The sequence below is a fragment of the Lissotriton helveticus genome, chromosome 4_1, assembly GCF_964261635.1.
Source record: "Lissotriton helveticus chromosome 4_1, aLisHel1.1, whole genome shotgun sequence".
Classification (NCBI taxonomy): Eukaryota; Metazoa; Chordata; class Amphibia; order Caudata; family Salamandridae; genus Lissotriton; species Lissotriton helveticus.
The window spans coordinates 861,210,865-861,355,043 of record NC_136063.1 but is presented as its reverse complement, the minus strand read 5'-3'; positions in this window follow the sequence as shown (position 1 = coordinate 861,355,043).

The following is a 144,179-nucleotide window of genomic DNA, read 5'->3' as shown; positions in this document are numbered from 1 at the left end:
CTTGCTTTTCTTGTAGGCAAATAACGGTCGCGGGAATGGGCATTCAAGTTCCTCTAGTAGATGCCAGTTCTTGAGTACCATTTGTCTTACTTGATGTGTGTCAGACCCAAAGGTAGACACACATACTAGTCGGTCCATTTCTGGTTTTTGTTTTCGCTCGAGTAAACACTCCCTCGGGGTGTAGTGTGCCCTCTTTTTAGAGTTACTGAGCAGTTTCTTGGGATACCCTCTGTTTTGCATTTCTTCACAAAACCTGGTCGCATGTTTGTCATATTCAGCCACTTCCGAGCAATTTCTTCGAATGCGAAGAAGTTGCCCGTAGGGCAGATTGTCCCTCAGGCTTCTGGGGTGAGCGCTTCGATGATGAAGGATGGTATTTTTGTCCGTTTTTTTGCGGAAAAGGGTGGAATTCAAGTGTCCGTCTGTGCATGTTCAGCTAGTCTAACTCGATTTTTTCGGCTCATGACAGAAACGTAAAATGTGCAGGTATTGATTCCCTCCTCCCCCTCCTTCAGGTAACTGAAGCCTCACCGTGCCATAGGGAGACGCCCCTCCGTACCCAAAACAAAACCAAAGGTATGTCGCGCAATGTTCCTGGCCGATGTGACTGTAGGGCCAGTCCTGATTCTTGACTCTAAAACGTGACTTTGGCTTTTAACTCCTTTTTTAGACTGAAATACGCCTTCACTCAGAACAAGATATTGAGAAAATTCTGGCTAACATATAGGTACTTTTTGTTAAAAATGCGAGAGATCTTAAGAGATGAGGCACACTATTTGACACTGAAAGAATCTTTTTACTCTACACACAGGCAGATAGCAATGGCAAGGCTTTGAAGATAGTACTGACAAGGCCCTGAAGAGAACTCGTAATTCATGTATGAAGTTCGAAACGCGTCGGCAAGGAAGGGGATAGAAATCATAATCATTCATAAAAAACAATTAACACGACTAGGAACTACTGTTTTGTAATGAATATTATAATTCAATTGTCGTGATATCTCCTTTCATGTGTGATTTTGTCCATTATTGTCCAAATTACAAGTTTTTCATTATTGGTCACTGTAATTTTCAATAGTCTGCACTTAGATGTGACCGCTTGGTTGTGTATAGTACATGCACATGTTGATTTGTTGATTTGTCTCATTGTTTCCATTTGTAAAACTGTGTTCACACTGATATATGTATATGTTATATTTGTAGTGTTTTTTGTCTGACATGTAAATCTTTGAACATTTTGACTATATGATGAATATAAGGTACAAATAAATATACCAAACACTTCTAACTCAAGTAGATGTGTGGCTTATAACTAAAAGTTGGTTTGAATAAGCAGTGGGGGGCATTTCTTCCATATAAAATTTCCCCTGCAATGGCATTTTTTTTGGCAGTCTAGCGCCAATGCAGGCACCCTTGCATCATGGTGCAAGGGTGCCTGCATTACATGCAGTATTTGTTTTGTGCAGAAAGGGGCACCTTCCTGCACAAAAACAATCTTGAGAGACATATTCCTCTTTCTAAGTGTGTTGCAGATGCAGCACACTTAGAAAGAGGAAGTAAGGAGGATAAATAAATATATTTCTCCTCTCTACACCTGTCCTGGGAAGGCAGATCTTTTTGGTGCATTCCCAGGTTTACCAGTTCTAGTAAATCTCACAATGTGTCAATTACCATGGGTGTTGAGTGAGAGCACCCATACAATGCCCAAGGAATGACCCCTTTGAGCACAGTAAGGCAACACAGCGATTTGCGTTGCATTGCCTTGCTCAAGATTTAAAGAGCCACTCAGGGCCACTCAAAGTGGCCTTGTGTGGCTTCATAAATCTCACTTTAGGTTTGCGTTGCAAATGTATCATATTGCGTGGTGCAAACGTAACACAAACAGACTTGCAAATGGGCCCCTCAAACATGGAAGTCAAATCCATCAGTGAGGCAAGCAAATAGGCTGCCTCTGAGAAGGGATCACCAACGTCGGGAAGGGGTTGGATGAGCTCCGGGTGAAGCCACTGGTTTTGGTGAGAAAAACCTCAGGGTAGGAAAATTCGAATTCCATGCCCAGGTTAATCTTCTCACTGGCGAGATCCTTTTAGCATCTTCATCTGGTCTAGATTTTGAACTTCAGTCTTTCTCTCTTTTTCAGAACTCATCATACCACAAAGGTGCTAGGTCGTGAGTTGTATCCGATGAAGACTCCAGGAGGCCCGATACCTCCTCACTTAGGTCCCGCGTAATTGAATTTGTACCTGAGGACAAGCTCCAATTAGAGGTAATTCTTCAGAACGGCGGAGTCATACCTTGGACAGATCAGCTTGGCAGGTTTGTCCTGATCCTTCAGAGGTGGTAGGAGAAGTCCAGCTAGACACAGCTAACTATCCTAGGACCTTAGCAACAGCATTTGAGGGAGTGAAAAAACACCACAGTGGAGGTCACCAGCAGGGTCAAGGTCAAGACTAGTTGGTACTAATTAACTGGGGACATTAAATGATATTTCAAGCTTACCCCTACCCAATGATGGCAGAGTGAATACATAATATTGTTCCCATGTGTTTCTCTATGGACCAGTTATCCTTTTTACTGTGCAAATCGGTTTTGGGTGCTAGTCACCGTAGGGACATGTTAACTTTCAATTTCCACATCCACGTCTTTTAAATAGCATGCACCCTGCGTTGTGGGCTACAAGGCCTACACAGAGTTGGCTTATTGATATTATGTTTTCTCCTGCCATTAAAGGGCCATTTTGCCAGGACTGTCTGGAGTTTTTAAAATGCAGCAGACAGGCTATAGTGGTAGGCCTAGAGTCATGTGTGTCTTGTCACACTAGTTGCTGGCCCAATAGTGTTGTATTCTGTAGATAACATTTAACTCTGCATGCATGGGTGCATTTTGAGACACCATATACTAGAGCGGAGGTCTTCACACTTTTTTTGCTCTAAGCCCCCCCAAATAAAACATTTTGACGCCAGGGATCCTACCAAACCTTTATGACAAGGATTGGGGAGGGGCAGGGCTGAGTACAGGGGGCGGGGCTTATGGGATCATTTCTGGGAGATGTTTTCTAAGCCATATATTCCACAATAAAAGTGAGACTTATAAAATAGCACATTCATCAATCAAAAACATGAATTAGCCAAAAAAACTCTGCTGCCCATAATTGGGTTTCTGTGAGCCTATCACACTCCTCAGATCCAATGCAACTTCAACTGCTGTAGTAATGATAACCATGGCCCCGAGCAGCAATAAATATCCTCCAATTACATTACACAAGGTAAGATTTTGTAAAACTTAGAAAAATTAAGTGATTCACCAAGAAGCACAGGATGTTGAGCAAAAGCTGGGACTTGAACCTAGTTCCCATGTTCCAATTTCAACATCTCTCATAATAAGGCCACATTTCCTCCCCCTGAAAAACATGAGCTACCATGTGTTACCTCACTTTTTGCAGCAAAGGTGCAAAATAAACAGAGCCCGTTCTAGGATTTTTGGGGCCCCGGGCAAAGAGGACTGTGCGAGGCCCCTCTAGTTGACATAAGTGACACCTTCAGGGCTCCGGACGCTGCTTTGTGCAGACTCCCCTCTCTGCCACCTACAAGCACCTCTTTCACAGCTTATATCAGGCTGAAGGTGTGAGAATAGCTTGGGGGCTGAGAGTTAAAACTGAGCAGGCGGTAAAGTGCTGACAATGGGTGTCCCGCAGTGTTTCTCAATGGGTTGCCAGGCAGGAGGCCTAATTGCAGGACAAAACGTGTCTCCTTGCAGCTGGCTCAAGATGAAGTGTCCCCCCTCCCCTAGACCTATCCACACCATCCCTGAGAGGCCCAGGGAGGGGGCCCTCTCCTGTAAGCTCAATTGCAAACAGACACCTTTCTTCAATGGGGCACAAGAGGTTTGGTAGTTTGTTGCACTGGTGCCCATGCTGGTGGGCTGAGAGGGAGGCCCTGCCCAGCTGCCCATTCTGCCCATGTCTAATGCCGGCCCATAACATAAACACAGAGGAAGCAGCGTACAGGTGCTCCTATTAGTTATATGGCCATTGAGTATCCCCACATAGGGCACAGAGGCACCTGCGCTTCAATTATTGGTAATATTGTAATTCAATAGTTCACCACAAGAATTTCTTTGGCCATAGAATTTGGGGCTGTTTCATCATGACCTCAAAGAGACTGGGAACTTGTTGTTAATTGCTCCTGCTCTGCGAGGAGCGCAGTGCAACGACCCTGGGACCGTTTGGGTCCAATCCCAATCCAGGTGAACAGAGCGCAGAACGTGCAGTGGGCTGCAAGAGGCGCTGCACAATACAGTGACGACCGCTCGCGTTGCATCTCAGAAAACCAAGCACTTCAGTCTTAATGAACGTACCACAATCCCTTTCATGGCCCCTACCAAGCACGGTACCTTGGAGATTGGCAGTGTTTCTCATTGACTCTGGTGCTCCGCTGCAGTATTGAAATGCAGCCTTACGAGATTGCAGGACAGCAGTGGCGCTCGCCTTTCTCTCCTTTACAGTAGCTTCAAAGTTAACATAGCTGGTTTCCTTTATGTCTGGGGCTTTGGCGCTCACACAAAAGTATTGTGCATGCAGGAGTGTGAGCCCTTCAAATGCTCGACATTCGGGGCTGGATCCGCCTACACACTTCGAGAAAGAGCACGTTGTTAGCAAATAAGCTTAGTTTTGGAGCGGTCTTGCAAGGAGGGTTCTTTAGCAGCTGGCAGCAATGTCGCATACAGATGTGGCACTCAACTCTAGGACAGTGTGGCTCCCCTGCCTGGGGGCCTGCATTGAAGGACACACACTGCCTCACCATTTATATGGGGGAAAACGCTTTGTCATTCTAACTTGTAACCAGGTTCTCCCAGCAAAGCGCTCCACACACTTTAGGACAAATTACAACTAGTTGAAGATGCATTTGCGCCCCTCTGGGACTGCAGCCATGGACCCCCAGGGGAGCGCGCCCCACAGTTCGAATACCTTTGTACTAGATTCTTATAGGAAAGGTAAATATGCCAAATAGGAGTAAGCCAATTTCAACATATTGTAAGGATCAGGTCACATGAAGAGGGCCCTGGTTCGTTGTAAAAAACAGAAGCATTAGTCCACAAAACTTGGAAAATGGGAGTCACCACACAATGAGAGGCATTTTCTGATAAATATCATATGTCTGAGCTAGCAATAGCAACAGACAATAAAATGATAGAAATAATACTTAATCTCAATCTCTGACAGTCACCCTAACTACATGCCTTTCCATCATGTTTCACATACTGCGCCTCTCCAGATAGTGACCAGTCATTTGCATTGTTCCTAATCTAATCAGAACAATCATGCTCCCTAATGCCCGTGTAAGTCCCCTCCTGATCAGAACGTCAGCAATGCCAGACTGATACAGGTCCCTTCAGATTTCATCAGTGAAAGTGAGCAAGAGATCCACATCCGGGCATACAAATTAGGCAGCGTGCTGGACTTCTGGTCCTAGTTCAAGTACATTATCACAGAATAGTTTCCTTAGGCTGCAGTGCAGCGGATCACTGATACATCGACTCCAATAACATCGAACTATAAAAATATGGATTTAACAATATCGTATACAAAAATATCGACACCCAATACACGAAGCAGAAATAACACAAACATCCATAAAAAATATTGTTAAAAAAATATTGACAACAAAATTAAAGAACACAAAAATATCGATAACATTAAAATAAAATATAACACAACAAAATCATCAATATAAATAATATCGACAACACAAACATTGATAAAAATACGTATAAACTATACCCAAAATAACATTTATACATAAAAATAAACTATTTTCAATAATATAAAGAAATAACATATTCCATACAGTATAAACAAACATTAAAAAAAATATAAAATTAAATAAAACAAATACACTGAAAATCCAAAAACAAATAAATAAACAAAAAAACAACATAACAAATTAGTTAAAAAATAATAAACATAAATATATATCATATAAAAATATAAAATGTATCTACATATACATTTTAATGACAATAATAAACAAAATGAAAAAACATTAAAATAAACATAATACATACTAAACAAATTAAATAATACCTGCCAGTTATAGTTAGGCCCCATTATCCATAGTAAGTTTGTAACATTCTTTTCCCAAAAACTTTGGCGCCTGTTGACGAATCTTCGCAACATTTTTAAAACGTATGGCCCACTCCGGTCCGCTCCTATCTTGAAAGTTTCAGGGTATTTCAGCAAGCGGGGGCTGAGAAAAAAGGGGGGTCCGAAAACGTGTTTTCTCCATGTTAATTCCTATAGGAAACTTTAGACACGCTACAGCCCAAACTGCTCAACAGAATTACACCAAAATTGCCAAAAAGATAGCCCTTGGTTCAGAAAGAACTCTTTTTGTTAAATGGTGTAAATCCATTCAGTAGTTGCTGAGAAAATAAAAAAAATAAAAAATCTCTATATATAGAGGCGCGGTGGATTCGCGCACCCTGCCGATCACGAGCTGCATTCTAATTGGCTGTCAACACTCCAAACCAGGAAGTGTTGGCAGCCATCTTGTGCCTCGGTGGAACCGAGGCACAAGAAAGCAGTAAAAAAAAAGGGCAAAATTAGAAAAGGGGGCAGGGTAGAAATATCCTGACCCCCTAGGTCTGCTAAGGGGGTCCCACAAGGACCCCCAGGGCCCAAAAAAGCATTTTCTTGTTTTTTAAAATGTGTGCGAATCCGGACGAGAAAATTAAAAAAAAGGAAGCGTGGGTTCCTACTCTTCGTTTAGTTTAAGCCCCCGGGTGGGCCAGGTCCCGGGCGCAGTGAAAAACATATGTTGGGCGGCCCTAATCCCCCCCACACTGCCCCGGGGACCGCCACCCCCGGGGCTTTGTATAAATATTTGCGGGGGCACACAACCCCCCTGACACCCAGGGGACCGCACCTCCCGGGGCTTGTTTTTCTTATAATTTGGGGGGCCTCTACGGTCCACCCAAGCGCTGGGGACCGCCACCCCCGGGGCTCTCATTAATTAAATATTCAGGGGGCACACTGACCCCTGCAGCGCTGGGGACCACCACCCCCGGGGGTCCTATTTTAAAAAAAAAATACCTGTGTGTGGGGGCTCGGGCCCCCCCACACGCCCTGGGGACCGCTACCTCCCCGGGCACTAATTGTGTAAATTCGGGTGTCCGTTACAGACCCCTGAGACCCGGGGACCACCACCTCCCCGGGGCTTTGTCAATGTAATGGGAGGAAGGCAATGTGGCCCCCTTCTTCAGTCCAACAGGGCGGGCTCCTGCAGTGTCCGGGGGTGCCCACTCCCGGGACACTGCTGTTTGCTATGGCATGGCGGGAGTCTCGTGGCTCCCGCCCTGTCATAGCAAACTGGGGTTTGGGTTTTGGAAGAGAGAGCAGGAAACCTGCTCTCTCTTCCAAAATCTAAACCACATTGCTTTTCCACACGGGGAGCTGCATGTCATCAGCGCACCATGTGGAAAAGCAATGCCGGCAGGAACCGTGGGGGAATTGGGCCTCCCCCCACGCTCCCCAGCACGGTGGCCAGGCCCCGGGGAATGGGGTCCCAGGGCCAGAAGGGGCCAGGGAGGGGGCTGCGTGGCCCCCTCCCCAATAATCATTCAACATTTCTTTTTTAAATAATGCAAAGGCTGTCCCCGGGGATGAGGTCCCCGGGGCCATAAATGGCCTGAGGACGGGGCTACGCAGCCCCCCTCCATAGTAATAAAAATAGAATATGGCCATGCCCTGGGGGATGGGGTCCCCGGGGCCCGGAATTGGCCACGGGAGGGGGGTCCAAGCGGCAACCTTCCCGTTAATAAATGTTCTTTTTTTTAAATTGGGGGTCAGGCCCTGAGCGATGGGATCCCCAGGGCCCTAAAAAAGTAAAAAGCAACACTCTGCATACGCGCCCTGTAGTGCGTTTTATGTTGGGGAATTCGTTGCAGAGAGGTGCTCCAGGCCACGCTCCTTTTTACACCTCTCAGCAACGCAGCTCTGTGGCCCTTACTAGAGGTACCTGGTGGGCTAGTTGGACCCGAGGGGTCCTCAGGATTCAAGGGGACTTTATCCCCCAACTTAAAACGCGCCACGGGCGCGTTTGCACAGTGGTGAAGGGAGGGAGCGGGGCTTGAGGTGACATGTGTGCAAACATGCCCCGTGGCGCGTTTTCAGTTGGGGAATTAATTCACCTTCAATCCTGAAGGCCCCTAGGGGCCAACTAGCCCATCAGGTACCTCCAAAAAGTGTCAGAGGCCAGCGTTGCAGAAAGGTGGTCCAGGTCACATCCCTTTTTCAACCTCTCTGCAATGCAGCTCTGTGGCCCTTACTGGAGGTATCTGGTGGACTAGTTGGACCCCAGAGACCCTCAGGATTCAAAGGGACCTAATCCCCCAACTTAAAACGCGCCACGAGGCGCGTTTGCACAGTGGTGAAGGGAGGGGGAGGGGCCTCAGGTGACATGTGTGCAAACACGCCCTGTGGCACGTTTTAAGTTGAATAATTAATTCCCCTTCAAACCTCAGGGGCCCTGGGGGCCAACTAGCCCTTCAGGTACCTCAAAAAAGCATCAGAGGCCTGCGTTGCTGAGAGGTGGTCCAAGCCACACCCCTTTTTTACACCTATACGCAATGCAGCTCTATGGCGCTTACTGGAGGTACTTGGTGGGATTGAAGGGGACTTAATCCCTCAACTTAAAACACACCACAGGGCGCATTTGCACAGTGGTAAAGGGAGGGGGCGAGGCCTGAGGTGACATTTTGCAAACACACCCTGTGGCACATTTTAAGTTGGGAAATTAATTAATTAATTCCACTTCAATCCTGAGGGCTCCTGGGGGCCAACTAGCCCACCAGGTACCTCTAGTAACTGCAAGAGGCATTTGCACAGTGGAGAAGGAAGAGGCAGGGTCTTTCTGCACCTTTGACTTAGATGTAGTTTTAATTCCCCTGCCCTATTATGTACTAGGGCCTTACAGAGGAGGTCATGCTAGTCACAGGGGTACCCCAACGCATAGTGTTCCCTAGTGCATGTAGGTGTTGTCACTGTATTCTAAGTGTCTTTTAGCATAGCACTGGCTCTAGGCCTGGTTAGTCAGACTCAGTTACCACCAGTACCCATATGAAAAAGTTGAGGGCACAAGATGATTTTGCAGCAAGGCCTCTTTGTGCTCCTCTGTTTGTTCTTTCTGCATGTCTTGCTTCTTCCTGCACTTTTCTTCGTCTTTGTGTACTTCTGTTGTTTCTTTCTGCATTTCTTTTGCTTCTTTCTGTGCGTTTTTTCTTCTTTCTTCACATGTCCTAACTCTGTAGGCATAGTTGGAAACTAGCATTTAAAAAACCTTATAAATTTACTCAAAAAACCATAGGTTTCAGGGGCGTTATAGTTAGTTGGACATTTCACTCGTACAAAACCATAGAAATTCCCCTGTTTTAGTTAGTTCAGCTAACTATAACTTGCGTGCCCGCAATGCACTGCTGATGAAGTCACATATTAGATCACTCATGACATGGTCATTGACATCACTCATGACATCACTGATGACATCTCAAAACACAACTATCTCCCCAGTGTGACAGAAATCGAGGTCAGAAATGCTCCAAAAGCAAAGTCCAGCTCCCAACAAACCAGTACCCAAATACTGAAAAACATATTAACTAGGGTTCCTGAACATGCCACAGGACAAGTACCATCCATTCCTGTAGAGTAGTTCATATATCCCTGATAGGCTCTGCGCATTGGAATGATATACACTATAGATTTGACATAGGACTGAGGTCAGTATGTCTCTAATAAGTACATTAAACTTAATTACTTGTGTGTGCCTGCTAACTCAGAGGTCACTAGAAACTTCTTGAATGAACAAGAAGGGAATTAACAAGAAGGGATTAGTTTCTGACAACAGCATAAACATGACAACTTTGTTTCCCGTAGAGTCAGAACAATCTCAGAATCGTGGAATAATAGATAACCATTTTACTCAGTCAATCGTGCATGCTTCGTTTCTACAGAGTTGCACAAAAATAGTTAGATGGGTGTTTCAATAAAAAGAGTTTATTGAACAGTCTTATTTATCATGCAAGAGATATGAGCTGCTACAATCGTAAGACAGAATTCGAAGTATAATAAGTACAGTGTTAGCAGTAGGATTAAATAATACTGCAATAGAATGGTCTATAGCTATGACATATATTCACAAAAATACATACATAAATAACACTGGCTAAAATACTCATCTGGTGCTTGTAAACGAATCCTACCCCAGTGTACCTAACCTAAGTGCAGTACGAGGGAAGAAGTAGGTGCTGTTCAGCTATAGTTTAGTTTAGTTATAGTTGCCAAGAGTCCCTCTAGGTTCTAGTCTGCTCCATACCTTAGAATGAGAGAGGTTGGAATCTCTTTCCCGGTTCTCGATCTCTAAGACCTTGCAAGGGGAGTCAGAAACACTGGAGCTCGATTCTATGTGAGGAGGATGGCAGCGTCTGGTCAGTGCGTCAGTTTGGGACTTGACTTCCTTCCGTAATTGCCGTGGCGAGGTGCGTCGTGCAAGTAGGCAGTTGAACTGTGGACCGAACCGTGGTTTGCCATGGCAAGTGAAGGCATATTTATACCTTGAAGATGTTTAGGAATTCCAGTATTGACGTAAAAGTTGGGCATAAGAACGTCATGAATGAAACCCTAAGGAATAGATGGTCATGCATAATAAATGAGCTATTGGAGAAATCAATATCCAAGCAAGCAAGAGTCCTAAAGGCTTAAGAGTTTGGTTTTCTAAGAACTCGTTGTGACGTAGATGAACAGATGTAGGTGGCCATGCCTGTATTTGGTTAGCATGAGCAATGCCTAAATAAGGGCTGGATTTCTATGCCTAAATAAGGGTAATGTGAATTGTACCTAGATAAGAGCATACATCAGGAATCTATACGGAATCTAAATCGACACACAACATTCCCACTCTAAAAAGATTAATAGCCAGAACTAAAAGAGATACTGCTCAAACAACATCCACCCCCCAAAACTTTTGCAGAAATAGAAATCTTACCGGAGTACATTGTCACCCACAAAGATGAAAAATTCATTCTTCATGACAATAACAGTCATGAATAAAGAATTATTTTCTTTGCCACCAACAACAACATACATAAATTAAAAAACTGTGGAACATGGATGATGGATGGTACATTCAAAGTTTGCATGAAAGTAGCACAGACCCGGATGTGTGGGTGTCCCCCAGGGCACTGGTGATGGTGGGCTGTTAGACAACAGCAAACTTTTCAATGAATTTTAAAAGACACGAATATCCTTACGTATCAATCAGTTTTAATGATAAATGATTCCAATAAGAGTTACATTGTCTCTTAATTCTTAAATGACGTGATTCCAAAGATAGCGATATTTACAAGCTGTCACAAATCCGTTATTTAATCCTAATGGATTTCGGCTTTTGCCTTCATCAGGGGTAATCTCATTCAAAGTTTGTCCCAAGCCTTTTTACCTACTCTATACCATCCATGACAATTATGAAGTCACTAACATCACTTTTATATTTGCACTACACCACCTAAATAGAGCTCCTTATAATAATAAAACAAGACACCGACAACTACTTCCCACAAAAAATAATCATTGACTTTGCAAAAGCAATGATTCACTCAACTTTAAAAATATACCCACGCTCTGCAACACAAGGTTGCTATTATCACTTCAACCAAAGTATGTGGACACACCTACAAGAATCTACTCTAAGAGCCCAATTCGATCTTGTTCGGAAGGGCTCCGAATCGTATGCAGAATTGCCTAAATCAATCCGGAGCCCTTGTTCCCGACCGCATTGTTCACAGTTCTGAGTACGATACCTTGAAAGCCTAAGCGACGACCAAATTGGCTCCTCAAGGCATTTGTAGAGATAGAGCCTTCCGGAGCCGAATCATACAGCTCTATGGACTAGGTTTTTCAAGCGAGTAAGTACGATGATTGATTTGGACAGCCTTCATGAGTCGGATTGCCCGGATCGAAAAAGCTGCCCGAATCGGTCTTTGGGGGCGAGTAGCACGCTCCCCTTCACCCTCGGCTCTACGAATCAGGCACATGGGTGTACCCATGGGTCCTCTCTTTCCAACCACACACAGTGTGGCAGGCACCATGTGGTGCCCACCATAGGGTGCATGATTATCCCTAAACACCCCTTTTGACAATGCAAGCCTGTGTACGCGTTCGGTACACAGGCTCCCAATAAAGTCAATGGGAGTTTGACCGAATTGTTTCCAGATGCATTCAAATGCATCATACCTGTTCGGTCAGACTCCCCAGACTCCCCAGACCTGAGTCGTGTCGAAAGCATTCTGGACACGATTCGGTCCCAATGCTTTCTGAACTAGATCGGAATCGGACCCTAAATATAGATGATGCCTCCAATAGCAACTTTGCCTATCAAATCAGCCCTGGATAATGTACCAACAACTGAAGTAGCCAACCACAATAACATACTTCTTGAACGCCATTTTTACCAAGCAAACAAAACAAAACTAACTCTCTTCCTAGACTACTTTGAAGACACTTGGGTGGGAAGGCTACAAAGGTCAGGGCACCGTATGCAACCAAAGTTCCAAATCCCCTGGTGGAACTTCGATTATGGCACCCTAGCTCCAACATCTAAAACTAATAACACGGTGGAAGGATGGCACAATGCCTTCCAAGCCACAATAGGAAGAGGACAACCAATCTTACACAGACTAATAGCAGCCATCAAAAAAGAACAGAGCTATCAAGAGCTAAGGCTAGAGCAATCCCTAACTAAAATAGGCCCAAACTCAGTAAGCAAACAAAAACAATGTATGAATACCTACAACACAATACTCAACTTATTTCCAAACACCAAAGGGCTAGAATACCTAGACATGATTGCTAAATCAATACTTTACACAAAAAACAATGCTAAACATCAAACGCATTTTAATATAACAAAACATTTAAACAAAATTTTTCTACTCTTTTTTTAATTAATAATTATAATTCTGTCATTTAAAAATTAAAAACGTATATATAAATATATGACATAATATAATTATTAAAATAAAAAAGCAACAAATAAGCCAAATTTAACCAAAAACATTTCCTAACCATAATAATAAAAATAACTTACAGTTATGTCGTAATAGAAGGTACTCGAAAACAAACAAATCCATAATAGATAAATCGAAAAGCGAATCCATCCAAAAAGGAAGCCCCAAGATAATTTAAAAAATACAATTGCAGAAAAAAGGCTCTACGCCACAATGCTCTAAAAAATGAAACCCTCAAAAAACCCAAAATTAGCTTAAAAAAAATTCTCCAACAAACCCAAATAATAAAAGGAAATGCAAAAAAGTTACTTGTTTCAAATAAAGATAATACATTTTCCTTTTTAAAAAAAAAGAAATGCATCGTCACTATACGGGAAACCTGTAGAGGAAAAAAAGAACACCCACCCACAATAACATGTACAAACCCATACGCATTAATATCAACATTAAATACAACATAACATAATTAAACAACACATAACTAACACTACATAACCTCTACTTCTCTTCAAAACTACGTCGAACACATAAAACACTACCAATTCCTAACCACACCAAAAACAAACTATTAACGCAGTAACAAATCTAACCGCACTACTACTACCTCGCCCCTATCCTAAAACTACTTTAAAAGTAAATTAAATCAAACTTGCATTAACCGACGAAACCATGCTCCCAACCGCGAGGTTCAGTCTTGCATAATGACCTAAAAACAAGACAGAGAGACAGAAAAATTTAAAAAAGACTGAATCCCCATAGACAAGAATAGCGAAATACTAAAACAATCACAACAAATTAAATGTATTTTTTATTTATTGAAAAAAAATTACAAGATTTAAAAAAATCAAAAAATGTGTCAAATATATGTTAAATATTATATTATCATCAAATAAATAATTTAATATTTAATATATATTAAAATGCATGTTTGTTTGATGTACGCACCTTCAAAATATAAACTTACAATAAGACTATTGTAAATATGCAACCAATATCACAATGTTTAATAAAAAAAATATGATACAATGTATGATACAAAAATATATTTGTAAATTATCATATATTAAATTCTTTCTTTAATATTATTTAATATACTAAATATTAAAAACAAAGGTGCCCATTAGGATGTTGGGCGTTGGTGATCCGCCCTACATCCTAGCCCACCCGCCACCCATTTCTACCCGCCATATTAGTATGATGGGGAAGCACGGCGGACGGGAAGACTTTCCGCCGCTTTTCAGCCCGCCCGCTGCAATGTTAAACATGCGAGATGCGCCCACCAGTGTGGCGGGCGCATCCTAATGTCACCCACAGGATCCCCGCACATATGGCAGGCGGTCCCTTTCACCGTCATGTTGGCGGGCGGACAAGTACGCCGCCATCCTAATGATGCCCAAAATGTACAAAATATAACTTTGTAAAATACATATTATATCATTTTACAACAAAAGTAAAATTGCATAAAATGTATTAAAAACATGTAAAAAGAAATGTACTTAAATGTTTACTTTTTTATCAAAATGATAAAGAATGAAAATTAAAACATTTATAATGAAAGAACTGAAAATATATTTACTTTACTATTACATGATTATACACCATTTTTCTAAACTGTTAAATAATATGTAAGTCAAAATTATTTTTAATTTTACAAATGTACTTTAAAAATATATGTTAAAAAAAATTATAGTTTATAATCAAATTCTTAATACAATCACAATGTCTAAATTTTGTCTTTCAATATTTTCAAAAATAGTATAGCAAAACAAAATAATGACTATTTAATTGTTAGCATTAAAAAAAATACATGTGTTTGCAAATAAAAATGGTAACAATAAAAACTAACATACGTTGCCTTATTTATTTCAATATACACATAAACTCTAAAAAAAACTACATATTAAACCATAAAAATGTACTATTCCTAACTCCAAAATCAACTAAACTCAGGGAAACTGCTGGATAATAAACCATAAAAATTACTATTCCAGCTCCAAAACCAACTAAACTCAGGGAAAGTGCTGAATATTAAACCTTAAAAAATAATATTCTAACTCAAAAACCAACTAAACTCGGGTAAAGTGCTGGACAGTAACCCCAAAATAATTACTATTCCAACTCCCAAACCAACTAAACTCCAGGAAAGTGCTGGATAATAAACCCCCAAAATAACTATTCCAAAACCAACTAAACTCAGGGAAAGTGCTGGACAATAAACCATTAAAAATTACTATTCCAAATCCACAACCAACTAAACTCAGGGAAAGTGTTGGTCAATAAACCCAAAAAATTTACTATTCCAATGCCAAAACCAGCTAACCTCTGGGAAAGTGATGAATAATAAACCAAAAAAAAGAAATTACTATTCAAACTCCAAAACCAACTAAACTGGATAATCAACACAAAAAAACCCAATTCTATTCCAACTCCAAAACCAACTATACTCAGTAAAAGTGCTGGATAATAAACCAAAAGAAATTACTATTCCAACTCCAAAACCAACTAAACTCAGGAAAAGTGCTGCATAATAAACCCCCCAAAAATATTCCTAACTCCGAAACAAAAATAAACTAAAGGAAAATGCTAAATAGTTCAACTCAACTCAAAAGATGCTTTATTCGGTTTGTAAAAGAAATACAACCATATAGCAACATACACACAAAAGAATTTAACACAATACTAAATTAAACTATCTTGAAAATAATCTTGCGTAATAGCACTCACGATAAAGACATTTTAACAATATTAAAAGTGCATGGTCATAGGGTCAACAAATTTGGCTAAAAACTTAACAATCCTGCGACCTTTGATTATGTGCAAATATACAATTTAAAGTGCTAGATATTATCTCAAGAATAGTATATGTGCAAATTAACAATTTCTAAAGTGCATGTGCAATTAGCAGCACCTAAACTAACTATTGACTTAAAATAATTATGAATAAACTACAGGTAATAAGACAATCTTACACAGGGAAAATATTGGTAGCAGCAATTAGTCCAACCACAATATATGTGCAAAATACAATTATATGACTCAGCAGCATCAAATTCAAAGTGCACCATGGTTTTGTGCAAAATACAAGTACGTAGTTCAGCAGCATCAAGTTTAAAGTGCATAGTACAATTAACAACTAACGAAATTCATACAATAATTGATTTTCTTGCAGAGATGCATTTTAAAATATAAGTAGCCACATAAAAGCATACATCTGAAGACTCTAGATTAAATACTAGTGACATTGCTGTTTGTAGATGATGCGTATTATATTTTAAAAAGATGGGTTTCAGGTAATATTTCCTTAAAAAAGTATAAAAAGTACAGGATAGTATAAAGTGACATGTGCTCTGCTTTGATTTACCATCACATGGGCATACACAAGTTCCAGGTTTTTTGGGCACAGGAAAAGCCACAAGATGATGTACAATTCCTAGGCGGAGACGGGTTAAAACAAAACGGTGGGATGGGATACTAACTGTTGTAAAATAAGTTTGGAAACCAACATTAATGTTATATCGTTGATAAAAAATAAATGTACTCTGTTTAGTATATTTTTCCAGCCTGGTCTCTTCAGTATATTTCATAAACGAGACCTTAAAACTCCCGTTTTGATAAAATTAGGTCAGTTGTTAAATCATTATAAATGTCCAGTCCATAGAAAGTTTTATACCAATAATGTATATGCTTCAGCCAAGGAATATTCGATCGGCAGTCAAGTTTAATACAATCTGTTATTACGTCCTGTGTAAACCTGGTTTCCTCCTTTGCCCATATAGAGCGCCACAGGGATAGAGGACGAAGGGCAATTAGATCATTGATGTAATACATATCTAATTCCTTGTGTATTAACTCTGTTGAAGCCATTACTGGGGCACAAATTAATCTTTTTAAAAACACATTCTCCCTCACCTGGATAGATTTAGTACACTGTACATCATACCCCCACACTCCAGCCCCATAGATAGCAGAGGAGATGCATCTGGCATTAAAAAGGGTTAACATTTCACGAATTCTGCGATCCCCCAATTTCGCTGCGAATCTGAAAATACAGTTTGTATTCCGGGCCATTTTGAAAAGGACGCTATTTTGTTCATTTGTCCATTTCCCATTACCCGAAAAATTAATTCCTAAATAACAAAAACTATTAACAGATTCTAATTTCTCTCCATCTAAGAAAAAAGGTTTGTGTTTTCTGGATTTCTTACCACAAACCATGGTAACGGTCTTCCCTTTGATAATTTTCAAATTCCTGTTCTTAATAAAAATTTGAAATTGGTCAATTAGTTGTTGTAGACCATTCTGTGTCCTAGAAAGGAGGACCGTATCGTCCGCATATAAAAGAACAGGGACGGGGTTGCCATTTATAGTTGGAGCATCTGTATTAGTCAGTTTCAGGAATGAATCCACATGATTAATAAAAAGTGAAAATAATAAAGGGGCGAGTACGCATCCTTGACGGATGCCTCGCTTGACTTCAAAGAAAGGGGTACACTCTCCATCTATTCCAAACCTTACTTTGCATGATAGATTGCTATACAAGCGAGCTAGCAGGTGGATAATTTCAGTAGGGGCACCCATAGATATTAATAAGGGCCAGAGCAGTGCGTGTTCCACCAGGTCGAATGCGGAACTCAAGTCGGCGAAGCATAGATAGAGATTACCTGATTTTGCTTTGGTATACTTGCCAACTATGAGTTCCAGGTTCACGCACTGCTCCAGTGTTCCTAATCCCCTACGAAACCCATACTGCACTGGGGACAGAATGTTGTTCTCCTCGGCCCAGGCTTCCAATCTCACTAAAAGGACTCGACTAAGGATTTTAACTGTCGAGTCCAAAAGAGAAATTGGACGATAGTTCTTAGCCTCCGACCTGGGTCTTTTTTTATAAAGGGGTATAATAATTGATTGGCCCCAGGTCAGTGGTAGATCATCTTCCACCGCAGCATTAAAGTAACGGGTTAAGATTGGTGCCCATAATGTTATTTCATGCTTATAAAAGTCAATGGGTACCCCATCGGGCCCGGGGGCTTTACCACCCTTACTTTTTTTAATTGCATCTATCACTTCATTCATAGTTAAAAACAACTGTATTTTCTTCCAGTTAAAACATAAAATAGACCCATCAATTTTAAGATCCGAATTAAAAATCTCTGAAAAATGAGCAATCCATGCAAGACAACTGACATGAGAACTGACCTCAGGGGTATTTCCATTCTTTAAGAATGGGCCATTCATTGTTTCTTCGAAGAGTTTATGGTTTTTAGTTACAGCGGCCATATCAAGTTTATTCCAGGCCTCGTCCTGTAGCTCCCTTTTCCTAGTTACCAGTGCCAGTTTATAATTATTACGTTCTTCTCTGACTCTTTCTTTATTTCTAGGTTTAGCATTCAATACACTTTTTAGTCTTTTCAGAGTCTCAGCACAACTTTTATCAAACCATACAGTTTTATTTCTTTTAACCCTTCTGTTTCTTTTTAACAGGGAGTTTTCGACTGTACATATAATTTTCATAAAGTTGGAGAGAACATCATGCGCTATCACATCAGGAGCAAGGCAATATTCAACTTCTCTGGTACATTTACAAACAATATCCTTTGTTAATTTATTGGGGTCAATTTTGATCCATTTAATTCTTGTTCCATTTGGTCTCTCAGCGGAAATCCCGTGAACAGCTTTACTACTCACAACGCTTTTTTGACCCCAGCCCATTAACTCCATAGAGATGCTGTTATGATCACTCACCGGCTGCTCTATTACCCAAACATTGGTAAAAATTGAGCCACTAGACACCAGGATATGATCTATATGGGTATGGGCATCTCTCCCCCTAAAAGTTGGACAAATTTCATTATTTTTGTTTTTAATACAATCAAGCAGTTCTAAATTAAACTTGGCTATTAAATTATTCAATGCGCTGCCATAGTTACTGTGCGGGAAATGGTTAACATAAACGCTATCACCCCCTACATAATCCTCGTGGTGACCACATATCCCCTTCCGGGCGTATCTGCAGGCTTGAATGTTAAAATCACCTGCCCACAGGACTATATAGTTATTCTTAGAAAGAGTGATTGGAGCTTCAATAGCATGTTCAACATCGGGGACAATCCTATCTCGTTTGGGGCCCACAATGTTGTTGTAAACATTTACAATGATTAAATCCCTACCATGGCTATGTTTTAGGCGCAATATAGACGCATGCTGGCAGACTATAGAGTGTTCCCCAAGAATAAATTCTGTCAGGTTAGTTGAAACCATAGTCAGTAAACCTCCCTTAGCTCTACCAGCTTTCGGGGCCACCGCTGCCACACTGTAGGAGCTGTAACCTTCAACATCTATTAGTCCTGTATGCCATGTCTCTTGTAGACAGATAATATCATAACCACATGTGATAAAGTTGTCCCAAAATATAGTACCTAATTTGGAGTTAATTCCAGCTATATTCCAACTGTTAAATACAAGCGAGTCAGCATTACTAGTCTCTATACTTTCAATGTGATTAGACAAGACTGAAACTTCTAAACTTGCAATCAGAGGAACATTTGCGTTATCATTGATTACAGATGATTCATTATTTGCAACATTGCCTATACATAACTCAGTACATGATGAGGCTACTTGCGTCTCAGTTGTATTATTTACCCAGTTTTCGTCACCCTGCTCTTTACCCTGAGTTGATGTTAATGTATCACCTATTACGGCGCTTCCAGAGCTCGGGGTCAGGGATAGATCGCACAGTCAATCATTCTCATCAAGTGAACTGAGCAGCTGGAATCTATTAAAAGTTGGGACCACGAAGTTATCATACAGATTGGGCACTAGGTTGGGCACTAGGGGGGGATAGTTAGGTACAACATTAGAATATTTAGTAGGAACCACTCTTGGATGCTGGAAGTTGTATGTAGTAATGTGTCTTCCTGACTGGTTCCTATAAAAATAATCAAGTGGGAACAATGTAATATTATATTCATGATTCGATGGCATAGGTGCATGCAAAATCGAATCTCTTGCCCACTCAGTGGTCCTAAAATTTATGATTATGCAGTCCCCGTCTATTTCCTTTTTATTTGGCCCTACCCAGCCTACCCTCTGTGTAGTTATAATCTCTTCTGCGCCTCGTAATGGGAATCCACAATTTTTCACCAACCAATGCAAGGTCTTATTTTTCAAGGTTTCTTGATTTTCGAATTGGTTAGGCAACAACTTGGGGATATTCGCAAGTATTGCTACGAATGGTCTGCAATTAGGTGGCAAATTAATAGTAGCTGGAATAACATTGTTAATATGGCGCCTTGGTGCGGGTAGGCTCTTGTTAGTGGGGGCAAATTCATTGATGTTACTTTGTCCCCCATCTACTTTTTGCACTCGAGCTACCTTAGGGATGACGGTTATTGATCCTTGCCTTCCACTTGTAGAGGGTGCCGGATTTCCCTTCGCATTAGACGCATTAGGAGCACAGTTCACCGCACTTGGGTTACTATTACCCTGGTTCCCGGGATTCATGTTAACTGAGTGTGATATAACTTGTGTACCCAGTTGTTCAAGTACATCCAAGTTAGCTATTCCCAGTTTCTCAAGATTTTCTATTTTTTTACTTAGAATTCCCAGGGATTCCATCACTGGTGAAATGCAAACCCTTACCATTTTCTCGAGACGTTCTAAAACTGCCTCGACATTAAGAGTTTGCAACTCCGGTGACTTTATATCTTTTGCCTGTCTCCCTCCACCATTTAGCTGTCTTTCACCTTCTCTTCCATTCGGTTCTGAAATTTGTATAACCCTCTTCTTCTTCCTTCTATTTTAGTCTGATTATTTATTATTAACCTTTTTCGACTTTGGGTTAATTTCGTTTTTGAGGGTACAGACTCACCATCAGTTACACTACTTAACAGGCTAGTATCACTGATTTGTACAGTTGGAATGGCAGAATTAGTGACACAGCAATTCAAATCCCCATTAGTTACAGACACAATACTAGATATTAGGGGCTGTGGTAAAATACTCGCTGATAGGTCAGGTGTTATAGACAATCTGCTCTCCCTAGTACAAGGAACAGTGGGTCCCGTAAACTGTGGTATATCAGAACTAATTAAATCATACCTTGGCAAACCTGCAAATGATTCCAATAGAAGTGAATCATGTGACATTGTAGTTTCATTTGGAGTGCTAACATGTACATTTTCTATGTGTGGGGTTTGATTTATTAGGCACATACTCGCTGGTAATGATAATCTTCTTTCCGTACTTTCGATAGCATTGACAACAACACCAATCGTTTGTTGCAACATCCTATCGATGGCGGTTAAAGTAGGTAGAGGGGTTGGCGCCAGAATTTGTTTTCTTGTGGTTGAGCGAGTTAGCATAGGTGTCTTAGTAGCCGCTACCCTCTTTTTGCTTTTGGCCTCCATCAGGCCTATTACCCACTGCTTAATATAGGAATAGAATTAATAACGCGATTAAAATACCTTAGGTGGGTATGAGGAAGTGGATATTAAGGGGGTGGCCCAGTCCAGTCTCTTTCAGTCTCTGAGGGCCTCAGAGGGCCCGCCCTTTGCCCGGTCTTAGCCCGGCGCGTCCCGCGCGCGTCCTCGCGGGACGAGGAAGTGGGTGGGTCTTTATGCGCCACCTGGCGCTGTGCAGTGATGGTAGGGGAGGCGTCCTGGAGCAAGGGTTGATGGGGGCTGTAGTTCGTAGCCTGCCCGACCGGCGGAGCCAAGCCCGGCCAGCCGGAAGCAGGTGTTGGTCCCAGGCAGCAGAGCTAAGCCCGGCCACCCGACAGCCACGACCCACAGGCTGCTGCGTGCCTCTGCGGAGCCCCAGGGACAAAGGTACGCTCGTCTGGTGCGTTCTCCCTTCCGACAAACAAACCGCCACCCGGTCCTCGGCAGTGGGTGGGTCTTTATGCGCCACCTGGCGCTGTGCAGTGATGGTAGGGGAGGCGTCCTGGAGCAAGGGTTGATGGGGGCTGTAGTTCGTAGCCTGCCCGACCGGCGGAGCCAAGCCCGGCCAGCCGGAAGCAGGTGTTGGTCCCAGGCAGCGGAGCTAAGCCCGGCCACCCAACAGCCACGACCCACAGGCTGCTGCGTGCCTCTGCGGAGCCCCAGGGACAAAGGTACGCTCGTCTGGTGCGTTCTCCCTTCCGACAAACAAACCGCCACCCGGTCCTCGGCAGTGGGTGGGTCTTTATGCGCCACCTGGCGCTGTGCAGTGATGGTAGGGGAGGCGTCCTGGAGCAAGGGTTGATGGGGGCTGTAGTTCGTAGCCTGCCCAACCGGCGGAGCCAAGCCCGGCCAGCCGGAAACAGGTGTTGGTCCCAGGCAGCGGAGCTAAGCCCGGCCACCCGACAGCCACGACCCACAGGCTGCTGCGTGCCTCTGCGGAGCCCCAGGGACAAAGGTACGCTCGTCTGGTGCGTTCTCCCTTCCGACAAACAAACCGCCACCTGGCTAAATAGTTCAAATATTATAAATTTATGAAATATAAAAGATTTCAAAACTATGAAAATAAATTATACAAATTTCATTTTTTATCAAAATTGAAAATTTAACACCAATTTTTCAAAATGTGTCCAATTTTTTTTTAAATATACTTTTTTTTACCAATTATTATAAAATACAATATTAAAAAAAATTATTACAAATTTGAGATACCCCTTCTCACAAATTTAAAAAGTATAAATAATAAATTCTAAATTGTAATTTAAATATTTAAAATGTAAATATTCTAAATGATCCAACTTCAGTTTTTATTAATACTAAAAAAATCAAAACGAAAAAAAAATAAAAAATTATGTAAAAGTACATTTAAAAATAATCAACTTATCACATTTTTTTTATTAAAACAAAAACATTTATAAAATATTTTATACAATTTACATCTAAATATTTGGATTAAAATATTTTTTTCAAAATTTCACTTTTTTATTTTTCAATTATATATTTCAATATTCTTTTATTAAAATTGTTTTTAACCAACATTCTTAAATTACTCCCCACCCTTATCCCCTATAAACCCAACATCCTGCTCATAAAAATAAATGAAAATACAATAAAAACAAAAATTTTAACGTGAAAAAATAAATTAAAACATATAAAATAACGACTACCAAATTAATTAAAAAACCAACAAATAAAAAGAAAAAAATACAGACAATATTATTAACAAAAATATATTTGCCATCGCTGTTTACAAAATTGGTATTTCTACATTACACAAAAAACGATAGTTTCAACAATAAAAAAACGTACCGCAATATTTTCCACTATCGATATTATTGACTCATTATTCATGCAATTTGATATTCTGACGTCCATATTCTTTCTCTGCACCAGTACAGCATAGTGACTCCATGATGAAGTACATTGCATTATAGGTGCAGGGCATTATTGTCCTTACTCTGAACTGATGTGTAGTGTGAGGGAATAGTTACTTTTACATGCTGTGCATTTTGACACATACGTTTTATATGTTGTTTTTCAAATGGGGAGCTAGTGTCCCTAAAACACAGTGTAATGGATTATCATCCAGAGTATGCAGTGATTCATGGTGTTGGGGTCACAGAGTATAATGCACCATGGTCAGTTAAGGTCACTTTTTGCACCCGTGCGTTTCAGGTGACTATTTGCACCAGACGCTGAGGAACAGTGTCCCCCTTTTTGTTTTGACAGTTAAGGTCACTATCATGTAAGGCAAGTTGATGTGTTAGGGCCACTAAGGCAGGGTGCAGTGTGGTAGGTTAGTTTTTCATAGGATGCACTGAAAATGGGTTAGTTCGTTGAGAACGTAGTGCAATATGGCAGGTTGTTTCTAAAAGGTTCAGCATGATTTTCTTTGTCTGCAGGATGCAGTAACATAGAAAATATTCCTTGAAAGTGGTCATCCTGGTAGGATAATGTGCACTGTATGCAGTGTTTTGAGATAGTAATGTTGTTTGAGAGCAGTGTTTTACATTAGTTATACTGGGTGAGAGCAGTGAGGAGGGCCTGGGTTCATAAGATCGAGTGTCACATGTCAGAGCTTCTACGATGCAGTCTTATAGTTTTATATAGAGACGTTCCTAGAATGCAGCTTAATGGAATTGTTTAGTTACGCTAACTAGTAGTGCAGGGTATTACTATTTCGAGTTGGAGTGTTGTACGTTAGCGGCCTTCAAATACAATGTGAACTAATTGGTTATAGTATGTATATTACAAGAAAGTCTGGTGAATTAATGTTCATATACATTAGTGTTGCTAGAACACTGAGAGTTCTGTTAGTGCTGTTTCTACAACGGGATCAGAGTTATGGATTACATGACTCTTTTTTTAAAGAAAAAATAACAGCAGCTTCACAGGAGCAAAAAAAACATTTACTAAATTTTCAATTAAATGAACGACCAGAATACGAGTAGTCAATCAGATCTAAGCATGACTTTTCAATCTTAGAATTTCCCTACATCACTCCTCTTTCTTTGCTGTTTTCAATCAAATTTAATTTCTTTTGGATGATTTTGCGAGTACATTTGTATGCATCAATTCTATATTATTAAATTGGTAGAGAGATCAGGAGAACAACAGAAACACACAGCTCCATCGCGTTACAGAGACCGTCAGCATTTGTACAACAATGAGAACAAACAGCCATAAGCATGAAAGCACCCCCCTCACACAAACATACTTACACCTGTACACTCATTTAAAGAGATAGCTTATGTGTCACCACTGTATCTCTTTACTAGAAGGCTGTAAGTATATTGACCTCCACATCTGCATAAGCAGACAGTGGCAGGGTCTGCGCAGCGTTCGTTTCTTTTTTGAAGGGGGAACGCATGCCTGGACAAGCAGCAACCAGTGTAATTGCATTTTAAATTGTTCTTAAGTATTAAATGTAGCGCGACTCTGTGGACTATCTTTGTATTTACCGCTCCTATCTGTAGTTATAACCTTCGCATTCGCCCTCACCTCCCCTCTTTGTAACATTCACCATACTGCATTCCCATTGTGCCAACTAAATAACCAATACACACTTCTGTCTTGTTGTGGTTATTTATTGGCCGTAGTTTTTATTTTGGGATACAGTGACAATATACATAACTTTTGCATTTTGCTGTTTTAGTCTCTTTTTCCTTTCGGTAGGTTGGATTTTGGGCTCCCCTTGTGCGGAGGAGAGGAGTAACTTTCTGGTTATGGTTGTGCCCGGCCATCCGGCGGGGGCTGGGCTGCGAGCGCCGTCTCCGTTTTTGCTACCCCCCCTTTTTGGGTAAGCCACCTCACCCAGCCGAGAGGCATTTGAAGGTGAGTGGTCTTACCCTCTGCCCTTTGGCCAGCTCTCCCAGCCGTGAGGCATCCCAAGGTTGGTGGTCCCGTCCTGGCACACTGCCCTCCGGTGTGCCTCATTACCAACCCTAATCCGAGTAGTTCTCTGCCACGCCGACTGGGAGGCTTCTGTCTCCCTTCGGCTCCCCCTCTGACTACGCCGTGTGTCCCGCTACTTGCACCCTGCTAATGCCATGGCGCCCCAGAGGTTGCTCCAGAACAGGCCCATGCCCTCGCTTGTCAGGTGTACGCCGTCTTTGGTGTATAGATCCAGGTGACCCGTGTGGGTGAGCCAGTGCCTTTCCGACGCCAGGCCATTAGCCCTGCAGTATTTGCTCAACGCCAGATTCAAATTTTTGCGGGAATTATCGACTTCCTCTAGTGATTCCGCCCGCGCCATTCGTGCCGGCTGATTACTTCAGACCACACTACCGCTGAGCCCCTGAATGTCCTGGCTATCTCCGCGAGCTTCCTCTGTATGTTGTGTAGGATCGTCCCCCTCCCGAGCTGTGCCAGGTCGTTGCCGCCCAGGTGTATTATCAGTACGTCTGGGTGCCATGCTGTGTCAGCCCTCAATTCCTCGAGTGTCGCCGGCAGCTGGTCCCACCTCATCCCCGGCCGGCTGAACCACCGGATGCAAGTGTCCACTGGCACCTCTTTCGTCTTATTGCCCCCATCGCGTCACCAGGTCTGCATCCGGGATATGAACGAGTGCCCTACCACCCATACCAGGCGTGGTCTCCTTCCTGTTAAAATAAGGAAAATGCGTCACTCGTGGTTCGGCCTGCTACGGGTTCGCCTGTCCTGTGAGTTAAAGCAGCTGGGGTCTCACATAAGTTTTGTAGGCCTGTGACCTCCATCTCCTTACCTCCTTAATGCCTGCTTCTGTCATCCCGTGCAGTGCTGCCGTCGTAGCTGCCCCTATCCTAAAGGAGTGGGACCCGAAGGCTGCCGGACATAGCCCTGCTTTACCTAGTGCGTTGCGCATGACTGTCGTGAATTGAAACCAGCTTAATTCTGTACCGTCTCTGTGCTTAAATAGAGGGTCCTCCCCCGCCGGACGTACTGCCATGAAGGCAAGCAGGCAACATACCGCGCAGCACCCCTGGTCCTTTATGCAATGCAGTCTTATCCTGGCTCCTTTACCTGCATGGTCGGTTTTTGACCATTTTAGTACAATTTCCACCCCATTTGCTGTGGGTGTTACATCACTTGCATGTATGCATTTCCCTGCTGCTCCCCATTTCGTTGGGGCTACTAGCTCGCTGAGACGGAAGGCCCCAAAGAAGGCAGTGTCGAAGGCCGCTCGAAACAGCACTACCTCGAATTTATCTGTGAACACTCCCCCAAGAGCGTCGAGTAGTACTCGAAGTCGTGTGAGATCGATGGGACGCCTGGTATCCTTTCTAGGACCCTCTTTCCTTCTCCACCCCTTCATTGCTGCCTTGATGTAGTGAGATGCCACGGGGTCATGCCCCGTCTCTATTGTTGCCTAATGGGCCACAGCGGCCAAATGGACCTGGGCCCACAACCTGGACTTTCCTGCCTTGAACGCCCATTGTATAAACTGCTCAGCCGCCCTGCGTGTCGCGCGTTGGTCGCCCAGGGAACCGATCCCGCCTACCCTCATCACTGTCTCTGCGTACTTCTTGTACCTCTTGGCCGCTCTGGGTGCGAGTGCCTGGTGAACCAGCTCCATTAAGTTTGTCCAGCCAATTTCCACAGCTGCTCTGGAAAAGGGGTCATGCTCTGCTCCACCCTGGGTGCCAGCCTCCTGAACCTGTCTGTCTGCTGTCTGGACAAGGCGTCTGCCACTTCGTTCTCCACCCCGGGACATGGCGTGCTCGCACTTCCATGTTGCCGTCCAGCTGCAATACAACCAACCTCCGCATTAGCCGCAGCGTGTCCGGGCACCTAGCTGTTAATGGTCTGCACCACCCCCTTGTTGTCTGACCATAGCGTTGGCTTCATGTTCTGCATTCGTTCTCCCCATACCGTCAGTGCCACGATGATGGGAACCAGCTCAAGGAAGCTGATATTCTTGGTGATGCCTTGCTTGTGCCACCTGGCGGGCCACTGCCCTGCACACCACTTGTCCCCCAGAATAGCCCCAAAGCCTATGCTACCTGATGCGTCTGCGTACAGCTCGATCTGCTTGTTAGTTATCCATCCCTCCCGCCAAATTAGCATGCTGTTAAAGTCTTTCAGGAAGGAATCCCACATCACTAAACCCTTCCTTACCTCTGCTCCTAACCTGACATGGTGGTGTTTCTGTGTGAGTCCCTGTGTCAGCTGTGTTAGTCTCCTGGCAAATACCCCGCCAGCTAGATTCTCCCTGGTCACAAAATTCAATTTGCCTATTAGCCTCTGGAGATCCCACAGTGTTGCCTTCTCATTCCCGAATAAGCCCCTATTCTCTTTTTGGAAGTCTTCTACTTTTTCTGTGGGAAGCTTGGATGTGCCTGCTAACGAGTCCAGCTCTATCCCTAGGATGGTGATTCTGGTGCCGGCCCCTCTGTCTGTTCCTCTGATAGGAGGATCCCTAGCTCTTTAGCCACTACTGAATGCTGCCAGGGTGCTTCCGCACTCGGCGGATTTTGCTGGACCCGTGAAGAGGAAGTCGTTCAAGTAGTGGAGCTTCCCTCCCGTTGGGTGCCTGTCGTGCAGTGCCCATTGTATGAAGGTGCTAAAAATCTCAAAATATGCACATGATACTGAGCATCCCATTGGCATAGCCTTGTCTATGTAGATGCTCCCTTCCCATTGGAAACCTAACAGATGGAAGCTCTCTGGGTGCACTGGGAGCAGGCGGAAAGCGGACTCAATGTCTGCTTTCGCCATCAGGGTCCCCTGCCCAGTTGCCCCCACTAAGTCTATGGCATCTTCAATCGTGGAGTGCCTCACTGAGCATATGTCTGCACTAATCCCATCATTCACCGAAGCTCCCTCCGGGAAGGATAAGTGGTGGATTAGGCGGTACTGCCCTTTTTCCTTCTTGGGAAGCACCCCTAACAGAGAGAACACCAAACCCTCTGCCATCTTCGCAGGAAGCGGGCCCTCGATTCTCCCTAGCATCTTCTCCTTCTCAACCTTCTTGGTTACCACCCCTGGGTGTAGTGTCGTGGATTTTAGATTAGTTTTGTTGCCAAAAGGGAGGGTGCCCTTGAAAGGGATGGTAAAGCCTTCTTTGAAACCCAGCACTAGTATTGCCGCGTCTGTCTTATTGTGGTACCTGTTGGCTAGTCTGTTCAGTTCTGGTGTTTTGATGGGGGACCTTGCTAACCTTAAGTTCTGGTGCCCCGCTGCATCCCCTGTTCCCCTGTTTCCCCCTCCTCATTTCTTCTTATCCTTCTTGTCTCCCTTCTTTTCCTTCTGGTGCTGGCATCCCGCTGCCAGGTGTCCTCTCCGCGCGTGGTGCATGTGTGTTGGAACTTACATGCCGCCCCATATGTGTATTCATTGGTTTCAAACTTCCAGCATATTGCCGGTGCACCGGTGTTGTGCGTGGGTTTCCCTGCTCCATACTGCCTGTGCCTCTAAAATGATTTTCCCCTTTCCCTGTGGGCATGCCCGCGAAAGGACTGCTCGATCCTGCCATACCATGTCTTAGCTTCCTTCGCTACCATCACCTTATGGATGAAACCAGACACATCCTCCTCATTCCACTCCATTTCTGGGTGGGCCTGCATTTTCAGCCTAAAACCTTTGTCATACCTGAGCCACGCCTCGCCTCGCCTGAAAACTGCCTTTGCGCATTATGGATGCTTGCTTCATAAAGCCACAGATCCGCAGCGCAGAGCGGACATTTTTCTACAATTATCCAGCCAGTTATCAAAGTTCCTCTCTTTTCGCTCTCTGTGCCTTTCTTTTCTTTCTTCCTCTTTCTTATTGCATGTTGTTAGGTCCAGCCCCTCTAGCTGTATATCTAATAGCGAGAAGATATCTACAAATTTCTTCCTCCAAATTCTTTCCTTGACTGCAAGCGGTATTAAGCTTGCGAGCCCTGTGGCTCTAGTGGTCAGTGATGCCGGCCCCGGGGAGGGCCTTGCTTATGGTTCTGGCGCCGGCACTGGTGGAATGGGGTCAACACTTGCTCCCCATGCTACCCCTGGTGAGCAGTCACTTGGTCTATTGTTTGTTGCCCGTGGCCTGTTAGTGCTGCCCGACGCGCAAACCCTAGATCAATTAGGTGCCACGGCAGCCCTGATGATTCCTCCTCCTCTTATGTGTCCTCTGCTGCCCCCGCCCCTCTTGCGCCTGACTGCCTTCCCCCTACTGGGATCCCTGCGCCCTGCAAATTTACATTCATAAACATTGGTGCCATTGTCCTAATACATTCTGCTACTATTGCGCTTATATGCTCACCCACTGGCGGTGTGTCCAAGTCTCCCCTGTCTGGTCCAGCCGCCACCGTGGAAGGTCTAGGTGGCCGGGCCATCTTCGGGGTTTCTCTCTTGTGGGTCGCAGCCTCTGCGAACTTGGCTGGCACACTCCTCTGTCTCTTGCCCGTTAGTGCACTGTCCTCCTCTTGTCTTGGACTGCATGGCCCTTCTCCTCCATTCTCCCACAGATGAGGCTGCAACCAGCTGCTCCCGTGCACTGATGATGCTTCCCTAATTGTCCGCAGAAGGTCGTTGAGATCCTCCTGCTGTTTTCTTCCCCTTCCCCTCTTTGCCATCTCAGCCTTCTCTGGTCCTCACCGGTTATCCCTTGAACGTTGTTGTGCGCTCCTGGCCGTGCCTTCGATGAGGTATTGAGCCCAAGCCCAGAGGTCCTGGCGGGGTGCTGCCGCCGGTGATCCACCAAAAACACTGCTGAGCGCTGTCTTTCTTAATAGGCGGGGTGCTGCCGCCAACAGATTGCACCAAAAAGAAACACGCTTGCCTCTTCTCACTTCCCTGAGAGCTCTCCTGCTCCTGGATATCACTCCACTGGCTCTTGTCCTGGGGGCTTGTCCTTATACTTGTAGCCCTTTGTCCAGTCAATTTCCTTTTTTTTTATATAGGTGGGGTGCCGCCACCACCGGATTGTACCAAATCCAACTTGCCCAGTGGCCTTCCTGCCACTTCTTGCTTCCCTGAGAGCTCTACTGCTCCGGGATGCCGCTGGTACCTAAACTGGTGCCTTTCCCTTTAATTCTGCTCCGAGGCATGAGCGAGCGGTGTCTCATGCATGCGCGACCTGCTCCGCCTCCTTCCTTCACTGTTCCAGGGTCCCTGCGGGCACTGCCTTGGATGCGGGCTGTTAGGGGGGTTTCTCCCGGTCTCTTGTGTTCCCACCTTCCGCTGGGCGGGCTTAGCGGTTCTCTCCGCTCTTACCCCGCAGGTTGGCTGGCTTTCCGCTGCTCCGCTACGATGCCGGCTGGGATCCGGTCATTGAAGGCGCTGCCGTCCTCTCTAGGCTCCTTCGGGGGGGAGAGCCTCAGAAGCCGGGTGGGCACCGGTCCGTGCTGCCGCTGTTGGGTGGGCTCCAATCGCTGGGCTGCAGCAGCCAGGCAGTCAATCGCCCCCCGGGCCGTGCCGCCTGGCGGGTTTCTCGTCGCCTTTTTGCCCTCTGGTCCGGTCCACACTGCCGCTGTCGGGTGCCCGAGGTACAAGGGGGGGGGGGAAACCGTTCTCGCTCGGTGATGGAGGGGGCCGAGCCTGGAACTGCTCTCCACTCCGATGCTGCATCTCGAAGGTAAGCGGGCTTGCTGGCTTCTCCCCGATAATGCTGCTTCGCCACTTCAAAATTCAGCTCCAGGTGCTGCTCCCCCTGCTCCGACCGTGGACATGGAGCTCACCTGGGGGAGCAGCCTTATATCCCCCCGTTTCCTTTGCCTGTTGGCTAGGCCACTCATTGGGGGGTTTGTTCCTCGCTTCCCCCCCATTGGCCCCGGTGGTCTATACGGGGGGGGGGTGTTGCAGCGAGCCCAGGCTGCTTGCGCGCCCTTGGCTGTGCTTGTGCGCCAACATTTGGCTCGCTGACTTGTTCCTGGGAGGGGGAGGAGAGGGGCACGGTGACCGTTATGGTGGTGGCAGCCTCTGCAACTCTCCAGCCCTCGTTGTTGGTCCTTGCCCTGTTCCACCGGGACTGCAGAGCCGTTTGAGCAGAGGGCGGGACGCACTCACTCACTTCCGGTGTGCTGCATGTCACGTAAGTTGGCAGGCTGGTTTCGGTGGCTCTCAGCCTATATCAGTTACGTGCTGGAGCATAAGCGCAGCATAAGCAGACAGTGGCAGGGTCTGCACAGCGTTTGTTTCTTTTTTGAAGGGGGAAAGTATGTCTGGACAAGCAGCGACCAGTGTAATTGCATTTTAAATTGTTCTTAACTATTAAATGTAGCGCAACTCTGTGGACAATCTTTGTTCTTATCGCTCCTACCTGTAGTTACTATGCGACCCTCGTTGTTGGTCCTTGCCCTGTTCCGCCACATCTTTGGTGCCATTTGAGCAGAGAGCAGCCCTTAGTTTTTTACTCACTTCCAGAGTGCTACACGTCACGAAAGTTGGCAGGCTAGTTTCGGCAGCTCTCCTCCTATATCAGTCGCATGCTGGAGCGGAAGCACAGCCGACTCATGCAGAGGACTTGCACTGGCTCGCCAATGACAAGCCTGTCTGCGCCCATCCGCGCTCGGACCGCGCTCAGCACCAGCCACTATGTTGGTTACAACCCAGATGAGTCTTGCTGATTTGGAGGCCAGTATTTGAGAGAAGCCTTGCTACAACTCAGACCCAGAGGGAATCCCTGCCCTGGTACCTGTTTTGATCCCCAGCTGAGCTTGAGTGCAAAACACTGCTCTCACTGCCTTAACGTGTTCCATCTTCTCCCGTTGCCACAATCAAGACGATGGAGTTTCAATGAAAGACCTCCTGAACAGAGAGAGACAAAAACTATCTGTGCACTTCTTAATACAAGATCTCTTGCTAAAAACGCTCTGGCTTTCCACAACTTCATGGATGAGCATCACAGTGATTTGGCCTTGGTTACAGAAACTTGGGCCGATGCCTGCTACGAACCTGATCTCTTAGAGGATTTACCAGAGGGTTTAAAAACTTCAGGAAAGATAGGGTAGGGAAAAGATGAGGAGGCATAGTGCTAATAGCCAGAAATGATTTCAAAATATGGTTTAAACCAATTCTAGACAACATAGAGCGTGAAGCAGCAATCTTTAAAATCAGATTTGATAGTCAGAACACTTTCAATGGCACATTATTGTATCGGCCTCCTAGAACCAAAACTACTTTTTTAGACTCAATAGATCAACTCGTGGATAACATAGCAGATCAGTCAAATTTCGCAATTTTGGGAGACTTCAATTTCCATATTTCGTTCTTGATCATATGGCCAGAACAGCACTTAGAGTCAGATGTAGGCGGCCAAATACCGGTCTGTAAAGCCGAAATTCGGTACAATTCAGCTTTACTGACCGGAATTTAGAACTGTGCAATGTACGTATTACCGACTGCCTTCGGTAATAACGAATCGGTAAATCCAAGGGAAATAGTTACCGATTCCCTATTTACCGATCGGTGAACACCAAAACAAACAATACCGAATCGGTAAATAAAGAATCTGTAATAAATCTAAAATGCGATGTAGCAAAATTCGGTAATACCGAATTTGACCAAAATCGGTATTAACGATTCAGTATTTACCACTGATCCAGAGCAGGTGGTAATCAGGTGCAGTGCATAAAAAGAGCCCCAAAATGCAACAGTGTGAACACAATGGCGGGTCTCTACCTCATAGCAAGGTGGCTACGATTGAGAGCTGCAGGTGTGAGGTTCTGGAGACGGGAAGAGCGTGTGTACAGACTGCGTGTCACATTGTTCCAATTGACTGAGCCTAAAAAACCATGACAGGTACAGGCTACACCCACACACCACCCTTGACCTGATACGGGACCTGAAACCATATCTTAGGCATCAGACAACAAGGGCACACGCAATGCCCACCCATGTACAGGTGCTCTGTTGCCTACACCTCCTGGCATCAGGAAGTTACCAGGGTGTGATAGCCGCTGTGGGTGGTGTGTCACAGAGCTGCCTATCCCGTTTTTTCAACACCTTCCTGGCGCCATGATGGACAGAATGCATCATTACATAACCTTCCCCAGCACACAGGTGGAGCTGCAGAAGACCAAGCTGGATTTCTACCAAAAGGCACAGTTCCCACATGTAATAGGCTGCATCGATGGAACCCAAATACCAATCTGCCCACCAGCAGCAACAGAATACATTTACCGCAACCGCAAATCCACTCACTCCATAAACGTGCAGGTGATATGTGATGCAAACTTCATCATCACTGACATTGTTGCCAAATTCCCCGGGAGTACCCACGACTCCTACATATTCAGGAACAGTGGCATCTACAGACGTCTGGCTGCTGGTGAATTCGGAGAAGGATACCTACTAGGTAAATCAATGTCACACAACCTGATGTATACTTTGGATGAACCTATTGGTGACACAAATTAATTGCACTTTCTTTCGCATTTAGGTGACGGCGCATATGCCCTCCGGTCTTTCCTACTCACCCCATATCTCAACCCATCCACCCCAAGGGAGAGGAGATACAATGTGGCACATAAGCGCACACGCAACGTGGTGGAGAGCACCTCTGGACTACTAAAAAGCAGGTTCCGTCGCCTCCACAAAAGTGGAGGTTCACGTCAGTACAGCCCCATCAAATGTTGAAAAATAATAGCAACATATAAAATGCTACATAACCTTGCCACAAAAAAAGGAACAGCAGTGGAACTAACTGACTCTGAGGACGAGGGCGAGGACAATCCCCAGGCAGAGCCCTGCACAGCTGGTGTGGCAGCAAAACAGGATGAGAGACACAGACGGGCTGAGAGATAACATGCAACTATTTCTGAGTGAGTAAGGAGACAGAGCCAGTTACTGTATTTGTGTGATGGTGTTTAATTAGCACACCACCAGGATCATAACCAGTGTCCATACAGACATGGGTTACATCACCCATCAAATGAGCCCCAAATCCTAGTTGGATCTATTTCCTGCGCCCACGCGCTGTATTTCCACGTTCCCTGGTCCCACTGTCTATACTGCCTGTATGTTCCTGGGCAGCGCTGTGGCGTTCGCTGCGCCTCCTGCCCTCGGTGGGAGAGGGCATAATGCTACCACAGCTAGTAGCCTCCTCACTGTCCCCCCCGCTTTCAATAGTGGCCATCTTCTTATTCTGCAGCAGTTCCAGTGCAGAGGTCATTGACACCATCCCCCTAGCCACATCCCTACTACAATGTGCCATCTCCTCCTGCGTGGCTATTGACCGTCTGCACATTAGGGATGTAGCAGTGGACAGCCAGTTCACCGCCTTGGTATGGGCCTCAAGTCTCTGCCTCTCTCTGCGCCTACAAAGACGGTCCTGCTCCAACTGGCTGCAGAGCTTGCTCACAGACATTGCAATGCCTCTCATGCACTCAGATATGTTGTTGACAATTGCACTTATGCCCTTTTCAATGCGGTGCATGTGCTTGTTCATGTGAGATATCTCTCTATGCAATGACCGCATCTCTCTCCATTGCAGGCGCTGGACCTTAAGCATGTTGCCTTCCAGTCCAGCGAAGATACTTTCACCCTGTTCCGAGACTTGAGGACTGGCTGGCCTTGCCCTCTGGCGTGTTGAGGATGTGTGGGCGCGCTCTGATGGTGTCTCAGCCGCTCCATGTTGCCGTCCTCATCGACTGGAGACTGTTGGCCCCTGTGCCCTCCTCCTCTGACTCCTCCATCTGCTGGAGGGTGGCCACGGCATGCCTCCTGCCTGACTGTGGTGGTGGTGGTGATTGAGGCATTGGGGATAGAGTTGGGGAGATGGAGGCGTTGTCTGGTGCTGTGGTGATGGTGGGAAAGGAGAAGTTGTTGGTGGTGGTGCGGTGGTTGTGTGCCCTGCAGGCGAACTCTCATCCTCCTGTTGCCTCCCCTCTGGCCTGGGTGCCTTCGCTGTTCTCCCCTCTGCTGCACTGCGAGATGTCTCGCCTGTAATGACAGAATGTAGATATACTCACTTCTCTGGCTGCATATGCATTGCATTAAACGTCATGCCTACCAATCACACTGACTGTTCTCTGCTTGCTAATTTCTTTCACATGCTATTGGGTTTGCTAGGCTGACTGTCCTATACATCTGTTCCCTAAGACTACATCTCCCACAATGCATTGCAGGTAATGAGTAAAACATGGAGTGGAGTGGGAGCCCCTATGCCTCTATGAGGATTGGGGTTGGGGAGGGGGTAGCACAGCATGCTGGGCATGCATCTTACCTTGTTTCCTGGCAGCTCGGGCAGAGCTGTCTGTGTCTCCCACGCCACTCATACTCTCCGGTTGGAGGGTGGACTCTACCATGAGTTCCAGTGATGTTGGTGCAGGTGCTGTGTTCTTCCCTCCACCAGTTTTTCTTGCCTGCCTCTGCCTCTCAGCCATCCTTGCCTTCGCTGTCTTCCTAAAGTCGTACCACCTTTTCTTGATGTCCTCTATGGAGCGCTGGGTGATCCCAATTGAATTGATTTTGCTCTGGATCCCAAGCCAGATCTGTCTCTTCTGAGACTCAGGCACATGGAGGGACAGCTTTCCAAAAAGCTTCTCATGGTCCTTGCTCACGTCTTGGATTAGTACCTCCAGCTCCTTCTCGCTGAACTTCAGCTTCCTTTTTCTTTCTGCTCCCTCCTTCTCTCTCTCCTGGCTTGTCATTTCCAAGGTTTGTTGTTTTTGATTTGAAGATGAGAGGTTCTGTTGCTCCTGGATCCTCAGCTCAGCTACCTGCCTCACAGTCAGCTCCAGGTTCAGTGCAGATGCCTGGGTGTGGCCACTTCCTGTTTGGGAGGTAATTGGGATGCACAGGATTGGCTGATTCATCAAAAACCAAATTTTTGAATTACCGAATCGGTATTTACCGATTCGGTAATGGATTCGGTACTGACGAATCGGTATTGGTGTTTCGGTATTTTTTTTTACAGATTGCTTCCGAATCGGTATTTTTTACCGATTTTTACCAAATGGGTAGATTTTACCAAATGTTTACGTACATCAGAGATACCGATTCCTTAATACCGAATCGGTAAAATTCGGTATTTCACGTTTACCTACATCTGGCCCCTAGTCAGTTGGTCAAAGGGGCCACACACTCTGCTGGGCATTGCTTAAATGGGATCTTTTCGGAAAAGTCCAACCTAGTATGGACCAGAACATTACCACTAATCTGGTCGGATCACAAGGCAATTATGTTTGAAATTACCTTGCCTCCTAAAATGCCCACTAAATCCTCAATAAAGTTATCACCTTTGGAACAAGATAAAGGCAGAAGACCTGAATAAGGTGCTTACTTGTTCCTTACAGTCTGCCCCAGCTGACCTCGATGAGGCAGTGATGACCTATCACTACTGGGTGGATTTTGCACGCCAGCAGTTGGCCCCACAAACCACCCTGCGATCTGTCAGGCAATCACCTTCAGAACCATGGTTCAATGAGTTATTGAGAAGACAAAAACAAATGTGCAGTAGATTAGAAAGGAAATGGAGGCTAGATAGTGATGCTCGGACCAAAATAGACTATAAATTAGCTATTCAAACATATAAAAACCTTATCTTGAAGGCAAAGTCAGCTTACTTTAAAGAAAAAATAGAAGTAGCTAATGGCAGCTCAAAAATACTATTTTCTACTATTAAAAACTTTCAAAACTCTCAGAATCCCAAGATCATGAAAGGACCCAACAATGTTGCAATGTGTTAGCAGACTCTTTCCAACATAAGGTCAAACAGGTCTTTGATGTGTTTCTGCCTCAAGCAACCAATCATTGGTGCCCAACATGAACTCAGGTTATAGATCCGGATCTCACTCCAACCCGGATAGTTCTTCCATACCCACCTCTTCTACTTTTCCGCCCTTCACTCTTGACCAGATCACTAAACTAATTCCCTTAGTAAAATCCGGATCTCCCTTGGACCCATGCCCACTGAACATTCTTCATTTAGTCTCTGAGATTGTGGCCTCATCGCTCTGGCCTATCTTTAATCTCATGATCTCCTCAGGACGTTTTACCAGAAAGCTTCCATTCTACCAATTTCGAAGAAATCCAATCTGGGTCCTAAAGACCCTTCAAACTATAGACCCATTTCAAGGTTGCCTTTTCCAGCAAAAATAATAGAAAGGTTTCTAAATGAAGAATTATCCACCTTAATTTTGTTTTGAAAGGCGACATCTTGGATCCTTCTCAGTATGTATTCCCTACTAATCATAGTACCGAATTGGTGCTAATAATGGCCACGGAAGAGCTTAGGCAGACTCTTGAAAGGGGGGGAGCGCTGCACTTATCCTCTTAGATCTCTCAGCGGCATTTGACATGGTCAACCACGTTGTGTTGGTGGATTATCTTGCCTTACTGGGGATCAGGGATAAAGAGCTCCTCCTGCTCAGTTCATTTCTGTCCGATAACACCCAAATGTCGGTTCACGATGAATTTGTTTCCCCGGCCTTTTCACTTCCATATGGAGTCCCGCAGGGTTAATCGTTGAGCCCCACTTTCTTTAACTTGTATGTTACCCCCTTGTCACCCCCTTTGCTAAGTTAATAAGAAACCATGGCTGCAATTTGGTGTCCTATGAGGACGACACGCAGATCATTGTGTCATTTAACAGCTGCTCCACTGATACTGCGTCTCATTTCCAAGATTGTATGGGCCACACAAAAAATTGGATGCAAGAGAATTGCTTAAAAATTAATTCCTCAAAAACTGAAGATATGCTCTTTGGAAATCCGTCCCTAACTTGGTCAGACAGCTGGTGGCCCAATCACATGGGCCCTCTTCCGACACCCACTACTAAAGTAAAAAATCTTGGGGTTTTCTTCGACACTAAGCCGTCATTTGAAACTCAGATCAATCACACCACATTGGCATGCTTTTGTATTCTTAAAATAATGAAAAAAGTACTTCCGTTTATTCCGTTTGCTTCAAAGAAAACAGTGGTCACAGTGCTAATTGCATCTAGGCTGGACTATTGTAACGCCTTATTCACCAGTGCGAGCAAGCGCAGCATCCACAAACTTCAGATGACTCAAAATGCTGTGGCGAGAATCCTGTTTGGGCTTTTTCGCGATGATTCAGTCTCGGGGGCTCATACAGAGCTACATTGGCTGGCCATCTGGAAACACATTCAATTCAAAGCTTTATGCATTAGTTTCAAATCTAGATATGGTCTTGGTCTGTAGCAACTGTCACAATTTTTCAAATCTTACATTCCAGCCAAACCACTTAGATCGTAAGACAGTGGTAATTTGATCATCCCCAAAGCACACAAAGTAAAATGGGGAGAAAAAAGCGTTGTCTACACTACCACTAGGGTCTGGAATTCCCTTCCGGTATCTCTAAAAAAAGAACCCAATTTGCTCAAATTTAGGAAGCATTGAAAACCTGGCTTTTTTAGGGTGCCCCTACTGTAATATATATCATCTGTATACTGATTAAGCACCTAGACATCTCAGGGTATATGTATCGCTAAACAAATTCTTCATTTAATTTCATTTCTCAGAACATCCTCACCACAAGGTGTTATTGGTCAGTGTCCTCCATATTAACCTGTGGGAAGAATCAAATGTAATATTTCAAAGTTCTTTCTGGCAAGTCAGATAGTTGAATTCAAGAGCAAAGGAGATTAACAAAGGGGGGCCAGATCTAGTTGTAACTTTTTATTTTATGCTCAGCTGAGATGATTGCTTGTTGCGCCACTCCCAGAGCTCAAGACATTTGTTGGACTTTTAAGGATTCCAGTGGATATGTTAAATGGTTAGCTCATTCCGGAAGAATGTATACTGGGAAGCGTGGCATTTGTGTATCAAAAAAATTGTCTATATCTTCTAGAGCCCTTTCCCAATACCAGGCAAATTTTGGCCAGTTCCATAGCTGATGCAAGAGAGGTGAGTATATTTTTAAATACGCATTTTCTACTGCACAATTGACTGCTTTACGAGGTAGTGGACTGTCATTTTGTGCATAAAGTAAATGATTCTGTATATTTATCTGCCATCATCAAGTATAGTAGTGCAGCTTCCTGCACAATGTCCTAAGAACTCTTCAATCTTTGACCAATCTACTTTTCTACACTGAAAATCTCATCCTTTGCCATTATGGATCCACTACCTCTCCATCGCCCAACACAAGCCTAGAAATCTCAGTGCTAGCTGGACTGTTTGTGGTGCAGCTTCGGAGGGCATGCATCCATGAAGTAGTAGCCTGCTCCCTTGTCTAGCGCCAGTGGTTCCAGGTTGTGAGGAGTGGTGGCAGCCAGTGGTCAGTCTAATTGTACTTTTCTCCACCTGAAGGAGGAGAGACAGAAACAATTCCCAAAAAGTGAACACAGAAATACTGCTTCATTCGCAGGCAAGACCTATACCATATTCTTACCTCATAGAGGTTGGGGTTCACCTATTTGTACACATTGCATGGTACTGACCATTGACACATTGGTTTTGCAGAGAAAGTAGGGTTTCAAGAGAGAGTCTATGGAACCTTTTCGCAAATAACTTGACCAAGATCTTTTCAGTTTTCCTTGGTGGAACAAAGCCTTGTATCGCAAGAGGTGAAAGATCTAAAACAGAAAGGAGCTATCATGTACTTGTTCTTCACTCTAAGTGGCTTACCAAACAGCATTTTCATAGTCTAAAAGAAACAAAAGGGTACAAGGCCTCTGATGGGGCTTGAATGCATCTGTGTTCTTCTGTCATTTTGAGATGGAGGGTTCCATTTCTTTTAGGACAACCTTCAGGAAAGGGCTGAATGGAAATGATAGATCTGATGGGTTGTTGCAGAGTACTTCAAAGCTTACAAATGTTACTTTAGTTTGCCTGGCAGGGTTATATTTGGGAGTTCCCTTTTGGCCTCTGGATTTTTATTCTGTGCATGGTGCTTTGCCAAGCTTTAATAACTTACGGCAACTGAGCTGCATTTTCAGGGTATCTGCATAATCAATCATTATGTAGAGAACATCATTTTCATGTTAAAGGAGATGAATGGCTTGTGGTCACTGGTCTGTAACACAAGAGATCTTCTGGAAAGTCTTTAGTTTGTACGTTTCACAGTAATCACTGTTTAATTTACGGGTACAACAATTCGTCCTGCAAAGAAAAAAACCAACTACATCCTTAGGTGATCAAGACATCATGGAAACAGGTAAGATGGGCAATCTTTTGGTCTATTCCATCTAGGTGCTCTTGCTATGACCATTAAAGCATACAGCTCTGGCATCCCAATGATGCTGCAATTATGCAGAAGACTTGTAAAAAGTAGAGTGATCAGAGGAAGCTTGTATGATGATCTGATCTTTGCTGGACCGCAAAAATACACCTGATCTGGAAAATCTATTTTTAAACTGGCCTATGATCTGGTCCACTAGTTAGTGAAAGACAGAACAATCTGGGGTCTTGGCACAGACAGTTCTCAACAGGTGGAGGGGTGAAAAGTCAATTTCTCAATTTCACATAATCTCTCATGAGATGCTACCAGACTCAGTCACCCTGAGATATCTTTTGGAGGACTAATGAAAGACGGGGTTATATGCTATACCCTCATTGGCAAAAAGAGCCATCACCATGCGTTGGAAGTCAGTCAGAGATCCAACATCATGGGGCCGATTCCGATTCGGTAAAATGCCCTCCGGATAGCCGTTCGGAGCTTTTTTCCCGTACGAATCGTACGCTGAACCGTACCCGTACATTCGATGTAGTACGATGTGTACCCAAGGCAGTTCTCGGTACGAATCGTACCGAAGACCGTACAACTCACTAATCCGTACGAATTGCATTCGGAATGCGCAGTACGCGATGTCCGTACGGATCGAAGCTGCATTTTCCGACCCAAGTGGTACAAAAGGGGGTGGTGATGGACGGAGCATCTGAACCAATCAAACACTCACACCCAGTCAACAGATCTGGGTTTAATCCATCACCGTTCTTTAGCCCACTCTGCCACCCCAGTTCAGACATGGCCATATGCAAATCAGTCTGACCCTGTGCCTCATGGGAACAATCCAGCCCGACCTGCCAAGTCATGCCTTCCCTGGAGCGGAAACAAGCTTCCGAGAACTGGTTTCTGGCATTTCAGCCGTCTTCAGCCCGGCTTGCGTGAATCCAGTGGCAAAGTGAGCAAGGGACTCACATCTGAGCATACCCTGCCAACTTATGGCAAACAAAGTGGTACAAAAGGGGGTGGTGATGGACGGAGCATCTGAACCAATCAAACACTCACACCCAGTCAACAGATGTGGGTTTAATCCATCACCGTTCTTTAGCCCACTCTGCCACCCCAGTTCAGACATGGCCATATGCAAATCAGTCTGACCCTGTGCCTCATGGGAACAATCCAGCCCGACCTGCCAAGTCATGCCTTCCCTGGAGCGGAAACAAGCTTCCGAGGACTGGTTTCTGGCATTTCAGCCGTCTTCAGCCCGGCTTGCGTGAATCCAGTGGCAAAGTGAGCAAGGGACTCACATCTGAGCATACCCTGCCAACTTATGGCAAACAAAGTGGTACAAAAGGGGGTGGTGATGGACGGAGCATCTGAACCAATCAAACACTCACACCCAGTCAACAGATCTGGGTTTAATCCATCACCGTTCTTTAGCCCACTCTGCCACCCCAGTTTAGACATGGCTATATGCAAATCAGTCTGACCCTGTTCCCTCATGGGAACAATCCAGCCCGAACTGCCAAGCCATGCCTTCCCTGGACCGGAAACAAGCTTCCGAGGACCGGTTTCTGGCATTTCAGCCGTCTTAAGCCCGGCTTGCTTGAATCCAGTGGCAAAGTGAGCAAGGGACTCACGTCTGAGCATACCCAGCCAACTTATGGCGAACAAAGTGGTACAAAAGGGGGTGGTGATGGACGGAGCATCTGAACCAATCAAACACTCACACCCAGTCAACAGATCTGGGTTTAATCCATCACCGTTCTTTAGCCCACTCTGCCACCCCAGTTTAGACATGGCTATATGCAAATCAGTCTGACCCTGTTCCCTCATGGGAACAATCCAGCCCGAACTGCCAAGCCATGCCTTCCCTGGACCGGAAACAAGCTTCCGAGGACCGGTTTCTGGCATTTCAGCCGTCTTAAGCCCGGTTTGCTTGAATTCAGTGGCAAAGTGAGCAAGGGACTCACGTCTGAGCATACCCTGCCAACTTATGGCGAACAAAGTGGTACAAAAGGGGGTGGTGATGGACGGAGCATCTGAACCAATCAAACACTCACACCCAGTCAATTGATCTGGGTTTAATCTATCGTCGTTCTTTAGCCCACTCTGCCACCCCAGTTCAGACATGGCCATATGCAAATCAGTCTGACCCTGTGCCTCATGGGAACAATCCAGCCCGAACTTGAATGATGATCTGATCTTTGCTGGACAGCAAATACACCTGATCTGGAAAATCTATTTTTAAAATGGCCTATGATCTGGTCCACTAGTTAGTGAAAGACAGAACAATCTGGGGTCTTGACACAGACAACAGGTGGAGGGGTGAAAAGTCAATTTCTTATTTCACATAATCTCTCATGAGATGCTACCAGACTCAGTCACCCTAAGATATCTTTTGGAGGACTAATGAAAGACGGGGTTATATGCTATACCCTCATTGACAAAAAGAGCCATCACCATGCGTTGGAAGTCAGCCAGAGCTCCAACATTATGGGGCCGATTCCGATTCGGTAAAATGCCCTCCAAATAGCCGTACGGAGCTTTTTTCCCGTACGAATCGTATGTAGAACCGTTCCCGTTCGTTCGATGTAGTACGATGTGTACCCAAGGCAGTTCTCCGTACGAATCGTACCGAAGACGGTACAACTCACTAATCCGCACGAATCGCATTCGGAATGCGCAGTACGCGATGTCCGTACAGATCGAAGCTGCATTTTCCAACCCAGCAAGTACGAATCGTAACAACAACACTCCGTACGACTCTTCTTCTACGGGAGCTTAAAATGTCTGTAAAAGCAGATTTTGCCTCGAAATGCGTACGAAACAGACCCCCCGGGTACGGTGCGTGACCCCATGATTGCAGGGGTATGGTGCATCGGGGTACGGGGGTACGGTCCGTATGTCCCCGTGCATACACCCCATGATCGTAGGTGTACGGACCGTAGGGGTACGGTTCGCACACCCCAAGGACGTAGGTGTACGGTGCGTACACCCCATGCGTACACCCCTTGATTTTAGGGGTACGGTGCATATGTGATAGTGTTGCCCTCCATACGAATTGCTCATATGCGACGTTTACCATACGAATCGCGTACTCATTCCCCGGTCCGGATCGTACTTGGAGGGTCGTACTGCATTTTTACGAATTGTACGGTTCACTGTGCGGGTTGATGTCGTACGGCTTTACCCTTCATTTTCGTACAGTTCGCATTGATTCAGACGTATTTTCTCGCAACAGATCGTTATACGCAATTCGGACAGATCCGTACAATTCGTGCGGAAACGGCTACGAATACGAATCATCGTACGGATTTGATTCCCGAATACGAATCAACACCTATATGTGTGGCAAAGCGAATTGATCAGATGGGCAGGGGCAGAAAGCGCTGCGCTGTGTAGGGAGGAGTCAAGAGGCCTCAGGAAAACCATGATCTCTCTAGACTGGGATACGATGGTTGAACGTACCAGCTAATCCCTATGATGCTCCGAGTACTCAATAGGCAATGGGGGGCAACGACGAGGGAGGGCTATGTGCAGCTCAAAGCTCCTGTTTTTGTGAACGTAGCGGCGTACTCATTGCTGAAAATATAGAAAGTTAAGTGATGTGGGACAAACAACAACAATAAGGCTCTGTATAACATAGTCGGAGCCTGGGTGGTGGGGAGGGATCCATAGGGAAAGGGGGGTAGCGGAATGGGTGATAGTTTAATTCTGCAGTCAGAGAATAGTTTACCACCTGTTATGTATAACATTTTTCTCTCGTTATTATCACTGCTTCATTTTGCATGCTCTTTTGTGGGTGGCAAAGGGGACACCAAAGCATCCATAGCTCCTTATGTGCAACTATGTCGGATTGTTGACGTGAAAGCTTTCATAAGAATGTATACCAATGACTGTATTAAACGTGAGACATTATGACAACAGAAACAAAGAGAAAAGAAAAAAGAAAAAACCCAATAAAGTTTGTTTTAAATATATATATATGTGCTATACCCTCACTTGGATGGACAATCTCCATTGTAAGATACATCAACCATTAAGGCGTTACAAGATTCACGGTTCCAGTGGACCCAAATCAAGGCTTCCATAACACCTGCCTGGGCTGGAAAAAGTATTAATGTGGAAGTTTTCCACAGTCATTATGTGTGGTTGTTGACAAGAACAAGCTACTTTGTGGGATTGAAGAGAATAGATCTGCAATTTAGCAATGTTTTGAATGGTCTCAGACACATCTTTGCTTCAGAGACATGTTAACATTAAGTAGAAATGAAAACGTACCAACATTCTTCAGCATATGATGGGATCGAATAGGTATGCATGTGAATGCTTTAATACAGGAATGGAACAGGGAAGTAAGTTACACTTTTCCATCTTTAAAAATTATCAAGACAGTTTCTTTCACAAAGGAGAAGGCTTTTTGTGATCTGGCCACTCAAGCCTGGTTTTATGCAGTGGAGGTTAAGTCCCCAAAGTTTCAAGGTTAGCGTAAATACCATCACACACCCTTTGAACACTATGGCATCAAATGAAGTGACATCATATGACCTTTAAATTTGCTAATACGCTGGCAGCAGCGACATTACTAGTTGCACCTCCTTTTCAAGAATGCAACATTATTAAAGGAAAAGCATGCACCATAACTACAACAATTGGATCTAAAATAACAATGCTGCTGTCTGGACACCAAGTATGTTATATGTGGGATTCTCTAAAAATGGGGTCCTGCGTAAATGTGAAAGAATAAAAAGTTTGAAGCACACTCAGAATCAGGTACAGGTTAGTCATAAAGTCTATGAAAGGCATGAAGCTCAGTTCATACATTTCAATTTATTTTCCTTCATCACAGGTTAAGGTTAAACAGCTGGTTATATAAGTCAACTAGGGCAGCCAACATGTGTTTCATCCTTTTGGATTTTATCAAGGCTGACGAAAACTGGTAGAATAAATCTAAAGTAAAGTTGTGATCAAAGGTGATTTGTTGTTCATGTAATCTAATTTCTTTTTGATAATAGTATAAAAGACCAAAGTTTACTGGAACCTGATTCGCATAGAGACAGTAATAGTAGGGTTTGTGTAGCTGAAGTGAGATAATGAGTCTGCACTCAAGAGCTCTGAATTCAGAATGATTAACTCCAGTAAACAGCAGGGATTCAGTACACAGTCAGACCGTGATAAGCTGGCCATAATGAAGTGTCCATGGTTCAGACGTTCTCCATTTGTGTGAAGAACATAGGACTACATGTGGAACATGAACAATAGACCAAACAGTAATGGAGCCTCTGTATTGCATTGAGAAATCATGGAGTTCACTTCTGTTAATTGTGCTAAGTGTTGGGGTATGCACACTATGGGGTCTATTATGATGTTGGGCCGATCGCCACCGCCCGCATGGCGGTGGCAATCCACCCAACATCTTCCCCAGCCCGTCTCCCATTTCCCCCCACCATATTATGATGGCGGGGGTACCGCGGTGGACAGGAAAACCGTCCGCTGCTTTTCCGCCTGGTCAACGAGTCAGCCGGGCGGAAAAGGGTTGAATATGGTGGCGGTGTCTGCTAGACACCGACATCCATATTACAATGTCAGCGGGAAGCAGTCTTTCCATGGCGGCGTTGCTGCCACGGAAAGGCATGCAGATTCCTCAGTTGGGGGCCCCCAGGATCGAGGGGCACATGGGGTTACCTATGGTACCCCCCTGCATTTGCATGAAAGACGTGGCAGGCACCGAGCGATGCCTGCCACGTTGTGCATGCAAATGCACGAGTGTCTTTTTTTGGATTGCGGCAGGTGCTGCTGACACCACCGCCCGCCGCAATGCAAAAAATGCAGAATGCGCCCGCCAGTGTGACGGGCGCATCCTAATTGCACATGCGGGACTGCCACACGCATAGCGGGCGGTCTTATTTCCCAGAACGATTGCGGGCAGACAAAGCCCGCCTGCCATCGTAATACGCCCCTATGTTTGGCGAAAACAGGTTGATGGAGTTTATGTCAGCCATGGTTCTCTGAGTGCCACCACAGAGGCACCAATCATAGGCAAGTGTGCATATAATTCTCCCGTTTTTTTTTGGGAGAAGACAGCGTACTGGCTCCCTTCAACATTGTACACGCATGCTCTACCTGCATCACAATCCATTAATTTTTCCTACAGATGTGGGAATCTTGATTGGTAGTATTTTGAGATGTCAAGGGGTGGTATGGATGCTTAAGTTGGTTCACTTGCCTAATGAGTGAGCTGCAATGTAGATGCCTATGGAAAGCTGAGAAAGGTATGATAATAGTTGTGCAAGGCAGCTATAAAGTTGAGAGAAAAATTTAAATCCATGACTTCTGCATCCCATTCCCTTTTCATGCCAGTGTTATTGTATAGTGTGGAACTTGTGAAAGGCCTGGGGACGAAAGAGAAAGACAAAATGTAATAATGTTGGAGCAGAGAGGATCCGAGCACAGCATATATATGTATTAAGACGCTCTTTCCACAAAGCAAGGAAGCAATTTTATAATAATAATGTTAGGAATAACTGCCCGATGAGTGATGAGGAGTGATAACGTCTGAGCCTCTTTGATATTTAACCTTTTAAGCGTGGGTGCCTTTCACCTGCCAAAGCCTTCCTCCCTCCCCAGTGCGTCTATAGGCCATTTGCAGATTCTGGTTAAAGCATTAAAGGCTGCTCCGCTGCTTACACCAGAGGGTTACCTTTATTTATAATAGAGTCGGGCTACTGGGGAAGAGCTTCCCCAGCAGCACAAGTCTTTTTTTTATTGAAATGACGGTCAGCGGGCATGACAATGGGCTAGTGCTTCCCTCCTTCCCCAGGCACAACATGCTTCCTGCTCACTGTATCACAGAGAGGGTTTTATGTGCTGTATATTGAGGGGCCCTGCCACATATCAGGATTAGTCTCCAACCCTGAAAAATGACAAAATTGTATTTCACCCTGAGGGCACATTTGTGAGGTTTTACCCTCTAATCTGTGCGCAGGTGGGCAGGAAGCCCGCTAAAACCTGGAGAAATTTTTCGCACCAAATTGAGAGGTGGAGTGGCCATCCCACACATATCAGGATGGGCCCCCACCCCAAAAAAGGCAAAACAGCCTTTAAGTCACCTTCCCAGGGAGAATCTGAGGTATCTTACTCCCCAATCTGCCCCAGATAGGCAAAACCCCTACTAGGTTGCAGAGATTTTTTTGGGAAAATATTGAATGATGAAGGTAGCTCTCCCACAAAGAGGACTAAACCCTCACCCCAAATAAATGTTAAACTAACTTTCTGCCTCCACAGGGGCAAATTATGGGGTCTTATCGCCCAATTTGCCACAGGGGGCCAGAAAGTCCACCAGACCACTTAAAAATATATGTGCCAAAAAGGGGTTCCCCCATAACATTGGCTAGGGCTCCCCCATCTCTCAAGAATAATATGTCCAATCTGCCCCCCATGGGAGGGCCTGAAAGATCACTATACACTAGGGAGGTTTATTCCATTGCTGCAAGAGGTGGTGAGGGCCTGCTCAGACATTGGGATGCCAACCCTGGGGCAGATAGATGGACTTTATCTCTAATCTGCCCCGAGGAGGGCAAAAAGCACACTCAACACCTGGGAGTGTTTTTTTTTATTATGAAAAGGGGTGGTAGAGGTCATCACTCCATAAATTACTAAAACACTTTCTGCCCTCCCCCAAGCAGATAGGAGTTGTTTAACTCCAATCTGCTGACCAGGAAGCAGAAAATCCACTAGACCCCACTAGACCCCAGGGAGTTCCTCTTTTAATTAAAGGTGAGGGCTCCCTTCCCAGGCATCAAGCCAAGCCCCAAACCCAAAAAGTCTAAACAAATCTTTTCCCCCTGGGAGGTAAAAAGCCTGCTGGACACCAGGGAACATCTTTTTAATGCTTCAAGGAGTAGGGGAAGCAAGACCACACCCCTAAACTTACCCCAACAGTCTTATTGTCCACTGGGGGCAGATAGGAAGACTTTACCTCCAATCTGCCCCTCAAGGGTCAGAAAGCACACTAGACACCAGGAGAGTGTTTTACTTTTTATGAAAAGGGGTGCAAGGAGCAATCACCCCATGAATTATGAAAACAATCTTCCTGACTCTTCAGGGGCAGAGAGGAGAATTTTACCTCCAATCTGCCACCCCAGGGGAACCAAACGCATTAGATCCCAGGGAGTTTTTTTTTTCATTTTAAAAAAGGGTGGTAGCAGCAAACCCAGACATCAGGCCAAGCCTGACCCAAAAAAGTCAATTCTCTGTCAGTCAAATTTAGAGAAATTACACAAAATCTGACACTTGGGGTGTGGGGCAGAAAGTCCGTTAGACAATGGGTAACATTTTTACATACTAGATTAAAGGGAAGTGGGGGGGGGGGTGTTTACTCACTATCTGACTCAGGGGCCAGAAACATAATTGTGCCCATTGCGGTCTAGTGGTGTGGTGTGATGCATGGGTAAACCACCGCTATCTCTTTATATATTTTTGGGTGTAATTTTACTCTAGAAACTAGTGGCTTTTTTGTACACCCAGGGCCAGATTTTGGTTAAACACCCTCAATCTACCCCCATGGTGGCGAACAACTGTTTTTCCCCTTCTGGGGTAGGAGCATTGCACGATATATAGATGAGCTTCCCCACACCCTTTTTTTATATTTTGGGTCTATTTTGCTATTGATGTTTTGTGGTTTTCTGTCTCCCAGAGCCAAGTTGTGGGTAAACACCCTCATTCTACCCCTCAGGGGGGCAGAAAGATTGCTGTGTCCTCTTTAGGGTCGGAGAATGGCACGATACATGGGTGAGCCGTCGCAACACCCTTATATATTTTTTGATGCTGTTAGACCTGGCATCTTTGCTGCATTTTTCCTTTCTTTTTTGCTTATGGATGCCTAGTTTTTACTGTGTGTTGCATTTCATTTTTGCTGGTTTTAGGAACCTGGGCACTTTATCATTGCTGACCAGTGCTAAAGTGCAAGTGCACCCTGTGTAAATGGTATTGATAATTGGTTAGCATGATTGGCATATTTGATTTGCTGGTAAGTCCCCAGTAAAGTACACAGTGTGTGCCTAGGGCCTGCAAATCAAAAGCTACTAGTGGGCTTGCAGTACTGATTGTGCTACCCATATGAGTAGCCCCGCAACCCTGTCTCAGACCTGCCACTGCAGTGTCTGTGTGTGCAGTTCTGAACTGCACTGTCAATCTGGCTAGTGCCACCACTTGCCAGGCCCTGGGCAGGCCCAAACTTCCCCTTTTACTACATGTAAGGCACTCTTAATGTAGGTCCACGGTTACCCTAGTTTTCAGAAACATGCAAGTTTGCTAGGTTTACCTAGGTGCAGGGTGAGCTAGGACCCAAAATCTATACACACCCACATTGCGAAAAAAAGGGTCCGGTTTCAGTAAAAAAAGTGATGTGTTAACCGCATCGATGCTAGAGCGATTCCGCTGCTGTGCTGGACAGCAATAAAAACGGGTGTGGTCATGACGAGCTGAGCTCGTCATGAGCACAGGAGCACTGTACTGCATGACGAGCTCAGCTCATCATGAGCATGGAAGGGGTTAATGTTGCATTTTGGGCCTTTTCCTGTGAGGTACAATTTTTATTGATAGATTTGAGGTTGTAAATTTGTGACTCCCAGGAGATTCCTAGTGACTCCTCACAGAAATGTGAGGAAAATATGTGTTTTTGCCAAAGTTTGACATTTGCAAGGGCGTCTGGCTAAATGAAGCCTGTTGAGAGCCACACAATTCATGCCACACTAGATTCCACCAGGTGTCTGGTATTAAACACTACGCATGTTGCCTAGATTTCTCTAGGTGCTAGCTGAACCAGGGCAAAAAAAATCCACAGCTACTCACATTGCAAAAAAAGGGACCAGTTTTTAGTGAAAATTGTGATGTGTCCATCTTACATTTTGGACCCTTTCCTATTTCAAGCACTAGTCACACACACACAGGTGAGGTACCAATTTAATCAGGAAACTTGGGGAAATGCTGGGTGGTAGGGAAATTGTGGCTCACCAAACAACTCAAGCCAGCCTGGTCTTCTCTGGGTGTATATTTTTCAAAAATATGCATGTTTTCTACGTTTCCATAGTTACTGGCTGAGCTAGGGCCTAAAATCCATGGCTTTCCACATTGCACAAAAAGTGTCCGTTTTCAGTAGAAAAATGTGATGTGCCCATGTTGTGTTTTCGTCACTTTCCTTTATCAGGCACTAACCCTATCCACAAAAGTGAGGTATCATTTGTATAAGGAGACTTGGGAGGGAACGCTGGGTGGTAGGAAATTTGAGGGTCTTCAGAGTTTCCATGAGTTTTCCACACAAAAATGTGAGGAAAATGTGTGTCTTTAGCCAGTTTGAGGTTTGCAAGGTCTTATAGGTAAGAAAGCCTATTGAGAGCCACCCGTCAACCCACCATGGACTCCTCCAGGTGTCTTGTTTTACAAATGTACACGTTTTCTTAGTTACTCGAGGTGCTAACTGAGCTAAGGCCCAAAATCCACACCTAACCAAATAGCAAAAAAAGGGACATTTATCCAGTGGAAAAATGTGATCTGTAAATGTTACATTTTGGGCTCTTTTCTTTCATGGACACTAGGCCTGCTGACACTAGTGAGGTGCCATTTTAATAGAGTGACTTCAAGTACTGTTGGATGGTAGGAAATGTGTAAGTACCCACAGATACCTGACATTTTCCTCACAGAAATGTGTGGTTTTAGTCAGTGTTTGAAGTTTGCAAGAGCTTCTGGGTAAAAAAGGCCTGGTGAGTGCCACACTGAGGACATCTAGGTTTCAAAACTATGCAAAATGTGCAGGTTTGAAAAGTTTTTGTAGGTGTCAACTGAGCTAGCAATCGGATTTTACCACCCTCCACATGAAGATTGGAGATATACACTCAAAGCTATTCTCCATGATGTTTTGCATTTACACTGGGCTCTCCCCTTGAATGTGACAGATCTGTAGTTTCTTCCTTCTACTTGAGTTCATTCATCCATCCATCAAGGAACAGAGGATTTTGTCCTTACGCCTTAGGTACCTATATATATTTGGGACCACGTTTCAGAGTGTACCGAGTGAAACACTAGTTTACCTTACTCTGTGTCTTATACAGAGATATTTTGGTTTCACCCTTGTACTCCACATTACTTTGAACTGAGGTCCATCTTTCCTGATCACCCTGATGAAGGTGTAGCCCCTTCTGGGTGTGCACCGAAATGCACGTTTGCACAGAATATAACAAGCGTATCATGATCTTTATGTCTGATTGAGATACGTATGTGAATACAGACAATCATGGATGATGGATTGATGGGCCCCAAAAATTTGAATGATCTTTAAGAACTTGTTTTTCAACAAAATTAAGCCTATTCAAAAACACCAAGTGCTGAATAACTCTATATTTATCCTGATAACATGTAATGTGCTCCTGATATTGTAATTATTTATCTCCAAAAAGAAATCCATTGTATGATAGGCACTGTTAGTATGTGTAAGATTTGTATGAGTTGTGGTTTGTGCAGGTTTAGATGAGAAGTTTGAATGACAGTTGACAGGGCGATGAAGATTTAAAGTGTTTGCTACATGTTGGGTTTTAACTTTATTTTTCTGTGTATTTATTGAAATTGTTAATAGAAAATACTGCAGGATTGTATGAACTATTTTGTATTAAATACTTACATATCTAGGTGAGAGTACTTTGATTTTTTAAAGTATTCTGATACATGTGGCTTGGTCTTATTGGGAACTTAGGCCACCTAAAATAGTGGGATAATCCATATTTAACTGGCTGTGATAGGGTTTGGTTCTTTTGATTTTCTTGCTGATTTTCAGCTGAGCTTGGAACCAATATACACAGCTACCGACAATGGAAAAAAGGGCCAGTTTTCAGTAAAAAAAAAAGTGAGGTGTCTGTATTGCGTTTTGGACCATTTCCTGTTTCAGACACTATTTTTACCCACACAATTGAGGTATCATTTTTATCAAGAGACTTGGGGAGACGATGGGCAGTGGAAAATGTGTTGATTACCATAATGAAAGTGTTTGTTTTAGGCATAGATGGAGGTGTGCGGATGTTTCTGGGTAAGAAAAGCTCAAGAGACAACACAAAGCACACCACCCTGGACACCACTTTACTCAGTGTCTATTTTTCAGAAATGTCTGAGTATGGTAGTGTTTTTTGGGTGACAGCTGGGCTAGGGTCCAAAATCTTCAGTTAGCCATATTGTGAAGAAAGCATGGATTTGCTGCGTGAAATATAATGTCTCCAGGTCACACTTTGGGGTGTTTTGTGTCACCGATTTATTTTGGGGTATATCCAGGTCACATTTCAGGGTATATTGTGTCACAGGTGCTTGGCCCAGCCACACAAATGGGGTACCAGGAGATGTGTGGGAACATAAAATAGTAGAACATCTGTTATTACCAATTGGGTTTCCATGCATTTGAGCCTCCACCTTTCAGCACTGCTGAAGTATGGGCCTCTCTCAATGAAGAATCCTATATGTGTGGTGAACACTAACATTGTAAACTGACTACACTTTTTACAGATTGAATGACCAGAGAGCTTCTGTGAGAGAAATGATAAGCAAGTGTGGCTAACTAACACCAAAGGTGTGGGGACCTGTGTGTTCTGGCACTTACTGTCTCAGAGAATCCAAAGATTTTGAGCTAGGAAACTTCACCCACATTATTGTGGCATGCTTCATCAATGGTAACCATTCCACTATTGCTTGGTGATACTGCCAGGACAGAGTCAACCTCTCATTTGCTATTTGCGGCAGCACATGATAAAGTCACACTTGACAAATGCAATATCCGGGATTTAAATAGCTAACGTTCTCTCAAAGGAAAACCAAAAGAATTCTATTAATAATTCCCTGGATAAGATTAAAATTATGGTCAAGACGTCAACAGAACTAATTTGACCCTGGACGTCCCTTAACTTGCCAACATGACTGCAATCTAGTTTAACACACCCACTTATTCACTCAAGGTCAGTGAAACTACAAAATGTGATAAACTTGCACATTTTGAAAGTTTCTTGCACCCTATCAGTGGGTGGACAAGTCCTTTAGGTCGCAGGGAGATAATGTCCTCCGTAGTCAAACACTCCTCAAGAGCAAGCAGCAGCTGGTAGCATCTATCATTTACTCCATCCATCGTACATTATGTTCTATGTTTAAATCATGTTATCAGTAATAACAAGACAGTTTTCCTTATAGGGTACAATTCCAGAATGGCTGCTTTGTTGTGGAAAAATAGACTTCATAGACCCAAACTTACAATGTATTTTGGCCAGGACCATTGCCCTTCAGAAGAAGGATTACCCTTATAATTGCTTGATTTATACTTCTCGCCTGCATGAAATCAATCAATCAATCAAAAAATTTGTAATGCGCATTAAATACCCGTGAGGGTCTCAAGGCGCTGGGGTGGGGGGGTGCTGCTACTGCACCAACAGCACGCCTCTGAGATCTGTGAATTCCATGCTAGGCCCACTTAGCACTACCATCAAATAATGAACGACAGAATCTGCCACAGATGACAAAATGCTGGTGTCACTGATTCCCCATGAGTACGGTGACGCCATTTAAGCACTTATATTCCACTTCCACAGAACTCAGAGTCAACGCAGCATACAAGGGGAACCCAACAGATATCATTTGACTCCACTTCATTCAAATGGTTGTATGACGTTTCAACGCATGCTTTTACCACGCATGCCTTTACAACGCAGGTATTACAATGCAAGTCGTTACAACGACTTGCGTTGGGGGGCGCTGAATAGTGAAATAGTTTAATTTTCTATTCCAACTCCAGTCCCCGTGGATAGTAGGGAAGCTGTTGGATAGAAAATTAAACTATTCCCTATCCAACAGCGCCCTCCAGCGAAAGTCGTTGTAACGACTTTCGTTGTAATTCCTGCGTTGTAATGGTAGTGCATGGTAAAAGTTTCGTTGTAAACGATGTTCCCCATTCAAATGCTGAGTGGCATGGGCCCAGGCGGAGGAAATGTATATGAAAAAGACACGCAGAGTTGGAGGAAGACTTAATAGAGTGGGCAACTCTTATGGGCAGTATGTCCCTGGATAAGGTAGAGAGTGACACAGAAAGGGAGCGGCGGATGGCCAACGAGTAGGGGACACCCAAGAGACACAGTCCAGTTAGAGCTAGCAAGGGTAAGTTATGGCTGATGCTTTACCTATAAGCCGGGTACAAAACCAATGTGGAGTAGGAGTTACAAGCAACGGGCCAGATGAGGGGTTCATTTTGAAGAATGTACAGCTCCAGAGGGAACCAGAGGAAAGCCAGTTAGAGGGGTGTGACCACACTCTACCCAAGGAAGGAAAGAAGTTAGATTCATGTTTTTCTTGTTGTATATGCTTATATAATGCATAAGGCGAACAATAGAAATGTGATGCGCAGATGGACACATATTTGGCCAGTTTAATTCAAATAATGATACACATCTTTGTGAAATAAACCTCAATAAAAAAATTGCAAAAAAAATACAGCCCTCCCCTTAAAGCACTGGGCTGAGATAAAAGGACTCACTAAATCAAGCTACGGTAAACATGACCTAGTCCATGAGTAGCCAGTCATTAAGGGTGAAGACCCGCATACAGCCACACCCACAGCAAGATACATTAAATGTCAGGAGCCACTCTAGCAGCAACCTGGCGATGAAAAATAAAACTCCAAACTAAAACTATCATTTTAGACAGATTCTTCCTCTCGGCCTCTCCATCTCTCTCTTCATTTCCAAGGTTGTTGTGAGAAAGTAGTCAAGGGCCACATAGTATCCAAGGTCGGGAAATAGTCACCAGGTTTATTTGCTGCACAATGTGAAATTGTCTTTGCTGTGTTTTGGTCTGTACCACTGCAGTAAAATATGAAGCTTTCAGCAGCAAAGATTCGCTTTGGAATTTTGGGACATCAAACACTCTCTTTTTTAAGGCACCTTTAACATATTATGCACTGCAAACTATCCTATAGCTATGTGATGGGAAGCCTGGAAAGGTTTGTGACACTGAGGTCTCCTTACATACAAACATTCTTCAGTATGATGGATCTGCATACTGCATAAAGCTAACAAAGGAACTGAAAGCATTCAATTAATATTTGATTGACATGATAGAAGCACGGTTTCTAGCGTCTTTTCTCCTTGTCTGTCTCGCAAGCAGATAATGTAGTTCCATTATCATAAAAAGGTAGGTAAGCTAGAAGGTGCCGGATAAATATCTCTGTTGTATTGTTCATTGCAAGAATGAAACAGAGGCTGTAGGAAAATCATATTACCTGTTACTGCATCTGTAATATTATTCCATTATGGGAATTCCTCTTAACGATTTCTTTACACAAAACATCAAATCTAATGCTCAGCATGTCTTGCTGCTCCTTTTTAAAGGCCTTCCATGAGTATGATTTCTATAGCACATCAATATGACAGGTAAGATGAACGTAAATGAAAACATGTAATTAGCAAGATGAACTTTTGAAAGCTGCTTTTGTTGGAATTGTTGCATGATTAGCTGGTAGTTAATCTGTAGTTTACAAAAGATGACCTTCAGGCCTAATGCATCTGCTAATTAAATTGGCAGCATCTATGCACAACACTTCTTGTTGGGAGGGATAAATAGGTTGTAATGTGCAATAATAAAATTAAGATCAAATTCTACTAAGTGTTTGTGGATGCTCACTCGATGCAAAGTGATGCCAAATATGGAATCTATTATATATATGTCTCCCCTAAGGAAGGCCTATGGAATCCTGAGGCAAGGAACTGTGCATTACTAAGTAGGACATATACTTTTCATATGTCCTTACGGCAAATCTTTCAGATTGTTGTTTTTGCTGTGGAAAGCTTACTAGCCCCATTGGCTAACACAAAATTACTGGTTAAACACTCAGCCCGGCTAACTTTGCAATAGAACTACTAAAATAGGTAATTCAATGTATCAAATTTATCATGGCATTAAACCCTACTTGATGCCCTAGTCAAATTTAATGTCACTTTTATGGGAAAACAACATTTAGAATTTTAGAAAGTTTCCACTCAGTAGTCCACTTTGTTAAATGGCCTCACACGATAGATGACCACCAGACAGCTGTCTGCCATTCTGGAGAGTAGTGTGAATAACTCCTAGGCTTAGGAAAAATGATAGCATGCTACAGAGGGAGGTGTTGCCTCCCCTTGCAGAAAACCACTCAGGGTGTTGCCCCAAAAATCCACCAAGTTAATGCTGAAAGTAAGATCTAAACCTTTTTGCGAAGTTCTGTATATCCAAGGGACCATTTTCCAGGAGCTTTACCAACCTACAAGTAAAAGAAGTAAAAAGTTAAAAGTCTACAAAACACAAGCAAAGTTTAGTGAAAGTTTTTGCTGAGTCTTCAAAAGATGGAAAACATGGAAATTGAAGTGACCATGCAGCCCACACTGAAATCAATGATTTGAGAGTACCCTGCAGGGACAGGAAAATAAGTATTGGAATCACTGTCAAGAAAGAGGACCTAGAGAAGGCCCTCAGACCTTTGTAGGAAAGCCAGGAGGGCTCAAGCCCAACTTGCCCAGAAGATTACCCCTGACAGCGGGGATGAGGATGATGACAGAGATTTAGTTGATGAAGAATTCGAGGGGTATAACAAGAGGGTGGCCCCCACAACTCATTCAAGGCATGTCTCCACACCTGGGAGGGAGAATATTTCCACTTTAGTAATGGTGCCCAATGACCTAGAGGCCCAGCTCAGCCTCATTCAAGAGAGGAATCTGACATTCCAGAGAGGAATCCGACTCTAGAGGAGAGGAAACTGGCTAAGGAGGAGTTGAGGGTCAATCCAGGGCAGATTCCCAAAGGACATGTTGGCAGCAACAAAGACACAGATGTAAATGCAAGGGGTGCGTATGACGCTAGGTTGACCAAGGGTATTGTGCCATGATATACTGAGTGGGATGATAAAGACAAATGGCTAACATTGTTTGAGTGGGCTCTCAGGATGAGAAGGGTGGGTGCCAATCATTGGTGTTCCTTGTTGTGGGATCTGATTCCAACAGAGGGGAGAGATATGCTGCTGACACTGGAAGACGATGTTGCAGAGTTATATACATGAAGGAGGTATTCATTAAGCTGTTTGGTCTATCACCTGACCACAGACATGGGTAGACTTTGTAGATCAATCAATCAATCAATCACTCAATCAATCAATCAATAATAGCATTTGTAGAGCTCACTACATACCTGTGAGGGTCTCAAGGCGCAAGGGGGGGGAGATGTGCCGCTACTGTTCGAAGAGCCAGGTCTTGAGGAGTCTTCTGAAGGTCAGCAGGTCTTGGGCCTGCCGTAGGTGAATGAGGAGGGTGTTCCAGGTCTTGGCGGCGAGGTGGCGAGGGCGTGGTCTGCGGAGCTGGCGGTGTAGAAGCTGAGTCGGCTGTTGAGATATGCTGGTCCAGTGTTGTGGAGAGCTTTGTGTGCGTGGGTTAGGAGTTTGAAGGTTATCCTCTTGTTGACGGGGAGCCAGTGTGGGTCCCTCAAGTGGGGTGAGATGTGGCTGCGGTGAGGGAGGTGGATGATCAGGCGTGCAGAGGCATTCTGGATGCGTTGGAGCCATTTCAGGAGCTTGGCCGAGGCTCCTGCGTAGAAGGCGTTTCCGTTGTCCAGTCTGCTGCTGACGAGGGCCTGGGTGACCGTCCTTCTTGTTTCGGTGGGGATCTACTTGTAGATCCTGCGGAGCATGCGGAGGGTGTTGAAGCAGGAGGAGTAAACGGCGTTGACCTGCTTTGTCATGGAGAGGGTGGAGTTGAGGATGACCCCTAGGTTGCGTGCGAAGTTGGTGGGTGTTAGAGCTATTCCTAGTGCAGTCGGCCACCAGGAGTCATCCCAGGCCGAGGAGGACGAGCCGAGGACGAGGACCTCCATCTTGTCTGAGTTGAGCTTCAGTCGGCTGTTCCTCATCCAGTCAGCAACAGCCTTCATTCCTTCATGGAGGTTTGTTTTGGTAGAGTGGGGATCCTTGGTGAGGGAGAGGATCAGCTGGGTTTCATCGGTGTAAGAGATGATGTTGAGGTCGTGCTGTCGGGCGACGTGGTTGAGAGGTGGCATGTTGACTTTGAACAGCGTAGCGCTGAGGGATGAGCCCTGGGGTGCCCCGCAGATGATCTCGGTGGCTTCGGAGTGGAAGGGAGGAGGTGGACGCTCTGTGTTCTGCCGGAGAGGAAGGATGTGGTCCAGTCCAGGGCCTTCTCCTGGATCCCGGGTCACAGAGGCGTGTTCATAGTGTGTGGTGGCAGACTGTTTTGAAGGCGGCTGACCAGTCCAGGAGGATGAGGGCCGCGGTTTCTCTGTTGTCTAGCAGGGTCCTGATGTCATCGGTGGCGGCGATGAGGGCTGTTTCGGTGCTGTGGTTGCTGCGGAACCCGGACTGGGACAGGTCCGGGATGCTGTGCACCTCGAGGAAGCTGGTCAGTTGTTTGTTGACGGCGTTCTCGATGATCTTTGCCGGGAATGGGAGCAGGGAGATGGGCCAGAAGTTCTTGAGGTCCTTGGGTTCGCCTTGGGATCTCGGTGTCCTTCCAGCTCTCCGGGAAGGTTGCTGTCTCGAAGGAGATGTTGATGGCTTCCCGGAGTTGGGTGCGATGGCGGTGCTGGCTTTGTTGAAGATATGGCATGGGCAAGGGTCTTGCGGGGATCCGGAGTGGACGATGCTCATGATCTTGATGGTGTCCTTGATGTTGATGTTTGTCCAGGCGAGCAGGCAGTTGGTGTGGGTGGTGGTCGTGGGGGCAGAGGTCTTGGTGGTTGTCGGGACAGTCGCAGCGTTGAAGCTGTCGTGGATGTCTGTGATCTTACGGTGGAAGAAGGTGCCCAGCAGGTCGCACAGGTCTTGCAAAGGTGGGATGTCGTTGGTGTTGGAGCTGGGGTTGGAGAGTTCCTTCACGATGTTGAAAAGCTCTTTGCTGTTGTGTGCGTTGTTGTCTAGGTGGTCTTTGAAGGAGGCCATTTTGGTGGATCTGATGAGATGATGGTGTCTGAGGGTGGCGTTCTTGTGGGCTGTGTGGCTTTCCAGTTTTCATTTATGGATCCAGCTCTTCTCTAGCTTTCGGCAGGTTTGCTTGGAGGCCTGGAGGTCCTCAGTGAACCAGCTGGCTTTCTTTCTGGTGTGTCTGTTGGAGGGTTTTTTGAGCGGGACGAAAGTGTTGGCGCAGTCATCAATCCATTGTCTGAGATTGGAGGCGGCGGCGTCGGGGTTGGCCGGGTCTGCGGGTGGGCTCCGGGCAAGGGTTGTGGTTATCTGATCTTCGGTGACTTTGCTCCAGCAGCGGCGGGGCATCTGTTGGGTGCGGTGGTGCATGATGGGTCTCCCGAAGGCGAAAGTGGATGCAACAGTGGTGGGTCCAGTGGAGTTCGGTGGTGTGGTTGAAGGAGACGTCGGAGCTTGCGGAGAAGATGGGGTCGAGTGTGTGGCCGGCGGAGTGGGTGGGTGTTGTGACGAGTTGTATGAGTCAGAGTTTGGCGAGGTTGTCAATCAGGGTGGTGGAGTTGGTGTCGTTGTTGTTCTCGAGGTGGAAGTTCAGGTCCCCGAGGAGGATGTAGTCCGTAGAGACGAAGGCGTGTGTGCTGATGAAGTCGGTGATGGAGTCACTGAACTGTGGTCGGGGTCCGGTTCCTCTGAAGGTGGTGTTGGGTTCAGTGTGGATCTGGAAATGCAGGTGTTCGGCGGAGCTGAGGGTGTCGTCAGTGTTGGTCAAGACTTTGAGAGTGATCCTGTGGACGATGGCGATTCCCCCTTCTGCTCCATTGGTGCGGTCCCTGGTGGGGCCACAGGGGGCACAGCGGAGGGAAAATGGGAGCAAGGGAGTGAGGTTAACAGAAAAGTGATCACAGAACTAAAAACAGCGCTTAATGCAGAGATACATTACAATTAGACGGCAGTAGCACAGTGACAGTGGAGGCAAACCTACGGAGGTGGGCCTCGAACTCCAGGCAGCAGGAGCAGCAGCTGGACACAGAGCACAATCAGGTGGGGCTGCGTGGCGTGGGGAGCGACCTGCCTAGAACAGGGTCAAGATGCTTCTGTGAAGTCGTTGGAAGGCTGGATTAAAGGCAACCAGGTAGATATCTATGAGGGGCTGTATAATTTTTGGTCAAAGAATATAAACATACAAATTATTCCTCAGGGAAGTTACACCAGCATCTAGTAGATTCTGAGCTATCTAGCCCTAAAGAGGTGGGAAAGATAGCTGGTGAATGGGTATGTATTAGGGTGCCCAAGATGTCCCAAGGTATTCATCACAAGACAGGAGTCTAGCCCCCCATACTTCAGGTGAAAGGTGGGGCCATGCCTAAAAAGTCAGAAAATCCCAAAGAGTCCTCAAAAGATGCCCTAAGGAGTAGAGCCCATAGCCACATCCCATTCAAAGATGAGGGGTATCTGGAATAGGAGTTTGACCCTTCAAAAGCTAGGGTGTGCTATGACTATAAACAGCCAGGGCACAAGAGGGTAGATACTATATGCCTCAAGAAGTTCCCAACTGGTGACCATCCCAAAGGCATGACAAGAGTAGGGATGGGGGTTGAAGCTGTCCCTGGGGATTGCAAGGTATACACTAAAGCCACTTTAGTATCCATCGGTAAGAAGGAAGTTGAATTCTTGGCACACCGACCTCCTGGTATGGTGAAGTACAGGCAGTAGCCTAAAATAAATGGGGTTGAAGATATGACCCTGAGGGATACAGGTGCCACCATCACCATGGTCATGGTCAAGCTGGTTTCCCAAGGGGAGATCCTACTTCATGAGGTACCCCAGATAGTTAGCTCTGACAATGGTGTAAATTCTCATCCCATAACTATGATATACGTTGAGTGGGAAGGGGTTAGTGGCTATAAAAAGTAGCTGTGCCCCATGTCATCCCAGTGGAGTGTTTTTGAGCAACAACATTGAAACTTCTGCCTGGCCAGAGGTGGAGGGAAGAGCTCATGCAGTAAGCTGGGTCTCCTTGAGGGGGTATGTGTCTCATTTCGAGCACAAAAGGCCTTAAGAGAAAGCAAAGGAACTTTGAAGCCTGGAAAAATGGCCCAAGGTCCTAGTTCTAAGAGGAAGGGGAGGAAGTCTGGCAAGGCCACTTCCCAAAGTCCACAAGCTCAGGAGGATATTAACCTTCAGGGCGAAGGCATGGTGTCTGAACAGTTGACTTCTTCTTTGAGAGATTTGCTTGACCTGGTAGAGCTTCAAGGGGCAGTGGACCCGCCAGAGAGGACTTGAGGCAGGTGCAAAAGACGTGCCCCAACTATGAGGTCCTGAGACAGCTGTCTCTCAAACAGGAGGAATGTTATTTCACTGGATCCCATAAGGTGTACTGGCAGAAGGGAATCCTGTACAGAGAGGCAAGGGACACTACACCAGGGGCAACCAGAAGAGTGATGGTCCCCTTACAGTACAGAGAATTTCTCCTTAACCTAGCCCATGACATCCACTCAGTAGGACATCAGGGGAAGACTGAGAGGTGGGAAAGCTTGGCCAACCACTCTTACTGGCTCTAAATGTCAGAAAAGGTGAAGGAGTTTTGTCACTCCTATGTCGCATGTCAAGCTAGTGGTGCGATAGGTGGCAAGCCAAAGACCCCCCTTGTATGACTACCTATAGTGGAGACTCCCTTTAAGAAGGTGGGGATTGATATGGTTTGTCTCCTAGACCCACCTACAGCCTCTGGCAATTGGTTCATATGTGTGGTAGTGGAGACTATGGCTACATATACCCTGAGGGTATTCCTCTTAGAACAGTTACTGCTCCTGCAGTAGCTGGAGCCCTACTTGACATCTTCATCAGAGTTGGGTTCCCTAATGAGGTAATTTCAGATATGGAAACACACTTAATGTCTGCCTATCTGAAAGCCATGTGGACGAATGTGGAGTAATATATAAGTTCATTACCTCCTACCATACCGAAGGAAATGGTCTTGTGAAGACATTCAATAGATCAATCAAAAGCATGATTATGGGTTTACCTGAGAAATTCAGTAGAGGATGCGATGTTCTCCTACCATGCCTGCTGTTTGTATACAGGGAGGTTCCCCCGATAGGAGTAGGTTTCAGTCAATTTGAACTACTCTTTGGGGACACCGTGTAAGAGGTCCCTTGAGTTTGGTCGGAGAAGGTTGGGAGAGACCTCTCAAAGAGTGCAGACAATATATTGTGGACTATGTCTGGGCCTTCACTCCTAAGCAGTTGAGTGAATCAAGAAAGCAAACAGAAACTTGGATGCCAGCCAGAAACTTGTCAAGGACTGGTATGACCAGCAGTCCCCCATGGTTGAGTACCAACCTAGACAACCGGTGTAGGTCTTACGGCCTGTTGCCCCCAGGACCCTATAAGATAAATGAACTGGGCCTTAGCTTATCTTGGATAAGAAGAGAGAAGTCTCATATCACGTGGATTTAAGGACCACCAGAAACCCTCACAGGGTGACACATATGAATAGGCTCAAGCTCCATCATGACAGAGCACATAAACCAGTGCTCATGGTGATAATGAAGGGGAATAGGAGGAAAGTGAACCTCTCCTTGACCTCCTGTCCACCAATGTCAAAGCTAGCTCAGTTCAACCCTGTCACAAAATAATTTTTTGATATTTTCTAAGCCACACAAAGTCACTTTGCTCAGTGGAGGGAGTAGTCATCTCTTCCATTTTGACAGAACAAAAGCAAAAGGACTGCTTTAAATGGCTCAGACAGTTTGCGAGGCTTCTCTCATTGACCCCAGCGCTGACAACATGGTGTCCCTTCCTGAACAAAAACATTCCTGCTCACACCACAGTCCCCCTTGCATTATTGTGCCTGGGTATCTTCATTCGCACTAGGCAGCCCATAGTGTGCCAGAATTTGAAAAGAGCAGAAATGCCCCATGTTTTGATAAAGATGGAGCATTTCTTCTCTCATCCTTTTTAGCACTGAGGTGCAGCAAGTTCCCTTGCTGCACTGCATTGCACAAAATAATAGTGAATTTGCCCTATAATATTGTGTTATAAACACCAGCAGTAAGCATTACCACTGTATTCAGACAAACTGCAATGTTCACCTTCTAAAGTGAAGGAGTCATGTACTTTATTGTTAAACCTGGCATCCTTGGCATAGTTTCCACAGACTTTTTGCCTCCTGACCTCCTGTTTTGCCAGTTTTAGGATTCTGTGCACTTTACCACTGGTAAACAGTGGTAAAGTGCATATGCTCTGTACTCTAAGCATGGCAACATTGGCCTATCCACAATTGGCATTTTGTTTTTACTTGTAAGTCCCTAGTAAAGTACACTCTAAGTGCCCAGGACTTGTAAAGTAAATGCTAGTAGTGGGCCTGCAGTACTGATTGTGACACGCACTCTGTAACCCTTCAAACATGGCACAGGTCTGCCACTGCAGGGCCAGTGTGGACAGTTGTAAACTGCCATTTTGACCTGGCGAGTTAAACTTCTTGCTAGGTCCAAACATTTCCTTTTATTACAAATATACTGTATTGTAATTACATTTATATAGCACTTACTACCCCTCATGAGGTGTCAAAGCACTTTTTTGGCAAGTAGCACGCTACTCCGGAACCTATAAAGGATTAGTGGTGAAATAGTATAGTGAAAGACGGAAGTCATTTTGTGTGGTTGATATTTTAGTCAGTTATTTGGATTGAGAAGGATACGGAGGGGATAGGAGAGGGAAAATGTTTGCACTTATATAGTGATTGCTACCCCTGATGAGATGGTGAAGCGCTTTTTGGCGAGTAGCACACTAATCCAGAACCCGAACAGGATTAGGGGGAATTATTACAGGAAAATATGCAATTAATATGAGTGGAGGACATGTTAGTCAGTTATTTGGATTGAATCGGAATAGTGGAGGGATAAGAAAGGGAAGGGTCTAGAATTTGTTTGGGAGTTTCTAGCCATAAGAGGGGGGTAGGGATGAGTAAAGGGGAGGTGGAGGGGAGTTAGTATATGGAAATATAAAATTAATTTTAATGGTGGACATGTTAGTCTGTTTTTTAGATTGAAAAGGAATAGTGGAGGGATAGAAAACGGAAGGAGGGATAGAAGAGGGAAGGGTCTAGAATCTTTCACCCCTAAGGTTGGCTCTAGGCAGCCCCAATGGCAAGGTGCATTATACTTTAAATGTAGGACACAATGACATGACACGCTTTGGCCAGGTTCCCCAGAGCTCAGAGATTATCCAAAATTTCGATCATGGCTGGGGTTTTCCCTTGCCCTCCTGCATCTGTATGCTGTGCTTCATGCCAAACTAGCCCGTGTCTAGGTCATCGACATTACAGAATGGGCTGCCAGTTCCCAAGGCCCACTGATAGCCTAGAGTGGTGATTTCAACCCCCAGGTACTGTGCCTACAGGCCTGTGTGGCCTATTTGTAAGCCACCTACCGCACTAGGGAGGGGAAATTATCCTTACTGCAATCTGATCTCTAGGCTTCCGAGGCAGGGGGCGGTTGTGTGCTAAGGCAATGAGAAACAGAACTTTAAATCCCTTGAAGGGAGTGGCTGCATATCTTCTTGCTAATTTAAAATGAATTGTGACATCACTTGTTTTCCACTTCAACACTTCCCTACCTCTACCCTGGAATGACCTGAGTAGAGGCATACATGAGGTTGGGGGAGTAGAGTCTGTGCCATCCAGGGATGAGATGAGTGAGGGCAAAGTTGCTGTACTGCCAGTAGATTTCCATCAGCATAGAGGTACCCTATTGCATCTAAGGAATGTGCAGGATCATGCCACAGTTTTCATTTTTCCCACTGGAAGTGTTTCTTTACCTCTGAAGCATAGGAAATACAGTGTAAGCTTCCGTACAATTAGGGGTTGCCCCTTGCCTTCTAGCCAAGTGTATCCACCAACCTCAGTACCCCAGATTTCATAACATGGAGTATATATGTTTTCATTTAACCCTCCCCTATGCAACCAGTTTCTCTTCATATCATCGAGCTGGATGGCCATATACAGAAACTCCATTTTGGGGGCCCACTTGCTATTAAAGAAGACTGCCCCGGATACGCTAAGGGCCACACTCAAACTGCAAATGGAGGAAGGAGTGGATGTGTTTTTGCATTGAGTTGGGGGTTTTGCTACCTCCAAGAATCTCTTCTCTGGGAAGTCTGAGGGCCAAACAGTTTCCTTCCCTGTGGTGCCCTTCCTGCTAATTCTGTCTATCTCAGTTTGAATGCCGCTAGGCTCTATGAAAAGGTATAGAGCCTTCAGGTTGATCTCGTAACAGGTCAGATTTACTACTACTCTGTGAGGTTGTAACTTGTTGGGCTGGATTTTGGTCCTGATTCTGAATAGGTACAAGTGTAGAAGGCATTTTTTATTTTTTAGGAGCTACCTCTTGAGACAGGTAAAGTCTATCTGCGCCTACTGCATGCAGTATCAACAAACAGACATAACACGATATGGCTGATGTCTTAGAGCTCACAGCAGTCATGTGCTGATACCACATGTTGAGTAGAAAGAGCTGTGAAGTGCATGTGGAATACTAGTGTTTGGGTAAGTGTAATTAGAATGGACATGGAATAGATCAATGCGCAGGTGCTGTGATAGTGAATAGACTCCATTTGGCCAGGCAGTACTTTGGCAACGAATAGGTGTGGTAGCACCCAAACTAGACAGAGGGTATATAAAAGTGCAAAAAAAAATAACTTGAGATTGAACATTGCAGGTCTTGGATATAAATCCAGGGAAGATGTCTGTGGTGCTCTGGATGTGAGATGTTCTTGTTCAACAGGTTAATCAAAAAAGTTCATAGTACAGTTCATAAGTTTGATTCATATTCTTTTGATCCACGTTGGGGGATGACATGGCAGCTGAAAAGAGGTTCGATTGCAGACCTTTTGGGTATGACCTTGGTTTGTTTGTTAATTCAGAAAACATGTGTGCCATGGATAATAATTGTTGTCTTCGGGGTTCCTATGTTTCCCTCAGGGTGTGTTCTCCACACTCTATTTATACAATTGTTTAGTGAGGCACCGGAAGGTGGCCCGATCGTGGTATCTTTTTGATGGTTCTAAGCTGAAAGGTGGCATATGAATAATCAGGTGTATTAAACTACTTTTTGAGTCCTTGTACTTAACTGGATAGGTGGATTAGTGTTGAAAGGAGTATTTGTGTGATTATAGGGATGGATCTCTCAGTTTTTATCTAGGGTTTTATCGGCTTCGCAGGTTTTTTAGGCCTTGTCTCTCCTGATGTTTGCCTTGGAGCGCCACTGGTGCAGACTGTTTTTACCTAAACATGCGCTGGAGTGTTCGAAGAGGAGGCGTGTCACTGTTAAGTGTTGTTGGTGGTTGCAACATGCCCTAATATCACGTGCCTTTCGGCATGCAGCGTGCAACCTACTGTTTCCTTGTGGCACCAGATATATTGGTTCCATCCTTTTTCTAGAGGCTTTGCTTTTTGGGCTAACTTTGGTTTTTTTGGGGGGGATTTGGGCACTTACCTAGATCTTGTTTGATCTGTTTTTTTACTTATCATGAGGCGAAGGGGGTCAGAAAGTCATTCCATGGCTCCCACGTACCCCTGATTATCGTCTTGTGGTGTTCGAGGTCCGGGCTTACTGCTTTCTCTGGATGGTATATGTGAGGCCTGGTGCAATGGGCAATTGCTAGGCCTGATACAGGTGTGAGCTCAGTCTGTCTTCTACTCTTGCCCGGAGCTGTGATGAGCTATGTGGCCTCCCCTCTCCCAGGTACCCCCCTCTACCTCCACCCACGTCTTCTGAGTTGTCTTTGGATTTGCGGTTCCTGGCTTGTGGCTAGGGACTTTCAACTAGAGGGCCGTGTTTGAGGTATGGCATTGTGACTGAACTTCAGATATTCTAAAAAAGCTGAAAGAAATAACAAAAAACATTTCAGACATCATAAGAACGTGGGGGCCTGTGGCTTAGGTCACAAATCTTCACCAAACTTTGCCTATGCATGATGACTTGTCTAGGGCTGCTTCCCAACTCTGGGACGTCTGGCTGACCTGATGAATCTCTCAATGGATCTGACACCGTGAGAGCGCTTCACAACTTATTGATTTTTGTGCAAGTGCTGTGGAGGTTGTAGAGTATTCACTATCCCAGGTATACAGGACTCTTGGATCCTGCCACTTGAGGGCAGCCTCATTTTAGAACTGAAAGAGGGACCTACAGCTTGTGAGAGGCTTCTAGGGTTTTTTTGAGGGGCACTGTTGGCACTAAACGCCTTTCAGGAAACATGGCTCCTGGGCTGAGCTTTCGACTTGGTGATTGTAACCCGTCTCAGTTGACTTTGGATGGAGGTACCTGGGTGCCTGCTTGTTAAGTATTTGGTCTGGGAGCCGTCCCGCCCTCTTGTTAGACCGCCCTCCCCATTGACATGGACAGCCAACCCCACCCTTGGGGATCAGCAACAGAGTTGGACCTTGACTCCCGCATTCATGGGGTTGCTCTGTGATTGCTTGGACCTGCCGGCCTGTTAGTCTTTCATGCCTGGGCCTAACTGACCATTGTTCAGAGGGGGAATGCCGACTTCTTCAACTGGCAGATTAGAGTATTGCAATGCGAGGCGAGCGGGTGAGAGCACCTCCATACCTGCATATGTTGGGCGAGGTGTTGAAGCCTTTTATACTATCTGTAGTGCAGGATTGTCGATATGGGCCTCCTTGAAGATGGCCCATAGTTCTAATAATGCAATTCTTGGCAAACCTTATTACATTTTGTGGGGAACCGGGTTTGCATATGTTTCAATGGTGTCTCCATGATAAGTTTGGTGGTATCAGAGGACAAGATACCATAGCTTCTGTATTTTAGGGACTCTGTGGTTTCAATCTGAATCGTGGGTAAAATATAAACATGGGGATTACTGTTTCTAATTACATACCTATGAGCTCAGTGCTAGGTACAGATGCATCAACAAATGAACATTTCATAAACACAAACAACAATGCATATGAAGAGTTGCAAAATAAAGTGTAATTTTGTAAAGCAGTATCTGAAAGATACTGACTACTGGCATCAATTACACAATACTTAGGACAATACACAATTTTCAGCAAATTAACAGCACCACAACATCACACATATACCTCACATAAACAATCGCACCCTGCATCACACCAGGGGCTAAGCGTATCATCTGTATCATGTCCAGAGGTCCAAGCGACCAAAACCTAAAAAACGGACAGATAAAAAATGACTTTGTCAAAATAAATACTTTAGCCCGCCCCTAGCACGTGCTATCCTCTGACCTGGGGAACCTTTGTGTGGTACACAAGGCTAAGTGAGCCTGATAGTCTGTCACTATCGGCTCCAGGACAAAGACAAGAACAATAGTTCATGAAAAAGGAATAACTCAAGGACCACAGGCCCCTCTTGGCCAAACACAAATTACACCTAATCTCTCAGGTCCAAATCTTTTCCCTAAATGTCTGAATCACTCCCTGTTTCATGCCCAGGGGCTAAGCGTGCCATCTGTGTCATGCCCAGAAATCCAAGCATACTGACTGTGTCACGCCCAGTAGAAAAAGCATACCTTCTGTGTAATGCCCAGCAGTCCAAGCCATCAATACCTCTCAGTTCTTTCCGAGACCAATGGCAGTGGGAAACCGGTGGCACTGAGAAACCCTTTTTGACTGATAAATAAGATTTGGGTGTCAAGTCTGACACCAAATACAAGAAATATTAACCTTTCCTAGTGTGCTAACTATCGAAAAAAGGTGACCACCTCCGAGGCCGCCTTGTGACTACTTAGCTAGGACATATAAAATAGGTAATATGCCAGATTATCTCAGTGGCAGGGTGCTCAGGTGATCTTTTTACGCTTCTCCCTAGTTTGCCATACGCCACATGCTTTACTAAGGTTCTGATGTTGTCTCTTACCCTCTGTAACGGCTGTTTCAGGACAAATCTCTGCCCTGTGGATTCAGCAGAACTTCCAATCAATTGCAGTGAATTCTCACCTTCCTTGTTGCATAAATATGAATCCTTCCAGGCAGGGTCCCCTTCCTTTGCCTGTAGTAGGGTTTGAGGTACCAATCAGTTCCGATGGTGGCTCAGCATAATATTGCTTGAAAATGAAATACCTTGAAAAAACCAAGGGACAAGAGGCGTTTGGCAAAACAGGCCTGGAGCACAATCACAGGCATAGGGTCTGAGGACTGTCTCAATTTAGAATTGGTCTAATACACACTTTTATACAATTGAATATTAAAAAATGTTTTCATCAATCCTTATTTGGTAAGGATTGTATACCTCTGTCTTTGGAGCCATAAATTAAAGTATAGGATGAGGAATCCGGTTCACTGACACCTAAAATATCCCCAAATCACAATATTGAGTTCTAAATATTGATGTAAAAAATATCGACATCCTTTATTCATAATGGTAAATGCAAAAATATTGAAAAAAAATATTGATGTCATAAATATAGTTGTACAAAATATTGTTTTATATATATATATATATATATATATAAAAATAATAAATATTAAATATATTAAATAAGAACTTTAATTTAAAATAAATTACATTTAATATACATTTTAACAAATATAACAAATAAACGTATTTAAAAAAGTTAAACACACATATAATAATTAATATATCTATATATATTTACTTTTAAACAATTATTAAACTAATAATTTTTATGTATTTTATTATTTTAAAATTATATAAAAATGTAGCAAATAAATAATAAAATATATATATATATATATATTCACTGAAAAAACCATAGGTTATAGACCATATATAGTTAGGAATTAGCATTTACAAAACCTTGAAAATTCACTGAAAAAACCATAGGTTATAGACCATATATAGTTAGGAATTAGCATTTAAAAAACCTTATTTTACTCACACAAAACCATTGAAATTCCATATATAGTTAGTTGTACTAACTATATATCGCGCACCCACAATCCACTGCTGATCATGTCACATATTACATCATTCATGACATGGTCAGTGACATCACTGATGACATCACTGATGACATCTCAAATGACATCACTGATGACATCACTGATGACATCATCCAGTGACTGTGTGTTTCTGTAAAGTTTAAATATGTTTTACATATTGAAGAATGAGTAGATGTAGAAGTGTCTGGATGAAGGATTTAGTAGGTGCGTGACTGACTGTATGAGTGAGTGATTAAATGTGTCTCACTGAATGCATGGGTTAGTGACTAAACTGTCTTAATTTGTGCATCATTATGTCTGTTGTTCTGTAAACTGCTGCATGTGTTGATCAGTAGCTATATGAGTAACTATATGGGTTATTGATTGGTTGCCCAAGCATTTGTATGGGAGACTGAGTGTGTGTGTGGGTGGCTGGGAGGTGTATGACTCTGTGCATATATGTGTGAGCAGTTGATTCACTAGATGTATGGGTTCAAAAGTGCATGTGGAAACAGCTGTATGGGCGGTTGACTGTGTGCATGAGTGTATTGGTGAGTGAATGGATATCTCAGTGCTACATGTCAAAGTAAGTACATATGTAAAATACAGTACATGTGAGAGTTGACATATATAAATAACTGTGCATAGGAGCCAGTGAATGTGTGAGTGGCTGTATGCATCATTGTGAACTTGTATCCAGGATTGTATAAGAGAGTAAATATGTTTTAGTATATGTTTGAATAAGTAAGGTGTGTATAACTGTATAGTTGAGAAAATGGAGGTGTGATTGATTCTTTGCATGACTGACTAGGCGTCTGAGTAACTCCATGGATGAGTGACAGTCTGTGAGTGTATGTTTACACTGAGTGTATCTAAGGTTATATTAGAGTCTGAAGAGGTTCATTGTATTATCACATGAATGATGTCATCAGTGATGTGATCAGTAATGTCAAATGAGATGTCATCAGTGATGTCATCAGTGATGTCATTTGAGATGTCATCAGTGATGTCATCAGTGATGTCATTTGAGATGTCATCAGTGATGTCATCAGTGATGTCATTTGAGATGTCATCAGTGATGTCATCAGTGATGTCACTGACCATGTCATGAATGATGTAATATGTGACATGATCAGCAGTGGATTGCGGGTGCGCGATATATAGTTAGTACAACTAACTATATATGGAATTTCAATGGTTTTGTGTGAGTAAAATAAGGTTTTTTAAATGCTAATTCCTAACTATATATGGTCTATAACCTATGGTTTTTTCAGTGAATTTTCAAGGTTTTGTAAATGCTAATTCCTAACTATATATGGTCTATAACCTATGGTTTTTTCAGTGAATGTCATTGGTTTTTTAAAAGCTAATATCTATAGCTGTAAAATGTATTCTTCTTTAAATCCAAAAATATATTTTATATGTTTATTAATAATTTTTTTTTTTTATATTTTTTTTGTTTCGCTCCCGGTTCGCGAACCCGGAAGCTTTCCGTTAGCTCAATTTGATGCCGCGACCCGGTCCGCGAACCGGTAAACGCTCCGTTAGCGCAACTGCCACGTTAGAAATCAACATCGTGACGCGTCGCGGAAGCGCGACGTATCACGTTGTCGCGTAATGCGTCTTATGACGCGCTGCGTTAGCGCACCCGGAAGTGCTCCGGTACGCGAACCGAGGCGCGAAGCCCAGCGACCCGGAAGCGATCCGGGGCGCGTTCCGCAGCGCGTAACATAAGCGTGAGAGGTCATGTGACTTGTTAATAAAACTTTTCATTGGTTCATTTAACTTTTGGTTTCATAATCATGTAAGGCTAAGTCAGGTGACCTAAAAATAACACTTTTCATTGGTTTAGAACTATTGTTTTTCCCAAATGATGAAAACCCCTCCTTCTTTCCTCACTCTGACTTTCATCATTGTGAGAGGAAGACCTTTATTCATAGTAGAGCAATGGCTTCAGTACTTGCTTCAGCTGGTGCACCCCCACCACCACCTCCACCTCCTCATGGGAAGAGAGGACCACCTCCCCAGGTCATCACCAACACAGAGGAGGAAGAGGAAGAAATAGAGGAAGAGGAGAGAGAAGGACCACAGTTCTTGGAAGAGGTGCCCCGGGTTTCCCATAGGAAAGCCAGTTTCATTTGGCAGTTTTTTTCAATCCCTCCAGGGCAGAAGAAAGTAAATGCGAGGTATGTCACCTGCCTCATTTGCAAAGAGAAATTATCAAGAGGGACTGATAAAAAGTATAGCTATGGGAACTATACCATGCATAGGCACATGAACAGGTGGCATCCACTCAATTACAGCCGGGCGGAAATTCGTGACATGGAACAAAACCCAACAGCAACTCCTGTGGCCAGGTCAACATCGTTAATATCATTGACAGCAGCAGAGGCACGGGAAACCGTGCCAAACATCCAGGAGAATTTTGGGCATATGAAATATACTTGTCTGCACTGTGGTGCATTGATATCATGTGGTAACATGAGTATTAATTCCATCAACCTGGCTTATAACAATCATAATTGCCCTAACCACCCTAGACAGTAATTTTTTTTTGCTCCTGTTGAGCCCTTTTCAATGCCTGTTTTTTGTTGTTTCCCCCCCAAAAAAACCAAAAAAAATATAAAATTGTTCAAAAAATACAAAAAAAACAAAAAATGTTCAAAAAAAAAAAATATATAAAACAACAAAAACATTAAAAAAAAGTTATTTTCAGAACTACCTCCCCTTTCAAAAAAAATTGCTAGAATGTTTAGCACTCTGGCAAGCTCTATTTCTTTTAGTTCGCTTCCCAGTTCGCTTCCCGGTTCGCGAACCGGGAGCGAACCAAAAACATTTAAAAAAAAAAAAAAAGAAGAGTAAGTATAAGGAAAGTAAACAGAGAGTGATGTTAAAAGAAAGACAGCTATAGGGAGTAAACCAGAGATACTGTTTAATAGATCTATTTACCGAAGAAAAGACGGAAGAGGGTATAATTGTGGAAAACAAAATAGATAAGGAAGTGAAAGAAAAAAAAGAGAGTAGAACAATAACAAAGAAGAGTTTCTTGGAGAATGTGAGTGAATGTTCAAAATAAGATTAAAACATGGGGAATAACAGAGAGAAAAAATAGAAAACAGAAAACAAAAAATAACAGAAAAAGATTAATTGAAACAGCAAAGAAATGTAAATAACATAGAGCCATATCATCAACATAGGCAATAAAAGTTTTGCAGCTTTTATCGGCAGAAATATGTCACCAAAGCCGCTTTTGCGGCAGAAAACTGCCGCTAAAACCACTTTTGCACCAGTTTTCTGCCAATAAAAACAGCAATAATTTTATTGGCTGTGTTCATAATATGCCCCTTAGTGTGCTTCAACTACACAGAGAAAGCATTATGAACAAGTAGTGAAAAAGTGATCAGTCAAAGACACTAAGAGTAATAGAGACGGAGTGAGTGAACAAGAGTGAGGAACTATGAGAAGAGAGGGACTGAGAAAAAGAGTGGAAGGAGTTGAGTAAGTAGGTAATAGAGAAAGGAATGAGGAAAGTAGCAAAGGCAGGAAACTGAGGGTTAAAGAAATGAAGCTGTGGAACTAATAGTAGGTGAATGTGATAGAAATGTAACGAAAAGAATACAAAACATTTACCTTATAATAGTCGTTAAATTACTCACTTTTTGTTTTTATACTTTCAATCTGTGAAAGAGAGAACAAACATTTGAAAAATATTAAAACATGTATTTAAAAATTACAAAAGACAAGGGAAAAGATTGAAGGACAAACAGTTTTTCAACAACTTTGACACTGACAGAAGCTTCTGCTTCTCCAGGCCCCCTACACAGTCCTAAAGATATACATTTTAAACTAACAGTATCTTGATGCAGATGAAGTGAGGCCTATCTTAAAACATGGTGCATCTTTTGCACTGCTGTTGTCTCAGAAAAGTGTCGCAAGACACTAACATTTTAAATGATTGCTTCAGGATGCCAATAAGATGTGTCCTATCCAGAGGTTTGTTTGAGGTGAGACCTACTCAGGGTTCCAAATGAAATTTCGAGTTGTTTGAAGAGAACAGAGGACATAATACATGTGAAGGCCTACCAATGAAGTAAGTCATGTCCACTTCACTCTTGAACAAAGGCCAGACCTCTTCTGTGTCCGTGGACAGACCTAAACTTCATCTGCACAATGTCATTCATAAACTTAGGAAACACAAGTGATGTAATTGATAAATGTGGAGTTTCTTTTCCTCATTTCACAATCACATCACCTGTGTTGCCTTTGCTTAGGTATCTCATAGTGCAGATGTAGTCCAGCATATTAAACAGTACCTAGAAGTGCAGCACTGCATGCAACAACTTTGACACTTATAAAAGCTTTTGCTTCTGCATGCCCCCTACACAATGCTAATTATATACATTTTAAACTGATGGTATCTTGCTGGAGATGAACTGAAACCTATCTTGCAACATGGTGCATCTTTTACACAAAAGTGACCCACAATGGAGCAAAAGAGGCGCACGGCCACCATAAATCTGACCCTAACATTTTAAATGATTGTTTCAAGATGCCAATAAGGTGTAACCTATCCACAGATTTGTTTCAGGTAAGTCCTACTCAGGGTTGCAGATGGAATTTAGGTTTGTTGAAGAATACAGAGAAGATAATACATGTGGAGGCCTACCAACGAAGTGAGTAATGTCCACTGCACTCTTGAACAAATGTCAGACCTCCTCTGTCTCCAGGAACAGGCCTAAACCTCATCTACACAATGTGGTGTGTAATGTTAGGAAACACAGGTAATATAATTGAAAAACATGCACATTTTTTTGCTCATTCCACAATCATATGACCTGTGTTTCCTTTGCTTAGGTATCTCATTGTGGAAATGTAGTCTATCATATGAAAGACTACGTAGAATATGAGCACTGTATGCAAGAACTTTGACACTTACAGAAGCCTCTCCTTCTCCATGCCTCATACACAGTTCTAAATGTACATCATAAATGGAAACAGTACAGAATTAATTATACATGTTAAATGGTTTATTTTTGCTGTTCTCAGAATGTATCAAATTCACTAAAAACAGTGACTTGAAGGTATTCATCATATAACAGCGGGGAAAAAAAACACAATCAAAATGATTGTGTTTAAAAAACCCATACAACATAACAAATCAGAATTCAGAACTCCTTAAAGTTAACTTACTTTCCATGACGTCAAAGGATGTCCTATGAACAGCTTACACTCTGTTGTGCTGTTATTACTTTCAGCCCGCCACTTTCTGAAAGAAAACCTCCATCGTTTTGAAAAACATGTTACATACAATAAATGACTTCTTGCTCTCTACCACAAGTTTCCACAAGGCCAAATCTTGTCAGAGCCATTTATAACTCTTGGATTTCTTGTAAGCCAATCCCGTCATTTGGCATTTCCGCAACTTTCAGAATTAAAATGTTGAAGATCATTTTCACAATCCTGGACTAGTAATATCTTCCCCTTCTTCCTCAGTCATGTTCTACATTTCCTATGACACTGATACTGCTTACTATGAAGCAGACTTACACTACCTCTATGACTACTACAATTATTTAATTCTCTACATCACTTTTAATCACAAAGCAATGTAAAACAGTAGACAGCATTGCAGACTTACATTCCCTCTACTCTATGTTTTGATTGGCTGCTTCAATTAGCTTATAAAAAGAAATAGTTTTTCTGAACTCATTCAAAGTGCACTTATTTCTCCATGACGTCCAGTCTTATGGTTAGAAGTTATGTCTCTGAACTACACTTATCCTCAAGACCAAATCGTGTAGGAGCCATTAGAACTTCTTGAAATTCCTCAGAGCACATCCCGAGATTCTTTCCCTAAAATTTTGGTTTTAAAAACACCAGGTAAGAGTTTTTAAGGTCATACGGCAATTTTTTTTTGAAAATTAAAACAGAATCATTGCAGAATGACCAGCCATTTCTAGACTTTAAATAAGCTGTGTAATGTCCTGATGTTGTTGAAGGACCGTCATGATATATAATTGCTGCAGTTACAAAAGTCCTTCCTGATATTGACAACTGCGAAGCCACAACATTTTTAATTAAAGTTGTCAATTTTGTTCCATCAGGCCTACATCGTTGGAACATTAAAATGACATACTGGCCATATGTTCGTATAAATAATGTGGACATCATTTCAGATTTACATTGGCTACACTCCATGTTGTGATCAGCTGCTTTTACTAGCTTATTAAAGGAGACTGATTTACTGTCTGGCAAAGTTAAATATATAAATCTTTCTGAGTCTACACTAGTAGTACTTGATACCCTACAGTTCTCGCAGTCATGCTGCCATTGATAAGAAAGCCCAAACAGCTGATCTACATCTACACCTTCAGCATGCAATACATCAAGCATATACATTAAAAACTCCTGACAATCTTGCAGAATATTTTGAGAGAATTGTGTTTGGCCTGAACATCTGTCTAACAGATTTCGAATTTCAGACACACTTTCTATGTTTGTTCTATCAGTGCTACATTTTTCTAAGACAGAATTTAACAAACTGCAAAATCTTTGATCAGAATTGACCACAATCTCTTCTTTTACATTTTCTAGAGAAAACAAAACATTAACCACTACATTAGCATAGCAGTTGACACCAGAACTGTTTTCAAATTGAAAACCAACAACATCTTCAACAGAATCCTTTTTGTTTCTGCTTATAATTTCAGGTTCATCGACTTTTCGTCTTTTTGCTACAACCTCACCAGTATTGGTCACATTTCTTCGTTTCCGGCCTACCACACGTTTCTCAAACAAAGGATATTGAGGCAAATGTGGCGCATACTCTCTTCTTAACCTATTGTATTCCTTAACACAATCTAGATCCGCACAAATGCTTGTGACATCACACTCAATCAAGTACAATCCCGATAAAGTTCTAACTCGTGACAATGCCACATATGCCATACCCTCCTTGAACACAGAACTGCCAATATTCACCAATGCACTGTCTACACTTAAACCTTGCGATTTATGGATTGTCACCGCATATGCCAAGCAAACAGGAAACTGCTTACGGCGAACATATAAGTCTTTTACAAGCAAAAATCTAGCAGAACAACGACCAATTAGCTGTACTTCCTCAATGCCATCAAATTTAATTTTTAAAAATTCAATTCCATCTCTGTTTCTGTATTTTACAAAATCAACAACATTACCCATTGATCCATTTACCAGACCTCTTTCAACATGTAAATTCCTTCTTAAAATTATACGGCAGTTCAAGCACACATTCAGAGTCTTTTCAAAACCTGCAGTTTTAGATATACTCTTCTCTAATGAATCCAATTTTGTTTTCAGATTCTCAGACAAAATAATTGTTGATCCCATATGCTCTACTCTGTCAATAGCTTCCAGTTTCACAATCTCTTGCTTTTCTAAATGCAACATTTTGTTGTTGAATTTGGCACATTCTGCAAGAGTTGGCATCAAACACATTCCAGATTTCTTCTCAGTAATTTTCTGAAAAATATTCTCAGGCACAACATCTTGTTCTGGATATAAATTTGACAGTAATCGTGCATGTAAAGCTTCTTTCCCATGCTCGGTCACTTTTCCAATTCTAACATCTTGTAGAATAGTCTTGTAAACTTCATCCTTCGCCTGACGCATATTTTCATGCAGTTCAGCATAATTGAAGTTTAACCATATATTGACGTTGCCAATGCTGCCTAGGCACTTCCTGGTATCTTCATGCGTGAGCATTTTGAAAACAGGTTGCCCTTTCACTGGTGTCAGCTGCAGAAGATCTCCGAAAACAATGATGTGTTTGCCACCAAATAACACATCATACTCTGTTTTGAGAACTTCTTGCATTCTCAAATGCACAAAGGCAAGCATGACATTGGAAACCATGCTTACTTCGTCAATGATAAGAAGTTTCATTTTCCTCAAGATTCTTGAAACTTCAAAACAAGCATCTCCAGATAGCTTGTGATATTGTAATTTGTTGTCATGCTCCACTGGCAGCATCAGTAAACGATGTAAAGTAATCCCTTTAATGTTATGTGCTGCCAGTCCAGTTGGAGCGGTGACAACACAAGACAGCGATGACTCTGTCCTTTCCTGCAAATAACATGAAATTGCTTTAATAAGGAAACTTTTTCCAGTTCCCGCTTCTCCACTCACGTACAGTCAGACAGGCTTCAACGACGTACATGAGCACTCTTTCTTGTCATGACTTAATCCATGATCAATTTGCATGGTAACTTCGTCATATATTTTCCTCTGCTCAACGTTGAGTTGTCTTTCCAACTCTTCTAAGTTAACCGCATCCTCCTGAGCATGTGCCATGGCTCTTTCCACTTCATTCATAGCAGTGGCAGCTTCATTTTCGATAACAGGTCCTCCTAGTGGATCCTGACTCAATGAAGCAGAACTCTGACTGTCCTGAGAACTGTCTCTGGCAATCTCGGCTGCAATCATTGCTTCCTGCTCAATTTCCGCATTCAACATTTCTACATATTTGGGAAAAGCAGGACATTCTATGGTCTCCTTGGCGGCATTGAAAGAGTCTTCGTAACAGAGAAAATCTCCAAGCAGTTCCTCTTCTGCACGCCAAGGCTTGAAAAGTGCTAAATAGAAAAACTCCTTTTTTTCAGGAGATTCGCCACTCAATTTTCGATGGTTTACCAAGTGGCATTTTCTTTGCTTGACCAGACATCCCTCACTTCCTATTACAGCATACACTCCTTTCTCAGTATCTTCTTTGATGTTCCTCTTGAATATGTAATTTTGAAGAACCTCATACAGACAAACATTCTCGAGGTGAATGCTTCGATTTGGATAATATGTATCCAACATGTTGGTCTTCAAAATGTCGGTACTGTTTGGCTCCTTTTCCGCCAAATACTCAATTTCCCGCACAGGTTTGAGAACTCGATTACGCGTTGCAGCAAGACCAAGACTCGCCCAAACGATACTCCTGGACTTGGCATAGAGACTTGCTGAAGACAACCGGTCAGAACATTTGTACGCTCCAATTTCTCGATGCGACAACATCTTCAGACTGAAACTGTACAACTTCTTGCTGAGGCTCTTTTCATGGGAAATGTCCTCCCACATATCCTTCAATTCTGTCTTCTCTTTTTTGGTGATGTAAGACGTCACATACCGAGCCACAGCCATACAGTTATCAGCCACAAACTGAATATCCATGTTAGCATTCCACATGGACAAAATCACCGGGTTGTAGTCGTTGATGTACTTGGACTCTTCGTTCCTCTTCAAATTGTATGTGTTTTTAGGTGATTTCTTCATCACATTATGTCGCAGCGAAGACATCAAACTGTTTACTCTTCCTTTAGAAATCACCGGTCGTGGAAAGCCGAAACGACATTTGGTGTAGAACTTGTCCTTGTTTCGGAATTTACGACGACAGTACTTTCCACATCGATGGCTTTGGAAACGCAGAACTTTTTCTCTTAGGCTTTTCTTCTCCTTTGCGTTTGGAACAGCACACGTAGAATACTGTTGTATAAAACTCATCACTGAGTCTTCTGGATCCGTTCCAAATTTAGGTGCATCCTTGATCCACAGCAACATATGTATATGAGGAGCACCTCTTGCTTGGTACTCCTTTCTCCAGAAGAAATCCAACACCTCTCCAAGAGGTGGATTCTTCTTATTCATGATGAAAGACATCATAGCTTCAAATCTATGATTGAAGTACCTACATACATTGACTGGATCCAAAGAGCACAGTTCTCCGGGTGTCTTGAATTCGATGTTTTCTACGTTAGCATTTGCCTCTCGTAGAAATTCAAGTAAGTCTTCCCAGCCATATTCGGCACAGCTCAGAGTGAGGAACCATGTGGGAGTTCCTAAGTTCCTCAGCATACATTTTAAATCACCATGACGACGGTACCAGTACTCATTAGTACCACGCTGACACGCCATGAGATTAATCAGGTGAGAATCCAAAATACTGTCTTGGACATTGACTTTATCCATAAAGTCACTTGCCGAGATGTTTTGCATGTGTATACCACTTTTCAAGATGTGGTTCACTGCATATGACAGTCCAGACAGATCGCTTTCAAACAGGAGATGAAACAAATAAGGAATGCATTGTCGAAACCTAGCATCTCCTGCATACAATCGCAAAGTCCGGTATTCAGAAGCAGGAATTTGATGAGGTCGCTCATCATATCTTCCTCCCTGACCTGTTGGAAAAAGCTGTGGGAAACACCGAGCTTCCAAACTTTCCTCCCAAACACTAATGGGACTCCCTTTGGCTTGTTTCATTTGAAACAACTCAATAGCATTCCCCATGACTTCCTTGGAATGCAAAGGATGAACACTATAATGTTCATATATTTCTTCACTAGTAGAGGGTTCTACTTTCTCAATTTGACCAGCACACAAATCGCTATCCTCTTCCTCACTTACTTCCTCTTCTGCAACATATACATTCTTATAGTATTTATTATTTTTTTTCAAATACAATGTTGCCTTTTTAACTTTCCTAACATCCACTAAATCTTGCCATATTTTCTTATTCTTTGTCGGAACCCCATTAACTAAGATAACCAGAGGTTCCTCTTCCACTTTTTCTACTCCAATTGTGTTAATGTTTTTCTTCAAATCTAGAGGCAAATAAACAACTCTTCCCTTTAATCCTCTCTGTAAATCTGATGGAGGCAATTTCCCTGTCTTTGGCTCCATTCTTACAATAGCCTGAAAGGGATGGATACTTTGAATCAAAATAGATTCATAAGTATTTAAATCCTTCAATTCAGAAGGAATCTCAACCAATTCCAGATTATTATGAACTGCTCTAGCAGGCATCTGGTTTTGATTTAATTTGCAACAACAATAAGTACACACACGTTGATCCAATCCCAAATCAAAACAATTTTCTGCCATCAAGTATGTTGCGAAATCCTTCCATTCACTATTATTTTCCCTTTCACTTTTTGCATATAAATCCACTAACTTAGTCTGATTCTTATAATAAGTGCGTCGGCAACACACACAAGTGAAATTTGGCCTCTCACTTGATTTGACCTGAAACGTCGCAATTTCCCTCTGGAAATTATCTGTACTGGAAACCTGTACACTATCTTCCACATTACCCGCTTCTTCTTGGTCAATTTCAACATTCTCCTCTTTACTTCCAAAGTAACAAAACTCAATTTCTTCACATATATTCTTCACATCTATTTCAGAACCATGCAAAAGAGCAGCGCATAATTGTTTAAGCATAATTGCTGGACTCTTAGCATAATACAACATTCTAACTAATTTCCTCACTTTATTATGATGCACTGCTAGCATCCTGAAATGATGAAAAACACTCTGGCATACTCTCCTGGAAAGACAAGCCAGTGAATGACCATGCAAACCTGTCACTTCTCTCACTCTGCAAGGATCTAATTCTTGCAACAACCTCATTTTCTGCTTCAAACTTTTCTTATTAAATGACCGTACAAAATCACAAAGCAAATTGATGGAATCCTGTCGCACACTGCAAATACTACTACACTTCCAGGTGTACACAGGACCCTTAGCACGTCTTCCTAAAACCTCATTACCTAACACCTCTTCTGCCTCTGTTGTCACAAGTTTTTCTTTTTCAACTGGACAACCATCTTTCACTTCATAAGCTTGACCACTGGTGTCAACTGCATGCACCAAATCATTATCCTGGAAATAACTCTCCTCATTAAAAAATGCCTCACAGCTTGAACTATGCATCCATTCTCCAGAAAAAACTTCACAAAAATTACTACGATTAACTATTCTCTTCCATCTACTATTTCTTTTGAAATCATAAATTGCCTTGTTTAGCTTCCTAATTCTATTGATTATCAAAATAAATAACTTACGTTTAATTTCAAATGCCTGATCAATAACTTTCTCAACTTTTTTTTTTCTCTTATAAAAAAACACTTTCTGTTGACCTTTCTTAATATTTTTTAACAAATTGCCAATTATCCTGTTGCGGAACATTCGTTTACGAATGTCCCTAAACTGTTGTTTCCTTCTACTATCATGCACAGAGTCATTTCTTGCTCTAGCAGTAACATTTTTCATTGGCCTTTCCTTTCCGTTTGAATTGCTTCTCTTTTTCTGGACTGAAACATTTTCTGTAGTAATATTTTTTTTACTACAAATATTTCTTATGAATGTTTTTGTACTCTTACCCGGTGCTTTCTTGGTGACTTGACAAATCTTTTTGTTAGAGGACTGCTGCTTTTTTTCATTAACCTGCTGTCTTTGACGTTTTGCAGCCTTTCTCACTCTTTCTTTGGTTGGCATGCTGAAATCTTGAAATGATCTGCAGTTGAATCTGTGGTAAAATATAATAAAAAATGTTATTAACCACTATTACCCAACAGTAAATCAATAACAGTAATCAAAAACTTAAAACACTACTTGACATTTTTACATAGAAGATTTTTTAGTGCTTGGCAAATTTAGAATACAGAAATAGCAGAAAAGAAATGGAATTTATATTCATGTTACCTGTGCTATTTTATATGTGAATCTGATCTAATTTTATGAGCATATTTTAATATTTTATTGAAGACACTACACATAACCTGTTTTTGAAGGTGTCTTTATTTTTAAATTAAACGGTTTACATTTTTACTTTTTATTTATTATAAATTTTTAAAATAAATGTTTATAGTTCCATAGGCTCAAGCACGTCAGCTTCCCATCCTATGTCATATAATTCGGACAAATCTGCATCCTCATCACGTTCTTCTTCATCCTCAGGATTTAAATCATCCAAGGGATCAACATCCACTGATGTTTCAATTACGAGTTCAATGATGAGGTCAAAATCAACTGATTGCTGATTGTCGCTCATGTTGATGTTGTCTTTATCTTTAAAGAAAGATAACAACAATGAGATGTTGCAGAGTAAGAGACAAATCTCAGAGATTATAATAGTAAAATTGTTTAACAAGAGTAACATTTTGCAGCTATTATATAGCCATGCCCAACGATGCTGAGCAGGTGAAGCCTATGTCTAATTTTTCAGTGAACAGGACTCATCTCTTCTTAACCTTGGATAAGCCTCACCGACTCTGTGTACCCTGCACATACTTAAATGTAAAGGGGCAGATTTATGTTAAATGGCACATCCCAGGCATGCACCAGTTAACGTGCACCGCTGCTCTGCCACTCATGGTGTGCCGCATTTACAATCAGATAGGAGAAAGCTACGTCAAAACCCTGCGCCTGCTTGAAGCAGGCATAGGTCTTGACGCAACATTGTGGAGATGGGGCACCCCTGAGCCTTGCTGGAGCTGAATCACACTTGCGATACAACTCCAGCAATGCGCCACCTTTACGGCACAGATGCGTCACGCATCTGTGCCATTTTTGCCCCATGCTGCGCCGCATTGTAAATGCAGCACACCATGGGTGGCGGAACAGCAGCGCAGGATGACTGGCACATCCCTGGTGATGCGCCAGTCATCATAAATCTATCCCTAAGCTTCTTATCTTGTTAGAGATGAACCGCAATATGTATCATCAAACTATTTTGCATTTCCTAAATAGCGAATTTTAAGGGATAAATAGCAATTCTTTACCATTCCTAATTTGCGATGAGCAAATTGCTAATTGCAAATTACCCATTCATTTCCATGGGCCAGGAGGCCCATAGGAATGAAGGTGCAATTTGCGATTAGCAATTAGCTCATCGCAAATTAGGAATTTTTCCAAAGATGCAGGGGTGTCTCAAGAACACCCTGCTGCACCCCTGAAAAAGAAATTTGGGGGCATATGGCGCACATACATGCCCTAAGGGCATGTATGGGCGTCATATGGCACCTTTTGTTTTTTGGAAAAAAAGCTTTTTGAAAAGAATTCGCAAATTACCACCAACTAGAAGTTGGTGGTAATTTGCAAATCCTTAATGGCATTTTTTGCATATTTTTTGTTTGATACATTGCATTTAAGGAATCGCAAAATTTGCAAATCCTTCAGTACAATCGCAAAATAAGGAATAGCAATTTTTGCTATTCCTTATTTTGCATCAAACTTGTTTGATACATACCATTTGTCTAATTAGCATTCGCAAAGGCCGAAATTCGCAGAATTTTGACCTTTGCGAATGCTAATTAGCTTGATACATATGGCCCCAAGTGAGGCCTGTCTTGCAACATGGTGCATCTTTTGCATCACTGCTGCATCGGTTTCATGTGGCACGTTTTTTTTACACCATGACACATCTGCCTAAATGCATCAATTTGTAATTTTGTCGCCTCATAGCAAATCTTTTGCACCGCCGCTGCATCAGAAAAGTGACGCACAGTGGCGCAAAAGAGGCATACACCTATCATAAATCTGTCCCTAGCATTTTAAATGATTAATTCAGGATGACGATAAGGTGTGGCCTATCCAGAGGTTTGTTTAAGGTGAGGCCTACTCAGGATTGCAGATTAAAGTTACGCTTGATGAAGAATACAGAGGAGATAATACATGTAAAGGCCTAACAATGAAGTAAGTAATGTCCACTTTATTGCGCCAGTCATCATAAATGTATCCCTAAGCTTCTTATCTTGTTACAGATGAACCGCCATATGTATCATCAAACTATTTTGCATTTCCTAAATAGCGAATTTTAAGGAATAAATAGCGATTCTTTACCATTCCTAATTTGCAATGAGCAAATTGCTAATTGCAAATTACCCATTCATTTCCATGGGCCAGGAGGCCCATAGGAATGAAGGTGCAATTTGCGATTAGCAATTAGCTCATCGCAAATTAGGAATTTTTCCAAGGGTGCAGGGGTGTCTCAAGAACACCCTGCTGCAGCCCCTGAAAAAGAAATTTGGGGGCATATGGTGCACATACATGCCCTAAGGGCATGTATGGGCGTCATATGGCACCTTTTGTTTTTTGGAAAAAAAGCTTTTTGAAAAGAATTCGCAAATTACCACCAACTAGAAGTTGGTGGTAATTTGCAAATCCTTAATGGCATTTTTTGCATATTTTTTGTTTGATACATTGCATTTAAAGAATCGCAAAATTTGCAAATCCTTCAGTGCAATCGCAAAATAAGGAATAGCAAATTTTGCTATTCCTTATTTTGCATCAAACTTGTTTGATACATACCATTTGTCTAATTAGCATTCGCAAAGGCTGAAATTCATAGAATTTTGGCCTTTGCGAATGCTAATTAGCTTGATACATATGGCCCCAAGTGAGGCCTATCTTGCAACATGGTGCATCTTTTGCATCACTGCTGCATCGGTTTCATGTGGCACGGTTTTTTTACACCATGACACATCTGCCTAAATGCATCAATTTGTAATTTTGTCGCATCATAGCAAATCTTTTGCACCGCCGCTGCATCAGAAAAGTGACGCACAGTGGCGCAAAAGAGGCATACACCTATCATAAATCTGTCCCTAGCATTTTAAATGATTAATTCAGGATGACGATAAGGTGTGGCCTATCCAGAGGTTTGTTTAAGGTGAGGCCTACTCAGGATTGCAGATCAAAGTTACACTTGATGAACAATACAGAGGAGATAATACATGTAAAGGCCTACCAATGAAGTAAGTTATGTCCACTTCATTGTGCCAGTCATCATAAATCTATCCCTATGCTTCTTATCTTGTTACAGATGAACCGCCATATGTATCATCAAACTATTTTGCATTTCCTAAATAGCGAATTTTAAGGAATAAATAGCGATTCTTTACCATTCCTAATTTGCAATGAGCAAATTGCTAATTGCAAATTACCCATTCATTTCCATGGGCCAGGAGGCCCATAGGAATGAAGGTGCAATTTGCGATTAGCAATTAGCTCATCGCAAATTAGGAATTTTTCCAAGGGTGCAGGGGTGTCTCAAGAACACCCTGCTGCAGCCCCTGAAAAAGAAATTTGGGGGCATATGGTGCACATACATGCCCTAAGGGCATGTATGGGCGTCATATGGCACCTTTTGTTTTTTGGAAAAAAAGCTTTTTGAAAAGAATTCGCAAATTACCACCAACTAGAAGTTGGTGGTAATTTGCAAATCCTTAATGGCATTTTTTGCATATTTTTTGTTTGATACATTGCATTTAAGAAATCACAAAATTTGCAAATCCTTCAGTGCAATCGCAAAATAAAGAATAGCAAATTTTGCTATTCCTTATTTTGCATCAAACTTGTTTGATACATACCATTTGTCTAATTAGCATTCGCAAAGGCCGAAATTCACAGAACTTCGGCCTTTGCAAATGCTAATTAGCTTCATACATATGGCCCCAAGTGAGGCCTGTCTTGCAACATGGTGCATCTTTTGCATCACTGCTGCATCAGTTTCATGTGGCACGGTGTTTTTTACACCATGACACATCTGCCTAAATGCATCAATTTGTAATTTTGTCGCCTCATAGCAAATCTTTTGCACCGCCGCTGCATCAGAAAAGTGACGCACAGTGGCGCAAAAGAGGCATACACCTATCATAAATCTGTCCCTAGCATTTTAAATGATTAATTCAGGATGACGATAAGGTGTGGCCTATCCAGAGGTTTGTTTAAGGTGAGGCCTACTCAGGATTGCAGATCAAAGTTACACTTGATGAACAATACAGAGGAGATAATACATGTAAAGGCCTACCAATGAAGTAAGTTATGTCCACTTCATTGTGCCAGTCATCATAAATCTATCCCTATGCTTCTTATCTTGTTACAGATGAACTGCCATATGTATCATCAAACTATTTTGCATTTCCTAAATAGCGAATTTTAAGGAATAAATAGCGATTCTTTACCATTCCTAATTTGCAATGAGCAAATTGCTAATTGCAAATTACCCATTCATTTCCATGGGCCAGGAGGCCCATAGGAATGAAGGTGCAATTTGCGATTAGCAATTAGCTCATCGCAAATTAGGAATTTTTCCAAGGGTGCAGGGGTGTCTCAAGAACACTCTGCTGCAGCCCCTGAAAAAGAAATTTGGGGGCATATGGTGCACATACATGCCCTAAGGGCATGTATGGGCGTCATATGGCACCTTTTGTTTTTTTGGAAAAAAAGCTTTTTGAAAAGAATTCGCAAATTACCACCAACTAGAAGTTGGTGGTAATTTGCAAATCCTTAATGGCATTTTTTGCATATTTTTTGTTTGATACATTGCATTTAAGAAATCACAAAATTTGCAAATCCTTCAGTGCAATCGCAAAATAAAGAATAGCAAATTTTGCTATTCCTATTTTGCATCAAACTTGTTTGATACATACCATTTGTCTAATTAGCATTCGCAAAGGCCGAAATTCACTGAACTTCGGCCTTTGCAAATGCTAATTAGCTTCATACATATGGCCCCAAGTGAGGCCTGTCTTGCAACATGGTGCATCTTTTGCATCACTGCTGCATCAGTTTCATGTGGCACGGTGTTTTTTACACCATGACACATCTGCCTAAATGCATCAATTTGTAATTTTGTCGCCTCATAGCAAATCTTTTGCACCGCCGCTGCATCACAAAAGTGACGCACAGTGGCGCAAAAGAGGCATACACCTATCATAAATCTGTCCCTAGCATTTTAAATGATTAATTCAGGATGACGATAAGGTGTGCCCTATCCAGAGGTTTGTTTAAGGTGAGGCCTACTCAGGATTGCAGATGAAAGTTACGCTTGATGAAGAATACAGAGGAGATAATACATGTAAAGCTCTACCAATGAAGAAAGTGATGTCCACTTCATTGCGCCAGCCATCATAAATGTATCCCTAAGCTTCTTATCTTGTTACAGATGAACCGCCATATGTATCATCAAACTAATTTGCATTTCCTAAATAGCGAATTTTAAGGAATAAATAGCGATTCTTTACCATTCCTAATTTGCGATGAGCAAATTGCTAATTGCAAATTACCCATTCATTTCCATGGGCCAGGAGGCCCATAGGAATGAAGGTGCAATTTGCGATTAGCAATTAGCTCATCGCAAATTAGGAATTTTTCCAAAGGTGCAGGGGTGTCTCAAGAACACCCTGCTGCACCCCTGAAAAAGAAATTTGGGGGCATATGGCGCACATAAATTTTAACAACATTCCTTTACCTCAAAAACGATTTTCAAGTCATAATTTGAAAACACTGCCCACGGGGAAATGACTTAAAATGTCCTTAAGACACATGAAAGTGTTTTTTTAAAGCCTTTGCAAGTTTTTGGGTCACTTTTAACATGGCTATGTAACTCAAACAGTCAAAATCTAAATTTACCATGCACAGGTGGGACCATATTTACAAGGAATGTGCCCCACGGGGAAAGGTCTTTTAATGTAATATGGGAAAAATGACATCAGAGACACTGAAATGCCTTATAAAGAAGCATACACCATTATATCCTTGTCATAAATTTACAAACCATTCCTTTTCCCCAAAAACGATTTTCAAATCATAATTTGAAAACACTGCACATGGGGAAATGACTTAAAATGTCCTTAAGACACATGAAAGCGTTTTTTGATTGCCTTTCCAGCATGGTTGGGTCACTTTTAACATGGCTATGTAACACAAACATTCAAAATCTAAATTTGCCATGCACAGGTGGGAGCATATTTACAAGGAATGTGCCCCACGGAGAAAGGTCTTTTAATGTAATATGGGAAAAATGACATCAGAGACACTGAAATGCTTTATAAAGAAGCATACACCATTATGTCCTTGTCATAAATTTAAAAACCATTCCTTTTCCCCAAAAACGATTTTCAAATCATAATTTCAAAACACTGCACATGGAGAAATGACTTAAAATGTCCTTAAGACACATAAAAGCGTTTTTTGATTGCCTTTGCAGCATGTTTGTGTCACTTTTAACATGGCTATGTAACGCAAACATTCAAAATCTAAATTTGCCATGCACAGATGGGAGCATATTTACAAGCAATTTGCTCCACAGAGAAAGGTCTTACATTAAAATGGGAAAAATAACATCAGAGACACTCAATTGCCTTATAATGAAGCATACACCATTATGTCCTTGTCATAAATATTATAACCATTCATTTTCCTCAAAAACGATTTTCAAGTCATAATTTGAAAAGACTCCACAGCTCCTATGCACAATAACACCCTGTCAGTACTAATACTTTACATTTTCTCCAATTACATTTTCTCAAAGAAACAAAATCTATTTGTAAAACACTTGAGACAAAGCAACATTTGAAGAACACAACTTTCTTCATAATTTTCTCCTTAAAGCACACTATTCTCTATCTAAATTAAAGAAATCTTTTCTCACCTTAGCAAATACTTTGAGTTTCAAAACAGTCTCAGAAACACACCAATTTGTCTTCAGCAGAGCAAAAGGTATGCACTCCAGAGTCTGCAGCTATCAAAAGCACAGAAATGCTGTAATTCTTCACACATATCTCTCATGTCACCCAATCAAAACTCTTCCCTCACTTTTTTTCAAATGAAAACCCTTCCCCCCTCTGCCCTTTCTGCCTTTTCTGCATGGCAACCACGTCTTGGAAGACCTCTGGTGTTTGCAAGTTCACACAACAATGTTGCAATTGAACTCTGAACTCTCAGTGCACCTCATATCCAGTGCATTCTTTCATTTAATGATTTTTTCTTGACCACTCAAAATACATCTTTCAAACAACTCATCCATGCACCCTAACTTTCTGTTTTCAGCAATCAAAATCCACCAATCACTGTTACTGCTTCATTAACACAGAAACTCCACAGTTTTTTTCATTTTAAACTCTTATTTTTTCAACTGCCATTTCATTGCCACACTTCATCTGACTGCAGGAACCTTCTCTCACCATGTTTTCTGTCTGGATTGTTGGACATAGTTACATCTATTGGGCTCAGAGGTATGCTGAGAACAGGAATTTACCTAACCTCAATTTACAAGATGTGGAAATTAAGTGGTTTGGCCACAGAGGATTAAAATGTCACCAATTGATACCATTGGTGAAAACCTTTATGCATTTGCCAAAACCTGACCTGTTAATTGTGCACTGTGGAGGTAATGATTTGGGCACTTTGACTGGGGTAGGTCTGGAAATGCTTTTAAAGGACACCTTTGAGCAATTGATGGCACTTTTTCCTCAGACTGCCTTGGTATATTCAAATATATGCCAAAGACAGAAATGGAGGTGGTCAAACCAATTTTGTCCACAAATTGAGAAGTCGAGGAAGCATGTAAACAAATCTGTTTCAGCTTACATGAGAGACCATGGAATGGGCTCCCTGTACAACAATAACTTGCGTTACTACATGCAAGATATCTACAGAGGAGATGGAGTTCACTTCTCAGATGAGGGCAACAGAATTTTCATTCTGAATTTAAGACTGTGCATTGGTACCTACTTATAAGTACCTAAATGTACCATAAACCCAAAAGCTCTTCTCAGAGCTACCCTACATCTGATCACTCACAATTATTATTTTACTCTAACATTTTTCACAAATTTTCAACAAAGTACGCTCCCTGGGGCGCTACCCGGTACGCGAACCGGGAGCTAACCTCGCTAAATTTTTAAAAAAATGTTTTTTTTTCTCACATATGGGCCTCCTCAGCCACCCTCAGAAAACCTAGGGGGTCAAGATAAGTCTACCGTGCCCCCTTCTACCCATTCTGAACATTATTTGCCCTCCATCTTGTATCTTAATTCGACCGAAACACAAAATGGTGGACTCCCGTAACGCTTAAGGTTCGCGAACCGGGGCGCTCGCCAGTTCACGTACCGGGTCGCTCCCTGGGAAGCGCACCATCAAAAAAGGTGGGAAAGTAGTTTACAGAAAAGCGACTGGAGACAATTTCACCAAATATAGATTACCTCATACTACATACCAATGCCTACCATTTTCACAAATTTGATTGAAATTCCATTTAACCATTTAGCCTGTAGACCTCTCTAAATACCCTGAGGTAAATTACTTCACAAAACACATCTGAAGTGTTGGAATTGACAACCAATTAAAATGTTACTTTCATTTTCTACTTTTTTTACCTGACATTTGATTGGCTATGTACCTGAATATATATAAAGGAAGAGAGAGAAACACAGCCATTTTGACTACTACTTCCTGAACTACATTGCAAGATCATTTTCACTCACAACTTAAACTTCTTTTTAGAAGGTGAGATATTATTTTATAAATTTGAAAACATTTTCAGATAGTTATATACTATCCCTCTGTAAGAGTTAGACATTGAGAAAGGCTTCTTTATTATAATTATGGATTGATTTAGGTTTCTGTGGTATAATTATGAATTTACTTAGGCTTCTTCACAGGCACTTTTTAATAGTACTACTTCACGCCTGAAATCATACAGTGCCCATAGATTACTTCTCTGTTATAAACTCACAAGTACCTGTCTGAACTTAAACCCAACAGTGCCCTATCTCTACTGATATATTTATTTTTTATGCAAATTACAGCAATAAAATGGAAGGTGAGCAGAATGTTTCCTTCGAAATTGTTCTGGAGAACAACACAGAAAAAGATATTGAGGACAATGATGACTCAGATTTCATGGATGAATCACGGGACCATGAATTAGTTCAATGTGTAGAATCTGTGGATCATTTACTTCATTATGATGACGGTCAAATGTGGGAACTTATGTTCACTCTACAAGAGGACATATCGGACAGTCAAATGCTAGACGTTCTATTAAATTTTGAAAAACAATCCGAAAAATAAAATTGTATGTAATATTAAAAAATTGTTTGAGTCTTTAATCATTTTTATATGTAATTCATAAACTAGTTAAATGTTAGAAATGTTATTACATTTTCAAACACAATCACAATAATAAATAATTGCTTAAAAAATAAAAAAAATTAAAAAATAATCAACAAAACCAACAATCAATTAACATACAGTATTTGAAAAGTCTATAATTCTTTTTTCCTTATAGTACGCTGCCCAGAACGCTTCCCGGTTCGCGAACCGGGCGCTACCCACGCAAAAAAACAAAAAAAAATTATTTTTTTTGCCCCGCGGGGCCCTTTTAAAGCCTCCACATTAAACCTAGGGGGTCAGGGAGGATCTACTATGCCCCCTTATGGTCATTTCCCCCTTTGTTTTGGCCTCCTCTTGTCTCTCAATCCTACCGAGAGACAAGATGGCGGCCGCTCCGGACTGTTTAGAATGTTGACAGACACCGGAGAGCCAATCAGCTTCGCTACGCGAAGTTCCGTTACGCGTAAAGTCCGCGAACCGGAGCACTGCCCGGTCCGCTGTTACAGATATATATCTTTTTTTGAACGTTAATTTCTCAAAATCCACTGAAGCACATATATTGAGACCTAGAAAAGGCACATCGGGCTACCAGTCCCTACAATTTTGCCAAGTTTTGTGGAAATCCATTCAGCCGTTCGTGCTAAAAGTGAGGCCAACCGCCCTATGGAAAACTCAATGTTAAAAACACGTTTTGGGACCCCCCTTTTTTCTCGGCCCCCCCTTGACGAACCCCCCCCAAATTTCCAGGGGCTGCTCAGAAACAAAATGTTCCATTTTCCAGAAAATTTCAGCCAATTCCGTCCACAAACGCCAAAGTTATTAGACATAGAATTTTCAAAAATCCCATAGGGAAAAAATCCTAACTATATATATACCTACTGGCGACCGCCAGTAGGTAATATATATATATATATATATATATATATATATATATATATATATATATATATTCTTTTTTCAATAACATCCAAGTTTTAACGCACTCTCAGAAGCCAGGATTGTACACAGTGTTGCTTTATTGCTGTTACGCGTTTCGGAAGCTTTTGCTCCCTTGCAAGAGAGCAAAAGCTTCCGAAACGCGTAACAGCAATAAAGCAACACTGTGTACAATCCTGGCTTCTGAGAGTGCGTTAAAACTTGGATGTAATTGAAAATTGAATATCTGGCGGGGCTCTGCCAGCACGACGCACCACCAGACTACGGGCGGTTCCCCCTGAAATGAGCCGCGGAGAGTTAAGCATATATATATATAGAAGCACCACTCAAGAGAAGGAGGCTATGGAGCCACATACAGCGGCTTCAACTGTGGAATATCGCAAATAAGGATGTTAACACGCTGCTTTTGCTGGGGCTCATTTGAGCTTTTTAAACTGTGAATATACGAGCACCATATTATAATGGACTACGCCTCCCATAAAGCAACGCATACGATCATGCAGATCAGCCAATCCCTGGCATGCGATAATGGCTCAAAATGGAGGCGGGACAACATGGTGTCTCATGGACTGTATGCCGCCGAGGAAGGGAGATGCCCGAAACGCGTCCGGATGAAACAGCCCACTACTAGCAAAAGCAAGTGTTTGAACCTGAATAAAGCTTGTTGGGGAAAGCATTTGTGGTGCTCGAGTGCTTCTTACCTGTTTGGACACTCCCCAAAGAGCGTGAATATATATATATATATATAAATATAAATATATATATATATATATATATAAAAATATATACATATATCCAGCAACACCTCCCTTGTGGAACACAAAGAAGCACGCCGCAGACCGGACTTTGATGATAGCATATATATATATATATATATATATATATATATATTCACTGAAAAAACCATAGGTTATAGACCATATATAGTTAGGAATTTGCATTTACAAAACCTTGAAAATTCACTGAAAAAACCATAGGTTAGAGACCATATATAGTTATCTGGACATTTTATTGACATAAAACCAATGAAATTCCATATATAGTTAGTTGCACTAACTATATATCGCGCACCCGCAATCCACTGCTGATGATGTCACATATTACATCATTCATGACATGGTCAGTGACATCACTGATGACATCACTGATGACATCTCAAATGACATCACTGATGACATCACTGATGACATCTCAAATGACATCATTGATGACATCACTGATGACATCATCTAGTGTCTGTGTGTTTTTGTAAAGTTTAAATATGTTTTACATATTGAAGAATGAGTGGATGTATGGAAGACTGAGTGTGTGTGTGGCTGGCTGGGAGGTGTGTGACTCTGTGCATATCAATGTGTACTTGTATCAGTGATTGTATAAGAGAGTAAGTATGTGTTAGTATATGTGTGAAAAAGTATGGTGTTCTGTGTTTAACTGTATAGATGAGGAAATCGAAGTGTGATTGATTCTTCACAGGACTGACTAGGTGTATGAGTGCATATGATAGTGTTGTAATAATGAGTGACTGTATGTATGAGTGATTGTATGGGTGAATGAGTGAATGTGTGTGTAGACTTAGGAATCAGTGAGTGCGTATGTAGTAACTGGTATTGGTGTGTCATGATGTCATCAGTGATGTCATTTGAGATGTCATCAGTGATGTCATTTGAGATGTCATCAGTGATGTCATCAGTGATGTCACTGAAGTATGGTGTTCTGTGTTTAACTGTATAGATGAGGAAATGGAAGTGTGATTGATTCTTTACAGGACTGACTAGGTGTGTGAGTAACTCCATGGATGAGTGGCAGTGTGTGAGTGTCTGCATAGGTGTATGAGTGCATATGATAGTGTTGTAATAATGAGTGACTGTATGTATGAGTGATTGTATGGGTGAACGAGTGAATGTGTGTGTAGACGTAGGAATCAGTGAGTGCGTATGTAGTAACTGGTATTGGTGTGTCATGATGTCATCAGTGATGTCATTTGAGATGTCATCAGTGATGTCATCAGTGATGTCATTTGAGATGTCATCAGTGATGTCATCAGTGATGTCACTGACCATGTCATGAATGATGTAATATGTGACATCATCAGCAGTGGATTGCGGGTGTGCGATATATAGTTAGTGCAACTAACTATATATGGAATTTCATTGGTTGTATGTCAATAAAATGTCCAGCTAACTATATATGGTCTCTAACCTATGGTTTTTTCAGTGAATTTTCAAGGTTTTGTAAATGCAAATTCCTAACTATATATGGTCTATAACCTATGGTTTTTTCAGTGAATTTCATTGTTTTTTTAAAAGCTAATATCTATAGCTGTAAAATATATTCTTTATTACGTGACGTATCACGTAGCCACGTGAGACGCCTCATGACGCGTTGCATATGCGTGACGTATCGGCTCTGCAGCGCAAACAAAACCCGTAACGTAAGCGTGCCGGAGCACGCTTACAGATATATATATTTTTTTTAACCTTAATTAGACAAAATCCACACGTGCACATATCTTGAGGCCTTGCAAAGGCACATCAAACAAACAGTCCCTACAATTTTGCCAAGTTTGCTGGAAATCTATTCCCTTAAATTTTTTTTTACTGTTTCTCTTGATTTTCCCCTTGTTACGCTTACCGGGACGCTACCCGGTACGCGAACCGGATGCTTCAAAAACACAAGATGGCGGACTCCGTTACGCTGCCGGTTAGCTGCCCGGTTCGCGTACCGGGAAGCGCCTCTACCGCGAAAAATCGCAACAATTTTTTTATTTTTTTTGCCCCGCGGGGGACTTTAATATCCCCCTCATCAATCCTAGGGGGTCAGGAGGGGTTTACCTTGTCCCCTTTCCTTCATTTCCCCCTTCTTTTTTCACCACATCTTGTCTCTCGAACCTACCGAGAGACAAGATGGCGGCCGCTCCGGACTGTTTACAATGTTGACAGCTACGCTGCCGGTTAGCTGCCCGGTTAGCTGCCCGGTGAGCTTCCCGGTTCGCGTACCGGGACGCGCCTCTACGGCGTAAAATCGCAAAAAAAAATATTTATTTTTTTTTTGCCCCACGGGGCACTTTAATATCCCCCTCATCAATCCTAGAGGGTCAGGAGGGGTCTACCTTGCCCCCTTTCCTTCATTTCCCCCTTCGTTTTTCACCACATCTTGTCTCTCGATCCTACCGAGAGACAAGATGGCGGCCGCTCCGGACTGTTTAGAATGTTGACAGACACCGGAGAGCCAATCAGCTTCGCTTCGCGAAGTTCCGTTACGCGTCAGGTACGCGAAGCGGGGCGCTAACCGGAGCGCTGTCACAGATATATATATTTTTTTAAACGTTAATTTCTCAAAATCCACTGGAGCACATATATTGAGACATAGCAAAGGCACGTCGGGCAAACCATATCTACAATTTTGCCAAGTTTCATGTAAATCCATTCAGCCATTCGAGCTAAAAGTGAGTCCAACCGCCCTATGGAAAAATGAATAGGAAAAACGCGTTTTGGGACCCCCCTTTTTTCTCGGCCCCCCTTGACGAATCCCCCCCAAATTTTCAGGGGCTGCTCAGAAACAAAATGTGCCATTTTCCTGAAAATTTCAGCCAATTCCGTCCACAAACGCCAACGTTATTAGACATAGAATTTTCAGAAATCCCATAGAGAAAAAATCCTAACTATATATACCCACTGGCTATCGCCAGTAGGTAATATACATATATAAACATATATAATCTGCATATCTATATAAATATAAATGCATGCATACATATACATATATGCATACATATGCATGTTATTTACATGAAAGTTTTAAAAACACTAATAAAAGCAAAGCTAAAAAGCCACCTCATTACAAACAGAATGGCTTTAACTTAAACGAGGGCGAGATCTATTGCATTTTCAATGCTTGTTTACTTTGGTTCTATCAAGAAGGCATTCAGATGTGTCACACATTTGCCATGAATTCTGAATGTTAGCACTCTAGTTGCTCATTAGATCACTGTAGTAAAGCTAGTGCTCACCAGGGAAGTCTGCTGCTAATCATGGTTTGCAGCCATTTTCCCGCATTTTTTATCCCGCGAACTTTCAGTCCGCATACCATTATCCCGCAAGGTCATTGACCTCGCATACCATTATCCCGCATTTTTTCAAAACGCATGTGCATTTATCACGCATGCCTTTACAAAGAATTACGTTTTAAAGGCATGTATGGTAAATGCATTTGCGTTGTGAAAACCACGATGACGAGAGAGGTAAGTGGGTTTGTGTTAATTTTTTCGTGGGTTAGTTATTGTGTAGTGTAGTGTTGTGTAGTGTAGTGTTGTGTTAGTGTAGTGTAGAGTTGTGGTGGTTGTTTAGTGTAGGGTCATGCTGGGGGTAGTGTTTAGAGTTTAGGGTTGTGTTAGTGTAGTGTAGAGTTGTGGTGGTTGTTTAGTGTAGGGTCATGGTGGGGGTAGTGTTTAGGGTTTAGGGTTGTGTTGTAGTGTTTGCGTAGTGTAGGGTCATGCTGGGGGTAGTGTTTTAGGGTTTAGGGTAGTGGTGTAGTGTTTGCGTAGTGTAGGGTCATGCTGGGGGTAGTGTTTTAGGGTTAAGGGTAGTGTTGTAGTGTTTGCGTAGTGTAGGGTCATGCTGGGGTGTAGTGTTTTAGGGTTTAGGGTTGTGTTGTAGTGTTTGCGTAGTGTAGGGTCATGCTGGGGGTAGTGTTTTAGGGTTTTAGGTAGTGTTGTAGTGTTTGGGTAGTGTAGGGTCATGCTGGGGGGTAGTGTTTTAGGGTTTTGGGTAGTGTTGTAGTGTTTGCGTAGTGTAGGGTCATGCTGGGGGTAGTGTTTTAGGGTTTTGGGTAGTGTTGTAGTGTTTGCGTAGTGTAGGGTCATGCTGGGGGTAGTGTTTTAGGGTTTAGGGTAGTGTTGTAGTGTTTGCGTAGTGTAGGGTCATGCTGGGGGTAGTGTTTTAGGGTTTAGGGTAGTGTTGTAGTGTTTGCGCAGTGTAGGGTCATGCTGGGGTGTAGTGTTTTAGGGTTTTGGGTAGTGTTGTAGTGTTTGCGCAGTGTAGGGTCATGCTGGGGGTAGTGTTTTAGGGTTTAGGGTAGTGTTGTAGTGTTTGCGTAGTGTAGGGTCATGCTGGGGGTAGTGTTTTAGGGTTTAGGGTAGTGTTGTAGTGTTTGCGCAGTGTAGGGTCATGCTGGGGTGTAGTGTTTTAGGGTTTAGGGTAGTGTTGTAGTGTTTGCGCAGTGTAGGGTCATGCTGGGGGTAGTGTTTTAGGGTTTAGGGTTGTGTTGTAGTGTTTGCATAGTGTAGGGTCATGCTGGGGGTAGTGTTTTAGGGTTTAGGGTAGTGTTGTAGTGTTTGCGTAGTGTAGGATCATGCTGGGGTGTAGTGTTTTAGGGTTTTGGGTAGTGTTGTAGTGTTTGCGTAGTGTAGGGTCATGCTGGGGTGTAGTGTTTTAGGGTTTAGGGTAGTGTTGTAGTGTTTGCGTAGTGTAGGGTCATGCTGGGGGTAGTGTTTTAGGGTTTAGGGTAGTGTTGTAGTGTTTGCGTAGTGTAGGGTCATGCTGGGGTGTAGTGTTTTAGGGTTTAGGGTAGTGTTGTAGTGTTTGCGTAGTGTAGGGTCATGCTGGGGGTAGTGTTTTAGGGTTTAGGGTAGTGTTGTAGTGTTTGCGTAGTGTAGGGTCATGCTGGGGGTAGTGTTTTAGGGTTTAGGGTTGTGTTGTAGTGTTTGCGTAGTGTAGGGTCATGCTGGGGGTAGTGTTTTAGAGTTTAGGGTAGTGTTGTAGTGTTTGCGTAGTGTAGGGTCATGCTGGGGTGTAGTGTTTTAGGGTTTTGGGTAGTGTTGTAGTGTTTGCGTAGTGTAGGGTCATGCTGAGGGTAGTGTTTTAGGGTTTAGGGTAGTGTTGTAGTGTTTGCGTAGTGTAGGGCCATGCTGGGGGTAGTGTTTTAGGGTTTAGGGTAGTGTTGTAGTGTTTGTGTAGTGTAGGGTCATGCTGGGGGTAGTGTTTTAGGGTTTAGGGTAGTTTAGTTGTTTAGTGTATGCTAAAGGCATATTCGTTCTAAAAGTTTTCGTTATTTTAACTTGCGGCCTAATAGTACATGCGGGATTTTTTTTGCGGACTGATGGTATGCGGACTGATGGTATGCGGGATTTCGTCATATATTCGCTAATCATACTTTCTATGGCAAAATGAACCCCCTCATTTTGTTCCTTTTTAAATTAAATGTTTTAAGAGTTACCACTTTATTCTAATCAAGATGGCTTCAGGTGTGCCATACCTTTGTAATAAGTAGGACTGTTAGCACTCTAGTTGTTCTTTAGAACACTCTGGGACATTCTGTCATTGGGCTATAGTTGGGCTACATCTGGCTGATATTTGGGCTACATTTGTTTTTTTTTGTCTCTGGTGGCCATCTTTGGGCTGCATTGGGCTACATTGGGCTACATTGGGCTACATTTGGGCTCCAACATATATATAGCCCAATGTAGCCCAATATATATTTTTCAAAGTTAATTTTCGTAAAAACCACTGGAGCATATATCTTGAGACATAGCAAAGGCACATCGGGCTACCAGTCCCTACAATTTTGCCAAGTTTGGTGTAAATCCATTCAGCCGTTCGGGCTAAAAGTGAGGCCAACCGCCCTATGGAAAATTGCATGGGAAAAGCACGTTTTGGGACCCCCTTTTTTCTCGGCCCCCCCTTGACGAAACCCCCCCAAATTTTCAGGGGCTGCTCAGAAACGAAATGTTCCATTTTCCTGAAAATTTCAGCCAATTCTGTCCTCAAACGCCAAAGTTATTCGACATAGAATTTTCAAAAATCCCATAGGAAAAAAATCCTAACTATATATACCTACTGGCAATATATATATATATATATATATATATATATATATATATATATATATATATATATATATATACATATATATATATATATATATATATATATATATATATATATATATATATATATATATATATATATATATATATATTCACTGAAAAAACCATAGGTTATAGACCATATATAGTTAGGAATTAGCATTTACAAAACCTTGAAAATTCACTGAAAAAACCATAGGTTATAGACCATATATAGTTAGGAATTAGCATTTAAAAAACCTTATTTTACTCACACAAAACCATTGAAATTCCATATATAGTTAGTTGCACTAACTATATATCGCGCACCCGCAATCCACTGCTGATCATGTCACATATTACATCATTCATGACATGGTCAGTGACAACACTGATGACATCACTGATGACATCTCAAATGACATCACTGATGAGATCACTGATGACGTCATCCAGTGACTGTATAATTCTGTAAAGTTAAAATATGTCTTACATATTGAAGAATGAATGGATGTATAAGTGTATTGATGAAGGATTTAGTAGGGGCATGGCTGACTGTATGAGTGACTGATTAAATGTGTCTCACTGAGTGCATGGGTTAGTGACTAAACTGTCTTAATTTGTGCATCATTATGTCTGTTGTTCTGTAAACTGCTGCATGTGTTGATCATTAGCTATATGATTAACTGTATGGGTTATTGATTGGTTGCCCAAGCATTTGTATGGGAGACTGAGTGTGTGTGTGGGTGGCTGGGAGGTGTGTCACTCTCTGCATAGATGTGTGAGCAGTTGATTGACTGGATGTATGGGTTCAAAAGTGCACGTGGAAACAGCTGTATGGGCGGTTGACTGTGTGCATGAGTGTATTGGTGAGTGAATGGATATCTCAGTGCTACATGTCAAAGTAAGTACATATGTAAAACACAGTACATGTGAGAGTTACCATATATAAATAACTGTGCATAAGAGCCAGTGAATGTGTGAGTGGCTGTATGGATCATTGTGAACTTGTATCCAGGATTGTATAAGTGAGTAAATATGTTTTAGTATATGTTTGAATAAGTAAGGTGTGTATAACTGTATAGTTGAGGAAATGGAGGTGTGATTGATTCTTTGCATGACTGACTAAGTGTCTGAGTAACTCCATGGATGAGTGACAGTCTATGAGTGTCTGTTTACACTGAGTGTATCTAAGGTTATATTAGAGTCTGAAGAGGTTTATCGTATTATCACATGAATGATGTCATCAGTGATGTGATCAGTAATGTCAAATGAGATGTGATCAGTGATGTCATCAGTGATGTCATTTGAGATGTCATCAGTGATGTCATCAGTGATGTCATTTGAGATGTCATCAGTGATGTCATCAGTGATGTCACTGACCATGTCATGAATGATGTAATATGTGACATGATCAGCAGTGGATTGCGGGTGCGCGATATATAGTTAGTGCAACTAACTATATATGGAATTTCAATGGTTTTGTGTGAGTAAAATAAGGTTTTTTAAATGCTAATTCCTAACTATATATGGTCTATAACCTATGGTTTTTTCAGTGAATTTTCAAGGTTTTGTAAATGCTAATTCCTAACTATATATGGTCTATAACCTATGGTTTTTTCAGTGAATTTTCAAGGTTTTGTAAATGCTAATTCCTAACTATATATGGTCCATAACCTATGGTTTTTTCTGTGAATTTCATTGGTTTTTTAACAGCTAATATCTGTAGCTGTAAAATGTATTCTTCTTTAAATCCAAAAATATATTTTATATGTTTATGAATAATTTTTTTTTTAAATATTGTTTTTTTCTTCGTTCCCGCTTCGCAAATCGGGAAGCTTCCCGTTAGCTGACCTTGATGCCGCGAAATAGACCGCGAGCCGGTAAACGTTTCTTTACCGCAAGTGCCGCGTTACAAAACAACATCGTGACGCCTCCCGTCCGCATGACGTTTCACGTTGTCGCGTGATACGTCATATGACGTACTACGTTAGCGAACTGGTACGCGAAGCGAGTCGCAAAGCGCAGGTTTCTGGAAGCAAACCGGGAGGCCCTGCAAAGCGCTTAACGTAAACACAGCAAGTCATGTGACTTGGTAATAACACTTTTCATTGGTTCATTTCACTTTTGGTTTCCTAATGATGTAAGACTAGGTCATATAATCTAAAATGAACACTTTTGATTGGTTGAGAACTCTTGTTTTTCCCAAATGATGAAAATCCCTCCTTCTTTCCTCACTCTGACTTTCATCATTGTGAGAGAAAGACCCTTTGTGATCACTGAGCAATGGCTTCTTTAGTAGCTTCAGCTGGTGCTTCCCCACCACCTCCACCACATCCAAGGAAGAGTGGACCACCTGCTCAAGTTATAATTCAACAAGAAGAAGAAGAAGAGGAACAGGAGGACGAGCACGAAGAGAGGCAGTTTTTGCCTGAGCAGCCCAGGACGTCTCACCGGAAAGAAAACTTCATTTGGCAATTTTTTTAAATTCCCAAAGGTCAGAAAAAAGTAAATGCAAGATACGTAACTTGCCTTATATGTCAAGATAGACTGTCCAGAGGGACCGACAAAAAATACAGTTTCGGAAACTACACAATGCATCGCCATATGACTAGGTGGCATCCTAACAACTACAGTGCTGCACAGTTTCGGAACGACCTAGATAATCTCCCTATTATGGCCAGAAGATCTGTTGTACCGGAAGTAACGGGACCAGAGGGCAGGGAGATGGTGCCAAATATACAAATGAGATTTGGTGATGTAAAACACATCTGCGTATTTTGCGATGGATTCATTTCCTACGGAGAAAAAAGCATCACTCTGATCAACAGAGCTATTGACTATCATATGCAAGTTTGTACGAAACGCCCAAAATAATAAATACTTCTTTTTTTTGTTTTGTTGCTCCTGTTGAGCCCTTTACAATGAATCGTTTTCATTGCCCCCTCCAAGAAAAACCCCAAAAAATATAAAACTGTTCCGAAAAATTCAAAAACAGTAAAAAAATGTTCAGAAAAATAAAAAAAAAAGTTCTTTTCAGAACTACCTCCCCGTTATTAAAAAATTGGTACAATATTTGGAACTGTGCCAACCTCTATTTCTCTTAGTTCGCTTCCCAGTTCGCTCGCCGGTACGCGAACCGGAAGCGAACCAAAAACAGTAAGTATAAGGGAAGGAAACAGACACTTATGTTAAAAGAAAGACAGCTATAGGGGAGTAAACTAGAGATACTATTACCCGTAATCCACTGCTGATGATGTCACATATTACATCATTCATGACATGCTCAGTGACATCATCAGCAGAGGATTGCGGGTTTTTTGGCAACATGCCTTATCCACGGTTTAATAACGCTGCCTTTTGCTTTATATAAGTTTTCAAATTGTATGAAATATATACCAATAGGTCGTTATGAACCTTTAGGTAGTGCTTTTCTTCATGAGGTCTGGTCGCTTCCATACACATACAGATGTTTCAAAGATGATCAAGAAGTTTATCTGAATGGAGAGGAATGCACTGAGACGCCAGATCATTCACTAATGTGTAGGCACATACAGTTACACGGTTCATGCAACAAACACCGACCAAATATGGCTTGCGTGTTGCAAGGCACGCCAGTTCCTGCTATCATCCCCACGTTCAAGTTGTTGGAAAATGGTAGTTATTTGATGCTCAATAATGAAGATTGTTCTGAGTTAATTAAAAGTATTCCTTTTATCGTAACAGTAAGTGAACGGGTTATTTGCTGCAGAAATGTTCTATTTCCTCCCACACATGAACATAGGGAGTTTTCAATCTGGCCACAAATACCAACCTTGGGACACGTTTCAACGGCATGGCAAGAATAAGAGCTCTTTTGTCTCAGAGAGAGGTGGCCTTGAGTTCGGCCCGTGAAACTTTCGTACTTCACATAGCGAACACCCGTACAGAGGTGCACACCCTTTTCAATTAAGATTTGCCTTTCAATTTCAGCAACATGTTTCCGACTATCTTTAACGCATCCTCCACAAAGTCCCTGGCGCACTTTTTTAAAGTTGTTACCAGTGGTCTCGTGACTTCATTTGAGAAAATCTTTGGAGTCATCCCTGCTTCCTTTCATTCTATTTTCTCCACTCTGGTTCGTGGATTGGCATTTTTACTTGCATTACCAGCGGACGCTCTTGTGCTTTTTTACATTTTTAAATATGGATGTCCCTCCTATGCAACCTCCCACCCTGCAGCTGCTGACACTGTTCCGCAATCGCATGCTAGAATATTATGGCACAATGCCGTTGGCGATATTAAGCACGGCATATGGATTATCTTTTCGATTCTCCTACTTCACCTGTGTCCAGCCTGTATTTCACTGCCTGACCTGTGATTTCGATTGGGCCATTGATTTGTGTCTCTGCGGACCGGTTTCTCCTGACGTCGACTTTAATCAGCTGATGACTCCTATCATTACTCACGAGTTGGTTTGTCCTGGCGAAAGGATTATGGCTGTGGCATTGATGCATGGACTACTTGGTCCCTGGAATTTACTGGCGGCAGCACAGTCTTTCTTGGAACAGAGCTTTCTTGAAAACCCACCGAGCTGTCCTCTGATGGTGATAGAGGATCCGGTGCTGGGAGAGCACGTATGTTCTTTTCCGCTTTTAAATTGGATGGCTGAACTGTTTTTTATTTTGCATACACAGTTATGTCATAGACCTTTTTCATGTTTGATATGCTGAGTACTAGCATTTCATTGACAATTCATTGACTTATTTGTCAAGTTTTTATTATTTACCTTGCCTATTGGCTTAAGACTCGATAAAGTACTTGGCTGTTTTATTTTTCTTTAGCATTAAATTTTCCTAGTTTTTAATGCTTTACCTTGCAGACCGTCCACATATAAACTTGCAATCTGCTCTCATGAGATGGCACTTCTATTATCTTATTCAGTTCGTTTCCGGATCATGGGGAGGTGTCATCTAGGTCCTGGATATCTTTACACCGTGTTAAGTTAGCATGGGCTAATTACCGGTTTAAACGCCATTTTTCCTTTTTTGCAACTTCTGCACACGACACTTAGTTGTTGCTTTAGCTTTCCACCTAGTAGTTCATCGTGGTTTACATGAGAATAATATGTTATTGCTCTACTATCTGCTTTGCTTGTTAAACTATATCTGTACAGCGAGTGCTAAAGTTTCAAGAACAACACGATACAGAATTGTTATGAGGTCTGATCTCCACGACTTCATACTCATAACATAAGTGCAACTTCTGCCAATTCTGGGCATGAGGCGGGTTTTATATTGCTTTGCCGAACACACATACACAACAGTTGATGCGGTTCACATGAAGAGAGAGCTGGTGTATGCTGATGTGATTCCTTCAAATCTAAGACACTAAAGTATGGGCACGCCCTAAACCAACACAAAGAGACCTTCTTAGCAAATAATATAATATGTGTATTAGGGAGGGTGAGATATAAGCAGCCGCGGGCCGTGGAGGGAGTTACGATGGTGCAGGGAGGCGGGGAGGGGGAGAAGCAGGGTGGAGCCCTCTCTACCTTGCCCCTCCCCCTCCACGCCTCCCTGCCCCACCGTAACTCCCTCCACGGCCCGCGGCTGCTTATAAGTGTTGCTAACTCTTATTCATTTACAGCATGTTAACATACTGTCACCATTCGCTTTTTATGTACTAGTAACTATGCTGGTAATTTTGCTACTGATAATATGTGTACTTGTATTCTCCACCCTGCCCCTCCCCCTCCCCGCCTCCCTGCCTCACCGTAACTCCCTCCACGGCCCGCGGCTGCTTATAAGTGTTGCTAACTCTTATTCATTTACAGCATGTTAACATACTATCACCATTCACTTTTTATGTACTAGTAACTATGCTGGTAATTTTGCTACTGATAATATGTGTACTTTTATTATCTAAGGTACTACGCCTGAGAAGACGGCATTAGTAAATAAACATTTCAAATACACATCTGTTCTTCTTAACTCCATGTTCTGGTTTCTAAGAAATCTATAACGACCGACTGTTCATGAGTTCCACGTATCCTGAGGTACTATAAGTTCATATTCTGGATTGTCTAAACATTGAGAGTTTGTTATATCCAATGTGACACTGTACCTAGCTTGCTAAGGAGTTTTTCATTACTAACGTGAGTTTTGGGACACCCTAATTCGCCGAGGTTCCAATCCTCTGTCCACAGTTCTGTGTGAGAACAGAAACCCTGCGACAGGGGCACCCCCAACCCTTGCTGGAGCTTCATCACACTTGCGATACAACTCCAGCAATGCATTCGCCGAGGTTCCAATCCTCTGTCCACAGTTCTGTGTGAGAACAGAAACCCTGCGACAGGGGCACCCCCGACCCTTGCTGGAGCTTCATCACACTTGCGATACAACTCCAGCAATGCGCCACCTTTACGGCACAGATACATCACGCATCTGTGCTGTTTTTGCCCCATGATGCGCCGCATTGTAAATGCAGCACACCATAGGTGACGGAACAGCGGCACAGAATGACTAACACATCCCTGGTGATGCGCCAGTCATCATAAATGTATCCCTATGCTTCTTATCTTGTTAGAGATGAACCGCCATATGTATCATCAAAGTTTTTTGCATTTCCTAAATAGCGAACTTTAAGGAATAAATAGCGATTCTTTACCATTCCTAGTTTGCGATGAGCTATTTGCTAATTAGCCGAATGTAGCCCAATGAAGCCCAATGTAGCCCAATGTAGCCCAAAGATGGCCGCCAGACACACAAAAAAACAAATGTAGCCCAAATATCAGCCAGATGTAGCCCAACTATAGCCCAGTGACAGAATGACCAATCAGCTTCGCAAACCTCCGTTACGCGAAGCGGAGCGCTGTTACAGATATATATCTTTTTTTGAACGTTAATTTCTCAAAATCCACTGGAGCACATATATTGAGACCTAGCAAAGGCACATCGGGCTACCAGTCCCTAATATTTTGCCAAGTTTCGTGCAAATCCATTCAGCCGTTCGATTATTATTATTATTATTATTTTTTGCCCCGCGGGGCCCTTTTAAAACCTCCACATCAAACCTAGGGGGTCAGCGAGGATCTACTATGCCCCCTTATAGTTATTTCCCCCTTTGTTTTGACCTCCTCTTGTCTCTCGATCCTACCGAGAGACAAGATGGCGGCCGCTACGGACTGTTTGGAATGTTGACAGACGCCGGAGAACCAATCAGCTTCGCTTCACAAAGCTCCGTTGCGCGACAAGTACGCGTCCTGGGCCGCTGCCCAGTCCGCTGTTACAGATATATATCTTTTTTTAAACGTTAATTTCTCAAAATCCACTGGAGCACATATATTGAGACCTACAAAAGGCACATCGGGCTACCAGTCCCTACAATTTTGCCAAGTTTCGTGCAAATCCATTCAGCCGTTCGGGCTAAAAGTGAGGCCAACCGCCCTATGGAAATTAACATGGGAAAAACGCGTTTTGGGACCCCCCTTTTTTCTCGGCCCCCCCTTGACGAACCCCCCCAAAATTTTCAGGGGCTGCTCAGAAACAAAATGTGCCATTTTCCTGAAAATTTCAGCCAATTCCGTCCACAAACGCCAAAGTTATTAGACATAGAATTTTCAAAAAACCCATAGAGAAAAAATCCTAACTATATATACCTACTGGCGACCGCCAGTAGGTAATATATATATCCAGCAACACCTCCCTTGTGGAACACAAAGAAGCACGCCGCAGACCGGACTTTGATGATAGCATATATGTACATATACCAATGACATAAAATCTATTAAATAAAACATTCTATTATAAGTGAAAATATTAAACTATTTAAAAATCTTTAAACTAACATTTCCCACTTTAGTCAGTGCAACAGTAGGAAAAGTGTTGGATAGTGGAGAGGTAAAAATTACTAGACCCACTCCAGTGAGTCCAACAGTAGAGAAAGTGTTGGATAGCGGAGGCATAACATTTACTTCTCACACTCCATCAGTACAACAGTAGGGAAAGTGTTGGATAATGGAGGGGAAAAAATACTATTCCCATTCAAATTAGTTCAACAGTAGGGAAATTGGTGGATAGCGGAGGGGTAAAAATTACTATTCCAACTCCAGTGAGTACAACAGCAGGGAAAGTGTTGGATAGCGGAGAGATAAAATGTACTATTCCCACTCCAGTCAGTGCAACAGTAGGGAAAGTGTTGGATAGTGGAGGGATAACATTTACTATTCTCTCTCCAGTCAGTGCATCAATAGGGAAAGTATTGATTCGAGGAGTTGTAACATTAACTAATCCCACTCCATTCATTTCACAACTAAGAACAAACAAAATAAAAATATTTTTATAAAGAAGTCAATACAAACAATATAAATATGTTAAAAATTAAAATATATTTAATATTAATATATTTTTTTTAAATACAAACATATCATGTTAAATACATATCACAATACATACAAATATTATATTAAATGAAAGAAACATAATTTTCAAACAAATACATATTTTCATTTAGAAATTATTTATTAACAAAAAAAATAATTATTACATAAACATAGTCAATTTACTTTCTTCCCTATAACACCACACAACTCACAAATAATAATCCACATTTGTAAAGCGCACAATCACCCGTAAGGGTCTCTAGGCGCTGGGGGCCGTCGGGAAGATTAAGCAAGCTATTGCCCAGAGTCGCATGGTGCTGGGCTATCCTGCCGCCGGAGCCGGGGATCGAACCCTGATCCCCAGATTCCAGCGTCAGTCGCCCTGGCCGCGGCACCACACCTCTCCCTCACAACCTACATCTAAAAAAAAATGTACTTGCATAATTACCATAATTAAATATCAATTATTATCATTATCATTATTACTTAAAAAATAAATGAAAACACATACAATTAATTAACTTCCCACCCTGTACACCTATAATTCCTACGACCCACACCTAAAATTAAACTGTAAAAAAATTAATTACACAAAATAAATTGTTTTCCATTAAATTACTAATAGCATTTAAGAAATATTTATAAAGTGAGTAAAATGAATCTACTCCCGACCCTTTTCCCCTATATACCCAAAACCTACACACAAAAAATAATTAAACAGTTACCCTGATTAATTATCAATTAATTAATTAAAATTAATTATTACTAATTATGAATACATTAAAAATAAATTACTTACCACCCTTTACCCCTAATGACCCCACAACCCGCAACAAAAATTAACTACACAATTTCCATATATAGGGGCCGATTCCGATCTGGGTCAGAAAGCACTCTGACCAAGCCAGATCCGGGGTGTTTTCCGACCAATCCGGACTCCTGCAGTCCAACCGAGCGAGTACGATGTGGCCTTATGCTGTCGGACTCGGTTCGGTCAGACTCCCATAGAAGTCAATGGGAGCCGGTCGTACGACCCGTACATGGGCTCCCATTGACTGAATGGGAACGTTGTGGGCAAGTGCGCCCCCTACAGTGGGTATGCGCGGTGCCATCTGCACTGTACATGCCTGTGTTGGGGAGACCCATGGGTCTTCCCCTGTGTCTGAGTCGTAAGACTGTGGGTAACAGGGGTTCTGACGCGGACCCCCGAAGTCCAACTCCGGGAGCTATTGCGAGCCGGATGCTCCGACTCGATACGGCTGTCTGAATCGAGCATCGTACTAGCTCGGTCATGAAACGTCTCCATTGCGTGCTACGGTTTGCTTGTGACCGAGTCGTACGGAGCGGTTCGGACCCGGAAACGATTCGGACGGAGATTTTGCGCTTGTTCGCATCGTACTTCGATGTCCGGACCCGTGTACGACTCGGACGGAAATTCAGCCTCCGAATCGGATCCGCTAATGCCGAACCCGATTCGGTGCCCTTCCGACCGAGATCGGAACCGGCCCCCTAATTGTAAATTAATTTATTGATATTAATTAACAACAAATTATTCATTAATTAAAAATAAATTACTTCCTACTCTTAAACCCTATAACCTCACAACCCGCACCTACAATTAATTACACAATTATCGTAATTAATTATCAATTAATTACTCAATATTCATTTACAACTAATTAAAAAAAAAAAAATACTTACTTCTGACCTTACACCCCTATAAACCCTACAACGCAGACATAAAAGTTTCCCACAAAAATTACAAAACACAGTTAACATTATAAAATCTCAATTAAATAAATATTAATAAATAAAAAATATCCATTAATTTATTATAGTTAAATTACTTTCCAACAAATCATCCATGAACCCAAAACCCACTACGAAACAAAAACCACAACATTTAATTAAAATAAAATTAATAACTACAAAAAATTTAACGCAAATTTAAAAAAACATAAATACTTACCTACGAAAAAACATCGCATACATTTAAAATATATACTAAAATACTTAATACTAATTAAAACATCAACATTTTAATCAACAACCTTTTTGAAAACAATATTTCATACCTTAAAGTCGATATTCCTGACCACGATATTCTTACTTTCGATATTTCTGTGTCACAATATTTAAAACTCATATTGTTTAAGTCAACATTTCCAACTCAATATTTTGACTGAATACCGAGGAATCCCAGTAGGTCTCTGCCTTGCATGGGCCCAATGCGGGCAGTGGGTAACGTTCCAGATATCCGGCATAGGAAGCGCGTGATCACTTTGGGGCCGATTCCGATCAGATAAAATTCCCGTCCGTACGATTCGCATCCGGAGCCGTTTCCGTACGACTTGTACACACACCGTACGACTCGCCGAGTACGATCCGGACCGGGGTATCAGGACGCGATTCGTACGGTCCACGTCAGGTAAGGGCGATTCGTATGGGAAAGCGCACATTCACATACATACGGAACGGTGCGTACCCCTCCATGATCGCAGGGGTACGCACCGTACCCCTGCGATCATGGGGGGTACGCACCGTACACCCAGCGGACATGGGGTACGCACCGTACACCCAGCGTACATGGGGTACGGTGCGTACACTCCAAGATTGAGGGGTACGGTGCGTACACCCAGTGTTCGCAGGGGTACGCACCGTACCCTTGCGATCATGGAGAAATATTCTGGATTAAACGATTAGGTACCCAGGAGCCAAAAGGGCTCAATGAAAAAAATGATTATTCTTGTTTCCTGTAAATAGGGGTGCACCCACAGTGTAGTGCATTTGGAGGTCTCAGACTGACTGTATGAGTTGTCATTGATTTTTGTTGTATTCATGAAGAATGTATATGTTTACTGTTGCATATCATTCACTTTCCACATATCTCGTTATTTCATTCTTTCACATTGTTTTTTTTCACTTATTTTTATTTTTATTTTTCACCCTGTCATTGATTTTATTAGTAGCACTATACATATTTTTGAGCATAGATTAGGAAATCCTTGGTAGTAATTTGAGTTTGGGGTTGCACTCGAGACCCCCTGGTTCTTATTTTACTCGATCTTTAACCCAGTTTAAGATGGCGCCGGATCGCTGAGATTTGTAGTCCGTCGTTCATGTTGTTTCCGGAAACAACGGAGGTGTAGACGCCGTGTAGGTGGTAAAAATAGAACGGCTTTTCCCGGAAGTTGTGGCGAACTTTACTGAGTTCAGGCGTATAGAATTGGACACCGGATCGGTGTCTGGAAGGTAAATGCGTTTTATTTTGAGTGGTGTAATTTTCAGGGGTTATTGGTTTATAGGTCTAAACAACATGTCCCGTTTTTTAGGAGTTGAAAGGTTTGCCGTTTTTGGTGGCAGCGACTGTTACACTGAGGCGATCATTGTATTTAAAACCAAGGTAAGACGCTATAAGGTTTTTGAGAATCTGAGTAGATTACATTGTTATGTTGAATTATTGACATTGGTGGTATTTTATGATAGGTGGTGCACCTATCCGGTTTGGATTGTGAGTATATTTACGTTCTGTTTTTCACATTCACAGTGGTGAGGTGTTGGAATCTTCACGTTTCTTTTTTAAACAGTAAATCCATGTGATGCCTGTTACATCGAGAATTTTGTCTAAATGTTTTACTGATAGTGTGTATATGTTTAGTTTCAGGACCCTGAGGAAGAGTCTCTCAAGACTCGAAATGCATCGGGCTTCATTCAGATTGCCACACTTTGTTATTATCTTACGAAATGAAAATATGTTTAAAATGTGAATTCAATGGAAATGTAATTGATTCATTGAGTTGATGATTTTCAGTCAAGAAACAAATGTTACGTTTGTAAAAAACTGAATAAATGTTTATGTTTAAGATCAAAATGCTTTGAAAAGTTATGATTGAGTAGATAAAATTGGTTGTGAAATTCTTCACATAAGCAACAGTGTACAGCGGTTGAGTGGCCAGTCCATTCAAGTTAGGGAGTTCATTAGTTAGGGCACAGAGTGAGGACAAGCGTGCCACCTTTGTTGCACGCTTGTAAGTTAAAAAAGATTTCAGAAATAAATGCAAATTAGAAATTAACAAACAGTAAGGAGTGCTTCTCCATCAAATAATCAAAGGTAGCTGAGTCCCATGTCACCCAGGTGCTCAGCTCTTTTGTAGAGGACAGTAATTATCTTGCACCCTGTCAGGCGGGCTTTCGTCCCCGCCACTCCACTGAGAAAGTGGTTATTTCGGTCATGGACCAACTCAGGGAGGGACTTGACACCAACACTCCTCAGGCCCTGGTCCTCCTAGACCTGTCCGCTGCATTTGACATGGTGGACCATTCCATCCTTTTGTCCCGTGTCAAGGCGGCGGGCATGGGGGAGCAGGTACTAACCTGGATAAGTTCCTTCCTGGCTGACCGCACTCAGGCAGTCCACCTTGCTGAATTCTCCGCCCCGCCCCGTAGGGTGAATTGTGGCGTCCCTCAGGGCTCTTCCCTCCCTCCCCTCTTATTCAACCTGTACATCTTCCCTCTCATTTATGCACTGCAACAACTGGAGGTCACAGTCTACAATTATGCTGATGACCTCCAACTCATTTTTAATTTCTCTTCCCCCCTATCAGGCGCCGCTAGCTTCCAGTCCGTCATGCTGTTCATCCGGGATTGGATGAATGCAAACCATCTCAAACTCAACCCGGATAAAACAGAGCTGATCTTGACTGGAGGCAGTGGCAACCCCTGGTCTTCTTCCTTTTGGCTCCCCTCCCTTGGTTCTCCTCCCACCCCTTCTTCTTCAGTTAAAACCCTTGGTATCACCCTCAATCAGCATCTGACACTTCACTCTCACATTAGCTCTGTTGTTTCCTCTTGTTTTTTCTCCCTGCGTATTATTAGGAAAGTATCCCGATTTTTTTCCCCCTCTGCACTCAAACTGATCGTAATGGCCATGATCTTATCTAAGATTGATTACGGGAGCATTATTTACAATGGTGCCCCTGCCTATGCTCTTCAGCGCCTCCAGCTGGTGCAGAACCAGGCTGCCCGCCTGGTACATGGCCTATCTAAATATCATCACTCCTCACCCCTTCTTTTTGCCCTTCACTGGCTTCCCATTAAACAACATGCCCTTTTCAAACTTGGCTGCCTCACTTTTCAAGCTCGGGCGGGTACTGCCCCTGCTTTTATCAACTCTACCTTCACCAATTACTGCTCCTCTGGAGCGCTAGGCTCCTCCTCTAAATCTTTATTAGTTATCCCCTGCTTTAAGAAAAAATGATCGGGAGGCCAGAAATTCTCGGTCTTAGCGCCCACCTTCTGGAACTCTCTCCCGTCCCCGGTCAGATCCTCTCCTTCCTATCTTGAGTTTCGCAGAGTCCTCAAGACTTTCTTGTTCCAACAAGCTTTCAGCCTATAGCCTCCTGCGCCCTCCTCAGCCCAGGAACCCTCTAGCGCCAAGAAACTGCACTGTGAACGTGCGCTTTATAAATATTTTAAAATTCAAATTCCACCCCCCAACCCCGGGGGCCAGTACCGGGTCCCCAATGCAATTTCCACCAGCCTTTCCAAGGCGGCATTGCTGCCATTAAAAGGCATTGAAAAATGCACATCATAATATGGATGGCGGTGCCTGCTCGGCACCGCCACCATATTGTGCCCCAGATTTGCACGGCAGGCAATAGAAACTATTGACTGCCAGTGGATAAGCAGCGGACGGCCTTTCCATCTTTCACTATTATCGGTGTTTTAAAAACTATTCGTAGCCCGCGTTCCAAGGCTTTCTACCTGGGCTTTTTTGAGCATAGATAGAGATTTGGCCATAGCTTTTGGATTTCGTCTTTTAACCTGGCGTTTCTGATCACAAGCAGCGGTACCTTGACAGGGAAAGTTGAGATTCTCATTGAGGTGGTAGAGATTGTTGTAGTGACGATATTTCGTCACTCCACATCTTCTATTAAGGTTTCCCCTGAGGAAGGGATAATAAGGTCCAGAGATGATTAAATGTTGTGAAACATTATGTTGATTAAGAATACATTGTAACTTTTGTTAATATCATAGACAACATGTATTGTCATGAATGAGAAATGTTTATTGTCTGTTTTATTTTTTGATAGAAGAATGGAAAAATGTAAGTCTATATGACACAAACTAAGGTTTAAGGTTGAATATCATTTTGATTTAGAGCATCGATAAAATTATAGGGTTCTTTTATAACCCAGTGAACAGTGCACGGTGTAAGCAAGTCTTCTGGCTCGTATTCTTTCTACAGAATGCTGCACACATGGACAGAGGATGTAACGCTGACAAAAAGGTATTTGTCCTCATAAACTATTTATTGAATAGGGGCGACTTTTTGACACAAATCCACATTTACAAGTCTTTGTAAATCTGGGTTTGCATCAAAATACATGGGTGGATGCACAGGAATGCCCATGGTTCATCCTTTTAATGCCTACCCAATGCAAAGCAACGCTATGCAATGCAGTGCCTTGCATTATGTTGTAATTACTAAACCAAGCAAAACACCGCAAATTGACTTTGTTTAGCTCAGTATATAACTATATTAATTTTGCATTGGGGCTGTGTCACAAATGTGATGCAACATCAATGCAAAATCTTGGTAAATCTGGACCCATGTTTAGGTCTTTCAAAGTCTTACATCACAGTGGAGCCATCCAGCCTTTAATTTCTAGGGTTGTATCCGATGTTTTGAGAGAAATCGCCATACTAAAACCCCAGCTTTCTCTTATTGGACCTGATTTACCGACATTGTCTCAGAAGAGAAGGAAGTCAATAGTGTTTTTCTTTTACTGAGTCTAGTTAAGGTTAGTTCAGTAGTCTGTGGTGTAAGGTCTATTGAGTACTGACTAAGAGGCTGATTACGATGTCGGTCAGAAAGCCTCTGACCGACAATCGGATTTGCCTAAACCATTTCAGAACCTATGTTTCGGACCGAATTGGAGAAGTTTCCAAACGACCGATTATGATGCAAGGAAACCGTTTGGGATGTCTGACTCGGTACCGATTGGCACTCAGAGTCCCTGAGTCGTTCGGAGCTAAATCATACAGCTCTATGGACACCGTTTCCGACCGACCGACCGACTGACCGATGACGATGTCAGATACTGACAGCCTTTCTGAATCAGTCTCTCCAACATGAAAAGGCTGTCGGAAACTGATTTTAGGGGTCGTAGCAGGCCCCCGTTCACCCAGAGGCCCCTGGTTGGGGTCCGTGGGGATACCCATTGGACCGCTTTATACAACCATGCACTGTGTGGCAGGCACCATAGGGTGTCTGCCACAGCGTTCAAGGTTTACCGCAACCACCATTTTTTCCAATGGGAGCCTGTGTTCTCGTTCGGAACACAGACTCCGATTGAATCAATGGGAGTTCGACCAAATGGTGTTCGGAAACATCGTAATCGATTGGTCGGACTCGCCTAACCCGAGTGTGTCAGAAATGATTCTGAAACCGAGACAGTCGGAAGAGTTTCAAACCAACATCGTAATCGGCTCCTAAGTATGTGGTCCGGAAGGTGGAATAGTTTATATTAGAAGATATCATTTTTGCTCCATAAGGTAGGGATGTTTCTTGTGAGTGCATAAGAAATTATTGTGCATGATGTAAGTCCGATGCAAGTAATATCTCTACAATTATCTCCTTACTGGGAACCAACTACCCCATTGTGGCACTTGTCTCTATCAGGGTAAAAAAGTAGAGTAGTCTAAGGCCTACTCAGGGGAGCTAGTCAGTAAATTATCGTCCAGGCAATGTTTCTACTTTGGAAAAGGGACAATACATTCGTTATATAAACACTACTAAATACTATGCATTGAATTACAAATGTATCTTTAAGATAGTTTGCAATGCCTTTGATGACATTCCCAAATTATATTTTACCCATAGTGGGTCATGACCCCCATAATCATAACACCCCCAACCTATATCAGATGCAACATCACAATGTACATGGGTGTCATTTTAGATAAGGTAGGCTTACTGGTTTGAAAAGGAGTCACATATATAATGCAAGCCTATTGACTTTGCCAAGGTGTCACACCGTTATTATAACAAAAATGGCCTGTTAAGCTTCATCATCAAAACCAAGGAAACCAATAATCATAATTAAATCCACTGATCATTATCATAAACAATTGCCTTGTTTATCAACTAACTTGTCAATAAAGCATTGAAAATAAAAATATTGATAACGTGTTGGGGGTATTTCTTTTACAAGATTTAGGCCTCATAATTAAGCCATTGAATTCATCACAAGAAGTTCCTGCATTTTGGACCATTGGTCTTGCTAGTCTTATGTTCAAGCTGGTCAATGCCGCCACCTTGAACATGAGGCTATAATTCTCTGTATATGCAATATTATGTTTGCATTCCTGCTCTCATTTTAAGTTGCCCCTATTTACTTGAAGGTGGCAGCGTGGGAAATACTCTACTGATCTCATAAGCTAATTGGGTTAGTTAGATTGTGCAGTGTTTTCTTTACTTATGAAATATTTTAAATCTGTCAGTATATGAAAAGGTGATTTAACTGTAGTGTTACTTTTATAATTCTAGTTTTCATAATCAGAATTCGAAGTACTATGTAATAGTTTTGGCTTATGTTGAGACAATACATTTATATGATGAACCATTATATAAAAATATGGGGCATGTAAATGCTTGAAATCAATGTATATTTCTCCTGGGGAGCATGGATTCCATGACCCAGGAGACATAAGGCAAGTTTTCTAAAAACTTTCCTGGCCAGACCCCCACAGCACTTTGTTCAGATTGAGGTGCTACAAAAAACTGAAAAATACACAGATAGGCTCCTGGCAGGTAATTCGGGGGTAGGCGAAAAAGGAATATTTAATGAGAGACTAAGCCACTTTTCATTTTGGCCTCGCACACCTAGTTTGTTTTGTTTTTAGGTTCCCTAGTCCTACTCATGGTACCAGCAGCCTTTGTTTACCTTTATGCTTTTTTTCATGGCAGCATGGGAAGTCCACTGGTGCATTGCCGAGCACTCCTTGTTCTGCAGCTACCACTCGAATGGTTGATGGCACACTAGACATCCCCCTATCAGTTTCCCGGCTTGCAGACAAGGTGCAAGCTCTGAAGATGCACCCCACTCCACTGGGACACGAGCAGGTGGAGCTGGGACCACAGCAAGTCATTTTGAGAGTGCGCAGTCCTTCTCTCCTCCACATGTTGCGGTCTCAGGATGGAGTCCCTGGCCCCATTGAATGTTTTGCGGCTCCTCCTCGCATCATGGTTCTGAGAACAGGGTCCTGTTCCCCATTAAATATCACACAGGCCCTGGCTGAGATGGGAGCCCATGAGCTTGTCTTTTCCTTGGGGAAGGGGACCCACGCAAGCCCCTTCCTCCTGAGATTTAGAATTAAAGAAAGCTGAGCCAACCCACAGGTTCTTGGCCCTCTAGGGGAAATAAAATAAAGTAGACGTGTAGCCCCTCACCTTTTGTTTCTCATGCAGGGGTCATAAGATGCATTCTTTAAAGAACCATTACATGTCTTGTAGGGCTGATTTTGACAATCAGTAACTAATTTTGCTCTTGGCCTTTAAAGCATGCACTTTGCAGGGAGCTGGCTCTACTGGCCCCCCTTCACCAGTTTACTCCGCCCCTGGTTTCTGGTGCTCCTCTCCTGCTAGTGGGACCATCTTGCACAGCTCATCTGCTGTCAGACCACAGAACACCCTCTTGACCACATTGCCACGCCTCATCGTCTCCTGTCTGCCTTGAAGGGCAGTTGGAGTGGCAGCACGGTCCAGATCTTACTCTAGATGGTCGTGAGGTGGCATAAGGGGGCCAGCACCACTGACCCTGGAGAGATACATCCAGTCCTTGTGGTCAGCTGTAGGCAAAGTCCTTCAGTGGCATCAGGTGGCTTTGCCTTCCAGCTGTCCGTGATTCTGGTGTAGTCACTGTCCAGTTTCAGGGTCTTGCTCACTGTCTCTCCCTTGTGCAACAGTTAACATAACATGTGTATGTGTAAAGCGCACGTTCACCGAGAGGTCTCTTGGCGCTGAATAACAGATGTTCATTGTTACACAACTCAATGGTACTCATGTTATCAACCTCAGATGGATGAAAGGCTGAGTGGACCCGCCGGGGTTTGAACCTGTGACTATGAGGGCGAACACAGGCCCCTGCAATGGACGCATTAGTCTACTGAGCCACCAGACCCTGCACAGTTTATACATGTGGGTGGATTGGTCTAGAGACCAGGCACCCTTGACCAATCCTAGCATGTTTCATCATCCCTTTACCCCTGTCCCAAATCTCCTGCATAGCATCCTGCAACAATCCAATATGGCAGAGCACCTCTTGCCCTAGTCAGAGCTCCCTGTACCCCCCACATCCAGAGGAGTTGCTATGGTAATGGGTAAATTATCCTTTGTGGTCACTCCAACCCAGTTCTAGGGCAGCTCCCACAGGGTTTGGGGCCAAGTTTGCTAGAGGGACAAAGGAAGGGGGCAGACCTGCTCTCAACTTCATCTGCTTGTGAGAGGATAGGTCTTTCTGAAGTGTGACTAGTCCATGGGCACAGCACCCAGGCCTGCACTTTTCCTACAGCCAAGCCTTTGTCCTGTGTCTAGGAGCAACCTGCATCTCACCACAAGGGAGAGAGCCATCTGCCAGGTGATGATTAAATGTTTACAATAGTTAGGCAGAAAATGTTTTACTTTCTAAAAGTTCCTGTTGCTTAATATTTAGACAATATGTGATTTTATAATTAAACTGGATTTTGGATAGCTATAAAAATGAGCCCTTGAAATATTTATATAGCTACTGCCAATCTAGATTAATCATTTATTAAATGTAATAATGTAGCCCAATGTTTCCCTTTGGGAGTAGCCAGTCTTTCTACAGTGCAAATAGGTCTTGGGGATATTTCACTGTAAGGACATGTTTAGCATTAACCTTTACATGTCCTACTTTTAAAAATCAAGCACCGTGCCTTTGTGAATGATAAGGCCTATGTAGGGGTGAGTTATTAATATTTAAAAGGAAGATGTAGCCTATCAAAGGGGTTATTATGACATGTTGAATTTGTGGTTTAAAACTGTCACGGACATGTTGCCTTTGTGCAGCTAGAAATTGTATAGGATGTGCGGCACACCTTGGGTATATTCTTGAGTATTTGCTCTGTAAGCTATGAATAGCTGCTTTTGGGTGCCTTCAGGTGTTATCCCCTCTGGTCCTGGGGAATAATGTTGAATTAACACTAGAATTGCAGTGCCAACCAAATGGCACTGTGCCTTTGGGCCCTCCTATTAGAACGTGTTCTCTAAGATTGTTAATACTGTGGTCAAATGTTCAAAGAAAAATAATCTGAAGTTGCTCGTTGTTGATCAAAGTAATGGTTTGTTTATTCCAAATGTTCTTTTCGTTGGTATGTATCATTTCATTCATGATAGTACAATTATCAATAACATATGGATTTCATTCCTTTCATATAATCCCAGTTCAACTTGCGATGTATATAACCCTATGCATTTCGGGACCCAAGCCCTTCATCAGGGGAGTAGTATGCAATCTGAAAATAAAGAAGTTCAATGTCAGTGTACTGTACAGGAACGAAGACTCTTTCATACAAAAAGCCCTGTTTCAAAAAAGAAGCATGCTGGTGGATAAACTAAAAGACATGCTGTGGCTGTTGGTGGACGATTAAAGCATGATGGATGGCTGTTGTTGTTGCGGGGGTAAGGAAGATGAGAATGAAAACTAGGCGGGTCGTGAGAGCGTGAACAGACCTCGTGGAATTCGTGTCTATGTTTGAATAGGGTCAGTGCCAACCAGAAAAGGTAATAATCCCGGTAAATAAACGACGGGTGTCCAAGTGGTTCAAACTATGGTGCTTACTGTTCCGGTGAAGTTAAAAACAGGCTGTCTATTCTCAAACGAGTGTCAGTGCCACGGTGTCATGCAATGACTCCAAATTCTACAGTGTGAATCTTACCGCGTTCGGGAGCGTAACGGCTTGTCCATATGTCCGTGTCCTCACGTGTGTATGAACCATCAACGTGGGAAGTCAGATTCTGGTCAATTCCGTGGCGAGGGTACGGATGTTTGTATACGCGTCGCGCTGAAACTAAACAGTGGACTAATCTATGTCAATCATCCACAAACGGTAACATGTGGGCGCTCGAATATGGCGGCCATCTTGGAGAAGTAAATGCAATCGGACCTACCAAGGGGGAAACACTAAAAGTACCCTCGCCACGGAACACGTTGAACTGGGATTATATGAAAGGAATGAAATCCATATGTTATTGATAATTGTACTATCATGAATGAAATGATACATACCAACGAAAAGAACATTTGAAATAAACAAACCATTACTTTGATCAACAATGAGCAACTTCAGTTTATTTTTCTTTGAACATTTGACCACATTGTTAGAGAACACGTTCTAATAGGAGTGCCCAAAGGCACAGTGCCATTTGGTTGGCACTGCAATTCTAGCCTTTGTGCAGCTACCAGGCTGCGGATGATGATAGTTTCTCATAAGTATCTTGCACATGTGCACACATACACGCTCACACAGGTTCCCATGTAACTAACCCAGTGCCCGTTATCCTAACTGTGCTGCAAAAGCTTTCTCTTAAAAGGACACTGGTTGTAAACATGCCTAGTCCAATTACCATGAAATTACAGTGCGTGAGACTAAGCTAGTGAGATTCACCATCAGTATGGGTGGAAACCATATCAGGTTTCTTGGGCAAATATAGCCTCAAATTTGTGGCCTATCAATTTTTTGGGTCTAGTAACCAGTTGGTGTATTTAAAATGCTTGGTGTGGTACATGAGTACAATGTAGGGGTGTTGTGTGTGATGTGATGAAGTGGGCTGTGCTTATAAAAGATATTGGGCCTCATTTATAAGGCTGTGCGTCACTTTTACGCCGCCGGTGCATCGCTTTTTGTGACGCACCAGTGATGTAAAAAATGCGCCTTGTTGCGCCATATTTACAAAGTGATGCATCTAGGTAGATGCATCACTTTGTAAACCCCTGCGCCTCATTATACCTGCACCAGGTATAATGTATGCAAGAGGGGCGTATTGACGCAAGAAAGGGTCATGGAAGTGACGCAGTGAAATCTATGAGATTTCATTGCGCCACTTCTAGGACTCAAATGCGTCAAAATCTTACGCCTGCCTCACAGCAGGCGTCAGACTGATGCAAGCCCTTTCACATGGGGCTTGCCCCATGTGAAAGGACACATTGCTGGAGTTGCGTCACTTTTGTGACACACTCCAGCAATGCATCACTTTTGCGCCTACAGATACGTCAGAAATACTGACCTATCTGTACCTCCTTGCAACATGATGCGTCATACTGTAAATATGACGCATCATTGGTGTTGCAAGTAGGGGCGCAATGAAAAATGACGCATCGCTGTTTTCACGCAGCGATGAGTCACTTTTCATAAATGAGGCCCCTTGTGCGGTATTATGTGGGACAAAATGGAGCTCGTATGCTGGAGGTATTTTTATGTAAACAAAAACAATTCCCAACAGGTATTATTTAAAAGACGGTTTCAATTAAGTATGCCGCAGGCATTACTGAGAACAGAAAACAAGGAGTCAAAAGGTTTGAAGGAGGGGTGGTATTATTCACCAAGGACAAAGGGGCAATGATTATGCATTTACAGTTAAGACAGCACTGTAAAGATTAGATCTTGTGACAACCCAGTGGCACTTGGTGCAAGGTGCTATATACAGTTTTAAGTGAGGTAAAGAGTGCAAGTGCTTTTAAAAACAGCATAAGTGGCGCATAAATGAAAGTATATACATCAATTAAAGCTTCAAATACAAACAAGTTACAATCACTTGGAAAAACAATTATTTTCTGGTAAGAGCTTTAAGTGCGATATGCGTCATATGATTCAGGCTGTGTGGTCGACGGCGTTTCGATCCCCTTGGGTCGGGATCGTCATCAGGACGGGGTTGTCGATGAGTACAGTGCTGTGGACAAAGGAGGGGAGTAGTGAGCGGGGCAAACTGTCGGGCGGGGGGAGGGGGTGAGAGGTGGAGGAACATGCATTCGGACTGAATCGCATCAGGTATATCGTGAAAAGGGGAAGGTGACTGGGGTGGCGGCCAGAAAGGGAGGGAGAGTGCTACTTGGGGGTGGCTAGTGTGGAAGGTTGGCCAGGAGAACAAGGAACCTTTCAGTGGAATGGTGATCCACACATAAGGATGTAAACTTACAAGAAGCCAAGCAGGGATGCGTGGCTGGCGGCACACGGCGGTTATTAGGGCCAGTTGCTGGAGATAAAAATACTAACATTAGTACAGCAAGTGTATTTAGTGAACACGAGGGAAGGTCTAGATGTGTCAATACCTGGTCGCGGTACGTCCTAGGACTGCTCACGTAGTTGGGCAGCGTCTGGGCAAAGGAAGAGAGAGAGCGCGCGGTCAGTCAGCTAATTATAGCTCCGTGATCGAGCAGGCATTGACCCCTGCGTGGGATCTAGGCGTGCAGTCTCTAGGAGAGGCTCTTACCTGAAAGAAGGAAAGGCACAGAAGGCGGGAGCTCATCTGGCGTGGCTGTTCGGCAGTGAATGCGGGAGCAGACCGCGTCTTCCCTGCGTCCTGGAATATGTCCAGGCTGCCGCGCGGGGGAGGCGGAGTTACGACGCATACCAGGGGCGGGGTTGGAGGAGTGTAGGGGAGGTGTCGCGAGGCGATTGGCGAAAGTGAGAGCGGGGGGCGGGAATGGGAAAGGCTGGGGAGGGGATGAAGGGCGAGGGCTTGGGTTCCTATGGAGACCCAAGTAAACAGGAAATGTCAGATTCAGAACGCCGCGAAGACGGGCGGCCGCGCTAGGGGAAGCACGGGGAGAGATGTTCAACAAATTGGAGGCATGTGTAATAGTCACATACCTCTAGTGACGCTGTGGACAAACATCTTAGGCAAAGGGTACATGTAAAATGTATTACAGTAATTACCACAATACAATAAGGATAAAAGTAATGCATTGTACGATGAGAGCGGATCACCAACCAGCATGTATTTAACATGGAAAAAGGGGGGGTGTGTGAGGTATAAAACCGGGTGGTTAGCTTACAGGAAGGCATTAAAGCTTGGGAGGTACATAGGAACAGTTTATAGTCCTGATCTGGATAAAGGATCATTTTAATAACAGTACAAATGTCATACATTTAGTGTATGTAGCAAGGCGTGAAATGCAAAACAGGGGATAATGGAGGGAATTAGATGGAGATGGTACTGGTCCATTCATCAAGGGTGTTAAGCCCGTGGTTGACCGAGTCAACCCTGGTGATCCATTTGCATTCGGCTCTGTAGAGCAGAGCAGTCATGTTACCCCCTCTGAGGGGTAGGGTAGGTTTCTCAATGACCTGCCATCTGAGGTCCGTGTCCGTATGAGAGTACTCAATGAAGTGTGAGACCAGAGGTGCTGTGAGTACCTTGCAGTTGATTCTGCTTTTATGTTGTATGATCCGCTGTTTCACCATTTGCGTTGTCTGGCCGATGTAGATCAGGTCACACGGGCATCGGATAGCATAAATCACGTTTTGAGTTTTGCAATTGGTTTGATGAGTGAGCTGGTGTGTTTGTCCCATGAATTTGAATTCTTTAGTGTTTAATGTCAATTCACATACACTACAGGACTGGCATTTGAAATGTCCAATGACCGGGGGCATGCCCCATGCTGCTGTGATGGTGTTTTTCTCAGTACTGGTGGTCGGCCAGGTGATGGCACGAACGAGGTGGTTAGCGATGTTACTCCCTCTCTGATAAGAGAACAAGGGAGGTGCGTTGAATTGTTCTTCTGATCGTAGCACAGTCCAGTTCTTTTTAATTATTTTAGCCACTCTGTTACTGTCCGGGCTGAAGACTGAGACAAAGGGGATCCTTTTCAAAGTTTTTTTGTTTTGGTTTGGCCTTAGTAAGTCCTCCCGGTGGTTATACCATGCCCGTTTCTTAGCCTGTTTCACCAGACGTCGTGGATAACCTCTGTTGATCAATTTGGAGACTAGGATGTCCGCCTCCCTGAAGTAATCCTTACGCCATTTGCAATTCCTCCGGATGCGGAGGAATTGGCCAAACGGGAGACCATCGCGTAAACCTCTGGGGTGGTTGCTCGAATAGTGCAGCAACGTGTTCCGTTCAGTTGGCTTGCGATAGAGTATAGTTCCAATTTTGCCTTCCTCCGCATGTATCGTGACATCAAGGAAGTGTAGGTCATTTGGCTTGGTTTCATGTGTGAATTTAAGGTGTTCCTGAGAAGAGTTTAACCAATCAATGCACGGCTGTAAGGAGTTAGCTGTGCCATTCCAGATTAGTAAAATGTCATTGATGTATCGACGCCACAGATGGATTTGGGGTCGATACGGGTTGATTTGGTTAAGGAACAATGACTTTTCAAGGGCATGTACATATAGAATGGCAAAATTTGGAGCAAAGCAAGCCCCCATCGCTACTCCCTTGATTTGCAGGTAGTATGTGTTCTTGTATAAAAAGTAATTGTTTTGTAGGGCCACTCTTAAAAGGTCCATAATGAAATCAGTCGGAATCTTGGATGGTTGTGGTCTGGTGATCAGAAGATTTTTGATTACGTTGAGTCCTTCACAATGGGGAATGTTTGTGTAGAGGGACTCAATGTCCAAACTTGCCATTATTTGGTTGTCCATATCGAATGGTTGATCTTCAATGGTGTTGATTAGATCCATAGTGTCACGGATGTAGGTGTCCGTGATGGGCACAAATTCTTTTATCACGGAGTCCACAAACTTGCCAAGGGGTTCCAAGATGGAACCGCACCCCGATACGATCGGGCGTCCAGGTGGATTTCTGGCGTCTTTATGTATTTTAGGAAGTACATAAAGGATAGGAGTCCTGGGGTGTGGGTTGTTCAAAAACTCAAATTCTTTTTATTGATGACGTTGTTATCTCTTGCTGCAGTTGTTATAGAGAGAATCTTTTGTCTTATGTCTGCAAGGGGATCTTTTGTTAGAGCACGATAGTGGTCGTGGTTAGTTAGTTGTCGCTCCACCTCTCTGTCATATTCAGTGTTATTGAGGACAACAATCCCACCTCCCTTGTCCGCGGGTTTGATGACTATTCCCGGGTTGTTTTGCAGGGTGGCAAGTGCTTCTTTCTCTTCCCAGGGCAGGTTGTAGGGGACGTAGCGCGGAGTGGTCTTGAGTTCCATTACTTCTTTTAGGACAAGTCTTTCAAAAGTCAGAATTTCTGGTGGCATTTGATAAATAAAAGAATTTGAGTTTTTGAACAACCCACACCCCAGGACTCCTATCCTTTATGTACTTCCTAAAATACATAAAGACGCCAGAAATCCACCTGGACGCCCGATCGTATCGGGGTGCGGTTCCATCTTGGAACCCCTTGGCAAGTTTGTGGACTCCGTGATAAAAGAATTTGTGCCCATCACGGACACCTACATCCGTGACACTATGGATCTAATCAACACCATTGAAGATCAACCATTCGATATGGACAACCAAATAATGGCAAGTTTGGACATTGAGTCCCTCTACACAAACATTCCCCATTGTGAAGGACTCAACGTAATCAAAAATCTTCTGATCACCAGACCACAACCATCCAAGATTCCGACTGATTTCATTATGGACCTTTTAAGAGTGGCCCTACAAAACAATTACTTTTTATACAAGAACACATACTACCTGCAAATCAAGGGAGTAGCGATGGGGGCTTGCTTTGCTCCAAATTTTGCCATTCTATATGTACATGCCCTTGAAAAGTCATTGTTCCTTAACCAAATCAACCCGTATCGACCCCAAATCCATCTGTGGCGTCGATACATCGATGACATTTTACTAATCTGGAATGGCACAGCTAACTCCTTACAGCCGTGCATTGATTGGTTAAACTCTTCTCAGGAACACCTTAAATTCACACATGAAACCAAGCCAAATGACCTACACTTCCTTGATGTCACGATACATGCGGAGGAAGGCAAAATTGGAACTATACTCTATCGCAAGCCAACTGAACGGAACACGTTGCTGCACTATTCGAGCAACCACCCCAGAGGTTTACGCGATGGTCTCCCGTTTGGCCAATTCCTCCGCATCCGGAGGAATTGCAAATGGCGTAAGGATTACTTCAGGGAGGCGGACATCCTAGTCTCCAAATTGATCAACAGAGGTTATCCACGACATCTGGTGAAACAGGCTAAGAAACGGGCATGGTATAACCACCGGGAGGACTTACTAAGGCCAAAGCAAAACAAAAAAACTTTGAAAAGGATCCCCTTTGTCTCAGTCTTCAGCCCGGACAGTAACAGAGTGGCTAAAATAATTAAAAAGAACTGGACTGTGCTACGATCAGAAGAACAATTCAACGCACCTCCCTTGTTCTCTTATCAGAGAGGGAGTAACATCGCTAACCACCTCGTTCGTGCCATCACCTGGCCGACCACCAGTACTGAGAAAAACACCATCACAGCAGCATGGGGCATGCCCCCGGTCATTGGACATTTCAAATGCCAGTCCTGTAGTGTATGTGAATTGACATTAAACACTAAAGAATTCAAATTCATGGGACAAACACACCAGCTCACTCATCAAACCAATTGCAAAACTCAAAACGTGATTTATGCTATCCGATGCCCGTGTGACCTGATCTACATCGGCCAGACAACGCAAATGGTGAAACAGCGGATCATACAACATAAAAGCAGAATCAACTGCAAGGTACTCACAGCACCTCTGGTCTCACACTTCATTGAGTACTCTCATACGGACACGGACCTCAGATGGCAGGTCATTGAGAAACCTACCCTACCCCTCAGAGGGGGTAACATGACTGCTCTGCTCAACAGAGCCGAATGCAAATGGATCGCCAGGGTTGACTCGGTCAACCACGGGCTTAACACCCTTGATGAATGGACCAGTACCATCTCCATCTAATTCCCTCCATTATCCCCTGTTTTGCATTTCACGCCTTGCTACATACACTAAATGTATGACATTTGTACTGTTATTAAAATGATCCTTTATCCAGATCAGGACTATAAACTGTTCCTATGTACCTCCCAAGCTTTAATGCCTTACTGTAAGCTAACCACCCGGTTTTATACCTCACTCACCCCCCCTTTTTCCATGTTAAATACATGCTGGTTGGTGATCCGCTCTCATCGTACAATGCATTACTTTTATCCTTATTGTATTGTGGTAATTACTGTAATACATTTTACATGTACCCTTTGCCTAAGATGTTTGTCCACAGCGTCACTAGAGGTATGTGACTATTACACATGCCTCCAATTTGTTGAACATCTCTCCCCGTGCTTCCCCTAGCGCGGCCGCCCGTCTTCGCGGCGTTCTGAATCTGACATTTCCTGTTTACTTGGGTCTCCATAGGAACCCAAGCCCTCGCCCTTCATCCCCTCCCCAGCCTTTCCCATTCCCGCCCCCCGCTCTCACTTTCGCCAATCGCCTCGCGACACCTCCCCTACACTCCTCCAACCCCGCCCCTGGTATGCGTCGTAACTCCGCCTCCCCCGCGCGGCAGCCTGGACATATTCCAGGACGCAGGGAAGACGCGGTCTGCTCCCGCATTCACTGCCGAACAGCCACGCCAGATGAGCTCCCGCCTTCTGTGCCTTTCCTTCTTTCAGGTAAGAGCCTCTCCTAGAGACTGCACGCCTAGATCCCACGCAGGGGTCAATGCCTGCTCGATCACGGAGCTATAATTAGCTGACTGACCGCGCGCTCTCTCTCTTCCTTTGCCCAGACGCTGCCCAACTACGTGAGCAGTCCTAGGACGTACCGCGACCAGGTATTGACACATCTAGACCTTCCCTCGTGTTCACTAAATACACTTGCTGTACTAATGTTAGTATTTTTATCTCCAGCAACTGGCCCTAATAACCGCCGTGTGCCGCCAGCCACGCATCCCTGCTTGGCTTCTTGTAAGTTTACATCCTTATGTGTGGATCACCATTCCACTGAAAGGTTCCTTGTTCTCCTGGCCAACCTTCCACACTAGCCACCCCCAAGTAGCACTCTCCCTCCCTTTCTGGCCGCCACCCCAGTCACCTTCCCCTTTTCACGATATACCTGATGCGATTCAGTCCGAATGCATGTTCCTCCACCTCTCACCCCCTCCCCCCGCCCGACAGTTTGCCCCGCTCACTACTCCCCTCCTTTGTCCACAGCACTGTACTCATCGACAACCCCGTCCTGATGACGATCCCGACCCAAGGGGATCGAAACGCCGTCGACCACACAGCCTGAATCATATGACGCATATCGCACTTAAAGCTCTTACCAGAAAATAATTGTTTTTCCAAGTGATTGTAACTTGTTTGTATTTGAAGCTTTAATTGATGTATATACTTTCATTTATGCGCCACTTATGCTGTTTTTAAAAGCACTTGCACTCTTTACCTCACTTAAAACTGTATATAGCACCTTGCACCAAGTGCCACTGGGTTGTCACAAGATCTAATCTTTACAGTGCTGTCTTAACTGTAAATGCATAATCATTGCCCCTTTGTCCTTGGTGAATAATACCACCCCTCCTTCAAACCTTTTGACTCCTTGTTTTCTGTTCTCAGTAATGCCTGCGGCATACTTAATTGAAACCGTCTTTTAAATAATACCTGTTGGGAATTGTTTTTGTTTACATGATACACCCATCCCAACGTGGTCTATGGGTTACCTCCTGTCTTTCCTATAACTAGGAGGTATTTTTATGGCAGAATTGCCACTTGCAGGGAACCTTCGAATTCAGGATTTACCACTGCCTCGATAAGTTATCAGATTTATAATTACCACTAAAATGGAAATCTGCTACGTGTTTGCCATTGCGTTTTGTCTGCTGGAAACCTGCTGTCGTCGACGTGTCAGCTTTGTCAGAGAAAATGTCTTCGGGACCTATTGCTCAATTCTACCAACACAGAACTGGATTAAAAAAAAAAGAATCACTGTCAGCTAAAAAACATTTCGTCAGATCTCAGAATCTGCATGCAAAATCAGCAAATCATTTCATTAATACTAAAGGCTAAGACTCACTGGCTACCTATTTTTGATTTTTGAATATATTATTTTACAGGCACAGCTAGCATTGTTTGTAAACCATGGGACTGTTTTCGTGACAATAAGGACTGTTGATTAATCAACAGGCTCTAAGTAGAAATTCGTGCTTATTCTAATGACTCTGGCAATAGCGTACAACAAATTACGCATTACCTTTAAACAGGGCTGTGATGTGAAATGGTTTTATTAATAGTGGCTCATTTGGTGATATACATCCATTTACATGCCATAAACGTGGTTCGTAAAAATAAATCAGTTAAATATGCAAACCGTACTGCATTGTTTATTCAAGAAATCAAATATATGTAGATAAATGTTACTCATTAGGGTGCAATTAAATTGCAAACCAAGATTTATGGAGGCAGTCGTGTTTCTATGCTTCATATTCCAAATGTGTGTCTTCTGTGATGCATGCCAGTGAGGTGCCTCTGCTACCTGCTAAAGAGCTCGCTCTAATTAAAGGCACAGGCATCAGTGATGGTGTGGGGAGACTTTTAAAGCTTCGGAGCTTTAAAAAGTTGCACAAGTTGCTATTAACCACCGGTCATTTACGTATTATGGCCCGGATTTCATAAACTTTCACGCAACGCATCAATGGAACTAACAGGCACATGCATCAAAAGAAAAACCGGTCACAAAGGAGCTGACTCTCAGAATCTGTCCCTTTGCGACCAGTACTTTTGCATTTGGGATGCATCATCCCAAATGCAAAAATCGCAATCTAAGTAATCTCTAAATTGAGATTACTTAAAATGCGATTGCATTTAAGGAATCGCAAATTGAGATTCCTTAAATGCAATGTATTAAAGTAAAAAAAATTGCAATTTCACTAATGGGAGTAGCAAATTACCATCAGTTCAGTTCAAGAAAAACTTTATTTGGTTATCACAACCATAAAGCATAGTACTAAAGATAAATTACTTGATTATAAGTCAATTTCCATGATTTAAACTAAAATACATTGAAAACCTTGGAAAATTAAAAACATTTTTCTGAGAATCTGGCCCTTTGCCAGTGCAATTTTTGCATTCGGGATTTATCATCCCAAATGCAAAATCCGCTAATAAAGAATTCGCACATTTGCGAGGAAATGCATTTAAGGAATCTCTATTTGAGATTCCTTAAATGCAATTCATTAACCATTTCTACATTGCGAATTCGCAATTTTTGGTCGCTATTTACCACGAAGTCTGACTTCGTGGTAAATAGCGAAAAAATAGAAAAAAGCACTTTAGTGCATTTTTCTCAATTGCATGTTACACACACACATGTCCTTTGGACATGTGTGTGCGTAACACCTGTGTAAATTTACATTTCAGGGGTGCTACAGGGTGTCCTTTGGACACCCTGGCACCCTTGAAATCGCAATCTTATTTGCGATTAGCTAATTGCTAATCGCAAATAAGGAATAACTCCCCATGCATTCCTATGGGCCTTATTTGCGATTAGCAATTAGCTAATCACAAATAAGGAATCAGTGGGAATCGCAATATATATTGCGATTCCTACATGAATCCCGTTTTGCGAGTCTGTATTAGCGATTCCTTATGAATCGCTATTATAGACTCGCAAAACGGGTCTTTCATGAATCTAGCTGTATGAATTTAATAATACATCTTTTAGCAAAGGTGGTTTTTAAATTGTGTGTTTGAAATTCCTCTTTTAGAAAGTGGGCATTTCTTACTTAAACATCCTGTGTGACTCTGCCTGGTTGTGTATTCACAGTCTGGTTTTGGAGAGACAGGAGCTGCGGATGTGCATTCACACTAGACAGTCACAAGGGGAGGGGGTTGACTCATAGACAGGCTGTATAGAACTGTCTGCATTTAGAGTGATGGGAGGAGTTTTCGTCAGCGTCTGAATAGGCTTTGTCTCCTTTGCACAGTGCTGTCTCTACCTCCTGTAGTGAAGCTGGACTAGAGAGGACAGAACTGGTATCTACTGGACTCATGGACTTTATGCCTAAAACTTCAAATGGAAAAGTAGTAAAAATATTGGGGCCCTGACCCCAGAACTTTAGAACTTTTTTGAACAAAGAATTATGTCATACCACTTGGCTTTGTGCTTTGCTGTGTTGGCCTGAAGTGGCTGCTTCTGTCTTGGGCAGTGCAAGGACTGGACTGAACTTTCTGCAACTTATCTTCCAAAGTTTCTCCAAGGGCTTGAGAGAGAGCTTGCCTCCTTTTCAAGAAGTCTCAGGATCAGCAAAGACTTTACCCTCCTCTGGGTACCTGCTTCTGGAACTGAGTGTTTCAGTTGACACAGAGGAAAAAGCAACTTGATGCCATCAATGATGCCGCTGCCAGCTGTGTGACCTGTTGGCACGATCGAGAGCAACAATCTACTTCACACTGCAACCCTGGCCTCACCTACGGCACCAACCGACACCACCACAGAACCGCTGCTTGCACCTTGAGCTGAGAGCACCGCACTTTGCACCACCTTGCTTCACATCGCCCTGGTGTCCCCAATGATGATGCTCCACGCCAACATTGATGCTACTGCTTCATTCGTGGCCTGAGGACCCCACTCATAAGTTACTCAATGTACCACCCCAGCCCACATCGCAGCCTGTGCCCACCAATGCCAGCGCCATCAACTCCAGATCGTCTGCTGACAAGAGCGTTTCAGCAACGATGATGCGGCTGCTTGCACCATGACCTGCCAACACCTCGACGAGCATCGCATCCACTTTGCACCGCAGCCCTGGTTTCACCAACACTACTGTACGCTGTCACTGAGTCGCTGTCACCGGGCCGCTGCCTGCACCTCAACCTGAGGGTATTGCACGCCACGCCCCTGCATTTCACACCAGAGCACCAATGCCTGCCAATGCCCATGCTCATGACTTCAACCTCACAGAGTTCGATCTGCAACGCGTGTGATTTGAAGAGCCTGATGGCTCCTGCATCGACCTCCGAAGCTGACACCTGTCGACGCCACATCTTCGGATCTTATTGCAAGGTCCATGGTGCCCTGCATTTCCATAGTACTGTTTGAGTGGCTTCCTGACACCATAACTTGTACGCGATGTCGCAGTCGGCCTGAACTATTGTATTTGTTTGTTCACAATGCCATTATAGTCCCAGGTCGAGCTAGTGACTTTAAGGAACTGTATTTCAAAATTATTCTTGCAATATTCGTATTTTGATTACTGTGTGCTGGATTTTTATCATATTGGCTATTTCCTAAAACTGGTGTGGTGTCCTTTTGTAGTGTTTTCACTTTATTACTGTGTGTTGTGTGCAAATGCTTTACACATTGCCTCTGAGATAAGACTGACAGATTGTGCCAAGATACCAAGGGGGTCAAAAGAGGTTATTTTAGAAGTGTAATCCCCTTATTCTGACTAGATGGAAGGGTCCCTACTCGGACAATGTGAATACCTCTGCCAACTATGGACCCACATTTCAAACAATGTGGATAAGACTAGGGGTGGGTGGTAAACAGCGGTCCGCTGGCAGATTTTGCAGAGTTTTGCCCACTTTGCTTGGAGTGCAGAGTTAATCAAAAGCTCTGCCAGCCTCCGTATAGCGGAGTTTTCTTTCATGTGTGGCTCACCAATGTTAAGTTGGCGAGCATAAGCTAGAAAAAAACAAATGTAACACTGCTTCTAGTTAGATTTCGCAACGCGGGTAGTTGCAGTGGGTCACCTCAGCTCACATTGAGAAAGTTGCTGCTCACATTGAAAACACTGCCGCTCAAGTAGAAAATCTACTCAAGCATCAGAAAGAAGCAGTGCACTCTGGTTTACCTTGGGGTGCCACTCACACTGATTTTACAGCATGGGACAAGCTCCTGTCACCAAAATCAGAGCGAGCATCGCGACGGACTGGAATCCCACCACTCCCTGAACTCCATATGGTCTAGCAGTTTTTGGTAACTCCACGGAAATTTGCAGAGTAAAATGTGGCGAGTTCCATCCTACCCTAAATATGACATCAATTGAAACAGCAGATGTCCATCTTGGTTTGGTTCAACACTAGAAAAAAGGCCTCTGATAGCAGCCATCTTGGATTTAGCTAGGATTTGGGGTATGCAAATGCCCCTTCTACTTGTCGACCATGATTCTGGAGTCATTATTGGTGTGTGAAATGTACGTTTCCTCTAATTGGTACTTTCACGTGAAGATTCTTTTGGCTGTATATTCATTTTAAGTGTAATTTTCTTGTAACATGCTACCACACTTAATGCATAACGGAGTCCACTTATACACCAGGTCCTCTCAATTAAGATCTATTGAATTAATACATTTCTTTCATCTTGGTGAGAACCTTTCTTGGCAAGCTGATGAGCACTCTGCCTGCAATCTTACAGTCTCATCATGCATATGTTATGTGGATTTGTAAAGAGCACTTGTCACCCAGAAGGATTTTCAGGCACTGAGCAGGTGGGTAGGAACAGGGTTAGTTGAAGACCCAGGTCTTTAGCTGCTTGCAGAATTCAGGAAGCAAGGGCTAGGCCCTGATGTGCTTGGGAAGGTAATTCCATGTCTTGGCTAGAATGTAGGAAAACAAACGACCACCAGTTTTTCTTCTGATCATGTTGGGGCAGTGTCTGAGGATGAGAGAGACTGAGCACAATTGTCTGGTGGTTTCGTGGAAGTGTAGACAATGTTTGAGGTAAGTGGGTTCTATCATGTTGTGCAGTGTCTATGTTGTGCAGTGCCTTTTATGCGTGGTTGAGCAGTCTGAAGCGGCAGCTTCTGGATGGGGAGGCGGTGGAGTTTCTTGAGGTGCGGTGTGAAGTGAGTGTGGTGTGGGTAGTTGAGGATTATCCTGGCGGTGTTCTGGATGGTCTGGAGTCTGTGGAGAAGGTGGATGGAGGCTCCAGTGTAGAGTGTGTTGCAGAAGTCCAGTCTGCTTGTGATGAGGGCTTGCGTGACACTGCTATTGGTGTCCTGGGGACCACTTGATAACTTTTCACAGCATATTTTAAGGATATGGAAGCAGGAGGATGTACTTGCATTAACCTGCAATGTCATGGTGAGTTTGTTGTTCAGCATGAGTCCTCAGTTTCTGGTTAATACTGTCTAGTTGGTGAGGGGCGTAGCTCCATCAGGCACCAGGAGGAATCCTATAGAGAGCTCTTGTTCCCAAAGATCAGCACTTCCATCTTCTCTGTGTTGAGCGTCAGGCAGTTCTCTTTCATCCAGTTCACTATGCTGATCATGCTGGTTGTGAAGTTGTACCTGGTGGTGTTGGTGTGATCTCTTAGGGATAGATGAGCTATGTATCGTCAGCGTAGTAGAATATGTTGATTCCGTGTGACCTGAGATACTTGTGAAAGCTGTCATATATATGTTAAAGAGGGTTGGGCTGAGTGACTCCTGTGGGACTCCACAGATGAGTTTCTTGGGTTCCGATATTACAATACTTGTAAACTAACTCATGCAATGTGCTTTTTAGACCTACCTTGGGTATTTACCTATATCACTCAGTGAATCCCGCAGCCTCTCAAGCTACTTCCAGGTACTTTTATAACACACCCAGTTCATTTTAGATTCAGTTTCCTACATTTAGATTTTTATTTTTAATTCTTATTTTGTTTAATTTTTTGACATAGATGTCCCTTCTCCAGTCTGTCCAGATGAGACGCCTACATATCTAAAAAGATCAAAACACAGTTGACAATACAGCACACAAAATTAGCATAATAGGTGCTTGCCACTATAATCTAGAACAAAAATACCTAGAACATTGTTCATCTGAACGAAAAAAAATCCAGCCACGCGCCTTTCTTTATTTACACTCTCTATATGTGCACCGCATTCTTTATTACACCTGTGTGCTCATTGAGAAATGAAGCAATCTCTTTTCTCCTGTACCTCTATTCTGCGCCAAAAGGTTATTGACCAAAAATACATGCTTTTTCAGATTTTATTTAATAAACTGATTGTTACTATGCACAGACATATACTTTGCTTTACCTACATGTTACTATTATATTTATTGTTCTTAGTGATTTATTCATTGACGGTAGATCTATTTACTGATTATTTATTAAGCTATTAATGAATAGTTGTTTTTGCATATCAACTGACCCACATAGAGAGCATCATTTGGAACAGTTGAGACTGTTTTGCAGTCACCATAGTCAGAGAGAAGCTGGCTCAGGCTTGCACGAGATATCTAAGGTCCAGTTGTCCCACAAAACATGACCGAAACAGTAGGGACTCTGTGCCAGCAAAGAGTGTGATAGAGCTGCTTTCAAGGAAGACAAGCTTCACAAGAGACACAGTTTTCCCTTACCTGTCATGGTAAATGGTCAAAATATCGATTCCAAAATATAGACAAACCAAAATATCGAGTCCAAAATATAGAATGGACAAAATATCGAATGGACAGAATATAGACATCAAAAATATCGTTTTGAAGGTAAGTAATGTAATATCGTTTTTAAAAATATAGACAGTCAAAATATCGAAGTACATAATATAGTTTATTAAAAATTTCGAATTTTTAATAATATCGAATTTTTGTAAGTGTTTTTTATGTTAGTATATGTTTGAAAAGTGTATATATTTTTGTAATTTATTTTAAGTAATTAATTTTATGTTATTTAATTATTGCGTAATTTAATTCTGTAGCGGGTTGTGGGTTTATAGGGGAATAGGGTGGGAAGTAATTTAATTATAATTAATTAAATATGTTAATTAATTAATTGGTATTTATTTAGAATAAATTGTTAATTAATTTTTAATTGGTAATTAATTAATTCTTAATTGATAATTATTTTTTATTAATTGATTAATTGAAAATTATGTGAATTAAATTAATTTATTGTCTGTAGCGGGTTGTGGGTTTATAGAGGAATTGGGTGGAAAGTAATTTAATTATAATTATTTAAATATGTTAATTAATTGGTATTTATTTTGATTAAATTGTTAATTAATTTTTAATTGGTAATTAATTAATTCTTAAATGATTATTTTGTATTAATTGATTAATTGATAATTATGTGAATAATATTAATTTATTTTCTGTAGCGGGTTGTAGGTTTATAGGGGAATAGGGTGGGAAGGAATTTAATTATAAATAATTAAATATGTTAATTAATTTATTGGTATATATTTTTAACAAATTGTTAATTCATTTTTTATTGATAAATAATTAATTCTTAATTGATAATTAATTTTTATTAATTGATTAATTGATAATTATGTGAATTATATTAATTTATTTTCACCAGAGTGGGAATAGTAAAATGTACCCCTATGCTATCCAACGCTTTCCCTACTGTTGCACTCTCTGGAGTAAGAATAGTAATTTTTACCCCTACGCTATCCAACGCTTTCCCTACTGTTGCACTCTCGGGAGTGGAAATAGTAAATTTTACCCCAACGCTATCCAACGCTTTCCCTACTGTTGTACTCTCTGGAGTGGGAATAGTAATTTTTACCCCTACGCTATCCAACGCTTTCCCTACTGTTGCACTCTCTGGAGTGGGAATAGTAATTTTTACCCCTACGCTATCCAACGCTTTACCTACTGTTGCACTCTCTGGAGTGGGAATAGTAATTTTTACCCCTATGCTATCCAACGCTTTCCCTACTGTTGCACTCTCTGTTGTGGGAATAATAATTGTTACCTCTACGCTATCCAATGCTTTCCCTACTGATGCACTCTCTGGAGTGGGAATAGTAAATTGTACCCCTACGCTATCCAACGCTTTCCCTACTGTTGCACTCTCTGGAGTGGAAATAGTAATTTTTACCCCTACGCTATTCAACGCTTTCCCTACTGTTGCACTCTCTGGAGTGGGAATAGTAATTTTTACCCCTACGCTATCCAACGTTTTCCCTACTGTTGCACTCGCTGGAGTGGGAATAGTAATTTTTACCCCCGCGCTATCCAACGCTTTCCCTACTGTTGCACTCTCGGGAGTGGAAATAGTAAATTTTACCCCTACGCCATCCAACGCTTTCCCTACTGTTGCACTCTCTGGAGTGGGAATAGTAATTTTTACCCCAACGCTATCCAACGCTTTCCCTACTGTTGCACTCTCTGGAGTGGGAATAGTAATTTTTACCCCTACGCTATCCAAAGCTTTCCCTATTTTTGCACTCTCTGGAGTGGGAATAGTAATTGTTACCCCTATGCTATCCAACGCTTTCCCTACTGTTTCACTCTCTGTTGTGGGAATAATAATTTTTACCTCTACGCTATCCAATGCTTTCCCTACTGTTGCACTCTCTGGAGTAGGAATAGTAAATTGTACCCCTACGCTATCCAACGCTTTCCCTACTGTTGCACTCTCTGGAGTGGGAATAGTAATTTTTACCCCTACGCTATTCGACGCTTTTCCTACTGTTGCACTCTCTGGAGTAGGAATAGTAATTTTTACCCCTACGCTATCCAACGCTTTCCCCACTGTTGCACTCTGTGGAGTAGGAATAGTAATTTTTACCCCTACGCTATCCAAAGTTTTCCCTACTGTTGCACTCTCTGGAGTGGGAATAGTAATTTTTACCCCTGCGCTATCCAACACTTTCCCTACTGTACCCTCTCTGGAGTGGGAATAGTAATTTTTACCCCTACACAATCCAACGCTTTCCCTACTGTTGCACTCTCTGAAGTGGGAATAGTAATTTTGACCCCTACGCTATCCAACGTTTTCCCTCCTGTTGCACTCTCTGGAGTGGGAATAGTAATTTTTACCCCTGCGCTATCCAACGCTTTCCCTACTGTTGCACTCTCTGGAGTGGGAATAGTAATTTTTACTCCTACGCTATCCAACACTTTCCCTACTGTTGCACTCTCTGGAGTGGGAATAGTCATTTTTACCCCTACGCTATCCAACGCTTTCCCTACTGTTGCACTCTTTGGAGTGGGAATAGTAATTTTTACCCCTACACTATCCAACGCTTTCCCTACTGTTGCACTTCCAGGAGTGGGAATAGTAATTTTTACACCTCCGCTATCCTACGGTAATAATATTGTGTATTTTTAATTAATATTATGTTAATATATATATATATATGTTTTACCAGATATGATTGTATTTTTTTTTATATAAGTTAAATTAGTTATTTAATAATTTTAAGGTAATTTAAGTATTTTTAAGTATATTTTAGATATTTATTTTTAATATTTTTTTAATTTTAAATTAATTTTAAGAAATTCGATATTTTTATAATGTATATATATATAAACAATATTTTGGGGACGATATTTTGGTACTTGCCTGTTTGTAGATAGGAATTCGATATTTTGTCTGTCGATATTTTGGAATCTATATTTTGGGTAGTCTATATTTTGTCCCTAGATATTTAGTCAGTGATCCCCTGTCATGCCCAACTATGTGGCCCACAGAAACTCCTGGCCCACCACTGCTGGAGCCAGTGTGGTATCATTAGCAATATCCAACAGAGTCAAACGGCAACCCACCCTGATCCTCAGTTTGTGGTTCTGCTAGTGCACAGTATAAAAATAGAAGAAGAACTAAATACTGCAGAGAAGGGGGATGGGAGTGAGAAAGGAAAGAGACTACCAGAATGTCACAGTATGGTCAAGAACCACTACCTCTAGATTCAGGTCTTTCGATTTAGGGTTATCCCAGGCTATCAATTTCTCATGCAGTTTAGGCATGCCCTTATACGTAAATGAAGTTCAGATATATTTAGAAAAATTAAAGGAGAAGAATGTCTATGTAATAATATGACATACCAATAGGAATTGCTTACTAGCTTCAGAATGTCAAACCACTGGGAACCTGAGCCAAATGAGTCGGTGCAACGGATGATACCAGGAGCGGCTGGTGAAAGTGGTGGGCGAGCGAAGTGCCCCACTGCTTCCCATGAGACATAAAACAAACATGCACTATAAATAAACACTAACGGCCTGATTATGATAGCGGTCAGTTGGACTGCGGCCCACTATCGCGGCTGTCAGGAGACTGCCCGACAAGCAGGCAGCTGTCTGACTGCCACATTACGATGCATCTGCTGGGCTGGTGGTTCCAAAGTGTTCTTTTTCACAGTGGCTTGTGCGGTTGCCCAGGAAAAGGGCTGCAGCACAAACCGCCATGAAAAGGAGCACTTTCTGCATGTCCATGGACTGTGTGCCATGCACCATGTGTTGGATGGCACACAGTGCTTTGAGGTGCGTCGAGGCACTACATGTGCCCCCGGTGCCAATTTACAGTGGCCCACGACAGACCCTGTTTGGGGCACCCAAATTCCATTTCTGACAGCCTTTTCATGGCGGTCTTCCCTCCATAAAAAGGTTGTCAGAAAGGTATAGCGTATTCCCTACGGGGATGCCTACCTTGGCACCACTGCCTTTCTGACTACGAATCCGACCGCCACGCCATTGGGATCACTGATCCTGGCAGAGAGGGCGGTCTTTCCCCTAACCGCTGTGGGTTCGACCACTGGTATTGTAATCAGGCAGCCGAACCGAGGGGCTGTTGGCGGTTTGACCACGACTGACGGCCTGTCGGTGACCATCCCCCCGCCATCAAATTTAGGCCCTAAATCATTGGCATGCATTACAGCAACATTATAAATAAAATAAATGTGAGTTACCCTGGCTGCATGTTCTCCTTTGCAGTCCCTGGCTCCAAGCATGAGTCGACATGCTAACTTCCCTAAACAATTCAGATGCTGCTCTCATGCTGTTAATCAGCATGAGAGCAGCACCAGGATTGGATGGAGCAGGCTGTCTAGACGCTCCTTCAGGCCCTGTGCTTGGTCTCTACCTGCTCCCCCAGCCTTATAAAGAAACCACCATTGAATGATACATCCCAGGGTACTAGCAATCCTGAATGCAAAGTTGTAAAGGGAACCAAGGCAAAGCTAAGTAATAAAGCCAAAACAGAATCCTTAGACAAGGTCAGAGTGCAGGCAAGAAGTACAGCAACAAAGAAAACCGCAGAAGGAAAGAAACAAAAAAGGTGAAGGATGAAACAATGGTGAACGAACTAGTACTGCAAATGCTAAAGTCAAAGCAATGCAGACATTTTCTACACACATTCACAGCTTATGTTGCACCACTGCCTACCCTGTCCTGGAAGTCTGGCCCCCTTATCTTCATTCAAACTAGTCTTGATGCCCCTGCCTCCACAGACTTGTACTCTACAGCGTTGTGAAAATACACCTCAGAGCTCTGCTGTACTACATCCCAGGAGCAAACCAAGATCTCAAAGCACCTTGCTTATTACTGACAGACCAACATATTAATTTTTCCACAGTGATTTGACTTCTTCCTGCATTTCTAGTTACCTTTCTTAAGTAAATGGGCTTTTGCCTATGAAATCAACTCTATCCAATCAAATCAAAGTGGTTGCTTACCTGATCAATCATAATAATGTAAGGATTTCCTTTTCCTTTCTTTTATCAACTTTGTCAGCTTCTGAGAGCCTAATTCACAAACCTTCTATTTTCACACTTAAACTAATTATTCTTTTTTTCCGATCTTTTCAACTGTCTATTTTCATAGAATGCAAGATTGTTTTGAGTGTATCAACCTAGTCCCCAAATTTGGGTTATAGCTCTACTGACACATTACCATCAATTTCTATGATTTTTCATCAAATAGTAACATCAACATATGAAAGCATTTTCAGTTAGAGTTTGGTGGGCGGATACTCCATCACAAATGTGACAAAACCCTTGTCCGCCTTACTACAAGTGGATTAGGTTCTAATGCATTTGTAGTAAAGGTGACGAGATATCTGTCACATTTCTTCTACCAAACTCTAATTAAGGCCCTATGTTTCTACCTAATACATTTTCAGGCATTAATCATGCCTAATCACCAAATCAGTGAATGTCTGTTAAAGTAAACCTTATACAGACCTCTGGAAAAGTGATCATAGTCTAATCCCAGCACACTCAAAAAGTCAGCTATGTGAACAAATTATTATTTTTAGTAGTTGGATTTTAGACAACATTCTCAAAAGAACATTAATCATTGTGTTTAGATATGTTCTAAAGCTATTGGCATTTATTTCTCATTTGAGGGTGACAAAATCCTCAGTACAAACTTCCACTAATCCCCACAAGTTGGTCCGAAATTCTTTGGCAGCTCAAGACTAAGCACTGTAAAAAGGGGCAGATATTCATTAGCTATGAAAGTATTACACTGTCAGCCATCTAAGGAAAATCATTTTATTTAAACGACAATCACTGGACTTAGTTTCATCTCAACTAGATCAATACTCTTCTTCAGTTTTTCCAAAATCTGCATTGCCGCCATCTTGCTTTTCCTGCATTCGACTGACCACATTGCAACTGCTTGGCTGGTTGAAATTTAATAGTTAATACTTGTACACACCACGAGAACACCCATCAAACCTTTTTAAAGGTAATTTATACAGTTATAGTTAAATATTTCCTTAAATATTTCATTTTTTCAAGCGATGCCATGTTTCATGATACAAGTTTTTCTTAGGCCATAATTAAAATCTTTGAATGACTTCCCCTCTTATTCAGATTAGTATGGTGTTTCATGTGCTATAACTTGTTAACAATAACAATATTAATTCACCCTTCCATCATGGTTCTGATTGCCCAGTGTTTGCTTTACAGAGTTCATATGCTTTTTAGATCAAGCACCACTTTGAGTTTAAATGAATTGGTAACTCGTCAACATCAATGGCCCTCAATAACGCTGGTGGTTTTCAACTTGATAAGTGATTAGTTTCTTTGGAAATATATTTTACGGCTCATGGACCAAGTTTCTGCTCTCAGTAAAGCAGGATAAAAGTCCTTATGCCATGTCTCTAAAAGAATAGCTCAAGGCATGAACCTTTTTTTTTCCTTAATATGTTTAGCATCACTATGTCACACCAAGTTACCTCAGATGATTCAGTATGTGAATTAATGATTGAAGATTAAACCTTCATAAACTCAACTTTCCTTGTTTCAAGGTGCACAAGATTTTCCAGTGCTGCTATCTCTTCCAGAATATTGTTATATTTAAGGATGTCAGGTTGACTTTCTTAGCAGTAAAGGGATGTGCATTGCACAATATTCCTTACCACCCTTTGCCTCTCATTTTCATTTTTAGCTAGTGCCTCAGCCTCTTTCTTAGGGCGAGCATGCATAAATTCCGTGCACTGAAATCTAGTATTACGAGCTGGTAATTCCCAATTTGACTGATCATACCCACAGATAAATTCTATTATTGGTGCAGAATACAGTGCCACCTTTTCCTGGACAGTGAACCCTCAAGCATCTCCAACAAGACCAAAGCCATGAGGAAGAAACAAGTTTCATTTTGAATATTGCCTACTTGAGAATGCTGTCCCAGGAGGACCTGCTCTATTTGAATATCATCCTAAAAGCATTTCACTCCAGTACAAACACCCAGCTAACAATACATTGCTCTCTTTTAAGAAATGTAATGATTATTTGCAGTGAGTGACTCCCCACCACATGGAATAATCACAAACCTTGTCAGTGGAAACTCTCAAAGTGACAACATTAACTTGAGATCACCCCCTTGTAGCTATGGCACAGATCACACAGGCTTAATTTAGGGTAATTTGTAACATAATTATCCAGAACAAAAAAGAAATAAAGCCAAAGTCTCAAACTACATTAGCAAAAATGTATTACATTTAATCAATAAAATAACAAAAGCCAATATGGGGAACCAGAGATATGAATTTTTAAAGATTTAAGTAAAAATCCCTTCAAAAACTACAAAGCCAAGACTGAGAGACTGCCAGATATAAGATATTTCAATAATCCAGTCATGAGATGATTAGAGCCAGGATTACGGTTTTCTAGTGGCTTCAGGCAGAAGCCCAAACATCTTTTTGAGAGATTTTAACATCCAGAAACACTTGCCTGTTAAGGCAGGTGATCTGACTGTCAAACATAAGGCTTGTATCAAACAGGACGCCCAGATTTTTAATCTTGGGTTTCGGCACCGTAAGGAAGCCAAGTGATGATGGCCACCAGTTGTGAGTCCAGATAGTGGCCTAACCCCCCAGAATGAAGACCTCAGTCTACCCTGCATTTCATTTCCGGCAGTTGAGGTCCAACCAGAGGGCCACCTCAGACAGGAATGTCCTCAAAGAGGCTACGGCTGGAGCCCCATTCTTTGACAGGGTGACAATGATCTGAGCATCATCGGTGTATGATATGATGTCAAACCCATACCATTTGATGATATCCACCATGGGGCGGATGTAATAATGGAAGAAAGTAGGGCTCAAAGATGAGCCCCGTGGCACCCTGTGCTGCAGTGGCAAGACCTCAGATTGAAAAGGTTTCAACAGGACCTGTAAACTACAGTCCTGCAAAAAGGACGTAAGTCACCGCAGGGCCTTATAACCAACAACGTAGCTCCACAACCACTAAAAAAGAAGACTGTGGGACACGGTGTCAAAAGCTGTGCTCGGATCCAACAGCAATAAGGCTGCCATGTCATCCATGTCGAGAATTTGGCGCATAGAATCAGAAGTCAGCAGCAGAGCAGATTCGATGCTGTACCGAGGGTGCAAACCCTGTGTTCTATGCAGTAAATCCCTTGTCTGAACCAACATTGAGAATTGGTGGTTAACAAACTTTTCTTTGACTTTCACAGACTAAAGAAGCAATCAAATAGGCCTGAAGTTCTTGGGTTTTGAGGGATCCAGAGAAGGCTTCTTCAAAAGAGGCACAACTGAAGCATGCTTCCAGCTGGTAGAGATCTTCAGACAAGCCAAGGAGATAGTAATATGATTTCCCAACACAGGGAGAAACTTCTAAGCTCCCAATTACAAAATAGCAGGAGCGGCCACATCAAGAGGCATTTAATGGAGTGCATCAGCAATTGTAGCTCATCTAGTTTAACAAGTTTGAACTGAAACAGACGAGAGTAATCCTGTCATGGTTCAAACAAGACCTGCAAGCACAG